This window comes from Esox lucius, chromosome 20, assembly GCF_011004845.1.
Source record: "Esox lucius isolate fEsoLuc1 chromosome 20, fEsoLuc1.pri, whole genome shotgun sequence".
NCBI lineage: Eukaryota > Metazoa > Chordata > Actinopteri > Esociformes > Esocidae > Esox > Esox lucius.
In genome coordinates, this window is record NC_047588.1 from 3,862,423 (window position 1) to 3,981,965 (window position 119,543).

Below are 119,543 nucleotides of genomic sequence, written 5' to 3' on the forward strand. Positions count from 1 at the left end.
TTTTACCAGACAGTTATTTGTGTAGCATACATTGTAAACTTTTGGATTCAAATCAGCAAACTTCCTGTTAACCAATGCTCTCTCTTAAATGCTATGCTGCCTGCCACCTGTATGCATGTATGTGGTAGAGAGATATTTATGGAGAACCAACCGAAGTCAGCTAGACCCTCTTGAAACCAGACAGTCTAAGCATAGGTTGTGTGCTGGAAGGGGTGCAACTGCACAAATAGTTGGTCGGTCAAGGTCCTTCACCTGACATTCACAGGAGATTATGGATGATAGGCCTGATGAGTGAATAAGCTCCCGTCTCGTCTTTGCAGAGTCTGTGGTCGAGTCGTAACACTCCCAGCTGTTGGCAAGTATATATATGACCACATCGTGGTTCAGCCCATGCACCCACCCTTTCCACTTTTCCCCCCACTTATCTATTTCCCCCTCTGAATTCCTGTCTAAATGAAGTGTCCAATTATGCAAAGTAGACTGGAATTCCATTCTCCTTTGTAAAAAAGCTTCTATCTCTCAAAGCAGTCTAACAGAATGTCATTAGGCAAGGGGAGGGTAGCAAATATCACCGATTTGCTAAAAGAAAAACCCTTTAATTTACATGGTTATGGATTTACATAAAGGACTGTTGATTGTATAATCTTTTTAAGAAATGTATATATTTTTGTGTGTCCATGTAAACCATGCGTGCCAAGTAGTTGCTCTGGTTAGACATTTTTGCTTGATTAAAATAACTCCAATGGAGATACATTTGTTTTTCTGAGCTGTTTGCAATTTATTTGGATATGGTCACTTAGTGTATCAATCAGTGGGATTTTCAACACTGACTCCCTATAACTGTCTTGAGGGCTCACTGGCGACTCTCATAATAACAATTGTCTTACAGATATCCTGTATTGGGGCTGTCAGTGTTTGGGCCATGGAAAATTAAAGTAAATTTCCATTGGTAAGACATAGAAAGGTGAAAATGACAGAATGGCACAATTGTAAACAGCACTGTCTACACTGTCCTATGCAATGCTATGCCAATTGGTGTCGCTATAACAAAAGAATATGCTGGGGCATTTTGAAAGCCCATGCCCCTCACCCCTGTGAAGAAAAGTTGTAACATTTGGTACATAGGTCCGCCTCCAGACATGCAATACATTTTCTTCTAGGACAGTAAAGTCTGCCACTGTCTTCTTAAAAAAAAACGAAATCCCCTGGGTCAGAATGACTATGACTATGGATGATATTCTAAAAATGCACATTTCCAGAATTTAAAATAAAAAATGTATACATTACTGATCAATGAATTTTGATGTGGGCAGGGTCTAACACAAAAAAGGCCACATGGTGATTTTTGTGTTATAGATTTATTTATTTTTACAACATTACATAATTCATTTTGCATCAATCTACACATAATACATTATTTTTAGAAATACATGCCAATTTATTGAAAACGTTTCGGGTGAGTTACTAGTAAGGATATGAAATCAGGAACAGAGATTCCAAATGGGTGCGGATCTTGCCTCTCCTAAGTGTTTGGTTGAAACCCTGCATGTCACATGACATAAAAGTAAGCTTGCCCTCCTCTTGTTGGTAGTTGTTAGGGAGTCTTAAATAACATATGTTTTAATACAATTGTGTGCATGTGCTTAGCAAAGTACAGAGCCCCATAAACAGTCCATTTGCCAGAGCAGATGCTCCTACCACTAAGCTATCTGCAATCTCTCTGAAGGGCGGGATAAGACACTGGTCTGTTCCCTGTACAGCAATGCAGAATGCGGCTGTCAGGTGAATAATTAATCCACTGTTCTCAATCAAACAAAGGAAAATATGCTGTGAATATAACTCAGTGGAGAGTGGGGTAAGTACATTTTTTTTACTTAAGTTGTCCAATAGGCAAGGCAATTTTTTTTACATCTACTATTATTTTAGGACGTCCTCAGTCGGGTAAAATTAAAAGAATGCACCTATGAAAAATGGCCTTGAAAATATGATTGGTAGGGTAAGTTGGTCCTAGTCAATGGGTAAGCCATCTGAGGTACTTTTTTTCTTTTATATAAAAATGTGAACAATTTCGAATAATTTGTTTATTTTTCAAATATAATTTAATAATGTATTCTCCCCTTCCAAACAGTCTTGCTAATTTTAAAGTTTATTTTCAGCAATACAAAACAACCAGATAATGTTTTTACTCAACGTTTGACAATCAAAAAACAGTTTTTTGGGTAAGAAATGTACCACTTTTCCCAAGAGACTTTCTTAATCACTGCCAGTTGGAAATTATGGGTTCTTCCTGTATATATGGTCACATAACAAAGACTGTGTACAGTCTAGATAGAGGGGGTGGGTCATCTTACCCCACTCTTCACTAGTGATATTACTCTTATTGAAAATTTAGCTTTTATTCAAGAAAATGCTCTAAATGAAAAAATGCTTTCACACTTCTGTTTTAACTTGTTGCATGTGCATGGTCTCTTAAAGGTTATTGTTGTGTACATTATAAATCTGAGAAAATATAGAAAAGCACACAGTTTAACAATTACCAATAGTGATATAAGCAAGAACACTGTGCTGTTTTTATCTTTTCTCCAGTTTAAGGCTGAAATCAAGACAAATCATCTCATGTTGTTACTTTTGTTTTTGCATCTCCATTACGCATTTGCTACCCTCACACCTCACACCTCAAATGAGCTGCAGGAATTTCTGGCAGGAAAATGGCACTCCCTGCATATTACAGCTACTGTGTGTCTGAGCTGGGGGATAAGATGGCTAGACGGAAGCCATTTCTCACAAAAAAGTAATTTCCTATCCGTATAAATTTTGTAAACAGACACATCCAATCTCCCAAAATGTGTTATGCTCTGTTGAAATCATAATATAAAATTTTGTTCTTAATTCTAAAGGATGTGTCAGCCGCAAAGTCAACATAACTCACAACCCAAAACACACAGTACCTACTGTCAAGTATGGTGGGAGCAGCAACATGCTATGGGGCTTTTTCTTTTCAGCAAAGACAGGGGTTCTGGTCAGGCCTTAGACTTCTGTGAACTGGCCTTGAGAGGGCTGTGCACATTTGATCCAATTGTAATTTGACTGAGCTTGAACTCTCCTTCAAAGAAGAGTGGGATGAAATTGTAAAATCCAGGTGTGCTAGGTTGACCTAACCAAACAAAAGATGTTTCCTCAGAATAGTTGTTTTGGGGTGTGCACCTTTATGCAACAAAGGCATAGAACATTTTGTTATTTTGACGTTATTTTTTTACGTAATTAGTGTCAAATACAAGATCTTAAGGAGGAAAATAAGGTCTGACATTACTTTTTTTTATTCTCGGGTGTTCATTAAAAAATAAAAGTGGCATTTCTAATAAATGTGTTTAGACTTTGGATATCAATTGTATTCCTCTGCCTTGTGGAGTAAAGAGAGCTGTTTCCACTAACGTGGGACATATGTGCAGCCTGAGAGGGAAGAGAAGAGTCCAAAGTTGTACTTTCTGTCCATAACCTGACAGAATCCTGCATGCTCTTTGGACACCTTAGAGATTCAAAAAAATGTATGTTATGTGTCTGTAACACTTCAAGAGATGTCTAGAAAGTAGATATATTAGACTGTTTTTGGTCTGTATTGCTGTAATTCTGTCTGTAATTCTGTAACCATTTAGACAAGCTGTTGCTGTCTTGAATTGCCTCCGAGTGCAGCATGCTGTTTGTTATGGGCAATGTGATAAATTATGCATTAGTTTCCTTCATTTAAATGTTTTAATCAATCACTCTTATCCAGAGCTAGAATTACAGGACCAATTATGGTTAACTGTCTTCCACCAGGACAGAATTTAATGTTTGCACCTTAAGGATTTGATCTAGCAATCATTTTGTTAATGGTCAAATACTCTAACTGCTAGTTTAACATGGGGGCATCCCATTTCAGGATGTCCCAAGGCTGAAAAGAAGACTTTTTGCTCCTAGTTAAAACATCTGCTAAACATCTGCAAATAAAGATATGTTATGAATTCAGAAACTATATTTTCTGCAACCATGAGAACAATAATTGTTTTTCACAAGGGAGTTGTGTTTTAGTGTGACCAATGTAGCACCCCATTTCATCAGAAGTCACACCAGGTCAAATATACATTTGAAAGGACATTGTATGAAAGATTTGAGTGCAGTAATCTGGTCCAAATAACTGTTTGGTGACAAATCTTTTTCAATACAACATACGACAGTGTTTGCATAAGGAGTGATGTTTATTTTTCAGGAATGGCAGACTTTATGATTGTGTTTGCTATGTGGAAACACGGAAAGTGTTTGTTATTTGTACAGTCCTTGTAGGTTTGATAGGGCTTCAGTCTGGAAGAGCCACACACAGTATTTGACTAAGCCTGATTGTGTGTGCATGCGCACATGCTTCATTGTGGCTTTCTATGGCAAGAGATAAGGTTTTGTATACATGCAAACATGCTGCCTTGGATCATCAGTTTGTGTTCCCTCTTGTTCAAGCTTGAACTTTTCAGTTGCACTGTGTACGTTGGCACTGTGACCAGAGATGATGATGGGGCAGGACTTCTTTGATGGCAAGAGCGATTTCTGTGCCTCGCTCAGAAGGACACAGCCAAAGTAAGTTCTGTAAGAGGCATAATGAGGCCTCTGTGTTGGAAATCATTAAAATAACAAAGTCAGGGCCCTTAAACGCCTCAGCTGCAGAGGGGACCAAAGGCATCCTATTTTTAGGCCCTGCATTTCTGTGGGCTGAACTCCTAGCTGCTTTTCCTGTAGACTTCAAAATGTGAGAAGTTATGATTACTGAAACCTAAACCCAAATTACGATCTCATCAATCATAGAGGCTTTTAGCTTTTAGATGTCCGTAAGAACAGTATGTTACTCATGAGCTCTCCTCCTCACTCTTCCAGTCAACAGGTTTTCTCCTTCTTCAATAGTGATATTCATTAGGATGACTATAGTTGTAGCTTAATGGAAGAGGTGGATGTAGATTGTAGTGCAGCATATGACAGACAGGGTTTTTAATATATATGTAAATGCAGGCACATGCTCACACTAATAACACTTATATAATAAACTTAATGTCTTGTTGCAATATCAAAGCTGGTCAATTCACCAGCTGTGTGTCCCATAGGACAGATAATGCCAATCTGCAGCACCAGTTGTAACAGTTCATCAAAAAGTCCATAATGTAAAGTGTAGTCAAACCAGATCTAGTTTCTATGGTTATTTCATCTGCAGTATATACAGTATCAGTGAAAAATGCTGACACACCTACTAATTCAAGTATATTTCTTTATTTTTATTATTTTCCTCACTGTAGAATAATAGTAAAGAAAACAAAACTATGGAGAAAATAAAAGTTATGTATGAACCAAAAATATAAATTTATATTTTAGATTCTTCAAAGTAGCCACCCTTTGCATTGATGACAGCTTTGCACACTTTTGGCATTCTCTCAACCAGGTTCATGAGGTAGTCACCTGGAATGCTTTTCCAATAGCTTTGAAGAGGTCACATATATGCTGAGCACTTGTAGACTGCTTTTCCTTCACTTTGCAGTCCAAACCATCTTAATTGGGTTGATTTTGGGTAATTGTGGAAGAGGCCGGGTCATCACTCTCCTTCTAGGTCAAATAACCCTTACACAGCCTGGGGGTGTGTTTTGGGTCATTGTCCTGTTGAAAACAAATGATAGTCCCACTAAGCGCAAACCAGATTGGATAACGTATCTCAATAGAATGCTATGGTAGCCATGCTGGTTGAGTGTGTCTTGAATTCTAAATAAATCATTGACAGCATCACCAGCAAAGCACCCCCTAACCATCACACCTCCTCCACTATGCTTCACGATGGGAACCACACATGCAGAAATAATTTGTTCATCCACTCTGCGGTGGTGGTTGGAACCAGAAATCTCAAATTTGGACTGATCAGACCAAAGGACTGATTTCCACCAGTTGAATGCCCATTTCTCATGTTTCTTGGCCCAAGCAATTCTCTTCTAATTATCAGTGTCCTTTAGCAGGGGTTTCTTTGAAGCAGTTCAACCATAAAGGCCTGATTCAGGCAGTCTCCTCTGAACAGTTGATGTTGAGACGTGTCATTTACTTGAACACTGTGAAGCATTTATTTGGGCTGCAAACTGAGGTGCAGTTAATTGCCAGTTTCTGAGGCTGGTAACTCTAATGAACTTGTCCTCTGCAGCAGAGGTAATTCTCTATCTTTTTTCTTTCTCTTGAGAGACAGTTTCATCATAGCGCTTGATGGTTTTTTGTGACTGCACTGAAAGAAATGTTAAAAGTTCTTGACATTTTTCAGATTGACTTACCTTCTTAAGTAATAACAGAGTATTGTTTCTCTCTTGCATATAATGGCAACCTATTCTTGCCATAATAGCGACTACAATGGTACCGGCATTATGATGTCTTCAGTGTTGCAACCGTACCTTGTCACAAAACATCTGATTGTCTCAAACGCAATAAGAAGAAAATACATTTACAAAACCAACTGTTAACACGGCACAACTGTTAATTGAAATTCATTCCAGCCGAATACGAATGCAAAGAGTGTGCAAAGCTGTCATTAAGGCAATGGTGGCCTCTTTGAAGAACATATAATATGACATTTATTTGGATTTGTTTAACACTTTTTTGGTTACTACATGATTCCATATGTGATATTTCATAATTGTAATTTCTTTACTATTATTCTACATAAAGATATTCAGTGGTGATTTTGGCCAAATTCAACATGTGACCACTGTTCACACTGCTTGCTTAATCAGGAAGCAATCACCGGTATATACAAGTTGAGAGGAGAGCATTATTTCCAAGAAATAACAATATAGCTTACACCCAACCTACCTCAATTAATTGCTAGAATGCAACGAGACAAGGCAGCCCTGTCCAGTATCCTAGACATTCACCCCAGACGGTGCTGAGCCAATTTTGCACCGCCTTCTGCAGGACCACTGTTGGTATGCAGCGACCAAGATTTGAACTCCTGGCGGTAATGATGCAGCTGTTCTCCAAAAGAGTGACTTAGACACAGCACTACTCAGGAGCCCTTGAAGAGGTAAAATTGAGTTCATTTGAGTTCAAAATCAGTCCTATACGATTAATGCGTGCGTAAGTACACAAGCACGTGTGAAAGTGTATTCTGTCAGTCTTTCGTCAATATGGCTTCAGTCTCTACTGGGAAACTTGGCACGCTAATCTTTTACCCAAATATTTATAATAATTTTTTTTTACTATGAGTGGATCTAAGTGGGACCTTTCACTGCTCCTCAATTACTTTTTACGGGTGTGCAAATGTTTTTGCGTGTGTTTGTGTGTGTACTTATTTTACTACACTGTCCTCATAAGTATGCTAAACCATGGACCTTTTGGCAAATGGAGGACATTTTGCTGACCCTTACAAATTAATTAAAATTATGTTAGGCTTAGAGATTACAGTTATGGTTAGAACTATGGTTAAGTTTAATGTTAGGGGTTAGGTTTAGATTCAGTGTTAACATTCGGGTTTTGATGATTAGGGTAAGGTTAGGATCAGGCTTAGTTTTTAAGTTAATCACTTGTTGGTCTCACAAGTATAACAATACCAATATTTACTCTATGAGTGTGTGTTTATGAATAAGCTTGCCTGGGTGTGTGCATATACACTCACCTAAAGGATTATTAGGAACACCTGTTCAATTTCTCATTAATGCAATTATCTAATCAACCAATCACATGGCAGTTGTTTCAATGCATTTAGGGGTGTGGTCCTGGTCAAGACAATCTCCTGAACTCCAAACTGAATGTCAGAATGGGAAAGAAAGGTGATTTAAGCAATTTTGAGCATGGCATGGTTGTTGTTGCCAGACGGGCCAGTCTGAGTATTTCACAATCTGCTCAGTTACTGGGATTTTCACGCACAACCATGTTTAGGGTTTACAAAGAATGGTGTGAAAAGGGAAAAACATCCAGTATGCGGCAGTCCTGTGGGCGAAAATGCCTTGTTGATGCTAGAGGTCAGAGGAGAATGGGCCGACTGATTCAAGCTGATAGAAGAGCAACTTTGACTGAAATAACCACTCGTTACAACCGAGGTATGCAGCAAAGCATTTGTGAAGCCACAACACACACAACCATGAGGCAGATGGGCTACAACAGCAGAAGACCCCACCGGGTACCACTCATCTCCACTACAAATAGGAAAAAGAGGCTACAATTTGCACGAGCTCACCAAAATTGGATGATGAGTCTCGATTTCTGTTGAGACATTCAGATGGTGGAGTCAGAATTTGGCGTAAACAGAATGAGAACATGGATCCATCATGTCTTGTTACCACTGTGCAGGCTGGTGGTGGTGGTGGTGTAATGGTGTGGGGGATGTTTTCTTGGCACACTTTAGGCCCCTTAGTGCCAATTGGGCATTGTTTAAATGCCACAGCCTACCTGGGCATTGTTTCTGACCATGTCCATCCCTTCATGACCACCATGTACCCATCCTCTGATGGCTACTTCCAGCAGGACAATGCACCATGTCACAAAGCTCGAATCATTTCAAATTGGTTTCTTGAACATGACAATGAGTTTACTGTACTGAAATGGCCCCCACAGTCACCAGATCTCAACCCAATAGAGCATCTTTGGGATGTGGTGGAACGGGAGCTTCGTGCCCTGGATGTGCATCCCACAAATCTCCATCAACTGCAAGATGCTATCCTATCAATATGGGCCAACATTTCTAAAGAATGCTTTCAGCACCTTGTTGAATCAATGCCACCTAGAATGAAGGCAGTTCTGAAGGCGAAAGGGGGTCAAAGACAGTATTAGTATGGTGTTCCTAATAATCCTTTAGGTGAGTGTATATCTGTGTGTGTGCATGAGAGAGAGAAACAGACAGGTTGACCAGGTAAAGATTTTAATAGAAAGTGAAACAGCAAGGGAGAAACACAGAAAGGTTGAGAGAGAGAGAAATATTGTGATAGGTAGAGAGACTTGAACTTTGGGAGGCCATGCTGATCAATGGCAGACTGTGAAGCATGGCTATATGGTCTAATAGTTGTCCAAATACAACGTGTAAGCAAAAGACTGGGTCAGTACTGCCAATTGGTACAGTTTACTCATGTGTTCTGCCCTGTGGATCAGGCAGTTCACTGCTCTGAACTGTACATGTGTATAGTGGTCCTATAAGGCTGACAGGTTAGTAAGAGATGAATCTTACGCATTATAATTATCTGTGGAAAGTAATGGACACAGGATGCATTAGTGCTCAATTTGGAGTGTTATGGCAAAGGCTCTGAGTACTTGTTTACGTTAGATATTTCAGTTCTTTATTTTTAAATAATTTGCTAAATGTTTTTCTCTTTGTCATTATGGGGAATTGCATGTACTGTATACTGATGCCATTTTATGAAAGCAATTATAAACTCAGTCAACACAACAAAAAGTGGAGACAGTGAAGGGGTTTGAATACTTTATAAAGGCACTGTATATCACTTTGTTCTCTAAAACATATAGTACTGTAGAACTAGGTTTTTATTGCAGGCTTCTTCCAACCAGTCCTGGAAGGCAGCACTTCTGGTTTTTATCCTCTTCTACTAATCAGGGATTGATATAGAATTAGGACTCCAGTTCGGTCCTCAAGAACTGGAGTTTAAGATCCTTGAAGATCCCTTATTTTTAGGTAATTTTTTGGATTGAATCTGTTAATAGGTTCAGTGTTCAAACTGATAACAATGGAATTTCCTCTGTATTCAATCTCTATGCCTTTTTACTGAAGTGAAAGTTTTGGTGTTCTTGGTTTAGATTAAGGAGAGCATTACTTCAAAGTGATTTATTGTTATGAAACTGGACACGGGTCCTTCTTCTAAAACATCCATTATCACACATCACCCAAACATTGAGCTGCCAAAACGCCATACTCCCTAGAACTCCCTGGAGCTGCAAAATGCAAGAGGACTTCCTGCAGGCCTAACCCCCCCTCACACAAAAGCCTCTCTATTCACCCCTGTAGACCCAAAACATAACCAGAAATATCACTCACTGCGTTTTCATTTGGGGCCAGGGAGCTGGGAACATAGGCTGCCCTCTCTCTTTCACTCTCATTTATGACCTTTGAACTTGTACTTAACTGAAAACAGAAACAGTGTGTTTGGTTCGCATTGATGCAGTTGCTGTTACAACATTCATAGGTTGTTAGGGTGGGGGAGTGCTTTGACTGCAGCTCCAATCAGCCCCCAAAGGAACACAGATGAGATGTGGCAAGCATAAATAACATATAAACTCATTTGGATAATGTGCATGTATAAAAAAATTAAATGCCATGACTGCAAGCAAACACGCATGCACAAACAAAAAATGACCTGGTGCTCTCACAATGCTTTCTACCAATGCTTTTCTTCAGAACAAGATGAGTGGCACTGTAACTACAATACAATTTGGATAAACTTCCAAACGACAACCTTTCAACCTGTCAAGTCTACCTAAACCAAATGTACTGTTTATTTTCTTTTTCTCTTGTTGAAAAGATATTTCAATCTATCTTTCATGACTCGTTAGGGCTTTTGCATGTCGCGGGTGCATTTCCGTCTCCCATCTGCTCCCATGCATCCTTACTTTTCCCGTCTAGCTCTGCCCTGACCGCACAGGTAGATATGCTGCTGAAATGCTAAGCTATTTCAACTTATTTTTGAACACGCACATTCTCAATCCAGAATCATCAATGTCCAAGTCCTGCTCACGGATTGTTTAGAGGCAAACATCAGATATGTACCTTCCATCTATATGCTACTGAACAATTTAACAGTTTAGGGAACAGTTCAGGGAATAATGTTTTAGTACTGTAGTGCAACCTACATGACGCCATGTGCTTCTTTTTTATTATATTTTCGCGAGCAGCACATGTGAAAACGTGACGCACGGGCAGTTCCCCCGAAAAAACGGAACATCAGCAACTATTCGTTTGATTGAATTGGACAGTGAACTATTCTGGGCATGTTTTCGTGAATAGTGCTCCCTCTACGTTTCACGGCATGGGCGCATACAGGGCTAAGACCCCCCGCCTGTGTTTCCCACTTCATCAAGCACATACAAGTGCAGCAGATGTGGAAGTTGAGACCCGTGATGAAAACAGACGGCGATCGACATTGTTCGCTCTCTGGAACTAATTCGATTCCGAGGTCCAATCACAGTGCTGTTGAAGAAAGAGCTCACAACACTGAAATCAAGTTGTATTTTTCAAGGGGGAATTAACGTCTCATGAGCGCACCACATTCCCAGTCCTATAGGAATATTTAGACTGCCTTTTTCAGCTAATTCAAGCAAGCCATTTAGCTAAACCGGCTAGTCCCTCCCATGTATGTGAACAGCTTTGTCGCAAGTGAAAAAACCTGTTTCAGACCTTTTCTATCCTCCTCCCTCTCTCAGCATCAAGTGCAGCCCGCACGGAGAGCTCTGGCTAGTGCGACTTTCTCTCAACTTCTTTGGTGAAAATGCAATGAAGAGAAGGGAACATTCATCCACTGATAAGAAGACGTTTGGAACGCATTGCAGTTTCTTTCTGGAAAAAGTGGGATCATATTTTAATAAAAAACAAACAATACATTGCGGATTATCTAACATATCTATCAATCGAATGCGAGCAGGTATGGAACTTTCTCATATGTATCCTACAACTTTATGTACAATTGATGGAGCCACTTGGACAATGGGGCACTCACTTCATTCACTTATAATACGGTTTCTAGTTCATTTCTAGTGGTCTCTCTTGCCACTGCCACATATATGAACATTTTAATTAATTATAGGCTATTATTATTTTTGATTCGCCTATACATTTATTTTTTTGGTTTTCCAGTAGTTCATTTCAAAGTTGACTTGAAGACTAATGGATTTGACGTTGTTAGCTATCGAGATGAATGTGGATGGTGGAGAAGCGAAATAACTAATTTGCTGTAATACATTTTTTGTGTTAATGCAGCTATCTTTTAATATCGTGCTTTTCCATTTCTTTTAAAGAAAACGAATTGCATTTAATACCATAAAAACTATATTCCTAACGCAAAGATTAATTTAACGTATTTTTAACTAGCTTTTAGATTAGACTACACACCATTTTTTATATTAGCCTACATACTTTATATTCATGGCATAACTGATGATAATGATCACTTCCAGGACAGAATGAGTGATAATTTAACGGCCCACTTTATGACACAGACACAGTCATACGTTTTTGTTGACTATCGAAAATGTTATACAAAGTTTAGATTTTTAACAAAATTATGAAATTGTAAGGAAAAAAACAAATGACCTATGTTTTTTTGGCCTTGGTCAAATAGACCTATGTAATAATGATGACACCTAAGGGCATACTTTTTGGCAAAATTGGTAAATCTTTGGATGAAATCATCTTTTAATAGTGCAGTTTGACAACAATCTAGTCTGAGATTTCTGTAACGATGGTTCGTAGTCTCCGATCCAAAAATATGAGTCAATGTCCAGGTAGATAACAGTCTAAAGACTGCTTTAGCACAAAGAAACGCATAACGCGTATTTTGGATCTGTTTAGTGAGAATTAGCCGTCTCACTTCGGACTTTCTTCTCAGTTGAGTGCTGAATGTCAGCCCATGGACTCAGGACGGCTAAATTGATGGCACGCTAGCTCCATCTTTTGGTGGTGGTGCGCGGGATTATTATTACTACGCGTTGGAGCCGAAGGACGAATTGAATGGCGATCCAGAGATTAATGCAATGGAAGCTGTAATGGAAACTCAGAAAATCAAAGCCTTTTTAACCCCAGCGAGAAAATATTTCCCATTACAGCCAATATACAGTAATTCTAATGTCATTTTTTTTATTTGACTTAAATGATAATTTAACAGTTTTCCACTTGATGTTAGATGGTTCCACAATCTAAAAGTAATCCATGGGACGAGAGAAAGAGTATAAAGGTTGAGTATGTGATGGAGTTACAGTCTTGTGCTAACTTTCACACTACTAGCTAGAATCAGTGAATGCAGTGGGGACGAGTGCATATGTTTATATTTTAACATTAAGACAAATATTGTAATTTATATAACATGCTCACAAACCAAAATTAGCCTACTTCTATAGATCTTTGGCTAGAGGTGCTTTAATTTAGCGATTGTATGTAATGTTGGCTAGCTGCGGTTGAACATTGTGTGATGATTGTTTAGGAAACATCAATTATGGTTCACAGATGGGCTTAGTCCATGAACTGTTTCGGAATATGATACAACAGATAATAAAACCAGGCATATTTTTTCATGTACATTTTAATGTTCAATACAAACATTTCTAAAATATGAAAAATGAAAATCTGCAGTAAATAGACTACAGACTAATCTAATCAAAAGCACTCTGACATACTTTCTTCACGTAATTTTATAAAGAGGAAATTCGTTTATTCTTAGTTGCTTTAACCAATCAAAGGGTTTCTAGATAAAAAAATACTTGTGAGCTGGCAAGTTGAAAAATCTGTTCTTACCGTTAATGAGGTGTTCTCAGTTGACTTAGGCTACCTGGTAAAATAAGAGTAACCATTATTTAAAAGTTTTCCCTTACAATACAAAATGTCACATTTAGGTTTAACTAATGCAGTAAAACATATTTAAAAAAAATATAGTATGCTGAAATTTGGTGTAGCAGTCTTAGCTCCCCACTCTGGACCCCTGCAGAGTTTAAACCCCAGCTTGGCCTTCCTATCCTCGCGCTCTCTCTGTTTACATACCTCCTTACTGTTATGTCATGATGTCAATAATAAAAGACAAGTTTCCATGCCAAACAGGTTTCCATTTTTCAACAGTCCCAGAGTCAGATGCTAAGGACCTACCATTGACAGAATTGATGATTAAAAAATCTGTTGATGGGATGGTTCCCTACCACCCATCTACTTCAGTTGTCCACTGTCTACATTCATGTTGCGCTAGCATCTTATGGGATGGGAATGTGAGAAAGACTCCTAGCCACTCAATGCTAGCCACTCTCTGTCAGGCTGGACGTGCCTCCATCTGGAAGGCCAGATGTTAGCTGACATTTTAAAATGTCTGGATTAAATAATGTAATCACATTTTAGTTTTCTTAATGGCTCCTGGATTTGCACTATATCCTAAGCCCGCTCAATGAATCAATTGAAATTATTAGCCTTTTTTCTGTTTAGAAATGCAGCATAACTACTAACAAGTGATTGTTTCGCTGCTCAGTGGTTAAGTGAAGGTCTACTAAATAAATAAAATGTCACAAATCAAGATTTCCTCTACAGCTATCTGCCTCATCAGCACCATCCTCACTTAACGGATTATTCCCACATTCAATAATTCTTCTATTGTATGATGTCATGTACGCCTAGGTCTTCAAAGTTTGGGCAGATGGAACCAGAGCACTCAGGCAGAAAAAACTGATAAAGCTATAGTTGGCAGCAATGTTAACCATGTGGCTAAGCTCCAAGTCACGGTTTCAGTACAGAACCCAAGGATGGTCCTATCATTAAATCTTTCTAGCCATAGCCTATAGCTAGCCTTAGGCTCCATCAATCACCCCTAAATCCATCCAGTTCAGAGAAACACCACCGTTGGCAGTTATTGATCAGTCCCACACTGAAAATGCTGCTATCCCTTATTTTTTTAACTTAACATTTGGAATGTAGTTGTGTGCATGGAAAACAGAAACCAAAACAGTTCAGATAGTGAGCAAAATTGACATTAGGATGCTAGTTTACCTCATATCTTAACTCATACCCCTGTTTTGATTGCTCTGTATCTTCTCGTATTCTGACTTGACAGGTTTCATATTTTGAATTGCATTGCCCTCCTGTGGAGTTTATCGGTACTGGATGCATTTTTCTATGTATATCATCATTGAGTGTTTTTGCCAGACCACGTAAGCAGAGCCGGCCTAGAAGAGCGAAAGTCTCTTACTGAGTGAGTGAGTCCGTCTGTCCCTGATTGAATGATAAATAGTGTAGTGGTTAGAGATGCAGCCTACGGAACAACAGGTCTCACATTCGACTCCCGTAACAGTCTAAGCACAGACAAAAACTTTGGTGGCTATAACTTTACGTAGCTTTGTAATAGGAAACCTAAAATAAAACAGTTCTGGTGGATATTAGGATTTGTTCAGGATAGACAAACACTTTGCTGCCTACACGATTCTCTCATCTTTTAGCATTATTTTAGCAGCAGGATATTATGCTGGCATGACTCAGATTTCCATTATCACAATACAAGCCATAATTGAAATGTATAAGGCCATATAGTTAACAATCTAGTATGTAAAAACAAGAAACCAGGTGAGCCAAGTTCAGCCTGCCCGCAATAGAAAGTGTTGATCATGGCTGACCTCTCAAGATTCTAACCTATGTAGCCCACCTGAAAGGCTGTGTCTTTAACCACTACACCACAAAACTGACCATTTGCCTGGTGTCAGTATAGCATCTTGACATTATATAATAAATAATGAATTAGAGACCATTAACCATCGTGTTAAACTGAGTAACGTTTTTTAAGAAGTTTTCCTCCACCACAAAAAGTATCTATGAACTGTATGACTTTTGCCACTGGCCGTTTTAAAAGCTTATTTGCCATTTGTGAATGATACTGATACAATAACCACTGTATCAATATAGGTGAAGATACCAGACTTTTTACATCAAGTGACGAGAGAATCATGTAGCCAGCGAAGTGTTTGACTATTCTGAGGAAATGCTAAGACATAATTTGAAAATCTACCAGAAATAGTCGCAATGTAACAGTAAACTAGTGATGTCCGTTCTTCTAGCAGCAGGATATTATGTTAGCAGCGCTAACTCACATTTTCTTTTTCAAAATAAAAGCCATCATTGGATTATATAAGGCGATACAGTTAACAATCTAGTCTGACAATCTAGTCTGTCATTTTATGTTTACTGCCCGTTCCAATGTTGGCATCCCGGAGGGGATATTTGACCAACTGGATGAATCAAACTAAATTTCTTCAACTATCTGACAATGCTTTTCAGATCATGTTAAAATAATTTTCACTAACCCATCTTGGTTGTGACTTGGTTGACTATAAACAGCTTAAAGGTTAAGCTTTCTTGAGTCTTAACAGGACACTTCAGCATCAGTTCATAGAGCACATAGGTGTCTGCTCAAGGTGTTTTATGTGTGTGTGTTTTATTAGCTGTATGCTTTTCTCCTATGTTTTAGTCTTTTCTATAAGTGATGGAGGAAGTTTTGCCCCCCGTGTCTGTTGACACAACAACATCTAACAACATCTCTCTCCCTCTCGTCCAGAGCCAGGAACATCTTTGCAATGGGCCCTGTACCCCTGTTTCCTTTTCTCTCAGTGACGTGGTTCACCCTGCTAGTGGCGGTCGTGGCAGCCGAGGATGTCACAGGTGATGGCTATACCTGGCCGCAGTGGAAGGTTCCACTGGTGAGAAACAGGAGGACGGTGACCCTGAGCAGCCCTGGCTTCACAGCCGAACCCCAGGGAGAGCTTAACGGGACCTGTGGGATTGAGTGCCAGAGTCACCTCCCTGATCCATCTATGCATGACCTGGAGGAGTTCTTGGCCTACGAGACGGTGTACGAAAATGGAACACGCACACAGACCTTTGTGTCTGTGCAGGGTGACAACGGGGTTGACGTCTGGTCTGCCGGGAAGGTGTCTTCTTCATCCAGGTCTCGGCGCAAACGGGAGGTCTACGGCACCGACACCCGCTTCACCATCGCTGACAAGCAGTTCTCTAGTAAGTACCCATTTTCCACCTCCGTCAAGATCTCAACGGGCTGCTCCGGCATCCTGGTGTCCCCTAAACACGTCCTGACTGCTGCCCACTGCATCCACGACGGACGGGACTACCTGAACGGAGCGCAGAAGCTACGCGTGGGTGTCCTCAAGGAGAAATCCAGGCGCGGGAAAGGAGGGAGGGGGAAAAGAGGAAGGGGCAAAGGAAAACGGAGGAAAGGAGGGGAGGAGGAAGAGGAGAAAGAGGAGAAAGACAGAGGTAAAGAGAGGAAAGGAGGGAAAAGGAAGAAGAGCCGCAGTCGGCGAAGTGTTGAGACAGAGAAGCTGTCTTTCCGGTGGACAAGAGTAAAGCTGACCCAAATCCCTAAAGGTTGGTTTAAAGGTGGGGCGTCGGACAGTGTGGCAGCAGATTACGATTATGCCGTGCTGGAGCTGAAAAAGCCACAGAAGGTCATGCACATGGACCTGGGAGTTGTCCCCTCGATCAAGAACCTGCCCGCTGGTAGAATCCATTTCTCGGGCTTCGACGACGATCGGTCTGGCAACCTGGTGTACCGTTTCTGCTCGGTGACGGAGGAGTCAAAAGACTTGCTGTACCAGCACTGCGATGCCAAGCATGGCTCCAGCGGTTCCGGGGTCTACATCCGTCTCAAAGAGCCTGGCAAGAAGAAGTGGAAGAGGAGAATCATCGGGGTGTTCTCAGGCCACCAGTGGGTGAATGTCAACGTCGACGGGGCGCAGCAGGATTACAACGTGGCAGTGAGGATAACGCCTCTCAAGTATGCACAGATCTGTTACTGGGTCCACGGGGACTCTGGGGAATGCCGGAAGGCCTGAGGGACATGCGACAAACCCCCACTCCACCCTTACCGCTCCATCACCAACAAACCAGGGGCTATTATTATGTGTTCTTCTTCATTACCTCCTGTGCTTTTCACTGGCAACTGGCGCAGATTGCCTCATCCCGGTGTCAATGGCGGCCCTACAGACTCGCCGTTGTCGATTACGGGAACTTGTCGAATAGATCCAAGAGATCTGTGGCTGTTCTGTCACGTCTAATTTATTTAATTATTAAAAAGCAAACATTCTTAGAATGAATATCACAGTTCGGAACATTTTGAAAAGCATTTTAGGTCTGACCGATTTTTATATAATTCTGTATATTCAGCTTCAGGGGAGTGATTCTTGTTATTTCCTATTTTGAACAATTTAATGAACACTTTCAAATATGTAAGTTTTTTTTGTTGTTGCAAAAGGAGCAACTAAATTTGCATTGGTTTTGGTGAAAAAAAATTTACATATTAACATCAGAGATACTAAGAGCATAACACAGTTTCTTATCAATATTCTTTTAAATCAACATGCTGGTTTTTGAAATCATGTATATCTAGCTCTTTGAGTGTGCAGTTTTGTCACTTTTCATAAAACTACCCTTTCTTAAGTTTATGTTTCCACATCTAAATAGCAAAAGGTTCCAGAGGGATCCTGGATAAACATTATTCTTCTCAGTCTCAGTGTTTATGTTATATTTACTAGCAGTGCATAGAAAGTTGGTTTTATTGTCATGCACTAACAGTAAATGTGATGGTGCTAATCCAGAGACTTGGTGCTAATTTAATTATGAAATTGTACACTTTGGGGAAATCTATCAGAATCTAATTTTGATAGCCTTGTACTGTAACTATGTATTTAATGTGAGGCTGAGTGAGTTTGATAAGATAGAGCTTCTAAACTAAAGTTTCATTCATATTCGGTTTTCGGTTAGTTTTGTATGTCCAAGGGTAGGTGTCATCTAATTCCATAATGTTACTTTAATAAGTTTTAATTCTTTAGTGTTTTATGCTGAATTATCTGGTCTATTATGTGCCACAAGTTCAAGTTTGCTATTGATGACCAAATACATTAATTTAATATTATTTCATAATGATTGAATTCTATTTCATGATTGAAAAAACTATATATGAATAAACTAAAATAACAACTTGTGTACTGTATATGTGTTTACACCAACTGGAAGAAAAATTTATGGAAAACCAACAATTTGGACTTGTCCAATGAGAAATTATATTTTACTGCGACAGCATGGGTCTGAATCTGACTCACAAAAAGTATACATTGTTTTCCACTGTCTTTAACTTTTACCCCAAAAAGCATAAATATGGCATTAAAAAAAAAAAGAAGCTTGTTTTCATTTGTGTGATCTGATAAACACAACCCAGGTTAACCTCCTGAGACCCTGTGTCCGCATATGAGAACACTATATTTTTGGCTTCCTGCACCATGTACATTCTGCTTAACTTAAACCTATTGTCCTTATTAGAGGACAGTTGTCTGCGCCATGCTTAGATATTATACTTATCAGGTCCTACTAATCCCAAATAGCTAAGAGAAATTAAAAATACATACATTATCAAAGCTCAGATCTTAGGAGGTTAAACCTACTGATGCCATCACCATGTCATGAAATGTAGTGTAAGTCCATGATGTGATCTGTTGATATAAGAAAAACAATAGAGCCTTTATGGGCGATTCCTTCTGTCAATGAGTTTATTGCATCTCAAAGGGCTTACATGCACTGGGGAGAGGAGCAGTAAATAAAAATAAAAATATATATATTAAAAAAACATGAAGGAACTCAATAACAAAAAAAATATTGTTTCCCATTTGTCTAACCTTTTTTTTACCTCACAACAATATTGTCGAAACAGTCACTTGCAATGACAAAAAACACATTATCCATTATTTCTTGGGTGTGTTCAGCAGAGGACTAGTTTTGATGGCTCTAAACAGCTGCCTAGATAGACATGTAAGCCACACTGTTTAACAGTGTCCTCCTCTGACTAGACACAGACTCTCTATGACCATATTACCACATACACTTTTACTGATTCACTCAGTAAAAGGAGATAGGGAGATAGGGCTGTTTCAGATTCTTCTCAGTTACAAAAATAACACCACATACTGTATACATTATCAACCTTTGCCAAGTCATAGTAACAATGTCAATAATAAAATCAAATGATTTACTATATCACTGATGCGGAGGAAAGCTAAAGATCCATAGGCGGAATCACGGTAATACCAGGAAGTAAACTGATAACTTGTTAAGTGGTTTGACAATTCTCTTCTGTACTGAGAGATATGACATACTGGCAAGATTTATTTGCTGACATGCACTGTTTGACCATTACATGGAATAGGAATAATGAAAATATAAAGACGTTTTCTTTGAAAATAAGCAAAGAATTATGATCTGTTGATAAAAATATCCTTCAGTGTTTTAAAGCAGGTTCACAAACAAATATCAACAAAGAGAGATATTACAAATAAGGCTAGATATGATAAACAATATAAAAAAATAAATAAAATAAAAATCATACAATAGTAATTCAGGAGAGCGTACATGTTGATTATTCTTGTTTATCATATATTTGTATATTTATTTCCAAATACGTTTAAAAGATGACAGGAGATAACATAATAGTCGCATGACCTCTTACATTTTGATATCAGATTCACATCAATATGCTCTTCCTCAGACAGAGAGTAGACATAATCTTTAGGGATTCCCTTGAATGGGTTTGTCCAATCTTTTGACAGGTACTGTATATACAGCAACAACGAAGACCTTCTGCTAACGACACATTGCACATTTTATCCAGAATTGACGGGGCTGCTTTGCATACCCTGTCTTATCCAACTAGGGGGAGGCGGGTTGGAAGCCCCTCCCTCTCTAGAGTTAGGCAGAAGGCCAGTGCAGATTCGATGGCTGAGGGCATGAAACAAACTTGCATCCGTCACTTGAGTCAACATACCAACACTACTGGAAAAGATTATAGAAAGACATACAGCACATACGCCTTCAGTTTCTGCTCCATTATCTGATTCGCTTTTACATACTTTATTTTGTGGGTTTTCTTTAGTTTTGTTTAGACAAAGGGTTACATCTAGTTTAAGCACACACTTGTTTTTTTTATTCCCCCGTTAAGATTTCACTTTCACAGTTTGTGCTACAACATTACACATGGGGGGTTTCCAGTTGAGTAGCTGAAAATGGTCCATGCTGTCCTGGAATGTACAGAACGCAGGACAGGGCCTCACAAGGCCCAGTTCCAGAAAAACAGAAGCTGAAAAAAATTATATTACATTCATAAGAGTTGTCAAAATGCAAAAATCAACTAACATCAATGCAGCAGCTGATAGTCCTGAACACAAACCTGGGCTGGGGGATTACATCAAGTCCTTGAGGTTGAGCTCTGCCAGTGGGTCCTTGGGCTTTTTGGCCTGTGCGGCGGCATGTCCTGGAGACAGCTGGGAAAACAGATAAACCACTTCAAAACAGTTGCCTTTAACTGTTATTTCATTTTAAAACGTGAAAACTGAAAACTTTAGGAATTTCTCCTTTAAAAGATGCATTCCAGGATATTAAGCACAACAAATCTGTATGATATGTTAAAAAAAAAGATTATATGATCAGAACCTATTCTATGGAATTGAGTATGCAGGACACCATTGGATGACTTACTACAAAAATATTCACTACCAGATTAGGTTAGGAGTGCACCTTAAGGTTTATTATTTCCAGTAGAATAGGTGAATGGTATGCTTATGCCCACTCCTGTGTATGATGATATGTTCATTTTCTATTCGTTTGTGTGTGTGTGTTTTACCGGTGCCCCTGGTGGTGCAGCTCCTGGCGGAGGTGGTCTCATGGGCTGACCCATAATTGGTTGGCCCATCATCATAGGAGGCATTAAGGGAGCACCTGATCCGGCTGATGGAGACTAGACAGAAATTAAAGGGTTAATAGAATTGACCATCAGCAGCGCGAATGAAGGGCACTGAGCTCAAATAAAGAGCAGCCATCCATGTTTGTCTCTGGATCTCCTGTCCAGTGTCTCACCATTCCAAAGCCAGGCTGTGCTGCCATGGGTCCTGAAGCACCGGGGGCGGGACCACCCTAAAAATAGGAAGTTGAGTCAAAAACAATTAATGGCTCCATGACATTAGACATAATTTGCGTTTTTAAACACCATTTTTGCCTATCCAAACCTAATATTATTTAAATTATTTTCAGCTATATATCCAGAGATGGTCCTTTGAAGTTAATGGATGGATCTCTTACCATCATAGATCCAGGGGCCCCCCAGCTGGGAGGGGCCACTTGGGGAGTCCAGTTGGATCCTCCAGTCAGCTTCTTTTCAGTCCACTGATGGTCCCTACAGGAGACACAGGCACCAATGTTGTTATTAGCTAGTTGGACGGTTTGGGTGGCCTGCTGCATTCATAACCTAGTGGGAAATTACCAGTTGGATGAACCATGTGCTTGGAACTCTTTGTTTGGTGGTCAACAATTTGCATGAAGAAAAAAGCTATATTATAAAAAATAAATAAACAAATTATAAAAAAAATAATTAGCATAGCCAGTTCAGACAGGAAACCTGAGTGGTCATTGGTCAGTTGAGGCCAAGGATCATTCAGTATCAGGTTTTATATTGACTATTTAATCGTCAAGTTACTCACCAAAACCACCTTTATTTCCTTTTGTGGAGAGGATTGATACTGCGTACCCTGCTCATTGCCTATGGAGATAGCTTCTAATTATCATGTGATGGCAGTGAGTTACCCCAGAGGAGCAGAACCTAATGCCAAGACAAGTAAAAGTACTGTTGTGCATGTTTCTAATAAATTATTTAAAAATAATTCTGGATTTTGTTTTCACTTGACAACAAATTTTATTTTGATACTGGACATACTTTAAATAAATAAGGAAAATAAGTTAAAAATGATTTGCATTGTTGTAGATTATTTGGGTAAATATGTTTTGCATTAATGTTTTTACATTGTTTTGTTCTAAGTTCTATGACAGTGTAAAAGAAGACTTAAACTACAGCTAAGCAGCACTTTTTCCATGTCAACCTATGGGCTGGGTAAATGTAAACACTCTCCAATATATGGACAGAACTATGGACACAATGATAGATCGTCATTACATCAAAATGATATCATGTTTGTACCAATGCCAAAGTGACCCATTATTCCCAGGGGGCAGGTTTTCAAAGCTATTGAAGTCATTAGGAAGATGTTCAAATGGTAAACACCCCAATGCTAATTACAGTAGGGAGAACAAGTATTTGATACACTGTCGATTTTGCCAGTTTTCCCACTTAAAGCATGTAGAAATCTGTAATTTTTTATCACTTCAACAGTGAGTGACAGAATCTATTGAAAAAATCCAGAAAATCACATTGTATGATTTTTAAGTAATTAATTTGCATTTTATTGCAATAAGTATTTGATACATCAGAAAAGCAGAACTTAATATTTGGTACAGAAACCTTTGTTTGCAATTACTGAGATCATACATTTCCTGTAGCTCTTGACCAGGTTTGCACACACTGCAGCAGGGATTTTGGCCCACTCCTCCATACAGATCCTTCAGGTTTCGGGGCTGTCGCTGGGCAATACGGACTTTCAGCTCCCTCCAATGATTTTCTATTGGGTTCAGGTCTGGAGACTCTCCAGGACACTCCAGGACCTTGAGATGCTTCTAACAGAGCCACTCCTTAGTTGCCCTGGCTGTGTTTCAGGTCGTTGTCATGCTGGAAGACCCATCTTCATTGCTCTTACTGAGGGAAGAAGGTTGTTGGCCAAGATCTTGCGATACATGGCCCCATCCATTCTCCCCTCCATACGGTGCAGTCGTCTTGTCCCCTTTGCAGAAAAGCATCCCCAAAGAATGATGTTTCCACCTCCATGCTTCACGGTTGGGATGGTGTTCTTGGAGTTGTACTCATCCTTCTTCTTCCTCCAAACACGGCGAGTGGAGTTTAGAACAAAAAGCTCTATTTTTGTCTCATCAGCCCACATGACCTTCAGCCCACATGAAGCTTGGTCATTGGCAAACTACAGACGGGCCTGGACATGCGCTGGCTTGAGCAGGGGGAACTTGCGTGCGCTGCAGGATATTAATCCATGACGGCGTAGTGTGTTACTAATGGTTTTCTTTGAGACTGTGGTCCCAGCTCTCTTCAGGTCATTGACCAGGTCCTGCCGTGTAGTTCTGGGCTGATCCCTCACCTTCCTCATGATCATTGAGGCCCCACGAGGTGAGATCTTGCACAGAACCCCAGACCGAGGGAGATTGGCCGTCATCTTGAACTTCTTCCATTTTCCATTTGCCTTCTCACCAAGCTGCTTGCCTATTGTCCTGTAGCCCATCCCAGCCTTGTGCAGGTCTACAGTTTTATCCCTGATGTCCTTACACAGCTCTCTGGTCTTGGCCATTGTGGAGAGGTTGGAGTCTGTTTGATTGAGTGTGTGGACAGGTGTCTTTTATACAGGTAACAAGTTCAATCAGGTGCAGTTAATCCAGGTAATGAGTGGAGAACAGGAGGGCTTCTTAAAGAAACACTAACAGGTCTGTGAGAGCCTGAATTCTTACTGGGTGGTGATCAAATACTTATGTCATGCAATAAAATGCAAATTAATTATAAAAAAATCATACAATGTGGTTTTCTAGATTCCGTCACTCACAGTTGAAGAGTACCTATGATAAAAATTACAGACCTCTACATGCTTTGTAAGTAGGAAAACCTGCAAAATCGGTAGTGTATCAAATACTTGTTCTCCCCACTGTATTTGTGTGGTATGGTATATGTTGTGCTACAAAGAAATAGGTTACAGAAAAGTTAGATGGGATATATCTTGTAAATCAGAAAAAAAAATATTGAGCTATACATTTAAATCCATCATCAAAAAGCATCTGGTGATACTAGATCTGCAAATAGAGGCTATTGCATGCATTTACATTGCCATGATAATAGTACCTTAAGGCTGGTAATTTTATTTTCAATAACCTCCATGTTGGAATGACTAGTACGCCCGTTTAAATGTATAATTTGTTTATAAAATGAATGATAAGGGAGGTTCCTAGTACAATTCCTGAGCCTGTTAGATACCAGTTGAAATCAAGCATATTTGAATCGTCATAAGGGCCATTTACCAAAAATGCATATTTTCCTCTTAGCAAATTTCAGCAAAACTATTATAGTTATAAAGGTGTGACCAACCTTGACAGGAATCTGTCAATCAAGGTAACTGACTGTCAGAGTCATTGATACTTTTGAGCGTACAGGGCATAAATGAAAAATCAGAGAACCAATTAATGTTTGGGGGATTACTTTTGTGGCATCTGGAAAATGCAGTCAACAAAAGACCTCTTGGCAAAGACTTGATGAAAACAAGCTTTTGGGCTACATTCTGAACATGCATGGCAGAGTTTTGAAAAGTTTTTGCTGCAGCATTGCTTGGTGAGTTAGATGCTTTTGTTACATGGCATTCATTATGCAAAAGCTAATCCTATGTTTCTTGTTTGACCCCCTGTCTTTTGCTACATTTCTCAACTCAGTGGTCAGTGAAAAATGTAGAAAGCCATGCCTTGAACGTTATGTCTTAAAACAAGTTTTTGTTTTCCAGCAGTGACACCGACATTGGGGGAAAACCATGTTGTCCCAGGCCCAGACCTGCAGGGGGACCATTTGGTTGGTTTACGTTTAATTATTAATTAGTCAGTCAATGTTACTTTTCAGTACAATCGAGATGGTTAACACTTATTAAAAAGAAGAATTGCATTGATGAAGGGATTCATGTTTTTTACTCTTTGCAGTTTTTTATACAGCATTATGATTAAACCTTTTTCTGTAAAAGTAGTTTGTTCTACCAACAGCCAATCAATTATACCTTAACACCTACAGCCAATCAGAGTGATACCCTAAACACCAGTGCCAACATAACGTTGTTAAAGCTGCACTAGATAGGATTTGCTCAGTAAAAAAAAAAAAGTGCCAGTAATTTTTGGAGCATGCCGCTACTTTCCAGCCAATCCTGTTCCAGCCAATCGCCCTTCTGGGATACAGGCTTTCCTCCTTGGCTTATTTTGTGAATGCGCATTTTACCTGGATGATATTATATTTAGCATAAGTATACCGTAAGCAGCGAAGTTAGCTAACTATAAGAAGTTATAATGGCAACTAGAGACCAGGACGACAAAAAATCAGTTCCTCCCTTGTCTACTACAGCATACTCTATGAAAGCTGCAAAGCGAAAGAAGACTTAACCCAACTCTCTGTAGCTAGCTACCAGGAACCCTAAACAAACATCAGCAAGGCTAAGAAGAACATTGTCGAACTCTGAGTTAGTGCTTTATTTGAAACAGATATTTCCATATTTCATATTTTTATTCGGAAAGTGATTCTCTATCAGGCATTGGTGCGTAACCACTTTCTGATAGGTGAGTAATTGCAAAATGCTGTAATTGTTTTTTTTACCAAAAAAATCATACATAGTGCAGCTTAATTTTTTTCAAATTATCCAATGAATGTGTCTAACTACAGTACTGTAGCTATCTGGCTTTGCCAACATGCAACCAAAAATAGGAGCACAGAAATGGAAGGACAAATCAAAAATAGAACGTCTAAATATGTGTAGCAATTAAATAATTGGGATTGGAACTGAGTAGGTTATGAATTGAAACAATGTGATATGATTAATTAACTGTGTTGAAAACAAAGGGTTTTGAATGTGACCAAGTTATGAATTAAAACATTAAACAATAAAACATTTATTACCTGTTTTTTACCAGTTATAATTACTACACATTTATTTTTTGGCCAATGGTTAGGGTGCTAAATGTTAAATTCTGTCCTGGGCCCTATCATTCCTGTAGGCATCCCTGTTTCCAATGTGGACCAATTGGCTTTGCAGTATTTATGTTAGCAAAAGCCAACCTATTTAGATGCTAGTAGAGTTTACTAAAGTTAGCCTGCAACCGTCATTGTAATTAATAAGCACTTTGCATAGGCTTACTGATCGGTTATTAGAAAAGGACTGAGATCACTCAAATCATGTAGCTAGCTAGCAAGGCCTCTGTAACAATGTTATTAGGACAAGGAAGTGTTAAGTCAGTCTTTTAATAACCTACATTAATGTCTGCGGCTATTGATGGTAAAAGATGGTTACTACTCATATTTTTTTGTTTGTTCTATCAGCAAACTGACAGAACAAAATCGATACCTTTGACGTCACAAACTACTTCTGAATTCAGACAGATAACACTATTCAGTGTCTTGGAACTGCAGCTTTTAATGGAATATAGGACGAAAATTAGAGTACACACTGAAGTTTCATACTTACTTTCTCTGAATCCCAAGATCTGCAAGAAGAAAAAGAAACAGCAAATAATTTCAGAAGACATTCTTGAACTGAAAAAAAAACAACAACAAAAAACAAGAGTCATCCCAGCCATTATGATTGCCCAGGTGGAATCACTACACACCTCCAATCAGATTTGCCAGAGAAGAGTCCAGGTCGCCCCCGATGGATGGTCGTTTTATGGCTGGGGCACCTGCCATGCCACCCCCTACTGCTGCCGTCACCTTGGAACTCCCACTACCAGTACTGCTTACACTTCCCCCAGTGGACTGGGGGGTTATTGCTGGCATTAGCAGGTCCCCTAATCCACCAAACACTTAGAGGGAGGGATTAGAAATAAGGGGCATAGGATGAAAGAGATGTACCACATAGATTAAAACCTTCATAATCTCCCTATAATCTACAAAGAGAGCAGGCATATATTCATTTCCACCCAGTTCTTTACCACAACAACAGCATTCAGTTCCTCACCCGTTTGCATGGCATGCATGGATTAGAACCGGATGTCAAGGCATCACCACTGCAGTTTCTGAATGTCCACTGATATGTTTAAATGGGAGTTACGACCACCAGTATAGCAGCATCAATATCAAAGTGCTATGTTGCATGTGTAACATTAAATTGAAGAGGAAACACAGTGTACAAGTGGATTAAGACATATTTTATCAACAAACATAGTTAAACATGCAAACAGGGTTTTTAGAAACAGGGAACGTTTCAAAACGGGTCAGGCTGCAAAGCACCGTGGGGAGAAAGACTTGTGAACTCACCAATTACACAGTAGCAGCAAGCAATGACCCAGCAAGGGTGGTGAGGGAGAGAGAGAAAGAGAGAGACAGAGAGAGGAATGACAGGAAATGCAGCAAGAGGTGAAGGAGAGAACGTAAAAAAAGAGAGAAATAAAGGAGAAACAGAGATGAAAGAGAGAGGGAGAATAACAGAGGGAGAGACAGAAAGAGAGTGAATAGAGAGGCATCACCGCCAGGAAAGGAGAGAAAGAGGCCAAGTGAGGAGTGGTGGGTGTAGGAGTGGCGGCGTGGTAGTAAGCATCAGCATGGGTGCACATGAGAAAAAAAGAGAGAGCAAGTGAAAGCGGTGTTGTGGAGTTAAGCCGCCAGCTTGGTGACCGTGGACCCTCACAGCATTATATAACAGGGACAACATAGGTGAAGCGTACCAGCAGTAATCATTCAGTACGCACACACATACGCACGCAGACTCCATCCACGAACAACGTGTCTAAACAACAGCAATCAGCGCTTCATGAAACACTATGAAATCACTGAAAGAAAGGCATTTTGCTATAGAAAGGACGAGTCAGTATACGTCTATGCCTTCTGCTGTTGCAAAAGCCAGTCTAAATGTGTTGTGAAATACTGTTTTCTGCTTTGAAACCATTGAAGTGATGACTCAGAGGACCTAGGCTATCTGTCGGGTTATACTGTATGTGTGGAGCAGATAGTGTCTTGTACCTGATGGGTCGAAGCCACCAGAGGGCGCTGTGGCGGCCTGTGCCTTATCTGTGGCTGTTGGGGTGGCGGGCGTTAGAGGGGCCAGGGGGCCGAGTACGTCGAAGCCACCCTCCAGCAGGTCGTTCTGGGCTGAGATGGGAGCCGGAGCTGGGGCCAGGACTGGTGCCAGAGCGGGGGTCAGGGGAGCAGGTGCCAGGACAGGGGTTGCAGAAGGAGCCAGGCTAGGTGACATAAGTCCTGGAAACGGGAAAGCAGCGGGAGTGTACAATGCTCATTTGCTATTTACAAAGATTATAATTTACATTGATTATTTTCCAACTTTCATGATGGTGTGATTAACATTAACATATGTCCGTAGTAGGAACACCATGCTTCTGAAATCTCCCTTGGGGGGCTTCTTGACATTTTTGTTGTATGCCTTAACTAGCTAACCAGAATCAAGCAGTAAAAGGCTAGATTGTTACTAGTTTTATTGACAGAGCTCTGGAATACATCTAATATGGAATGGCTGGGGGTTCCCAGGACATGTTTGTCAACCGCTGGTTGGAAGCAGCAACATCCGGATGAAGAACAACAATCACTGGGACTTATTCAGCATCTTAACAAGACCTTGACAAGTAACAAATGACAAGAGGTCTACATACCACCCAGCAGATCCTCTCCTGGTCCACCGGGGGCAGCCGGCGTACAATCCAACAGAGTGGGACTACCAAAGGTGTCTGTAGAGTCACAGCCATCCATCCAGAACGCAGCATGGGAGTAGAGAGGGGTTAGTCAGCCATGAGCCGCACACTGAGAGAAGGAAGGAGGGGGAAGTCAGATGGTTCTCCCATACCGCAGTAGTGTTCAACCCGCGGCCCGTGGACCCCTGGTGGTCCTGGCTAGGTGTGTTATAACAAGTGGTCAGCAATGGTTGTATGTCAATTTCCCAAGCAAATACACAGACAGTAATTTAAGAAACATGCAAAAGACTCACAAGGGAAGAGTTTAGGACATAACACTGACACAAATTCCCAACCCAAACAAACTCAACTCAAAAAGATATGTCAATGCGACTGACCCCAAAAAATTGGTCCACTTTGCTTCTATGGATCAGGGCGGGTGACATCACTCCATGATTGCTGCCACTAGCATACACAGCTAAATAAATAGCAACACTACATCTGCACAACACAATCTAAAACACTTCCAGAGTAAATAATATGAGAAACACTACTAGACAACACATTTAGCAAGTGCTCTTATGCAGAGTGACCAAGAATTTATTGTAAGATAGGCAAATGACACAACCACATATCAAGGTTTCTCAATAAACCAGTGTTCTTTTCCAATAGAATGTTCTCTCAGTGTCAGCGCTCTCTTTCATTGGTGTTCTATCTGGGTTCCAGTATCCTGCCTACCAAGATTGTTGCACAGGTTCTGCTTTACAAATCTCATCACATGCCTAATAGGTCAGTCTAACAAAGTAGAAACAGCAACCCAAAAAAATGTATAAACAAATGCAAGAAATAAACAGCTGTGTATGAAATGGAAGAACATTTTTAATTAGAAATGAAGGTGTAGAAGAATTTGCGGAGTTTGTGGTACTGTCATACACACCCAGAAGGTCAATGACAGGAGCCGGTGCAGGGGGCTCAGGTTTGGGAGGAGAGACCGCTGGGGCTGGTTCAGGTGCCTGGACAGGAGCAGGGGCAGGAGTCACTGCCGGTTCCTGAGTCATTGCACAGAATGCATCTACAGAGGCAGAAAGAGTGTTTGACAATGCCTACATTTTTATTTTATTAACACAGAAAACGATTTCATAGCCTATACTTCGCAAAGGAGAATGGGCTTCAAATTTATTTTTGCACTCTTTAGCCTTTAGATATGCTCAGGTAATAGCAATGAAAATTTAGCACCATCCATAGTTTTTTGGAATTGTTGACAATTGCTCACATCGAGGACACTGAGGATCAGTTTAACAAAATGTTTGTAAGTGAACAACAGCACGGTCAGAGAGACCAGTGATTGTCCCATTACTCTTAACTAGACATTCTAAAGATACGTTTTAATCAACCTTTAGTGACAGTATGCAGAAGAGACCACTCTAGCATGATCTGAAGTGTGATTGTATGTGTCAAAGGGTTAACAGATGGTTCGATGATTCAGACCAGATTGTACCATTTCAGAAGCCAGATCTGGCCCACGGGCCAGTTGTTTGGCAGCTCTGCTCTGTAGCGATGTCATGCAGCCAGGGTGGGTGATATAGGATGTACACCTTAAAGTGATGTGGCGTTAGCTAAGAGTGGCCGGATAGCGTAACTCACCATTCACACCAGACAAGAGGTGTTCATCAGCGTTTGCCTCGGGAGGCAGGGGGGAAGGCCCGCGGGAGACAGTAGGGAGATCTTCCAGAGAAATGCCAGTTAAAGGAAATAGAAAGAGTGAGACAGTTGGGCACAGTAGCATAACAAAGCATTAGCAAAAGCATTTGTTGTATAATTTGTTATTTCGGATCCAGGTTCTGGGTCAATTCAGATTCAGTCGATACTGAAAGTAAACAAAAATAAAAATGGACTAATTGAAATTAAATACATTTCTCAATTTTCTCAACATACTTAAGCTATTTGATATAAAAAAATATTATGTACAGGTTGTAACTTATTTAAATCACTTTCTGAATTGACTGACTACAACTGACCCCAACACTGGAGTGGGTTCATGCAAGTCCCATACCACTATGTGGACAAACCAAGACGTGGGTTAAACAGATGGTTGAGGACGACGGACAGAGGAGATGGAGAGGGTCCACAAAAAGAAAGCAATCAACATCTTGTACCTGCCCCAAATAGGTCTACGCTAGGAGTAACAGCATCATCAGCTTTTTCAGCGGTAGGGCTTTGCTCAGGCATAGAATCAAACATATCATCTATGAACAAGGACACAGTTACATTCAGTTTAAAATATATGCATTGAGCATGAGTTCAGAGGAAGAAAGCAGAAAAAGCATAAAAAAAGTAAAGAAAAAACACATTTTAAGATGTGCCAGCAACACTTAATAAAACATTTTCATGAATATGAATCTCTTGAGAATTTTGTGATTCTGCGATCACTGCACTGTCAATGCAAGCCAATCATCAAACATAATTGCAATTTTATCTACCCGCTTATAAAAATAACTTCTATTCACTAAAGCAGCCTCCACTGTAACAGATCCCAGTGATCAAAAAGGTAACAAGAATAACTGTTCCAGACAGTTCTGCCCACATTCACAGAAAATCGGGTTGAACATGTCCAACATTGTCCTTTTTCCCACAGCATACTGTGCTTATCCTTACCATTGTAGAGAAAAAACCAAAACCACCTCCTTGTTCTAGAAAATCTACTGAATATACAGCATATTTCTCATTATTTGTAGCTCCAACTGGGAACCAACTGATACAGATGATTTTCCACTGACTCCTTAGCTTAGCTTTTGGTTGATAGCATGGATTGTGGGAGTCTTACAGCAAAACTACACACTCCTGACTGGAATGGAGTTAATTAGGAGTTTGATGCTTCAACCATTTAGTCATGACATTTGTCTTTTGTGACAAGACAACCACTGCTGACGACTCCAGACGGATTCGGTTATATCTAAGGCTCTGTGTGTCTGTATGGAAAAGGACCAGCGCATTCCCCAGGCACTCCCCTTTTGAGTCACGCCCGCATTTTGACAGACTTGTGTGGATTAACTGATTATCACACTGAAATTCTTTTAAAGTCCATATTCATGAGCGTTTTTATGACGTGTTATTTATTATACAAATAAAATTTAAAATATGCACCAACTATTTATTCTAAAAATCAGGAGTTAGTTGTAGATATCTACAACTGTGGTCAATAGTTGGAGGTTATGTGTGCAATGATTGACAGGCAGATGCAACGCAGCCATTGGTTTAAAACGTTTTTCCCGGAAAACATAAATCTGTCTTATTGAACAAAATTCGGGAAAACATCTGCATTTTACTCCTTTATGTATACTATTTAAAAACAAGATCAACTCACTTCCTAACTTTGACTGACTTTGATGTCTTCTGAAGGCTCTGCTGAGATCACAACATGTTGAACCACCTCTGTACATGTAAATAATGGAAATGCCAATAACATACAACCTAATTAACACCACTGGAGGCCAACAGAACTGGTGGCCCCACATGATTTACTGATGAATGAAAAGGTTTTGGTAACACCGTACCTACAGCCTAAGGTGTAATGCTTTATAACCTGCTATGAACATCTGTGAGCTTTTATCATTTTTTAAAATACATTTAAAATGTCCTAGGGTATTCATGATTTGGAACTATCTTACTGGATTCTTATTTCCAATGAAAATCCTGTAAGGGAAGTCTAGTTGATATCATATAGGATTGGTTCCTTACCATTTTAAATAAAAAGAAATCCAATGTGAATCCTATTGGATGGTTCCAAATCATGATAGAAACTCCTGCAGGAAATAATGGCATTTAGTCCTACACAGTGGTTAATTCGAGCCGGATCCTGCCAGTACAAGATCCAACACCTCTCAGATTTTCCTCCGTTTGTTCTGGCACCTATATTTCACACATCTGGTCTGCTGCGCATGATTTGTCTTTTTCCATCTCTGTGTTCACTTTGCACTGTAAACATTCTACTGAAAGCATTCTGAGTTCATAAAGTAGTCATTTCCTGCAGCCTCTTGTAGCCTCAGCACCGCCTGACAAGATTGTGAAAGTTTTAGCTTTTTGTTTTCCACTGTTTGTGCTACCAATGAGCTATATCCTATTTGCGTTGATTTGCCAACCAGATCCATGTCTGTCGTGTGCCTAAACGTGTTCCGGGACCTCCTGATTTACAAATTAATCACTGGTCCTACATACATGTTCCGTGATTACATCTTACCTGCATTTATGATGAATGCATCGTACCTGCATCATAAAGTGATACGGCACAAGGGGGTGTGGTATTTTGCCAATGTACCATAACTAAGAGCTGCATGACACTTTGTAGATTGCTTGGAATTAGCAGTTAGCTTTGGTTTACTGGCAATATACCAAAAACCCTTGAGATGCCTCATTGCTCTATGAACCAGTTACCAATGCAGTTAGAGCAGTAAAAAGTAATGTAATGTCATCCCTGTGGTATATAGTCTCATAAACCATGGCTTTCTGCCAATCAGCATTCTGAATTAGAACCACCCAGTTTATAATGCATTACAGCCGTCTGCAAAGTTTTGATGTGTACGTCCATGCAGTAATACTACATATTTCATCTCCAATGAAGACATTCAGATAGAGTTGAGATTTCCTTCTTAGAACCGCTAAGCCTTTCAGACGAACATTAAAAGCCAAGAGCCGAATGCCGTTTGTCGTCATTAGCATATGAATTGGCCCTATTATCATACATATTCTCCTCCACAGCATCACCATCCAGCCAGAGCATCAGTTCATCTACTGGATCGTCATTAAACTATATTGAATAGTCTAAAAAATAATGAATTACAGAATCTGTTTGTTTTAAATGGTTAGTGAATTCTTATTATATGAAAACAGTTAATAAATAAGAATACATAGAATGATTATTTCTAAGAACACAGACTATTGTATTTTCCTTTGTTGATTAGGCCCTACAAAATGAAAATGACACAGCCAATCTACAGGTGACATCAATTGTCTGTAGGTGAAATGCATTCTGTGAGGGGTGATTAGTATCTGGGTACCATTTGGGTATCAACGCTAAATGGCGTGGGGTATTGGCGATTAAGTCGGAAAACATGGTAGAAAATCTGGTAAATAGTCTCTAAATAGTTTTCCATTTGTGAGTTTAGAATTCTGCAATATACGCCCATTTAGGAAGTCATGGAAGGAGGCGTGTGTAGCTTTCAAAATGGCTGTTTTATTTTAATTACAAACTCAAATGCCAATTTCCGTAGGCATTTGGCGGTCCTAGTGTTAACTGTTCAGGAAAGATGCAAAGCATTACCAAAAATTGATAGCTCCTTTACCCATTCCTATCCATTTCATTTTCATTAACAGGGGTGGTAAATGTGTGTGACTCATTCAATGCCTCTCAAATCAAAGCAGAAACTGGTATAGTAACGAAAGAAAACAAGTATAGGAAGGGAAGTTCCTGTCACAACCATTATCATCCTTTATCGTCATCATAATGCAGAGCAATGCTGCGTGCCAGGTAGAACGAGAGTGAGGACTTTACCACCAAAGAGGTCTAGAGTGGAGGCTGCAGGGGCGGCAGGGGCGGCAGGAGCGGCGGGGGCAGCAGGGGCGGCGGGGGCGGCCGGAGACTCAGTGATGGTGGTGGTGGTGGAGGGAGCGGGGGCGGCAGCAGAGGGGGCGACAATGGTCGGCACGGCGCCAGAGATGGGGCTGGCTGCTTCTGGGGCGGCCGGCGTGTTATCGAACTTCACAGCAAAGAAGTCCATCTCTGGAGCCAAGTTCACACTCCCCTCCGATGGAGCGAAGGGGTCTTCAGGAAGGGGAGGAGGTGTTAAAGGGATATGACCGGGGGGAGGGGGGATCGGGGTTGGGCGGAGGGAGTGTTAAAGATTGAACACTGTTAAAATAATATAATTGTGAGTCTACCAACTCAAGGAGGTTTTATAATGAGGATTAGGAAAGAGGAAAATTTATCAATTAAGCTTAAAATGTCACTTCACACCGGAGCCACAGGATGTACTAATGAATACTGCTCATTATAGAGAATCAATGTTTTTTTCTCACGGAATCAATAAAGATACCATCTAGATGTAAACATATACAGAAAACAGGCCACCCATGATTAACTCCTGGTGTTAGAGACTAATACTCACACATAAACTTACAAAAGCAAAATCACACAGAGACACGTGAAAATAGTACAATGCTGGTGTTAATACCAATTACCTGTCAATTACCTGACTCCACACCAATTACCTGTCTACATAGAAAACTAAAACGTCATTGGGCTCCGCACTTATAAACAGATTTAACATAGAAGCATAAGTTACATTGATCCAAAAAAAAAAATGTCCCACCAAGCCCGGAATGAAACTGACCGAATCTCCATAAACATAAACCAGCCATTAAATTCCCCAGGCTGAGCTTGTGGACTTCCACAATCAAAGCAGTTGATAAATACCTACATTCAGGCAAAAGAAAAAAAAGAAAATAGGGCAAACATTTTATTTAAATATGCAAGGGTTATCATTTATGTTAAATATAAACAGTTCTAGGATAAGTCTGCTTTTCACTCAAGTATTCGTCACTGGGTGAATATTATGAGGTGAAAAGTGGGGGAGTACTCTAAAGCGGGGCCATGTGGCGGAGAGGAGGGGCCCCATGGGGGGGGGGGGGGTGGCTGGGACAGTAGGCCGCAAGGCAAACAGGTGATCCGCCACTACTGTCCTAGCATGGTAGCAGAAGCAGCTTGAAACAACTCAAGCTTTGGGATCTCACACACAAGCTCTTGCTCAAACTCATATACACACACACACAAACACACACTCAAAGCAGTTTTATCACCCACCAGATCCAGCACATGCATCGGCAGCAGGTGCCCTGCTTGGTGGACCGTCGCCTGGGGACGGTGCAAATGCGTCTGTGGACCGGAGAGAGACACAGGAGCAGGCACAAACCGGCACACCACAATACAGGCGAACGGGCAGTGAGGGGGAGAGATGAAATGGGGAGGAGAGAGGAGAAAAAGAGCAGGGTGATTGAGAGGAAAACAAGAAAAATGGGAGATCAGCATTAGGAGAGAGCAGAGAACACAAAGGTATTGCTGAGACTGCTGATCTTACTAGGGTCACACCAATGGGGCCTATTATGCACTAGCTGTATGAAGAGGTGCACAACACAAGCGTTCAACAAGCGTTCATCTCAACGCTTGTACACGTTGGGAAAGTGAAATAATAACAACGCTGTCATTTGACTGCATCGTGTGACAAAGGAAAGGCCAAGCTCAACATGGGCAAAGCAACATCTCTGTTTGACGGACAGAAAACAACACAATTTCGATAGCAGACTTCAATCTACTATTAGAAATGTGAGCAAAAAAGGAGAGATGCCTACAGAACAGTTCTGAAACCGGAATTGATTGGGAGATGCAGTGCCCAAATAAAGAATAAATCAGTCAAATTAACCATTGTTTAGCGAAGTGGAAAATAAGTAAATGATTGGAACTACTAGATGAGAGTATTATATTGGAGAAACACATCATAACTAAAATAATTTTTGGTCAAGGAGTGTGCATAGGGAAACTGCTGTCAGACCCATTTGGTAAATGCCAGTGTAGGAGCTACAGTGGGGAGAAAAAGTATTTGATAACCTGCAAAATCGGCAGTGTTTCCCACTTACAAAGAATGTATAAGTCTGTAATTTTTATATCATAGGTACTCTGAGTGACGGAATCCAAAAAAAATATCCAGAAAATCTCATTGTATGATTTTTAAGTAATTCATTTGCATTGTTGTCATGCTGGAAGACCCAGCCACGACCCATCTTCAATACTCTTACTGAGGGAAGGAGGTTGTAGGCCAAGATATCGCGATAAATGGCCCCATCCATCCTCTCCTCAATACGGTGCAGTCATCCTGTCCCCTTTGCAGAAAAGCAAAGAATCCCCAAAGAATGTTTCCACCTCCATGCTTCACGGTTGGGATGGTGTTCTTGGGGTTGTACTCATCCTTCTTCTTCCTCCAAACACGGCGAGTGGAGTTTAGAACAAAAACTAATTTTTTGTCTGATCAGACCACATGACCTTCTCCCATTCCTCCTCTGGATCATCCAGATGGTCATTGGCAAACTTCAGACGGGCCTGGATATGCGCTGGCTTGAGCAGGGGACCTTGCGTGCGCTGCAGGATTTTAATCCATGACGGCGTAGTGTGTTACTAATGGTTTTCTTTGAGACTGTTGTCCCAGCTCTCTTCAGGTCATTGACCAGGTCCTGCCATGTAGTTCTGGGCTGATCCATCACCTTCCTCATGATCATTGATGCCCCACGAGGTGAGATCTTGCATGGAGCCCCAGACCGAGGGAGATTGACAATCATCTTGAACTTCTTCCATTTTCTAATAATTGCACCAACTGTTTTGGCCTTCTCACCCAAGCTACTTGCCTATTGTCCTGTAGCCCATCCCAGCCTTGTCCAGGTCTACAGTTTTATCCCTGATGTCCTTACACAGCTCTCTGGTCAGGGCCATTGTGGAGAGGTTGGAGTCTGTTTGATTGAGTGTGTGGACAGGTTTCTTTTATACAGGTAACAAGTTCAAACAGGTGCAGTTAATACAGGTAATGAGTGGAGAACAGGAGGGCTTCTTAAAGAAAAACTAACAGGTTTGTGAGAGCCGGAATTCTTACTGGTTGTTAGGTGATCAAATACTTATGTCATGCAATAAAATGCAAATGAATTATTTAAAAATCATACAATGTGATTTTCTGGATTTTTAAGTGTACCTATGATAAAAATTACAGATCTCTACATGCTTTGTAAGTAGGAAAACCTGCAAAATCGGCAGTGTATCAAATACTTGTTCTCCCCACTGTAGGTAGGCGACTTGGGTTGGCTTCCAAATAATCTGTTGGGTGGTCAAGCCTGCCAAGACGATGACCTGCCCGACTAACCTCCAAACAGATCAAAATCTGAGGTGGTGGGTGCGGGTGTAGGCAGCGCTGCAACAGGGGCCGTGACAGGGGGTGCAGTTGGGGCAGCCATTTTGACCGCTACAGGTGGAGCAGCCGGGGCGCTGGCATCAACGGCGTCGGGCTCGGAGGCGCTAGAGGCAGTAGCAGCGGGGGCATCTAAGCCTAAAACCAAATCCATCCACACCCCAAACCCATCCCCAATCACAGCAGGACAGAGGAAAGGGGAAATAGAATGAGAAAGATTGGGTCCAGAAAAATATATTTAAATGTTGAAGAGGAGAATGGTACAAGAGCAATAAAAAGGAGTCTGCCACCACACTCCAAAAATAAAAGGTTGTTGGAGGATCCTTTATGACTTCAACAATTGTAACGTTGGGGGAATCCTTATCTATCCTTCAGGGAAAACTGTATAAGGGCATTTCAAATAGATTTTTAAAACCTCCAAAAATGAAACCCTAAAAGGTTCTTTGAGGAACAATTTAAAAGGGGTTATCTGAAGAACCCTTTAAAGGGTTCTTCAAAGTGCGTTATTCAAAGTACTTATAGGCGTTCCCCACAGCATACATTTAACATATGCCTTAAGAAATCCTTGAGGAACCTTTTCTCTTTCGTGGGTATACATGCCAGGTTTATGAAATGAAAGCGAAGTTCCAGGACGACTACACTGCCGTCCATCACCGCATCCACCTAAATTTGCATGCCACATCATTGGTCGGGTGTCAGATTATTTTATTTTGTGAGGTGTAAATCCTTGTAGTGGTTGTGCTGTACCGTGGATGGGAGCTCCTGTAGGTGAAGAACGGAAGGAACAAAATGTTGCTTGGTACTCACCGCCACCAAGCAGATCTGAGTTGGATAATGAGAGAAAGAAAGATACAGACAGAGAGAAAAAGATACAAAAAAGGAGAGAGCGAAAGACAAAGAGAAATAGAAAAGGGGAGAGGGAAAGAGAATAGTTAGGAATAAAACAAACGCAGCCATCAGGGACAGTGACTCACTACCATGACATGTGACCGGGGTCCTTCTGATGTTCCAAGTGCCACCTTGAAAACAACTACACACTTCGTGGAACGATGATGACACGTGACCATACAGTTTAATATAAGAGGACCCTAAAGAGATTTCAATTCGCAGCGGGCCAGAGTTTTCTGTATAAGCCATCCCTGCAGTGGGGGGATTGAAAGATGACAGTGATAATACATGGGATTTAAAGAGCCTTTCAAGAAACCTCAAGGACACAGCACAGCAAGAAGTGAAGACAGAAAGCACACCAGAGAGCAGTGTGGTATATATTATTTCTGCAAAGTATTTCTTCTAAGATGAATGTGACCAGGGCCAGTCCTGTAGGGGAGAGGGGGCCCCAAATCATAATTTGCTCTGGCAAAATGCTAGAGCCGGCACTGAATGTGAACTATTGAAAACACCCACCTCCCCATGAAGAGGCAGAGGCAGTTGCTCCGCCTGCTGAAGAAGAGGAGGCTGACAAAGGATCCAAGTCCAGCAGAGCACTGCCGAGAGAGAGGGAGAGAGAGGGAGGGAAAGAGAGGGAGAAAGAGTTAGCAACGGACATACAGCCAGCACCAGAAAGAAAGAAAAAAAATGGAAAGAATAAGAAAACAAAGGAAATAGGAAGAGAAAGAAAAAAAAGAAAAAAGAAAGGAAAATGATGTAGTACAACTAATGCTTGTTACTGTATTGCCACACAAAGCCACGTCAAATTAGCACTTGAGAACTTAGGTAGCCCGTCTAAGGGGCCACACAGGATTGGGTCACCTACTTGTTAGAGCTCTTGAAGGTCGGCGCCACGGTGGGTCTGGCAGGTGGTCCAGGGCGCACTGGAGCAACCGGGGCAGCTGCAGGGGGTGTGGCAGCAGCGGCCGGGGAGCCATTGGCTTCGGGTTCCTGTCACATGGAGGGTTAACCTCGTTAGCCAGTTACCATGACGACCCACCACATTCATCCCAATCTGATGTGGCTGGGCTGCCTTTATACAACTGACTGAATCCACCTCATACACGTCAATTTATCGTCACTTAGTCAGAAAGATTGATTGACGGGCAGAGACAGAGTTGGATAGACTCACCTTTGTCGGCGACCTGCAAAATTAAACAATGACACACATGTTAAACCCGTTGCAACATCACCAGATGAACCATACATGAAGCAAAATGGCTCTTACTGAGCTGTGTCAGTGACAGCTAAAATGGCACTTTGTTGTTTTGGTTGCAGAGAGCAGGCATTTATAGGCAATTCCACAGTGAAAACAGACAGTTGGTGGCGCCTAAATCTCAACCCCAAACTGAAAATAATAGTATTGAACCACCTCCATGCACAAAGCCTTACATCCCTTTTTTTCCTGACATTACAGACCCAATTGTTGCAATTACATGCATCAAAAGCTTTGTTAAGGTGGTTTGAACACAACAGTAAAACAAGTTAATATGACCATTGAAAAGCTGAGACATCAGATTGCTGTAATAATAAACAATGTTAATGAACCTGGGTGAGTCTCAAACCAGCAGTCAAAGCTCATATTAATATTGAGTCAAGACACACATCCTTGTTAATCCCAAATATGCTAAGTTCACATCAATTCTATGGAATATAATTTGAACTTTGCAACAGCACTGCACAAAACTTTACTTTAAAACTGGAGGTTCAAATGTCAGTTCCATAGAATCCTCATGTTAATGTCACAAAACACTTTGGGATAGTTTCATTAATTTACAAGACAGCAACAATGACCCCTGCCCTCCTCCCTGTCCAATCATTCTCTAGTAGACCCAGCAGAATACTTACTCATCCTCTTTGTGAACATCCTCTCTGTAACACACATTGACAATCACTGGCATCTGCTAAGACTTAATTCGCTATACACCATTTACATGTATACTGGAAACATCGGTAACACTTTAGAATACTGTATCTTACTTAATGCATAGTTCATTAGGAATTATTGCAGAACTAATAAGTATTTATCTATGAACACTTCAGTAACTACTATTAACTACTAAGGAACATGTGTTAACTAATCAGTATGTAATATCGAGTTTTTTATTGTGTTAAGTAACAATTAACTAATCAATAACTACTGAATTTAGTCATGCCTCCCAAATAACTACTAATAAGTATTTACTAATTAAGGTTCAAGAAAAATAACTATGAAGTAACTACTACCCAGCATGCCCCCCCACACCCCGTATGGTCCACTGCTTCATGAGTGAGGTCTTTAAGAAGAAATAAACTTCAGAATGGAACCCCAAGTGCCTTGCCATTATTAACTAACTTACCTCAGGTAGGTTTACTATACAGTAGGCCTATGTGTGCCTGTATTAGTGTAAATTATATCAAAATAGGCAATGACTGAGGGGAAGTGAAAATACAGGGTACCCATGAATATTTAACAAAGAATTACTACATAGTTATGAAAAGAACTACTAAGAAATTACTGAGGGAAAGTGAAAATAAAGGGAACCTATTAGTAATTAATAAAGAATTACTGCATAACTCTGGGGGAATTACCTAGAACTTGGAACAGTATTCTAAAGTGAAAATATAGGGAACCCATTAGTAATTAATACAGAATTACTACATAACTCTGAGGGAATTACCTAGAACTTGGAACAGTATTCTAAAGTGAAAATATAGGGAACCCATTAGTAATTTATACAGAATTACTACATAACTCTGAGGGAATTACCTAGAACTTGGAACAGTATTCTAAAGTGAAAATATAGGGAACCCATTAGTAATTAATACAGAATTACTACATAACTCTGAGGGAATTACCTAGAACTTGGAATAGTATTCTAAAGTGAAAATATAGGGAACCCATTAGTAATTAATACAGAATTACTACATAACTCTGAGGGAATTACCTAGAACTTGGAACAGTATTCTAAAGTGAAAATATAGGGAACCCATTAATGAACAATATAACAATCATCTGATATCAACTTAAAATACACAATCCAAGATGACAATTTATTAGAACATTGAAATTTATTGCAAAAAGTGTACATGAAAACATGTTTTAAAAAAAGAAAAAAAAATTATAAAACAGGAGGTAAAAAAAAGAAAACATTGTTTTAAGTCCAAACCTGTTAGACCAAAAAAAAAAAAAAACTGACTATAAAAACTATAAATCGTCTCGATGCCTGAACTTCAACCTTGCCAACACACACATGTGAACAAAATTTATTTTTGTCTGTGACAGAGGTCAATTAGCTGGCCATTTTTCTTTTTATCTTCAATCAAAGTTTGAAGTGGCTCTTTTTGCAAATTTCCCTGCATTTCTCTGCAAATTGTGACAGTTTTTGCCCTCTATGAACATTTTCATGCAAGGTCTTGTAGGCTTCAGTGTCACACGCCTCCAGCTCCGCTATTGCTGCAGTGTCAACAATGGTTTTTCGGTCAATCCCACACTTGCGGTAAACCAGGGTTTTGGTGACTCCCTTATCGATGTACTGCAGGACCTTTTTATACCTCTGGATAACATGCTCTGGTAGAAACACTGGGAGAGAACAAAGGTGCATGATTGATAAGTGACTCAAATAAGACTCAAATAAAATATTTCTCACACACACACAGTATATATATATATATTTATTTATTTATTTATATAAACAGTGTCCCAAATAGTGTGCTTATACTTATTCACAAAATTGACATTAAAGGAATGTATTTTAAATATTAAATGACAGTTAAAAAAGTGATTTCTGATGCACGCAAATTAGTTAAAATCTCCCGGATTCTATAGCGAGCGCGCATGTGAGACAGAGACTGCGCTCCAAACCGCACAGAGCGGCACAAACCGGATAGTTTATTTATAGTTCGAGTACTGAAGCGTACGATCACACCGGTGTGATTAGAACGTATTGTTTAGAACGCATCATTAGAACGCCTAGGTACGAGTGACGTAACAATGGCTGGTCAGACCGCGCTGTTATTTACTCACATTTAGCTCAAACAGCGTTTATAACTTTATTTCCTGATTGTAATTGTTTCAAGACCAAACTATGATATTAACCAGGTAGCAACCATAAAAAAGTGTTACTTACGTACCAACAGGCAGCCAACACTAGCAGTTAGATTTTCTACAATAAACATAATACGCAAAAACGAATTATTTTTGCGACTACTATAGAGCATCTAACCATTTCCTGAAAGAACTGACAACCGGTCAAAAAGTATCAAGTTACGTTACCTGTTGAGGGTGCTGCTATGCTTTTTATCAACCAAAGATAAAGAAAGGTGAGTAACTCTAAGACCTGATGGTCATTTACATTTGCCAGTCTTTCGGACAGATTTGCCATCCTGGGAAAACTATGATCTTCATTTTAGCTGCACTGCATTACAGGTCACACGTTGTTAGCTAGCGGTTAGCTGACGTTTGCTAGCTAGCTACAGTTACACATAAACCAGCTTTTGCAGCTCTTTGAATTCGAGTCAAAAAGAGAAGCTTGCAATGCAATGTATTTGTGTTCCTTACCTGGCTGGCAAAGTGACTGTTCATGTCAACCGTCTGAACGCCACTCAATGCATGTAGCTAACGTGGGGTTAATCCAGTCAGTTTGTTTTGGTAGGGTTCATGCACAATAGGTCAATTGGCAGATCTAGCAGCGAACCGATGGCGCAAACTAAAACAGTATTCTGATAGTACTTCTGTACTTCTAACTTTGGCAATATGGTTGCGATAACCGTCATGCTAATAAAGTTGAATTTAATTGGTATGGACCTTATTCACCGCGCCTCCATCTTGAAATCCAAAACGAGGCTGGGGGTACACTCTAACCGGAAGTTCATTGACAGAGCGCAGCAGCGGGCGTCTATCATCATGGGGATACCTTTGTGGACATCAAATCTTTCATGTCTTCCCAACATAACAGTGGACTATGTCGAAAAATGGGCCAATAAGGACTGCATGATTCCCCGGGCTGTTTTGCTTAAAGGATACAGCAACTGGATCGAGGGATATGTGCACGATGGAGGCGCGGTGAATAAGGTCCATACCAATTCGATTCAACTTTATTAGCATGACGGTTATCACAACTATATTGCCAAAGTTAGAAGTACAGAAGTACTATCAGAATACTGTTTTAGTTTGCGCCATCGGTTCGCTGCTAGATCTGCCAATTGACCTATTGTGCATGAACCCTACCAAAACAAACTGACTGGATTAACCCCACGTTAGCTACATGCATTGAGTGGCGTTCAGACGGTTGACATGAACAGTCACTTTGCCAGCCAGGTAAGGAACACAAATACATTGCATTGCAAGCTTCTCTTTTTGACTCGAATTCAAAGAGCTGCAAAAGCTGGTTTATGTGTAACTGTAGCTAGCTAGCAAACGTCAGCTAACCGCTAGCTAACAACGTGTGACCTGTAATGCAGTGCAGCTAAAATGAAGATCATAGTTTTCCCAGGATGGCAAATCTGTCCGAAAGACTGGCAAATGTAAATGACCATCAGGTCTTAGAGTTACTCACCTTTCTTTATCTTTGGTTGATAAAAAGCATAGCAGCACCCTCAACAGGTAACGTAACTTGAAACTTTTTGACCGGTTGTCAGTTGTTTCAGGAAATGGTTAGATGCTCTATAGTAGTCGCAAAAATAATTCGTTTTTGCGTATTATGTTTATTGTAGAAAATCTAACTGCTAGTGTTGGCTGCCTGTTGGTACGTAAGTAACACTTTTTTATGGTTGCTACCTGGTTAATATCATAGTTTGGTCTTGAAACAATTGCAATCAGGAAATAAAGTTATAAACGCTGTTTGAGCTAAATGTGAGTAAATAACAGCGCGGTCTGACCAGCCATTGTTACGTCACTCGTACCTAGGCGTTCTAATGATGCGTTCTAAACAATACGTTCTAATCACACCGGTGTGATCGTACGCTTCAGTACTCGAACTATAAATAAACTATCCGGTTTGTGCCGCTCTGTGCGGTTTGGAGCGCAGTCTCTGTCTCACATGCGCGCTCGCTATAGAATCCGGGAGATTTTAACTAATTTGCGTGCATCAGAAATCACTTTTTTAACTGTCATTTAATATTTAAAATACATTCCTTTAATGTCAATTTTGTGAATAAGTATAAGCACACTATTTGGGACACTGTTTATATAAATAAATAAATAAATATATATATATATATATATATACTGTGTGTGTGTGAGAAATATTTTATTTGAGTCTTATTTGAGTCACTTATCAATCATGCACCTTTGTTCTCTCCCAGTGTTTCTACCAGAGCATGTTATCCAGAGGTATAAAAAGGTCCTGCAGTACATCGATAAGGGAGTCACCAAAACCCTGGTTTACCGCAAGTGTGGGATTGACCGAAAAACCATTGTTGACACTGCAGCAATAGCGGAGCTGGAGGCGTGTGACACTGAAGCCTACAAGACCTTGCGTGAAAATGTTCATAGAGGGCAAAAACTGTTACAATTTGCAGAGAAATGCAGGGAAATTTGCAAAAAGAGCCACTTCAAACTTTGATTGAAGATAAAAAGAAAAATGGCCAGCTAATTGACCTCTGTCACAGACAAAAATAACTTTTGTTCACATGTGTGTGTTGGCAAGGTTGAAGTTCAGGCATCGAGAGTTGACGATTTATAGTTTTTATAGTCAGTTTTTTTTTTTTTTTGGTCTAACAGGTTTGGACTTAAAACAATGTTTTCTTTTTTTTACTAAAACATGTTTTCATGTACACTTTTTGCAATAAATTTCAATGTTCTAATAAATTGTCATCTTGGATTGTGTATTTTAAGTTGATATCAGATGATTATTATATTGTTCATTAATGGGTTCCCTATATTTTCACTTTAGAATACTGTTCCAAGTTCTAGGTAATTCCCTCAGAGTTATGTAGTAATTCTGTATTAATTACTAATGGGTTCCCTATATTTTCACTTTAGAATACTGTTCCAAGTTCTAGGTAATTCCCTCAGAGTTATGTAGTAATTCTGTATAAATTACTAATGGGTTCCCTATATTTTCACTTTAGAATACTGTTCCAAGTTCTAGGTAATTCCCTCAGAGTTATGTAGTAATTCTGTATTAATTACTAATGGGTTCCCTATATTTTCACTTTAGAATACTGTTCCAAGTTCTAGGTAATTCCCTCAGAGTTATGCAGTAATTCTTTATTAATTACTAATAGGTTCCCTTTATTTTCACTTTCCCTCAGTAATTTCTTAGTAGTTCTTTTCATAACTATGTAGTAATTCTTTATTAAATATTCATGGGTACCCTGTATTTTCACTTCCCCTCAGTCATTGCCTATTTTGATATAATTTACACTAATACAGGCACACATAGGCCTACTGTATAGTAAACCTACCTGAGGTAAGTTAGTTAATAATGGCAAGGCACTTGGGGTTCCATTCTGAAGTTTATTTCTTCTTAAAGACCTCACTCATGAAGCAGTGGACCATACGGGGTGTGGGGGGGCATGCTGGGTAGTAGTTACTTCATAGTTATTTTTCTTGAACCTTAATTAGTAAATACTTATTAGTAGTTATTTGGGAGGCATGACTAAATTCAGTAGTTATTGATTAGTTAATTGTTACTTAACACAATAAAAAACTCGATATTACATACTGATTAGTTAACACATGTTCCTTAGTAGTTAATAGTAGTTACTGAAGTGTTCATAGATAAATACTTATTAGTTCTGCAATAATTCCTAATGAACTATGCATTAAGTAAGATACAGTATTCTAAAGTGTTACCAAAACATCTAGTACTGACTGCTTGAGAAGATTTGTTGTTTTGGCATCTTTCTGATTAATATACTGTATTTAATGGGGAGAAAGTGTTGCTGAAGTGGTAGTGATCCAGACGGTGCCAAATCGCTGGAACACCATAATGCTTTGTATTAAATAGTCATAGCTATTGGTACCACAGTATATACAAGATGCTAACAAACATTTCAAATGTTTGCTAAACAAAACAAAGCCTGATAAATCTTCTAACAAGTATTGTCCTGAGAAGATGGTAAAGGGCCAGAATGTGCTAAAATAATAATCATAATTAAATAAAACTGAAGCTATCAATTCTTTTTTATAGTGGTTGAAAAAATCCACCCAAATTATTTACATTTCAACTTTAGGGTGTGTTCTTAAGGAATTAACTTCACAGATATTATTGACTGCAACTCTAAAAAGAGATGGCTGAATTCTCCTCAAATGTGAAGAAAACTCAACTTCAAAAGGGTGGCGTGTTTACAAAGATCCCTATCGGTCAAGGACAGGGTGACTGGCTGAGAATGTTTAGTACTTACGGCTTCTTCCCATCCAGGGTGTTCAGGTGTGTCTCTAGGGACTGCAGGAGACTCTCTGGGGCCTGGAAACAGTGGGAGAAGGATGTCAATATATCACACCAGCAGCCAAAGGCACACAGTTCATGGACAGGAGTATATCATTTTGGCATCTGGCCATGCAGGCTTTCACAACAGCCCAGCAGTAACATCTAAGCACGGCCCATACATTCATTGAAATTCTGAAACTTTTGCACTGCGCTGGAACAAAAGCCTTCCCACCCAGGAACTCTTGGGGACATCGGAGAACACTTGGTTGGGGAAATGTTTAACGTTGAAAGATGATGGCACAAGTTAACATGTACGTTTGGGTACAGTAACAAGCAAATTCATTTACATGTGAGGACACTAGACTTGGAATGGTCTAGAAAAACAGTACGAACAACCAGAGTCAGTCTGACGCCATGAAATCACTTTTGGACTAACAGGGGGACAGAGAATGATCACAATGGCTATGGGCTGGGGGGGCACCAGAAAAACAATGCTAACTCAGAGAAACTTCAGTCCATTAATAACATTCATGCTGATATTCAAAAGCAATGCATCGGACAATGCACAGCCAGTTGATAGTATACGCGATCAGCTCAGCAGTTAGCAGCTAGTATTAAGCAGCTACCAGGCCATATGAGCTCTGTCTGACACTTCCCTCCTAAACACTAATTTTCCTGCTCCATTTATCTTGTTCTACTTAATCTGATAGCCCAATAAATGTATTTTCTGTGTAGTTAATTACGCCTGAAATGTAAGCAACAAAAGCAGACAAGGCACTGATAAATCTTTTCATTAAGATGCTGGCCCATTTGAGAATGTAGCTAGGACTAGTAAGGTATCTTTATTCCACTGCCAGGTTATGTTCATTGGGAAATACAGGAGCAATACATTTGGCAACAAGAAACATTTATTAATGGACACTTTTACCTCCCTATTTCACCCAGTTTCCAGCGGTTTTCCTCCCATTCATGTCGACTGAACCCAAAACTGATGTTTGACTGATCATTGCTAAGCTGCCAGAAATACTGTAGAGGCCAGAACTTTTAAGATAATGAGTAGTCATGTACTTTGATTATCTTCATCATTATCTGTGTATGAATTGCATCACGAACACCAGAAAACGTTATTTAAGAACTATATTCTGTTTATTGATTAGGAACCTGCTACTCTATCGGTACAACTACAGATATCTCCAAGGTAAAACTGCTTATGTCCCCACTGTATATGTTTCTCTAGAGTAAAAGAGAAACATATACAGTGGGGCAAAAAAGTATTTAGTCAGCCACCAATTGTGCAAGTTCTCCCACTTAAAAAGATGAGAGGCCTGTAATTTTAATCATATGTACATTTGAACAATAAGAGACAAAATGAGAAAAAAAATCCAGAAAATCTCATTGTAGGATATTTAAAGAATTCATTGGTAAATTCCTCTGTAAATTAAGTATTTGGTCACCTACAAACAAGCAAGATTTCTGCCTCTCACAGACCTGTATCTTTTTCTTTAAGAGTCTCCTCTGTCCTCCACTCGTTACCTGTATCAATGGCACCTGTTTGAACTTGTTATCAGTATAAAAGACACCTGTCCACAACCTCAAACAGTCACACTCCAAACTTCACTATGGCCAAGACCAAATAGCTGTCAGGGACACCAGAAACAAAATTGTAGACCTGCACCAGGCTGGGAAGACTGAATCTGCAATAGGTAAGCAGCTTGGTGTGAAGAAATCAACTGTGGGACCAATTAAAAGAAAATGGAAGACATACAAGACCACTAATAATCTTCCTCGATCCGGGGCTCCACGGAAGATCTCACCTCGTAGGGTCAAAATGATCACAAGAACGGTGAGCAAAAATCCCAGAACCACATGGGGGCACCTAGTGACAGAACTGCAGAGAGCTGGGACCAAAGTAACAAAGGCTACCATCAGTAACACACTACGCCGCCAGGGACTCAAATCCTGCAGTGCCAGACGTGTCCCCCTGCTTAAGCCAGTACATGTCCAGGCCCGTCTGAGGTTTGCTAGAGAGCATTTGGATGGTCCAGAAGAGGATTGGGAGAATGTCATATGGTCAGATGAAACCAAAATAGAAGTCCATCCATCCATCATCTTCCACTTATCCGGGGCCGGGTCGCGGGGGCAGCAGTCTAAGCAGGGATGCCCAGACTTCCCTCTCCCCAGACACTTCCTCTAGTTCTTCCTGGGGGACACTGAGGCGTTCCCAGGCCAGCCGGGAGACCTAGTCCCTCCAGCGTGTACTAGGTCTTCCCCGGGGTCTCCTCCCGGTGGGACGGGACCGGAACACCTTCCCAGGAAGGCGTTCCGGAGGCATCCGAAACAGATGCCCAAGCCACCTCAGCTGACCCCTCTCGATGTGGAGGAGCAGCGGCTCTACTCTGAGCTCCTCCCGGGTGACAGAGGTTCTCTAAGGGATCGCCCGGCCACCCTGCGGAGAAAGCTCATTTCGGCCGCCTGTATCCGGGATCTTGTCCTTTCGGTCATGACCCAAAGCTCATGACCATAGGTGAGAGTAGGAACGTAGATTGACTGGTAAATCGAGAGCTTCGCCTTGCGGCTCAGCTCTTTCTTCACCACAACAGACCGATACATCGACTGCATTACTGCAGAAGCTGCACCGATCCGTCTGTCAATCTCCCGTTCCATCCTTCCCTCACTCGTGAACAAGACCCCTAGATACTTAAACTCCTCCACTTGAGGCAGGCACTCTCCACCAACCTGAAGTGGGCAAGCCACCCTTTTCCGACTGAGGACCATGGCCTCGGATTTGGAGGTACTGATTTTCATCCCCACCGCTTCACACTCGGCTGCAAACCATCCCAGTGCATGCTGAAGGTCCTGGTTAGAAGGGGCCAACACGACAACATCATCTGCAAAGAGCAGAGACGAAATTGTGTGGTCCCCAAACCTGACACCCTCCGGCCCCTGGCTGCGCCTATAATTCTGTCCATAAAAATTACGAACAGAACCGGTGACAAAGGGCAGCCCTGCCGGAGTCCAACATGCACTGGGAACAAGTCTGACTTACTGCCGGCAATGCGGACCAAGCTCCTGATTCGGTCGTACAGGGACCTGACAGCCCTTAGCAAAGGACCCAGGACCCCATATTCCCCAAGCACCCTCCACAAGATGCCGCGAGGGACACAGTCGAATGCCTTCTCCAAATCCACAAAAAAAATGTGGATTGGTTGGGCAAACTCCCATGGACCCTCCAACACCCCGTAGAAGGTATAGAGCTGGTCCAATGTTCCACGGCCCGGACGAAAACCACACTGTTCCTCCTGAATCCGAGGTTCTACTATCGGCCATATTCTCCTCTCCAGAACCCTGGCATAGACTTTCCCGGGGAGGCTGAGAAGTGTGATCCCCCTATAGTTGGAACACACCCTCCGGTCCCCCTTCTTAAAAAGAGGGACCACCACCCCGGTCTGCCATCCCAGAGGCACTGTCCCTGACCGCCACACGATGTTGCACAGGCGTGTCAACCAAGACAGCCCCACAACATCCAGAGACTTGAGGTACTCAGGGCGGATATCATCCACCCCCGGTGCCTTGCCACCGAGGAGTTTCTTGACCACCTCTGAGCCCTCATCCTCTGCTTCCTCAATGGAAGACGTGACAGCGGGATTGAGGAGATCCTCGAAGTACTCCTTCCACCGCCCGACGACATCCTCAGTTGAGGTCAACAGCTGCCCACCTCTACTGTAAACAGCGTGGGTAGGGCACTGTTTCCCTCTCCTGAGGCGCCGGATGGTTTGCCAGAATCTCTTCGAGGCCAGCCGATAGTCCTTCTCCATGGCCTCACCGAACTCCTCCCAGGCCCGAGTTTTTGCCTCCACAACCACCCGGGCTGCAGCCCGCTTGGCCTGTCGGTACCCGTCAGCCGCCTCAGGAGTCCCACAAGCCAACCAAGCCTGATAGGACTCCTTCAGCTTGTCGGCATCCCTTACTTCCGGTGTCCACCACCGGGTTCGGGGATTGCCGCCTCGACAGGCACCGGAGACCTTACGGCCACAGCTCCGAGCGGCCGCTTCGACAATGGCGGTGGAGAACATGGTCCACTCGGACTCAATATCTCCAGCCTCCCTCGGGATCCAGTCAAAGCTCTGCCGGAGGTGGGAGTTAAAGATCTCTCTGACAGGAGACTCGGCCAGACGTTCCCAGCAGACCCTTACAGTACGCTTGGGTCTGCCGAGTCTGTCCAGCTTCCTCCCCCGCCATCGGATCCAACTCACCACCAGGTGGTGATCAGTTGACAGCTCCGCCCCTCTCTTCACACGAGTGTCCAAGACATACGGCCGCAGGTCAGATGAGACGACAACAAAGTCGATCATCGACCTGCGGCCTAGGGTGTCCTGGTGCCACGTGCACTGATGGACACCCTTATGCTTGAACATGGTGTTCGTTATGGACAAACTGTGACTAGCACAGAAGTCCAATGACTGAACACTGCTCGGGTTCAGATCAGGGGGGCCGTTCCTCCCAATCACGCCCCTCCAGGTGTCACTGTCGTTGCCCACGTGGGCGTTGAAGTCCCCCAGTAGAACAATAGAGTCCCCAGTCAGAGCACTTTCCAGCACCCCTCCCAGAGACTCCAAGAAGGTCGGGTACTCTGCACTGCCGTTCGGTCCGTAGGCATAAACAACAGTGAGAGACCTATGCCCGACCCGTAGGCGCAGGGAAACGACCCTCTCGTTCACCGGGGTAAACTCCAACACATGGCGGCAGAGCTGGGGAGCTATAAGCAAACCCACACCAGCCCGCCGCCTCTCACCATGGGCAACTCCAGAGTGGTGAAGAGTCCATCCTCTCTCAAGGAGTGTGGTTCTAGTCGGGATCACCTCTACGCACGGCTTGGGCTCTGGAACCACACTCCAAAATAGAAGTTTTTGGTAAAAACTCAACTCGTCGTGTTTGGAGGAGAAAGAATGCTGAGTTGCATCCAAAGAACACCATACCTACCGTGAAGCATGGGGGTGGAAACATCATGCTTGGGGCTGTTTTTCTGCAAAGGGACCAGGACGACTGATCCGTGTAAAGGAAAGAATGAATGGGGCCATGTATCGTGAGATTTTGAGTGAAAACATCCTTCCATCAGCAAGGGCATTGAAGATTAAACGTGGCTGGGTCTTTCAGCATGACAATGATCCCAAACACACCGCCCGGGCAATGAAGGAGTGGCTTCGTAAGAAGCATTTCAAGGTCCTGGAGTGGCCTAGCCACTCACCAGATCTCAACCCCATAGAAAATCTTTGGAGGGAGTTGAAAGTCTGTGTTGCCCAGCGACAGCCCCAAAACATCACTGCTCTAGAGGAGATCTACATGGAGGAATGGGCCAAAATACCAGCAACAGTGTGTGAAAACCTTGTGAAGACTTACAGAAAACTTTGACCTATGTCATTGCCAACAAAGGGTATATAACAAAGTATTGAGATTAACTTTTGTTATTGACCAAATACTTATTTTCCACCATAATTTACCAATAAATTCATTAAAAATCATACAATGTGATTTTCTGGATTTTGTTTTATTATTTTGTCTCTCATAGTTGAAGTGTACCTATGATGAAAATTACAGGCCTCTCTCATCTTTTTCAGTGGGAGAACTTGCACAATTGGTGGCTGACTAAATACTTTTTTGCCCCACTGTATAGTAGCGCAGTGAGGAGGTCTGTTAACTCTAACCTAGAACTATGGTTGCCTTGACAACATACCATTCTATTCATCTTACCATATATTAAGCAAAATATATCATATTTTGGGAAATGACAAGGGAGGTAAATAAGATGAAATGGGAACATTGTGAATTCAGAACAACAAATAGCACTTTGCTTCTGACTTGTTGAATACACTGAATTAATCAACTGCTATCAGTGTTTGAGAGTTTCTTGAGAGCATATTTTTCCTAGTCGTCTTCCTTTAAAGGTTTGGACATTTTACAAGAGGAATGATAGATCCATGTCTTCATGGGGACATTAGGCCATGCCCGGATACACAGAGGCCATTGTATTTAACAGTTCTTATATAAACAGGTACCAAAATCCATTTTATTCAACAGTAGCTGACTTTTGGACAGCATGATTGTGTCCAAGTATTTAGGTACATTTAAAGGCTGCTCAACACCGTTGGCAGTGATATTCCAAGAATTACTTTTTAAGCATCCTCACTAAAGTTAATGTAGTTCTACCAAAAATAATGACTAAATAAATTGTCTGTTTTTCCTGGAATGTTCTCGAATCTGTGCAGCATACAAAATAATATTTGCCTCGGCCAAATCATTTTATTCATTAAGAACATAACAGACCACAAGTACAACCTTCAGAAAGAGTGGTTTTACGGAGATGCCGTACAGTTGTTGTAACAAAAAATAAATTGTTCAATGCACAGCCACAAACAAGTAGGGGGGTTTAAATATATTTTTTCCTTGATTAGCGCTGTTCCACTGCTTTTGAAATCCTCTGCAGCTTAATGGGACCATAAATATCCACTACAAGTTGACATAGTGTTTCATCTGTTACAGATAACAGGCTGCTTTTTCCACAAAGAAATGAATACAGGCCAACTGCTTATGTTTTAGGTGAAATACAGGGAAATCTGGTGAACTGACAGGATTGGATGTGCTGCCCTTTAAAAGCCTCATCTGAATTCAAATAGGTATCGCGTATCGAGTAACCAAGTCATTCAACTGCCCAATAAATGACTACTGGGGAAGGACATTTAGTGTCACTTGATTCAGTGCCTAAGGAACCAAAAAAGAAACTTTCAAATTATCCTTCCTAACAAAATGCCTAAAAGTAATAATAGTGCAAGGATACTGCATGAGAAAGAGCCTAACAGAAACCACCTAAGAAACTTAAAAGGATACAGCCTAAATAGCTTGAAATAAGCCTATTATGAAGTGTAAAAGCATGCTTCATAAGAAAATGCCTGAGAGAATTATGCTTAAAGAGCCAGGTCTGGACATACGGAGTACCAATGATGCCTTTGAGTCTCTCCACAACATACATACACATACAGTATCTCACAAAAAAGTGAGTACACCCCTCACATTTTTGCAAATATTTGATTATAGCTTTTCATGTGACAACACTAAAGGAATTACACTTTGCTACAATGTGAAGTAGTGAGTGTACATCTTGTATAACAGTGTACATTTGCTGTCCCCTCAAAATAACACAACACACAGCCATTAATGTCTAAACTGCTGGCAACAAAAGTGAGTACACCCCTAACTGAAAATGTCCAAATTGGGGCCGAAGTGTCAATATTTTGTGTGGCCTCCATTATTTTCCAGCACTGCCTTAAGCCTTTTGGGCATGAAGTTCACCAGAGCTTCACAGGTTGCCACTGGAGTCCTCTTCCACTCCTCCATGACGACATCACAGACCTTGCACTCCTCCACCTTCCATTTGAAGATGCCCCACAGATGCTCAATAGGGTTTAGGTCTGGAGACATGCTTGGCTAGTCTATCACCTTTACCCTCAGCTTCTTTAGCAAGGCAGTGGTTGTCTTGGAGGTGTGTTTGGGGTCGTTATCATGTTGGAATACTGCCCTGAGGCCCATTCTCAGAAGGGATCATGCTTTGCGTCAGTATGTCACAGTACATGTTGGCATTCATGGTTCCCTCAATGAAATGTAGCTCCCAACTGCCGGCAGCACTCTTTGTACTCCTCACCTGGTTGAAGCCACACATACTTAACACCATCTGGTTCCAGTAATCCATGTCCTTAGTCTGCTTGTCTGCAGCAAACTGTTTGTGGGCCTACTTGTGTATCATCTTTAGAAGAGGCTTCCTTCTGGGACGACAGCCATGCAGACCAATTTGATGCAGTGTCCGACGTATGGTCTGGGCACTGACAGGCTGACCCCCCACCCCTTCAACCTCTGCAGCAATGCTGGCAGCACTCATACGTCAATTTCCCAAGGACAACCTCTGGATATGACGCTGAGCACCTGCACTCAACTTCTTTGGTCGACCATGGTGAGGCCTGTTCTGAGTGGAACCTGTCCTGTTAAACCGTTGTATGGGCTTGGCCACCGTGCTGCAGCTATGTTTCAGGGTCTTGGCAATCTATTTACGTAGAGCAACAATTCTTTTTTTCAGATCCTCAGAGAGTTATATGCCATGTGGTGCCATGTTGAACTTCCCAGTGACCAGTATGTGGGAGTGTGAGAGCGATAACACCAAATTTAACACACCTGCTCCCTTTCACACCTGAGACCTTGTAACACTAATGAGTCAAATGACACAGAGGAAAGGAAAATGGCTAATTGGGCCCAATTTAGACATTTTCACTTAGGGGTGTACTCTTTTGTTGCCAGCGGTTTAGACATTAATGCTTGTGTGTTGTGTTATTTTGAGGGGACAGCAAATGTACACTGTTATATAAGCTGTACACTCACTACTTTACATTGTAGCCAAGTGTCATTTCTTCAGTGTTGCCACATGAAAATATATATTCAAATATTTGCAAAAATGTGTGGGGTGTATTCACTTTTGTGAAATACTGTACATATACATGAACACATAGAAACTATGCTGCAGCAGTACATGTGCACCGGAGTCAGCAGCTTTGATGACTATATCAACCGAGCCCACAAGTATTTCTCTATATATTTTAGCTAATCAAAATATTGCAAGGCATGTTACCAAATGGAGAGGGATTTTTAATAAACTAAATGAACACTTTACATGAATTACATCCTCTTCAGCCTCTCTCTCACTCAACAACACAGTACACTGTCAGCGGTGTGTCATGCTTTCTGTGTAAGTCATCCACAGTCCCCGGATCAGCCAGGAATGCACCCCCGCCTTGACTAAAGAGCCTCCATAGCATTGATGGGAATCCTTTCTTTTCGGCCACAGTAAACCCTTGGATGACCAGATATGAAGGGTCTAGTTCTGTAGAAGCAGAGGAGCGTTTGACTCCACAACATCGCTTCCACCCACTAGATTGGTAAACATAAGGGTTACTGAATGGGGTGGAGAGTCAGTGGGACTACATATGGGATTACACATAACCTCTTAGTCATGGAAACTCCATAGTAACACTCGTGTCCTAAGATGAAATCAGTTCAAATAAATGAACTACAGGTCCTTTCTCAGGCACCGAACAGCACTGCAAGCTTTGTTCAATCTGTTCCTTCAGTCTCATCCAACTTCCTCCAATAATATATGTTGTAGGCTCAGTTCAATACACTCAAAAGGCACTCATTAATTTTTCTATAGTCTGCTTTGCTCCCAAAAAGCTAGCTTTATGCACTACATACTACTCACACTCTCAGCCTGTAAGATCAATCTGCACCTCTGGAAGAAGAGAGGGGGGACAGTGGCTGTCAATCACAAGAGAAGTCAAGCTCATTGGTTGCAGGGAGCACATAATAGATTCCAAGGGATACCCACCCCCCTTCACTGGGAAGAGTTTACCATTTCAGCAAAAAATACATACATATATATTTATACATATACACCTGTCCCATCTACGGAATTTTGGCTCAGAGAAGAATGAGATGGAGTCTTGTATTTCCTCAATAGGCGGGCAATAGGGCTATTTTCTGCTGGTTTGTTTTTCTTTGTTCATATTTTGTTTCTCTCAGTCCTGTTTTTTAATTTTGCTCATGTACAATAACAAATATATTTTCAGAAAGAATCTGTGCTTTCCATCTGTATGTTTTCAATAAAACTAAAAACGAATAACTTGATAGTCAAAGGCCAGGGACACTTTTACCAAAAAAGGACCAAATGTATAATTGGTGGATGCCACTAAAAAATTGTGTCCTGAAAGTGCATGCTCCACCAAAATGCATGCTCCACCAACACAAAGAACACAACAATACTGACATGCAATGCTGATAGAATTAAAGTACAACACAAATACTATGTTAGTCCAATGTTAGTATATTAGCAGACAGATTTACATCCCACTGAAAGGTTTAGAAAATAGGCTTAAAAGAAATATGGATTTACCTGAGTGAGTTCGGGGATATCATTTTTGTCAATTCCTATGGTCTGTAAAAGAAGACATGGACATTTATGTATTAACATAAATACATAATGAATATGGCTGAAGAATGAACTTGTTAAGTGTTCGGTGCCATGTTTTCTCTTTTACCTCAGCCATTTTGAACACCTCAGAGACCCTGGTCATTCGTGTCAAAAATCTCTTATAGATCTCCAGCCCATCTTTGCACTGTCCTCTTTTCATCTGGAAAAATTTCTCTGGAAGGAAAATGGAAATGAAATATTTGACAGTTAAGTGCTTACATAAAACAGTATTTACATATTTTGTCAATTCAAGTCCGGGTACATAGAGGGAGACAGAGAGGAATGGGCCCAGACAGTCGGCCGAGCTGGAGCTTGAAACCCCCAAGTCACTATGGGGCATGTGTGGTCTACGAATGACTCCAGCGCACACTTTAAGATTACCACAGGAAAAATATTGATGTTACATGTTATGTAACAAAAGTTACATAAGAATTTACCATATCAAATCTATTTACATGTATTAATTAACACTGAAATCTGTAATGTTTATGAAATAATAAACAGACATGATTATTGTTCTAGGAAGGAGAAAGTTAAGACTTGCCTAATAGGTTGATGATCCCATCGTTGTAGCAAGCATATAATTTGATCAGGTCTTTGAACATCAACAGGAAACATGCGTTGATAACTCCATTGGTCAGCTCATTGGGATGGACCTTGGTTAAGAAGTTAGGGTTAGATCATGTAAAGAATGTGACAAAGAAGGTGTAAAACTGATTGGTTGGTGTGTAACAGCTTGGGTTGAGTTGTCAAGGTATTTTAATACATTGTTGAGACACAGGGAACTAAAATAATAGATAAAGCAAGATGAGTAAATGTCATCTTGCCAAGAATGGACTTCATGTTACAGGCATTAAATACAAAATGGGCATGTATTTTTCCAATTTCTCAGTTTCAACATTTGATATGCTGTATTTGTACTATTTTCAACTAAATATAGGGATAAATGATTTGCACGTCATTGCATTCTGTTTATATATGCATTTTACAAAACGTCCCAAGCAGAGCCCTTACTGAGTGACTGAGCTCCCCTTGTTAAATAGCATAGTGGTTAAAAAGCAGACCTACAATCTACAGGTCCCGTGTTCGTATCTCCTCACAGTAAAAACAAAGAATGCGTTAACAATTATTCCGTATAGACTTCGCTGGCTATAACCTTCAGTATCTATGTTATAGTAAGCCTGAAATAAAACAGTTTATGGTTATATTGGGACTGTTTCTGGCATGGAAGTCTAGCTAGCATTTGCTCAATTCTCATGACTATTCCAGTAAGTTAGTAGATACTGGTAAACGCCTATTACTGGCTAATACGCTGTTAAAACGGCCATTCGCAAACACCATACAGTTCATAGACGCTTGTGGTGAAGGTAAAATTAGTAAGAAACGTTAGTCAGTTTAACACAATGCTTAATGGTGTCTAGCCAGTGATTCAGTGTGTCGTGCTGTGGTTTAGTGGATAAAGACAGTGCCTCACATGTGGGAGATCCAGGTTCGAACCTGGTGAAGGCAAAAGTATTCATACATTTTAATTGCAGGCCGGTTGAACTAGGCTTGCCTGGTTCCTTTTCTGCTTTGGTAACAGGGCTGTACATTTAGTAAATATTTTAGTGGCTTTAACAGGCCTACATTTTGTTTTGTAAAGATGGTTGATGTTGGTTTTCATTTAAGTAGATTTTGCAACAAATGCTTTAAAAGGAATGTCATTAACATCCACATTCAACAGCCACATTTAACAGAGTTGCATTTTTTAACCCTACACTTTGAGATGACAGTGTCTTAGACAATTCACCAAGCCTCCTAACAACAGAGGAAAGCCTTGATATAATCCTCTTCAGTAAATGGTTTTCCATGTTTAGCAATGCACTGCACAACTTTGTAGGTCCCAGCTATAGCTAGAATAATTTTCTGCATGTAGATCATACTCTTCTTTTCTATTCATACCTGGACCTGGTCTTGCCTATCACATCCATTAAGTATTTCTCAAGCATTGTTTCAAAATTATGCTGTACAGTCTGAGACTGACATGAGTACACTTTGGCAAAACTAATATATATTCTTCTGTTCAGGTATCAATAAATTGAAAAGAAGGTTTGCCAGCTGCCGGCAATGGCATAGGTTATCAGCACAGTATTTTTTATTTAGCTGGGAAGGAAGATGCAGATTGAGTGGAACCAGTTACATCATAGATCATTTGCTAATCAAAGTCAATCAAAGTTGTGAGAACTATAATCTTGAAAATATAATCTTGCAGTGAAAACAAAAACAATTTCAACCATGATTCAATTCAAACCAACACATATGAAATATGCTGTGAAATAACAATGACATTATTATTTTTATTGACCAGTGTATTGTATATACTGCGTGTTGTGTTACTCTACAATTGTCTACATTAAAAGGATCTATCTAGAAACACATGAGGTTCTTCTCACCATCATCCTCATTAAACATTAGATTGATACTAATCAACATCAATTTCCTCATTATCCTCCTCATTATCATTAACATCAGTATCATCATCTTTTTATCGTCCTCATTATTAACATCAGTATCATCCTCAACTGCATTATCCTCCTCCTCAGTGTCATTCTTCTCATTATCATAAGCATCATATTCAACCTTATTATCCACATTACAGTCTTCCTCATCACCATCATCATACTTACATCAAACTCCAACAAGGCATCTATCTGGCTCTGCAGAGTGGGCATTCCTTTCAACAGCTTCTCTACGGGCATCATCCTCATCACCCCCTCCGCTCTGAGACAGATCAGACAAACTGTTGCTTAGACAGACAGATGGACACACAGGAGCATAGAGATGGCACAAAATGATGGGGAGAAACGTCTTAAAAAAGAAATATACGATGACTTCTATCTTAGGAAGTTGTGCGTTTTTTTGATTGACATTTTGTATTTCACTTTTCTTACGAGAGGACATTAGTAAGGCTATTGGGAGCCAGATCATTTACGTAGAGAGAAACAAAGACAAAGGGCACAGTCAACAGAGCACACAAGATTTATGTTTTGTTTTTGTATCTGTTGTTGCGCCCTTGATCCAGACAGATAACCCTAATTGATTTGGATGTGGCAGCCCCCAGCACCTCTCAGGTTGCATGAAGAGCAGATGTTATATTTTGATTGGATATTGGGTGACTAAAATACACAGTCCTTTAAGTGTTTTAAATCTGCTAAGTGGTACTAACAATTTCATAATTACTAGAAGCGCAACGGCAAGTCTTCTTAACATACATTTTGAATGCTACAGATTAGACACCTGACATGAGAAATGTTGTCAAACCAAACGCTATTAGTCCTCGTGGCTGTTTGGGTTGCATTCAGATCGGCTGGCACAGACTGACCTTGTGGTGTCTGACAGCAAAACCCATCAATCTGGTCAGGAGGCGGAGTAACAGTTTACATGCTTTGTATTCATCAGACTGTTTCTGTACAGGCACGACAATGGACAGCCCACTCGTTGCTGCCCTCAACCACAGTCTAGCCCTGGCCACTTACCCATGCCGAGAATCTCAACGCAGCTCATAACTCCTACCAACTTGCTCAAAGTGCCCTCCGTGGTCATGTTTTGCTGACGAAACTCAGCAAATGAGTTGCAGAGTGGCGAAGAGATTAATAAACTCATCAACTAATGGGACACACTCAAGATTTCAGAGACAACTAATTTTCCATTTTTGAATAGAACGTGTACAAATTCTGAATCAGACAAAAGCAAATGCACATGTCATACAATTAGAAACACCCATCCATAATGTTCTGTGTCACTTTTGGATTCCACTTCGCATATGGAGGCTGCATTGTTGCACACTTCCTGGAAGCGTATGGAGGCTGCATTGTTGCACACTTCCTGGAAGCATATGGAGGCTGCATTGTTGCACACTTCCTGGAAGCGTATGGAGGCTGCATTGTTGCACACTTCCTGGAAGCGTATGGAGGCTGCATTGTTGCACACTTCCTGGAAGCGTATGGAGGCTGCATTGTTGCACACTTCCTGGAAGGATTAATTTGCCCCTACACCCTCAGCCCTTCTGGCTCCCTCAATTGGTTGGCACACATGAATGTTGGGATTTGGGAATTAGCAAGGCAGGTCAGGTAAATGTAATTCTGCCTATTGCCATTTTCTCTCTTTCTGCGCTTTCCTATGTAATGGGGGTGTTATTTGCATGCAGCACTTAACACTAATACTATCAAAACAATAACATTAAATAGAACTCAATTGAAATGCAAATGTAGAAATAAAATCATTAGATGATGATAACAAGTTACGGAGAGAAAACATACCCCTTCTTCACCCTGCAAAAGTCGAAAGACATCTGTCGGTAGGCAAATGCTTTCTCGTTGAGGTACCGGCTGTAGCGTCTGATAAAAGTGGACATGTCGTAGCCTGGAGACAAAACAACAGGTCAATGTCTCCTCCATATCTCAGTACGAACAACACCCTACCAGGGTCTGTTTCCATCACCTAAGAAACCAGTTTCAATCGCCATGGGAACCCGTGTTGATCAGCATAGAGTTTTTTTTCTTATTTGGCTGATAAATGCAGCAGATGAATATGGGGTCAAATCTAATTTTATTCAGTATGTAAAAAAATACTCTGATTTAGAATTTAATTTCCGATAGTAACAAATTGATAGCAAACTCACCGTGGGAACCTGTTTTGTCCAGAAAGTTACTGAGGTTGAATAGAGTGTTCCTGGTGGCGAGGAACTGGAGGAACCTCTGAGGTCAGAGAAAGAGACAAGATACAGTATATTATCATCACAGGAGTGAGGAGACATAATCCATATTTCAAAGTAACAAGCATTAAGACTTATGTAAAACAACCAGTCATTTTAACAAGTACTAATGAAAACATTTGTTTAGTTTTATTCCATGATAAAATATTACTACTCATTTTTAATTATTAATCATTATTTTGGTATTTAGCAGGTTTGGCAAGTGTGACAGAATGAAAAAAGGAAGGCTAAAACAGCTGGTGAATTTGGTCAGTAACTTACTTACAGAAAGAACCATTATGGGTTCCATATACAAAGAATGATATGATATGATTCTGTGAGCAGTCCCTCCTATCACTTAACGAGGATTTTACCTTTTTACTCAAAATAGTTTTACCAAACAGAAGCTGTCTTTTTTAGTCAGAGGCTGTTGAAAGTACAAAAAAAGTACTTGTCCCTACCAGGCTTGTGAATCTACGCATACACACCACAGCTATCATAGCTCTAACAATGTGGTTGTGTGAGTCTCTAACAGGGAGAAAGGCACATCATTAACACATACAGTGCTGTTTGAAAGTATGTGAGCCTCAAGAGCAATAATACAGCTGTGGAAAAAATTAAGAGACCGCTCTTTAGCATGTATGGCAGCCATTCCATTCCAGTGTCTGTTAAATTCCAACACAAGCACACCTCATTTTATTTAATGAGGTACTCTATTGCAATAGGACCAGCTAGATGGCAAAAACATTAGTACCTCAAAATGGTAATTTGAATAACATTTTTACTATTCAGCATGACAAAAGAGTTGATAAGAAAAGCTTTGAGTGAGGAAAAGAAGGGTTAAATTCTGTCTTTACTGGCAGAGGGATACAGTGAGCGTCAGGTTGCTTCAATCATGAAGATTTCAAAGATGGCAGTTCATAAGAACAAGGTCAAGCAACAGATATTGGGAACAATAAAGCTACAGACTGGCAGAGGGGGAAAAAAACTCCACTGACCAAGATAAACATCAACTCATTCGAATGTCACTCAACAAACACAGGATGACATCAAGTGGCCTACAAAAAGAATGGCAAACCGCAGCGGGGTGAAATGAATGGCGAGTACGGTTCAAAACAGCCTCTTAGTGGCAGGGCTGAAGTCGTGCAAAGCTAGAAAAAAGCCCTTCATCAATGAAAAGCAAAAAAGAGCCAGGCTGAAGTTTGCAAAAGACCAAAAGGATTGGGGGTGTAGTAGCAAAATTGAATTAAAAAGAAATGAGTGCAGGTGAAAAATAAGTGAACCCCAAGTAGCACTGGTTAAATCAAGTATGTATGTAGAATCAGGTGTGTAAATAATTGGGCACCAAATGAATCAAAGGAGGGATCTTTAGGAAAGTGTAATATAATCATACTGTAGATTAAGGATGCATTATGCAATGTTTGGCCACTGATAAAAGTGCCGCTGTCAAGCCCAAAATGGTCCTTGTAATTTGTGTACCAAAAAGATGCACATGCCAGTTTGTGCCCAATGTCATCAAGACCACCTGCTTTCACGTTTGGAATTTTATGGCTGATGTATGATGTTAATTCTACTTAATGATTATGCACATATAAACCAAATATTTATCTTCCAGCCTAAAATGGACAAATAATATTTCCTTGATTGCAAAAGTCCCGAACTGCATCTTTAAGTGGTTACAAGGAGTCAACAAAGAATATCACAATGATTGGAGTGGGTGGATGAGAAGAAAATGATGCTGCTCAATCACCTACTTCATGACAAATAGTCTCTTATGGAGACATTGTGAAGTACTACAAGAATAACACACATAATACATGCACACAAACACACGTGTCAATGGAAGCACACGTGCACACACGACTGGGTTTTTATTAACACAACATTAAATATCCAGGAACTCTTTAAACATTATGACAAAATGTGCTCTCAAGTTAAGGGGGCTATACTTGTTCTGCTCCTCCCCTTCCTCATTTAGACAGTTACTAACCCTAACCTTAAGTTGTTGTAGTGACATTTCAGTGACAAAGGTAGATCGGTTGAATCCAGATTCATTAACATTCCCTTGTTTTTGTCTATTTTAAATAGTTGGTGAGGCAGACTAGGAGGACACAGAAAGTTGATAGGATTAAGAATGGGATTGAATCCCGGCCTCCAGGGTTGTGCTTGTACCATAAACCCATGGGGCCTGCACCACACCTAAAGACAAGGCAATTTCTGAATTGTAAAAATGATTTAAGGGCAGTGAACTACTGAGTAAGGTATTAGTTAGCTTTGGTATTTGGTAAAGCGGTTACCTTGGCAGCTTTCTCCCATGAATTTTATAACGTTGCTTAGCAACAAAAACCCTTCCTCCTAAAAGACAAACTGAAGATATCTGTCATTAATATGTAAGTATTGCAGAGGAGGTCTTCTTAGTTGTGAAATACAGGGCCGTCCACTCATATTGGCACACTTAGTAAATATGAGCAAAACGGGCTGTGAAAAAGATATTGATTTTCCTCTTGATCTTTAATTTGAAATATTAACTAAAATCTAACCTTTAATTACAGTGAAATAATGGGGATTTTCTTTTTATTTGTATCATAAAAAAATGAATCTCTCCAGATCCTTCAGATTCTGAGGTCCACGTTTGTAGACTTTCCTCTTCAGCTCATCCAGCAGATAGTCTATGGGCTTTAAGTCAGGGGATCGTTAGGGCAATCGCTAAATCTTGATTGTGTGGTCAGTGAACCATTTTTGTGTTGATTTTGAGATCGCAGACCTGCTGGAAACTGTATCTTAACAAGTTGTCCAGGGCTTTTGGAAGGAAAATCACCCCTCAACATCAAACATCCACCACCATACGTCACAGATACTGCATGGATATCTTTCAGTCTATGCCTAACACACCAGTGGTGTTTTCTTCTAAAAGGCTGTTTTGGTCTCATCTGACATACCTCACTTCAATTAAACAGGCCCCTAAACAGCAAAATAACTGAGCATCCCTGAGTCAGTGTAATACTGAGTCAGCAAAGCTGCCCCAGAATATTACAACATAGCAAATGATGCTTGCCAGCAAAAGGCACATGATAGTTTGAGGAAACACAGTTGGTAGATTTAGCAGATTAAGCCTATGCCGATTATGGCTGTAGATCCTCACATCTTCCTTATTAGCTAACAATGGAGAGTCTGGAAATTATATTACAGTTAAGGTAAGGGTACGGGTTAGTGTTAGAGTAGGGGTTAAGATTTATGGTAAGAACAATCACTAAAAAACACTAAAGATACACTTGAAGCATGTTACCTTATGAAATGCAATCTCTAAATCTTAACCATTAAGGCAACCATTAAACATCCCTCTCCTGTCATTTTGCCAACAGACCTAGTATCATTTTGCTATAATAAAAAAAAAATGAACTGTCTTCCAATTTTCTCCCCCCACAGCGTGGGACATTAGAAGAACATAACCTGTTGCATATCCTGTCACACTGCTCGCTCAACCAGTATGTTTTCACTGCAAGAAAGCTTGCAGTTGCCCAAACTAACACAAGGAGTTGCTAGAGCACAAAGTGACAAAGACAACCCAGTCTAACCCAGTTCAGGCCCAGTTCAGGCCCAGTTCATCGTATGTCTTCAAAAAACATGGTAACTCTGTTGTGTTACAAATGACAACCTTAATGCGTGTCTTACACCCCACTGATTTGTAGTTCACAGATGTTAAGACTAGATTTCATTATCACAGCGTGTCCACTTGACATGACAATGCGCTCTGTGAACATTTCCTGTATCTGCCTCAGAATGGGTAATGGTCCTAAATGTAAATGGACTACAAATTTTGCTCTGTCTCTCTCTATCTGTCTCTATCTCGGTCTGTCTGTCTCTGTCCCTCTTAATGTCTGTCTGTCTATGTCTGACTCTCTGTCTATCAGTATCCATCTATCTCTCTCTGTGTGCCTCTGTCCGTCTTTCTTTCACTCTCGCTCTCTCAACTTGATCTCTCTTAATTCAATTCAAACAACTTTACTGGCATGACATAACAATGTATTGTACATTGCCAAAGCACACTCAGGATTATCAATAGGACAATAATTTGAACGAACTCTCCCTCTCTTTACCTCTCTCCCATCTGTTTAGCCATATGAAGGCTGTACAGGCAGTAAACAGAAGATATATTTACCACAAAATATCTGCTTATCTTATTGTCTTGGCTTTGGTTACAGTGAAGGAAAGAACCATTTACAAAACTAGTGAATGAGGAACCGGCTGATTGAATGAATGTAGTGGCCAACCGCCTCCACCGGTCGTCCCAGTTCTAAATCAATCCCTAATTAGACAGGCAAAATTAAAACCAGCACAATTCTGGGTCTTGAGGACTGGAGTTGAGAACTACCGTTATAAACTGAAAATCCACCCAGCACGTGCTCTACAACCAAAGCATGCCAATGGGAAACAACGACATCCCAACCCATGTGACTGAAAGCCGAACGGTAGGAAAAGCAGTGGTGGCGATCTGTCACTCACCTCGTTGCCGGCGACCATCATGTGGTGCGTGGTGATCAGGGCTTTGAAGACCACCACCCAGCTGGCATTGGTGGCCCTCTCAAACAACGTGTCTGCCATCTGGGGGATGTTTACATTGGACTCCTTAGTAGCCTCAATCAGATCTGGCGGTAAAGAACAGACAGTAGTGTTTAATGCAGAATTCCAACATTAACATCTAAAATTAATCTCTAAAACCCATATACAGAACTCAGCATAAATGAGTACACCCCAACAGGTGTCTCAGAAAACCTCTCTCTCTTTAGAACGAATACTTTATATGGGATCCCATACAATAAAATATTCCAGCAACTCTGGTTCAGTGGTTGCAAAAGAGATTTGTCAGTAGAAAAAAACTAAACAAAAAAGTTTTTGAACAACATGATTTCAGATCATGGTGCAAAAATGTGTACACCCCAATGAAGCTTTCAAGAAATAAACTTGGTAAAATGCTAATTACAGTTTCTCTCAATTGCTAAAACACCAAACCCTATTGTCTGAACCAAATGCTCAGTTGCCTGAACCCACTGATTGAATCAATCATTCTTTTGGCAAAACCACAAGCACTTTTCACCTGTTCAGACACACTTTCATTGTGATGCACCCGTGCTGCATAATGGTGAGCACAGGTGAAAAAAGTCAAACACAATTAAAGCACAGGTGTCACCACTTGAACACAACAACTCAAAATGTATCACACTTGTGGCTAATGATGTGAGGGAACATATAGAGTAAGCCAGTTCAGAGAGCACTGGTTTGTGAGGCCCTACAATGGATAGAAATCAGAGAGGAAGAGTTCATGTGAGAGGAAGTTGAGGTGGTCAGCGAAGAAAAAGAACAGTAATATCTGATGAAATCAGAGCTACTGTGATTGACCATGTTCTTGTCCATGATATGAGCATGAGAGAGGCTGGACAAAGGGTACAACCAAACATCAGTAGATTCACTATGTCCACCATAATCCGAAGATTTAGAGAAGAGAACAGATAATTACCTTTTTTTGACATTATAGTCCAGTATGTAAATGTTGACAGCAATTACTGTATGACATACTATATACTGTACCACAGTATACTGTAAGTAAATATATGTTTCAGTACATCACTGTACCAATGTACTGTAGTAATGTAATGGAGGGTTGGTCTAACTGTTCATAGGCCTAGTATTCCATGTATATTTTTTGTAACTCCATGCTCTCTTTTTGTAGAATTGAAAGACTGCCACATGGGGGTGGGAGGACAGGCATGTTCTCCCCACACCAAGAGACCCTAATTGTTGATATGGTCCATGAGAACAATGCCATTAAACTGAGTGACATTCAGCAGAAGATCATTGAGGACCATGTACATTTTGAGGGTATCAACAGTGTCAGCCTCTCCTCAAGCGCAACAGACTGCTCATGAAACAGCTATACAGAGTGCCGTTTGATCGCAACTCAGACAGTCAAAGAGCAAAGATTCCAATATGTACAGGTTGGCATATATCCAGACACATTCAATGTTGATTACTCCAAGTAGTGATTTACTGTAGTGGCCTAAATCACTTTTTCTGTATCACTTGCAAAACAATATCTATTTCTACAGAAGGTTTTTCAACTGGATGCAATGGAAAGAACCCATAAATACATCTACATGGATGAAGCTGGGTTTAATCTCACCAAAAGGAGAAGGAGAGGCCGTAATGTGATTGGCCATCGGACCATTGTTGGTGTTCCTGGGCAGCATGGTGGCAATGTTACATTATGTGTTGCCATCAGCAATCATGGGGTTGTCCACCATCATGCCAACCTGGGGCCCTACAACACTCACCAGCTCCTCATTTTCCTCAATCACATGCGAGATGCTCTGTTAGGGCAGCAGGATGAGCATCCCATCTATGTTGTTGTTTGGGACAATGTGAGTTTTCACAGAGCCCTCCAGGTTAAAGAGTGGTTCAATATGAACCAAGGTTTCATCAATCTTTGCCTTCCACCGTACTGCCCTTTCCTAAACCCCATTGAGGAATTCTTCTCCTCATGGCGGTGGAAGGTATATGAACGCCAAACTTACACCAGGGTAAATCTCCTGCACGCCATGGGACTTGCCTGTGGTGACATAGGTGTGGAGGCATGCCAAGCCTGGATACGGCATGCCAGGGTTTTTTTCCCCCATTGCCTGGCCAGACAAAATGTGGCCTGTGATGTGGATGAAGTCCTGGGGCCTGACCCAGTATGGAGACATGATGCTGTGGCTGAGTAATGCACTTATTTGTATATTTTTGTACTTTATTTTTACATGGGCTTACTGTACACAAGTGGCAAACGCATAAGATTTCTATTTGTTTTTACAAGTGCTACGTGTAAATGCACAAGATTTCTGTTTTGTCTTTTTGTACAAGTGTTAAATGCACAGGTTTTTTTTTGTTTTGCAACATGCATTTAGCCAACAGTGAACAAACATGTATTTCTCCAGCTTCATGTCCTGAGCATTGTGTTTTCTATTTTTCTACGTAGTGTTTAGTGACTGTTCACTAGTGTTTAGTGACTGTTCACTAGTGTTTTTTGACTCGGGGCACGATTTGACAACATAGTTCAGTTTTGAGCACAGATTGGACAGATTGGACACAGATTGGTTTTGAGGTGAAAGTTTGGTTTTGCAAGAAGAGTCTGAGGTTTTGTGAATGTAGCTTGAAAATTGGGTTTTGTGTTCACAGTTTAGAGAAAAGGAGAGCAGCTTTCAAGAAATGTCTTAGCAATCGAGAAACTGTAACTAGAATTCAACAACAGACGAGTCTAACCAATCATCACACAGGTTGCTGCAAGATAATTGACAATTAAGGGTGGTATTTAACCTATTAAAATCTCCCAGTCAATGGTGACATTTTTGGCATCACATGGGAGAGAAATGTCACAAGTCTTGAGAAAGAAAGTGATTTCTTTACACAAAAAAGGTCAGGGCTACAAGACAATTAGTAAAGCATTGCTAATCAATTGGAATACAGTAGCAAAAGTTAATAAAAATTTCTAAAAGGATGGACTTGTAGCAAGCATTCTGAGATGTCCAGGCTGTCCACGGAAACAAACACCTCGAGGAAAATCGCCATGCAATTTCATCACAGTTAGCTAAAGCTTTAGAAAGCCAAACTGGGGTGACTGTTTCACATGACGCAATATGACGTTCAGGAGTGGCATACAAGGGTGTCATCCACAAAGGAAGCCACTAATAAAGCCCATGCACAAAAAACCCTGTTTAGCATTTGCCAGGGCCCATGTTGACAAATTTGGGACTCCATACTTTGGTCAGATAAGACAAAGGTCAATCTTTTTTAAACTGATGCCATCCAAACTGTATGGTGTTTCAAGTGGGAAGAGTACAATGATAACTGCATGGTACCCACAGTAAAGTATAGCGGTGGCATTGTTCTTTTGTGGGGTTGTATGAGTGCTGCAGGTGTTGGGGAATTGCACTTCATTGAGGGCATTATGAATTCACAGATGTACCGCAAAATACTGAAAGAGAAGATGCTACCATCTCTCCACACCCTGGGTCGCTGTACACTCAACATGATAAGGACCCAAAACATACATCCAAGGCCACTGCTGCATTTCTGAGGAAGAAGAGGGTGAAAGTGATTCAGTGGCCAAGTAGGTCACCTGACCTCAACCCAACAGAACACCTACTGTATGGGGAGTTCCGAAAAGACAGGTCGAGCATCATTCTCCGTCCAGCATCCAGGCTCTGAAAAAGCTCATTCACCAAGAATGTAGAAAGATAGACGTGGCAGCATGTCACCAATTTGTTCACTCCATGTCCAGAAGAGTTGGTGCTGTCCTTAATGATCATGGAAGCCATACAACATTTTAGATTTAGTAGGATTTGTTGTAGTGTGTACTCATTTTTGTAGGGTGTATCTCATTTGAATAAATTTTATTTTCTTATCCTAATTATGTAAAATGTCAGCTAATTGTTCTGGTGCTCACTGAGAAATGGATATAAATCTTCATTTTCAAAGGGGGTGTACTCATTTATGTTGATAACTGTGTCATCATGTATCCCATCAGGTCTATGGTAACAGTGACAATGATTTCCACAGACAAAGAGGTTGTCAACTCTCCTTGTGCTTTACAGTGAGTGAAATTGATGTAAATGTCACTGTATTTTCAGCCCTTTAACACACTTAATTAAAAGGTGCAAGCCTAAGTTTCTACTTTCTGGAACAAGTTAGTTACGTTGGATGGCCCTGAACTGTCAGACACTTCGGTTTTGTACATGGTGTCCTTTCATCAGCCAGTCATTCTGACATTAGCGTGGTACAGAGGTAGGGTTCCTTCGAGTGAGAGCGAAATTAGGCGTCAGTCAGGCCAGCAAGAGAGAGAACAAAAAAGAGAGAAAAAGGAGAAACAGTGTAGAGAGAAAGACAAAGTGAGAGAGGGAGAATACAGCCAAAGCCAGAGAGAATATTGCTGTCTGAACAGACAGAGTGGGAGATCTCAAGATGTTCTGCCTCCCCCTCACACAAATCAGCCGACATGAGCTTGGCGAAAATCGATTCTCTGCAGTGGAATAACACATTTCCTCAGTCCCGCTGTAACAGTTGTCATTCAAGTTTCAAATACACATTTCTGATAGCCAAGATAATGTAAATCAGTTTGGAAGAGAGTTGTTCCCCATGTATGAATCGCTTCAGTCCGAGGCAAAAGCCCCTATTCAGCAAAGAGGCTATTAGGAAAAACTAAGTTCATGCAAGGTAAAATTGTGAGTCACCCACAGTACAATTTATCTCTGTCACTCTGCCAAGAGTCAGAACCAACTAAGAGACAGGTATTGGATTTTTCAACTTCAGATTTATATCCATTTCTATTTACCAATGTGTCAAAAAACATTTTGTCAATTTTGATTTGTTGTAATGAGATCTTCCTAGTGAAGATTTAGAAAGTCTAATTGAGATGGACAGCACAGGGGGACATGTTAATGTGGCAGACAAAGTGGCACTACTTTGTCTACTAAGATTGATGGAGGAATGCAAGGAGTTGAAGAAGGATGGAGGGAGAGGAATAAAGCAGAGAGGGATGCTCTGAAGGCCTACCATGCAACCATTTTTTAGTATGTATTGTCTCACAATACCATAATCCTAGCATGCAAAAACTGCATCAAAATACGGAATATTTGAATGACTTTGGGGTTTCGTTCGTGTTTTCTTTTTCAATTATTTTGTTAACAAATGGTAAATAATGTCTGAGTGTAAAATGATATAACATGTTTCCGAAGGTGTACATAATCAAAGAGGGACACCTGTAAATAAGCACCACCGGAAATGCATGAATAATTGAGATCAGGTGATTGACTTGGCCATTGCAGAATATTCCACTTCTTTGCTTTAAAGCAGTGGCTCCCAACCTTTTTCAGTTACTGTACCCCCAAAAATAATTTGCACTGCTTGGAGTACCCCTGAAGTACCCCCTCATGTTCATGTGTTTTCAAGTACCCCCTTTGGAAAGGCCAAGTACCCCCAGGGGTCCTAGTACCCCTGGTTGGGAACCACTGCTTTAACGAACTCCTGGGTTGCTTTTGCAGTATGTTTTGGGTTACTGTCCATCTGTAAAGTGAATATTTTGTTAAACAGACAAAATTACGACACTTGTGTCAGTGTCCAATTATTTCTGGACCTAACTATATATGCATATGGTCAATACCATCCTGCGTCTGTTTGCTCTGATGCAGGTCAGATGACAAAACGCTCACAATGAATTGATCCTGACTGTGTGGATCCTTCTATCATTTCCAGGTAACTCAGCTAAAGTCAGGTTTGTGACAGATTTTCTCAAGATGAATATCATACCCCAATGCCAACCTTCCCTGTAATTGTTAATGGTGAGAGGTTAGCATACTTTTGGGTTATGATGAGTTCACTAGAACCACAGGGCAGTTCACCTAATATGGATTTAAATACCCTCAAAATCAAAGCTGTTGGTTTGCACTTTGACCTCCTAGTAGTGGTTTCATTTACAATACAGTTTGCCTGAGTGCAGAGGCAAATTAACAAATGTGTCAATAAATTGTTCAAAGATGTTCGCAAGACACAGTATATTACACCCACCTGGTAATTCTGTGGGCTAAGTAACAGCATCTTCACTTTGACTACTTGACTGCAGAGTCTCTAAACCGAGCAAGAGCCAAAACATAGAAACCGACAAATACACAGTTGGACAAGGGTGTTGTTGCATAGGTAATAAAACTGACTTGTTTCCTATTCACTCAAGTTAATTCTGGGGCCTTGTTAGACCAATCCTGCTGCTTCCTCGCTGATGCTTCCAGAGGGCTTATCCAGGCAAAGGAAGTAACAAGTGTTACTCCCTGGAGCAACACACCAAAGAGCAGCAAATTGAGACAAGGAATCCACTATGGTCAGTAGATCGCTCTTAAATCCAAGATCCTTCATGATTACAATTCTCCCTTCACAATTTGGTGCTTCGCAATTATAGCATAGCCTCATTGCAGTCGAAGTTCGATACAATCTTTTTAGCTTTTTTGATGCACTTTATTCACTCAACAAGGTTAAATTCTGGGTACTAATCAGGTACTAAAGTTGTAATAAGCTTATGAAGTTCACTTAACAAATCTTCCACATTTAATAGGTATACATACTGTATACTGTAAATAATGAATTTGTAAGTCCAAAAGCTGATCTAAGCATCTCAGCTTTAATGAGCAGAGTGGTCAATAAAATACACTATAGATGAATAGATGCGTGAGACAAAAGGCATAGGGCTTCAATTTGATTACAAGAGACATGGAGAGAGAGAAAAAAGGGCAGAGATTGAAAATAAAGAGAGATGGAGAGAGAGAACGGATACAGTGAGCAGATGGAGAGAGAGAAGCGTGACTCAGGGCTGAAGTTATTCTGATTGAGATGCTAAGCAGCAGGAACTCCAGCACAGCACTCTTTCTGACTCACTGTCCCAGCACAGCAGCCCTCCCTCCCCCTCCCCATTATTCATACTGAGAGAGATGAGAGGCACAGAGTGATACAGAGATGTGTGTGTGTGTTAATGAGTGTATGGGCTTCTGACCGTGTGTGTTTTTTAAGCATTGTAAATGTATGCATGTGTGTGTGTGTGTGTGCGCACACTGGGGTGGGGTGGGGGGTTAATTCAATAACTAATTGATCAATGAATGTTCCTTTTAAGTTAGGAAATATCCACACATGCTTCCCTAGGTCAAATGAACTGGAAAATACTAAATCCAGCCAACACTTATTTGTGTAGTTTGCACAACAGCGGCATGATCACCCAATCACCCATCTAAACCAGTCACTGACTTGCAAAGTGGGACTTTTCAGCCAGTCTTGCGTGTTTTCTTCTAATCATCGTACTCAGGTTTTCAGAGGATAATGTCAAACAACAGAACTTTGCATTAACTAACATACAAAACATCTACTATACATCAAGTGTGCATTTCTGATACCACTGCAAATATTAGCCTTGAAAATAGCGAACCATAGAGGGCGTGTTATGACACAACAGAGACATTACCAAGAACTGCACGTCCCTCCAAATTTCATGAAAAGATTCAAAGAAAACTGGTCAGGGAGGCTTCCAAGAGGCCTACAGCAACACTAAAGGAACTGAAGGAATTTCTGGCAAGTACTGGCTGTGTGCTACATGTGACAACAATCTCCCGTATTCTATATATGAATGGGCTATGGGGTAGGGTGGCAAGACGGAAGCTTTTTCTTGCAAAGAAAAACATCCAAGCCCGCCTGAAGTTTGCAACAACAAAAGAAAGTCCCCCAAATTAAACCAAGGTTGAACTTTCCAAAAGGTATGTTTGGCGCAAAAACAACACTGCACATCACCCAAAGAACACCATACCCACAGCGAAGCATGATGGTGGCAGCAGCATCAAGCTTTGGGGCTGTTTTTCTTCAGCTGGAACTAGAGCCTTAGTCAGGGCGGAGGGAATTATGAACAGTTCCAAACAGTACCAGACAATTTCGGCACAAACCTTCAGCTGAAGATGACCTTAACCTGAAGATGAAGAGGAAGTTCACCTTTCAGAATGACAACGACACAAAGCACACATCCAAATCCACAAAAGCATGATTTCACCACAAGAAGATTAACGTTTTGGAATGGCCCAGCCAGAGCCCAGACCTGAATCCATTTGAACATCTGTGGGGTGATCTGAAAAGGGATGTGCACAGGAGATGTCCTCGCAATCTGATAGATTTGGAGCGCTTTTGCAAAGAAGAGTGGGCAGATATTGCCACGTCAATATGTGCCATGCTAATAGATTCCTACCCAAAAAGAATGAGCGCTGTAATAAAATCAAAAGGGGCTTCAACAAAGTATTAGTTTAAGGGTGTGCACACTTATGCAACCAGGTTGTTGTGAGTTTTATTTTCTTTCTTTTTTTTCTCAAAGATTTCAGTTTGTTTTTCAATTGAATATTTCACTTTATAGGTGGAAAAAGTGGAAAAAGTTCTGGTATGATTTATCTTTGTCTCATTCTTTTACATCACAAGAACCTTGCATTTTAACAGTGCTGTGTAGAATTTTTATATCCACTGTATCTCCTCACACACAGAACTATAAACACAGTCCATACTGGCTCCCTATTCTATTTTTACAGCACTACCACCTGAGGCGTCATCATGCAACGGAGCAAGCAGGAGAGGAGCATCATAGGTCTGACATCATCTACATGCTCATGTTGCATATGAACATGAACGGGGGAGGGGCGGACGGAGAAAACCTGTCAGCTTTAAAAGATGCCGATGCCTGACCTGGAAGGCATCCAAAGTCCATCAAGTAAATTGAATCTCGAACGGAGCGTGCCAGCCAAATACTTCCAATGTCGACCGGAATCAGTTACAATCACCCACGCTCTGCCGCCACACATGACAAGACAGAACCCAGAACTCACTAATAATATCCTTATATTAAAAGAGAGAAATAAATGAGAAAAACCTGTGTTGCTTACTCTAAGTAGGGTTTTAGGCTTACTGGTAGTAGCCTACAGTTTTGGCTTAACAGACATATTTCCTGCTACTGAAATATATGAATGCTCATTGACATTTACTATAGATGTGTGTGTGTGTGTGTGTGTGTGTGTGTGTGTGTGTGTGTGTGTGTGTGTGTGTGTGTGTGTTTGTGTATGAGCTATTAAAAGATATTGAGTCAGGTCACTACCTGTGAAAGAATAATGCAGACTAACGTTAGCAGTGCGGTTCTCCCAGTTACGCAAGTTGACAGTTGACTGTAGGCAGAACACCCGCTCCCTCCGCATGCGCAATCTTTGTGTGTATGTGTTAAAGATAGTTTACCAATATCCCACTTGGTGGAAAGTAAAGTCACTTATTTCTATAGCACATTTAAAAACAACAGGAGTTAACCCAAAGTGCTTTACAGTCGAGGCAGATGGATTAACATCTGCCTCAAAACAGGATAACGTGCAGGCGCTAGAACAAACGTGTTGGATGGGGTTTTGATTTCTATGGGCGGGCGCATTTATTCTACTTATCAACATAGAATATTAACTGAAGCACGACGGATGGAACATGCATGGCTTGCTGAGACTATATACAAGAAAAATACTTAGCTGTCAATCAAATTCGAAGGCTTTAGTAACTACAGTAGTTACACGGTCTTTGTAGCTTAGTGATCACATCACTTAAACCATATCTTCGATCACATTTACAAATGATGTCAAGAGAGCTAGCCTACATTTCCAACAGTATTTAGTGAAGTAGGCCTACAGTATTGGGAAGCATCTTTATTAAACTATTTCTGGTAGGCAAAGCATTCTCGCTGAGGGGCAGTACCAACGGGTCTGTAGACATGATTAAAGGAATAATACATAAAAGGCAACAATACATAATATAATATAATAGTACATATAATACACAGAGGGCAAGATTAAAATGGAAAACACTTAAGACAACTAAAATGATAAAATACAGATCAAAGAAATACAATAAGAAGTAAAGAGAAATTGAAAAAAAACAACAACAGATTAAAACACAGTAAGAGGATGTTCAAATAAGTAAAGAGTGGACTTGACAAAAACCAAGGGACAACCTCAGACTGAACTAAAAGCCAGAGAAAAAGGTGGGTCTTTAAATTTGATTTAAAATGTTCAGTGGTGGAATGGAACTTAATGTGGGATGGGAGACTATTCCAGAGCATGGGAGCAGCAACAGACAAAGCTAGACTACCCCATCCTTCCTGGAGGGTGGTTTATTGCTTCTTCTAAATATACCAAATAGTTTATTTTGAAGAACCAAACATATTGCCCATGTCTAGATCTGATACTTAATAAAATTTATGTAACTGTTCTTTACTCTTATTGACTCTATTTCTATTACATTCATGCAAAGGCATTTGAAAATAAGGCATAAAAAGCACATATTGGTTCATAGAAATTCACCAGAATGCAGGAAATGAAGCATCTGACACTCAATATCTCATGGGGGAGGACCCCTAGACTCCCCAATTAATTTGTGTCCCCTGGGCATGGGGCCACTGGCAAGGTGTCTCTTATTGTTCCACATTGAAGGTGGCAACCCTAAATGTAGCTACCTATACAATTACACACTACATTGGCTGGATCACTAGTACAGCTCTCATACAGGGAAAATGCTATTTGGTGTCATACTTTGCACTGCAAATCACTGCTGTTTGTGATGTCTGTGGTGACATGTTTGTTATCGGTTGCCACGTGTGATCGTTTATCTCAGATCAAAGTGTTATGCATATTAACGAGGCCAAAGTACATAGCCTTGACATTAGCTGAATTTTCTGAAGAAACCTGCATTTTTCTATAGTTATTCAGGTTCATATCTTGGTGGGTGATGAATATAATATGTAAAAAAACAATATCATGTGAACATTACTAAGATTTGATGTTGAGTTTACATGCAATTTAATACATCATGTCCCAAATTACCTCAACTCACATGTAGTGCATAACATACTGTATCCCTAATCAAATGGGCAAAAATTACAATGTATTTACTTAAAAGAATAATGTACCCCTAACACAGCACCCTTATACTGACTGGTGTCAAGCATCAACCTAACCACGGAAAAGGTTGTTTCCTACATTACTTTGTGTCAGTTGGAGGCGTGCTTCATATGACCATATTTCACTGCACATAAATGTACCATGAAAGGCCCATGTTATTTATAGACCTCTCCCCCGAGCTGAATGCAGGGAAAATTACCCAGAAACCTCTGCAGGCCAACCAAATGCCAGCGTATCGGCCGATAGAGAATGAGAAAAAATCCAGTGCCGACCTCCACAGCAGAGCAACATTGTGGAAGGAGGGAGGAAGAGAACTTTGTAGAGAGAACTCCAATTTGAATCCCTTCAGTGTAAGCCTACTGTACTCAATTCATCACATGCTTCCTTTTATTCTTAATATTTATTTCATTCCCTACAGTGAACTTTCCCTATTAAGCACCAAAACACTCAGCTTACCCTCACTTAAAGCACACTATATTCTGCCTAACTGCACTCTATTAAGCACTGAACATTAATATTCCCTTTTCCTAAAGCATCCTATCACACTTAGCCTACCCTCACCCCCGTTAAGCACCCAACACTTAGCGTACCCTATCTTAAAAAAAAAAAGATCTGCCTAATTGCCAAGCACCCAAGATTCAGCCTGCCCTCTCATAAGGCACCCTACACTCGGCCTGACTTCCTACTATTATCGGCTGTATCTCTTCCTGCCTCCCCCTCCTCTGTCCCCACGAGGCTGGTATTCCCCCTGGGTGTCAGTAGCAGTGTCCCTGGGAGTTAAAGCGCTGAGGCCGCAGTGAAGAAAAATGACAGAATCACAGGCGCTGCCTAACTGTGACAAGAGACAGTGAGACACAGGCCACTCAACATTGTTATGGCAGCCAGCAGACCGACAACCACCTGGGCACTGGCTGGGAGCTGTTCCCTCATACAGGGAGGAGAAGTGTAACAAAGGGTCCTCAGCTCAACAGGCTCTGTCTAATACCATGTAGACAAGCTGAGTTTGAGGTTTGAGCTATGGATAAGCAACCAGGCAAAACAAAAAAAAAATGTCTAGGGTTGCTGGTCCATAATTTTTCTGTGCTAAAATTGTCATGAACAATGTTGCTATGGGATACAAGGCAGACACAATGGGACTTCCTATCTGTACAATCTGGTCGGTTGAGCTACCAGTTGGCGGTGTTAAAGTGATTTATAAATCAGAATTAAAATAATAGTCTATATAGGGGGAGTGTGCTTTTTTATTACAGTGCTAAAGTAGATTCAAGCATCAGAGAACACTCAAGGGCACTGTGACCTCCACATTGTGAGAGCGAGTATGGGGAGGAGCTAGATAGAAAGGCGCATATTCAGAGTATTGTGGGGCACACCTGGTCAGAAAGTGCAAGGAGGATTCTGGGCCCTTTCCCAAAGTCAGACCAGACTGCCCAGCAAACTCCTCACTTAGACATTTTGTTAACAGAGACTCCCCAGTCCATCATCATGTGATCCAAGGGGCAGTCAGGGTAGCCCATTGAAAATGTGGCACTGCAGGATATTAAGCTCTCTTTCTTCACTGCAGAACACGCCACATCATTTTACTCTTCTCTACTGGGAGAAATCCAATAGGTATCGGGTGGAGGTAAGGATGGATGAAGGGAGGGAGGAAAAGCCTAACAGGGTAGCAAGATAAAAATGAAAACAGCCCAAAAGAATTTGAGGGGGCGGAGCTGCACCAATTTGCCCTACCTCTACACTGACACCCTCACAGGCCTTGTTTCATTTCCATTCTCCTCCCCTCCTCTCTCATTTTGTCATTCTCAAAAGCCATTTGACGAGAAAGTCAGAGGTCCCTCCCCCCCGTCCCAATCCTTGTTTTCCATATGGAGCTAAGGTTAATGAAAATGAGAAAAGGCCTCAGTCCCTCATTGCTCCCCCATGCTTGTTTTCTCTCATTCTTCTCAGGAGCTCTTCACTTTCCATTAATGAGTAAATAGGGAGTGATATGACGGTAGCGGCAGCCCAAATCCCCTCTATAATCTCAGGTGGTGTTAAACTGCATTTGGCACAAGGGCAAAGAATTCAGCTCTTATTGCAGTGTAGTTCTTTAAAAGCCCATGTACACATCCAAATAAAATAAAAATAAATTTCTCCTGTGCTTCATTAAAAAGTGTTGACTAATTGTAATGTTACTGATGGGCCCTTCCCAACAAATATTAGTTAAATGAATAGAAAATAAAAGATAGAAGGTATTAACACGTAATAAAGACACATTGCCTTTCTCAAAAAACAATAACATGGAATAAATAAAGAAATGGTGTGAAAAACAGTCCTTTAGATGCAAAAACAACCAGCTCGGGGCAGGTGTTTGTTGGTACAAACATTTTTGGTTTACATAGTAATAGTAAGAGAAAAAAAGTAACAATAGCGACATATGTGATGAGTGTGAGAGAGTGTATGTGTGTGTGTGTGTGTGTTTGTGTGTAATGTCAGTCTACATGTGTTCATGTTATGTGTGGATGAACATGACTGTTTGGACTACGTGTATGTGTGAGAAGAATCTAGTCTGTGCATATCTTAAATATTAAACGGATAGTGCCAAAAAAGAGACATTTAATAATGATTTACATTTATTTATCATTAGTGTAGCAGCCTTGTCTGGTACCGCACAACATACAGAGAGGGAAAAAAGTATTTGATCCCCTGCTGATTTTGTACGTTTGCCCACTGACAAAGAAATGATCAGTCTATAATTTTAATGGTAGGTTTATTTGAACAGTGAGAGACAGAATAGACCTACACAAGGCTGGAATGGGCTACAAGACCATCGCCAAGCAGCTTGGTGAGAAGGTGACAACAGTTGGTGCGATTATTCGCAAATGGAAAAAACACAAAAGAAATGTCAATCTCCCTCGGTCTGGGGCTCCATGCAAGATCTCACCTTGTGGAGTTGCAGTGATCATGAGAACGGTGAGGAATCAGCCCAGAACTACACGGGAGGATCTTGTCAATGATCTCAAGGCAGCTGGGACCATGATCATCAAGAAAACAATTGGTAACACTACGCCGTGAAGGACTGAAATCCTGCAGCGCCCGCAAGGTCCCCCGGCTCAAAAAAGTACAGGCCCGTCTGAAGTTTGCCATTGAACTTCTGAATGATTCAGAGGAGAACTGGGTGAAAGAGTTGTGGTCAGATGAAACCAAAATCGAGCTCTTTGGCATCAACTCAAATTCGCTGTGTTTGGACGAGGAGGAATGCTGCCTATGACCCCAAGAACACCATCCCCACCCCCACAAACATGGAGGTGGAAACATTATGCTTTGGGGGTGTTTTTCTGCTAAGGGGACATGACAACTTCACCGCATCAAAGGGACAATGGACGGGGCCATGTACTGTCAAATCTTGGGTGAGAAAATGGGTCGTGGATCGGTACTCCAGCATGACAATGACCCAAAACACACAGCCAAGGAAACCAAGGAGTGGCTCAAGAAGAAGCTCATGAAGGTCCTGGAGTGGCCTAGCCAGTCTCCAGACCTTAATTCCATAGAAAATCTGTGGAGGAAGCTGAAAGTTCAAGTTGCCAAACGTCAGCCTCAAAACCTTAATGACTTGGAGAAGATCTGCAAAGAGGAGTGGGACAAAATCCCTCCTGAGATGTGAGCAAACCTGGTGGCCAACTACAAGAAACGTCTGACCTCTGTGATTGCCAACATGGGTTTTGCCACAAAGTACTAAGTCATGTTTTGCAGAGGGGTCGAATAATTATTTAACTCATTAAAATGCAAATCAATTTATATATTTTTTTTGTTATTCTGGCTCTCACAGTTCAAATAAACCTACAATGAAAATTATAGACTTATAATTTATTTGTCAGTGGGAAAATGTACAAAATAAGCAGGGGATCAAATACTTTTTCCCCTCAATACCTGGTGTGCGTAATGTTAGAAAATATAGATGAGGGTGGCTTGGGTAATTTACTATTTGTAGTTCCTGCACCACGAGACAACTGCATTAGTGCAACAGGTATGTGGTCAGTGGGTGGCCTTGTGGTTACAGAGTCTGACCAGTAACCGAACAGTTGCTAGAACAACATCTTGAGCAAGGAAGTTAATCGTAACTGCTCCCTGGGTGCTCATCTTGGCAGCCCTCCGCACCGCACAAATTCCAATTAGTTAAAACGCTAAATCATGGACCCTTTTGTCCCCTCCCAATTACATAAATACACATCTTTCGTTTGTGAATATAATAACAGGAGTTATTTATTGTTCGATAGAAAGGTCAAGAATATTTGAATTGGTACTTAGTCATGTTTTATGTTTTGGGTGGACCTCCTCAGGAACAATAAACGCTCCTTCAGGAAGAGCTAATGGGGATTCCATTAAAACACTACGGACAAGGAAATCCAAACCTCAGAACAGCTTCCCTACACAGAGAGTCACAAGCAGTGTGCATGCGGATACACGCCAGCCCAGCGCTAAGACGCGAGCACATGCCTGGTGACTACGTGTGTTTTGAGCATCCAATGATTGCCTGAACATACTGTTGATACACGCCAACCTCTCACCTCCTCCTCTGTGCCTTCCAACCTCACAAACCTGTCCGTTGAGCTATTAACATGAAATCTGGTCATTAAAATGGCTGTTGATTCAGATTAAGGCTGTGCAGGTGATAACTAAAACCAGACAGGCATACATAGATATGTTGCTACAACTGCCTGTTGGATGTCAAGATATAATCATTAATATTTATAGTGTGTCCACAGTTCATGACTCATGCACACTGCTCAGAGACAGATGTTGTAGCAGAAGAAGAGGATGGAAGCCATATGTTTTAAACTGCCCTGGATGAAGATGGTGGCTCATCTGAACACCAGCTTGACAGATCTGTTTCTCTGAACACCAGCATGACAGATCTCTTTCTCTGAACACCAGCTTGACAGATCTCTTTCTCTGAACACCAGCATGACAGATCTCTTTCTCTGAACACCAGCATGACAGATCTCTTTCTCTGAACACCAGCATGACAGATCTCTTTCTCTGAACACCAGCTTGACAGATCTCTTTCTCTGAACACCAGCTTGACAGATCTCTTTCTCTGAACACCAGCTTGACAGATCTCTTTCTCTGAACACCAGCTTGACAGATCTCTTTCTGGAATGGTCTAATTTGAATGTAATCTAGAGCTTGCCGGTGCACTGACTCTCTCAGGGGCCAGCCTCTGTGTATCCATTCTCACTTGACACATAACCTTTAAAGTCCTTATGAAAACCATTTCAATGAAGGTAAGGAATGAAAGTGACAGGAGTCTGGACTCAAGTATGGCTTAATGGTTACTCTTTCCGCAGGGAAAACTATCAGGATTGGGCTGGCTGTGAAAGTGGGGTTGCACTGACACATATAGAGGAGCGTCTTAAATCCAGAGTGTCCCCATGCAGCCGTGTTCTCATCCCCCGTCTACAAAATGAGATTAGATGAGATCTTGGTACCTGCACAAATGAAAAACACCTCAAAGACTGCATTAAACCAAACCGAAACAGGCATTTTTGGAACACCAGCAAGAGTATTTCAGAACAAAGCACCTCCTTGCTGCTTAGATGTAATGATTATAGTACTAAAATATGTGACACACAAGTTAACACCCTTGTGAACACACTCCGAGTAACCTAATTCAGCTACTACGCTCACAGACACACACAGAGACTTTACTCTTATAACTAGTGTCCAATTACACAACACTCTTATAATGTGAAAGCCCTTGAGGGTTGGCCACCAGAGAGCCCTCTTTCTATATAATGCTCTACTGTATCTCGAAGATTCCACTCTCCATTGCGTCGTCTTTTTCTCCAGATCTTAAGGGTCACAGCATGGAAGGCTCACAAGCCTAGGGCTTGATGGTACAATAATAAACCCAGCAAATCACCATGGAAACTAACCAGGCCTGAGAGTCGTCAAAGGAAAAAGACCTTGGAGACCATTAAGCTTTTTAGATAGCAAGGGTCAGTCTTTGCCAGCCAGGGCAACATCTGGGTGTAGTGACACCACTCTTCACCCAGACAAGCTTGTGTTCACACAGTACAAAGGATTGGGAAAGACCTAGATATTGAGTATGTGTGAGATGCCCGTGCTTCAGTGAGGAAAGATCATGTCACGTCCTGGCTGTGCCCCTAGCCATCTCTGCGCTGGGCTCGGGGCATAGCCAGGACAGGACAGGAGGTGGCCTTTAGCCACCTCTACTCCTTTTTTTGGTTTCCCCAATTGGAGGCAGGTGTTAGTCATTGCCTCCAATTGGGGACCCTATTTAAGTTTAGTTTGTAGGCCCCAAGGCGTGGTTCATTTTGGTTTTGTTTATCCTGTGTAAGGAATACCCACGTCACTGGTTGCTGCTTTTTGTTTTGTTGGAGTCCTGCATTCTTTATTTTGTATTAAATGGATTACCTTACCTACCTCTACTCTGCGCCTGTGTCCTCTTCATCCCACGACCGTGACAGAATGAACCACCACAAAGGGACACGGCAGAAATGGACTGTAGGGGAACTCCTCGGTTGGCCTGACAGCGACACTGAGGAGAAGGAGGAGAACCCCTACCGTCCCCTGCGGCACACCGGGCCAACACAGCGTCCACCCACAAGGAGACGTCGAAAGAGGCGACGGAAGCAAACCTCCGTGTGTCCGCCCCAAGAATTTCTTGGGGGGGTGCCGTGGAGGCAAGCGGAGTGGCAGGACGCGGCCGTGCCACCCGTGCTCACGTGTGGGGTAGTCCAGGTGCCCCAGCCCTGCCCGGTGCCAGCTCCTAGGCGTCGGGCAACAACGCCGGTGGGGCCTATGAGGGCTTTCCCTGATGTAGGGAGGTGCGAGGACTGGTGGGGCTATTGGGACCCGCCGTACCGGTTCTCGCAGCCAGCGCCCCCTGCTGCCCGGGAGCCGCAGCCAGCGCCGCCAGCGCCCCACACTGCCCGGGAGCCGCAGCCAGCGCCCCCCGCTGCCCGGGAGCCGCAGCCTGCGCCCCCCGCTGCCCGGAAGCCGCAGCCTGCGCCCCCCGCTGCCCGGAAGCCGCAGCCTGCGCCCCCCGCTGCCCGGGAGCCGCAGCCAGCGCCCCCCGCTGCCTGGGAGCCGCAGCCAGCGCCGCCAGCGCCCCCTGCTGCCCGGGAGCCGCAGCCAGCGTCCCCCGCTGCTTGGGAGCCGCAGCCAGCGCCCCCCGCTGCTTGGGAGCCGCAGCCAGCGTTCCCCGCTGCCTGGGAGCCGCAGTCAGCGCCGCCAGCGCCCCCCGCTGCCCAATGGCCGCAGCCGCCAGCTCCTCCCGCTGCCCAGTGGCCGCAGCCGCCAGCTCCTCCCGCTGCCCAGTGGCCTCAGCCGCCAGCTCCTCCCGCTGCCCAGTGGCCGCAGCCGCCAGCTCCTCCCGCTGCCCAGTGGCCTCCGCCGCCAGCTCCTCCCGCTGCCCAGTGGCCTCCGCCGCCAGCTCCTCCCGCTGCCCAGTGGCCTCCGCCGCCAGCTCCTCCCGCTGCCCAGTGGCCTCCGCCGCCAGCTCCACCCGCTGCCCAGTGGCCTCAGCCGCCAGCTCCACCCGCTGCCCAGTGGCCTCAGCCGCCAGCTCCACCCGCTGCCCAGTGGCCTCAGCCGCCAGCTCCTCCCGCTGCCCAGTGGCCTCAGCCGCCAGCTCCACCCGCTGCCCAGTGGCCTCAGCCGCCAGCTCCACCCGCTGCCCAGTGGCCTCAGCCGCCAGCTCCTCCCGCTGCCCTGTTTTCGCCGCCGCCAGGACCCGCCGTGGACTGGCCGCCGCCCGGTTCCGCGGATGACTGGCCGCCGCCGCCCGGGCCCGCGGATGACTGGCCGCCGCCGCCCGGGCCCGCGGATGACTGGCCGCCGCCGCCCGGGCCCGCGGATGACTGGCCGCCGCCGCCCGGGCCCGCGGATGACTGGCCGCCGCCGCCCGGGCCCGCGGATGACTGGCCGCCGCCGCCCGAGCCAGCGGATGACTGGTCGCCGCCGCCCGGGGCCGTGGATGACTGGCCGCCCGAGCCAGCGGTTGACTGGCCGCCCGAGCCAGCGGTTGACTGGCCGCCCGAGGCCGCGGATGACTGGCCGCCGCCGCCCGAGGCCACGGATGACTGGCCGCCGCCCGAGCCCGCGGTGGACTGGCCGCCTTGTCCCGCAGCGCCTTCACCTGCCCAGGAGCCCCCGCATCGTCCTACGGCGCCCTCGCCTGTCCCGGCCTCAGCGGCGCCCTCGCCTGTCCCGGCTCTCCCTGACCCTCCGCCGGCTTCCCCGTCTCCTGCTCCTTCGCCGGCTCTCCCACAGGGTTCTGACCCTCCGCCGGCTCCCCCGGCTCCTGCTCCTCCACCGGCTCCTATTCCCCCGCCGGCTCCCCCGTCTCCTGCTCCTCCGCCGGCTCCTGCTCCCCCGCCGGCCGTCAACCCTCCGCCGGCTCCCCCGGCTCCTGCTCCTCCGCCGGCTGCCGACCTGCTGCCGGCTCCTATTCCTCCGCCGGCTCCCCTGTCTCCTATTCCTCCGCCGGCTCCCCGCCGGCTCCCCTGTCTCCTATTCCTCCGCCGGCTCCCCCGGCTCCTACTCCTTCGCCGGCTCCGGACCCTCCGCCGGCTCCCCCGGCTCCTGCTCCTCCGCCGGCTGCCGACCTGCCGCCGGCTCCTATTCCTCCGCCGGCTCCCCCGGCTCCTATTCCTCTGCCGGCTCCTATTCCTCCGCCGGCTCCCCCGGCTCCTACTCCTCCGCCGGCTCTCCCGCCGGCTCCGGACCCTCCGCCGGCTCCCCCGGCTCCTGCTCCTCCACCGGCTCCTATTCCCCCGCCGGCTCCCCCGTCTCCTATTCCTCTGCCTGCTCCTATTCCTCCGCCAGCTCCCCCGGCTCCTACTCCTCCGCCGGCTCTTCCGCCGGCTCCGGACCCTCCGCCGGCTCTTCCGCCGGCTCTTCCGCCGGCTCCGGACCCACCGCCGGCCCTTCCGCCGGCTCCGGACCCTCCGCCGGCTCCCCCGGCTCCTGCTCCTCCACCGGCTCCTGCTCCTCCGCCGGCTCCTACTCCTCCGCCGGCTCTTCCGCCGGCTCCTGACCCTCCACCGGTTTCCCCGTCTCCTACTCCTCCGCCGGCTCTTCCGCAGGCTCCTGACCCTCCGCCGGCTCCCCCGTCTCCTATTCCTCCGCCGGCTCCCCCGGCTCCTACTCCTCCGCCGGCTCTTCCGCCGGCTCCGGACCCTCCGCCGGCTCCTGCTCCTCCACCGGCTCCTATTCCCCCGCCGGCTCCCCCGTCTCCTGCTCCTCCGCCGGCTCCTACTCCTCCGCCGGCTCTTCCGCCGGCTCCTGACCCTCCGCCGGTTTCCCCATCTCCTGCTCCTCCGCAGGCTCTTCCGCCGGCTCCGGACCCTCCGCCGCCTCCCCCGGCTCCTGCTCCTCCGCCGGCTCCTATTCCCCCGCCGGCTCCCCCGTCTCCTACTCCTCCGCCGGCTCTCCCGCCGGCTCCGGACCCTCCGCCGCCTCCCCCGGCTCCTGCTCCTCCGCCGGCTCCTATTCCCCCGCCGGCTCCCCCGTCTCCTGCTCCTCTGCCGGCTCTTCCGCCGGCTCCTGACCCTCCGCCGGTTTCCCCGTCTCCTATTCCTCCACCGGCTCCCCCGGCTCCTGCTCCTCCGCCGGCTGTCGACCCTCCGCCGGTTCCCCCGGCTCCTGCTCCTCCGCCGGCTGTCGACCCGCCGCCGGCTCTCCTGCCGGTTCCTGTCCCTCCGCCGGCTCTCCCGTCTCCTGACCCTCTGCCTCCCTGGCCTGTCCCTGCGGCTCCGCCTCCCCGGCCTGTGCCGGCGGCTCCGGGCGCTGAGCCTCCGCCGGTCCGGGTGTGGTCGTCCCGGTCTTGCGGTCGGGAGTCCGCGCCTTTGGGGGGGGGTACTGTCACGTCCTGGCTGTGCCCCTAGCCATCTCTGCGCTGGGCTCGGGGCATAGCCAGGACAGGACAGGAGGTGGCCTTTAGCCACCTCTACTCCTTTTTTTGGTTTCCCCAATTGGAGGCAGGTGTTAGTCATTGCCTCCAATTGGGGACCCTATTTAAGTTTAGTTTGTAGGCCCCAAGGCGTGGTTCATTTTGGTTTTGTTTATCCTGTGTAAGGAATACCCACGTCACTGGTTGCTGCTTTTTGTTTTGTTGGAGTCCTGCATTCTTTATTTTGTATTAAATGGATTACCTTACCTACCTCTACTCTGCGCCTGTGTCCTCTTCATCCCACGACCGTGACAGATCATTAATTATTCCCAATGAATTTCCTATTCTATTCCTACAGTGACTGGAGAAGCCTTGATAAAACCAGACTTGGAACAATGGCCCCACAACGATTTATGAATAAACTAAAAATGGGTTAGATTACCTCTTTGCCCATGCATTTAATTAAGATATATGAAAGAATATGCCAGTTATTTAAAAGGAATAAAACCGTATTCAAGCTAGCGTTCTTCCATTAAAACTAACATTTCTTGTCTTCTTTCGTTGTTTTCCTCTTAGAGTTATTGAAGACTAAGAGGAAACTACTGGATGGGAAAATTATTGTAATAACAAATTTGTTAAATCTGATTATGAGACTATACACTATGTACTACCTTGCATGTTTGTGGGTGTGTTGATCCTGTTGTGCATTTAGAGACATATAGCGTTACCCCTTAAGAGCTTGTCAGCGGGCGACGTCACATATAATCAGGCCACTAAGAACAAGCGGCTTGGAGCAACAGAGAATGTTGCGTGTGCACATTCATAGATGTCAAAAGGATTGCTGACACATCCATGGCTGCGGGTAGGCTTTTCATTCTGCCAAAACCATGATTAATAGGAAAACATCAAGTAAATATAATTTACTAATTAATTCCAGACTCAAGGAAGGATATCGGCCTGATTTATTATTTCCTGTGGAGTTTGAAGCTCTGTTTAGCCAAAGTCTATCTTTATAATTTAACTATTGTTCATTTGAAGTAGGAGAGACTCTAGCAGACTTTCTAGTCAAGCTACCAAGCCTAATTTCCACAGACTGATAACCAAATAACCATGAGAAGAAGTGAACCAAACATGCTACCAAACCGGTGACAATGAATTAGAGGCCTTTGGATTCAAATGTTTTGGTGCCTGGTACCCTGTTAGCAGAGATGCTAAATGAAAGTGAATACATTCAGATACAGTATTTAGCGAACCCAGACAGACTTCAACCCTACAACCCTGGCTTGGGCTGAGTCAAATTGCGCCACCTGATTCTGGAACCAACTAGCCGCTATGACTACGCTGTACTACGAGGCACTGACTTCAGACCGCTGTTACAACCGTCGACCCATGAATTTCTGAGTAAAATAGTACCCGTTGTTGAAACAGCATCCCTTATTCTCTTTTTGAGACAAAACCTTTATCTACAGACGGCAAAACCATCTTATTCTGTCCCTGAGCATGGCTGTTAAACCTAATTGCACTGAGGTTGTTAGAGGGAGAAGGTGTTCTCAATCGTACCTGGTGAAATAAGGGTAAAACCTGAAAGTGGGAGTTTTAATTCACAGCCAGGATTATGGGCTGACAGACAAATGCGCCCTGTGCCTCAATCCCAAGCACGCGTTACTACAGACTACAGCACCTTTGACCATTTCTATTACGCAATATGCATTCAACAGCAAAAAGGGATCCAGGGATCCATTATTAATTGTGCCTGAACCTGAGAGGCCATGTTCCATTTAAAAACACAGACTTCATTCCTTGAGGTAATCATAGAGTTAAAAGAAGAATGGGTTGGTGGCTCTGCTCTGTTACCAATACTCCTGGCTCTGAGCTTCACTATTCTGCCTACTGTTCTTTTCTTGAGGACAGCTGGCATTAATATTGATCTGGCAAGGGGCTTGGGTATTCTGGCTAAATTAAAACTTTATTTGATTTATGTCTGAATAATAAACACAACGAAATGAAGATGGAGAACGACACATTGATTTAATCCTATTAACATTATATTAATAATGTTTATCTGGCAGGGCCAATGCACAATAAAAAAATAGGCCTCGTTTCAGAAATCTGGGGAATATGCGGAATTACAATTTGCATAACAGGGTATTTCAATGGGAATTATCACAGGAATACAGACACAAGGGAGGTAGGGGTGGGACCATGGCATAAGGTGCTATCATAGTGTTGAGATGGTCTGCAGGTACCTGAGCTGCAGTGGGTTAAGAGTTAAAATGTGTGATCAACTGAATCGTATAATTTAATGGTAAAAGAATATGTGGGGATGTCATCATACTTACATTCAAGGTGTTTTTTCTTAGGTGCTGTCTGCTCATGAGTGGTGGCTTTGCAGACAGCTCGAGAAACCTCGGATCCTGTCAAGCTGTACTGCGCCGCGGCAATGCGGTCGGTCAGTGTCTGCCCCGACATCTTCTCTCCGTGGCGTCAGACCTCACGAATTAAACGTCAAAAATGTCCCCCCCCCCAAAGCACAGCCAGTCGCGGTATTCCAAACTGCCCTTAAAAACCCACTGGGGAGATGAATCAGGATATAGTAAAAATAGTCAGCCTAGATATCAGATATAAGGTTGAGCCTTGCGTTCCTTTTTCTCGAGTAAATTTTATTGATAAACTAAGCCTACTTCAGGCCTGGCCTAGGCGAAATCCGAAATGTCAATTAAGACTGCCTTATATCAGATGTGTGATGTATCCTTCATATGCAATAAAATTGGTTGATGCGCTGGGCAAAATTCTTGGACGAAAATCTCCAATAAACGTGTATTTGTTTTATGTGGCGTTTTAAAAAAAAAAAGATTTCGGCATTTAATACTAGCCTACATTTCAAATGAAATTGCCTACCCCTTTCAATGGCCTTAAGTCTACATAAATTCCTTACGGTAACGGGTTGTACGTAGCCTCCTTATAAAATGACGGTTCGTCGTGGATGATGCTCGACCGACCAGTTTTTCTTCTCTCCTCCAGCTAAGGATTATTATCCTCGCCACAGCCTTCCGTTTTTCAGCCTCCTATTTCGCCTCTCACTATGGGTCGAGCGCTCCTTCTCATTCCCCTTAACAGTGGCGCTCTTAAACCTCACTGATGCCACCGTTCACCACCTGCGATCTTCGAAACAGAGAAGCTAGATAGGTGGCGTTTAGGTGGATTTGCATTCACTTGTTTGTTTATTTCTTTATTATCTCACTCCTCCCCCTAGACAAGTGACACGTCATTATAGAACCCAGTAGGCTTGCAGCAGCGGACAGCAGCATCCCTCTACTACACCAATGGCGAGTCGAGCTCTTAAAGGGGACTGTAGCGAACGAGGCAACGAGTATGCGATTAAACAGACAGCTGCAGGATCTGGATAGTTCCCTGGCTCAACTATATTGAGTTATGCTGTAGCCTAATTACGGTTTGATATGTAATACTGCTAGACATCTCTTTTTGTCTCCGGACTGCCGGGCAACAAAGTTTTCAGAATCAGAATCGTACTTTTAAACACTAACAGAATATTTCGTGGTTAAAGGTTTGGTCATCATGACATGTTTGCTTTACGACTTTTGGTGATAGAGAAACTTCTACTCAAGAAAGTGTAGAAACATCGGCCACGCTGTATTAAAATTTCCCAGCAGAACTGAAAAACGTTTTTCCATCCAATGTCAGCATGATGTTCCTGTCCACAATATGTATGCTTCTCTTTAGGCTTGAGCGATTTCAGCACAATGTGGCGCTGTTCTCAAGTGCTTCATAAAGTCGGCGTTTGGTGAAAGAAAACCAATGCATATCACCATCCATGTTTAAGGCAATGAACAGCATTGAAATGCAATTGGGTCCAGGTCCACTATGAAAAAAAGTAACTATAGTTAGCACACGGTTGAGGCCAAAAGTAGGCCTATTCCAAACCATGCTATATCATTTCAATAATTCCACATTGAATTAAGAATACGTAAAAAGTCAAGAAAAAAGTTCAGAGGTGCTTTGATTTGTGTCACAACTACACAGGACAACTAAAAAATTAAAAAGCAGACATTGTGTTTATATGATGAGGAGAGACAAAGAGAATTGATACAGACAATGTATTTGAAACACTGGAATACATTTTATTAACAAACCAGAAGTCTTAGGGAAGTAGGTGAGGGAGTAATTGAACTGAACAAACACTGTGACGTCGAGGCAGCATCGTCTCCAGGGTAGCCTCCTGGGGGCGGTATTGGATGGATGGGCTCCGGCAGTCAAAGTCTGTGTCTTTGGCCTCTCCATCTGCTTCTCCGACCTGATGTCATCCTCCTGGGCTCACGTTTCGCTGGGGCGCCACAATGTTGAGGGCAGCATAACTGGTTGTTTCTTTAAGATAAAACATTAGTGCTAGGCTACAAGCGATGCGTGTCTCTGCAACAGTTACAAGGATTTTTTAGGGGTTCAAGCACGAAGTGCTGAAACCCTATTGTTATTGTACAGATTTTTAGGGGTTCAAGCACGAAGTGCTGAAACCCTATTGTTATTGTACAGATTTTTATTATTATTCTTCTGCCGTAAAACGCATCGTGCAGCCCAAACCGTAAGAGCTGGAGCTTTGAAACTTTGGCATATGGTAGTACAAAAATCGAGGAGAGGTTATCAAAATATGAGCCCGATTGGCCCATAGGTGGCGCTATAGCGACCTAAAGCGCGAAAGTGGTCATAACTCCTAGACCGTATGTCGTAGACTCAAGTGTCTTATATCCCTGTAATCCTTGGCTCAAGACGAACAAAACGTATATCTCCGATTTTATTTCCGCCATGATAGATTTTCCGCCATTTTGAATTTTGTCAAAAACCTACTTTTGCGAACTAGTCCCTGGATTTTCGCCCGATCGGAACCAAACCAGTGTAGAAATGTTCTATGGAGTCTGAAAATCAATAATTATCAAAAAAAAGTTTAAATTTCGATTCATGGTCGCTAGGGGGCGCAAAATTAAAGTTGTGGGAGGAGCCTATTTTACTAAAAAGGGTAGTAGTTAAGTAAACTTCACCAACCTTGGTATACATGTGTTAGAAGTCAGTCTGAGGTCACAGTAAAAAAACTGCGTCGATTGGCCACATGGTGGCGCTATAATACGAAAAATAATACGAAAAACGTATAGACACCTGACCGTTTGTCCAAATTACTTGAAATTTGGTATGCAGTGTCTTTGCCCAAGGGGCCATGTATGCCTAAGAGGATATTGGCGTATCTCAAAAAACATGGCCGCCATTGGCCAATGAGATTTGAGCACCTATTAAACCAGGTTGACATACTCTGATCAGAACGAAACTTGGTGGGCATGTTTGGCACAAGGTCCTAGAGGTCTGTAAGAATTTTGAAAGAAATCGGCCACTAGTTGGCGCTAACGAGTTTTAAGGCTCTCTAATCACGTGTTGTTACAAATTTCGTCAAAAAATGCATATCACTTGATAGATCTCCTCATGCTGAAAAACTTTGCCTCAAGAACCACTACTGTCAATCAAACTGTTCATTTTATATTCGCGAATATGTTAAAAACCTACTTTCGCGAACTAGTACCTGGACTTTCGGCCTTTCGGAACCAATTCGGTCTACGATGATTCTCTGGACTCTCTAGATCAATAATTATCAAAAAAATAATTATCGATTTTTTCCATTTGCCTGGCTGTAACAGGATAATTTATTCAAGTGGCAGGACAAAATACACTCAAAAGCCAATAAATCCCATAGAAAAACCCCAAACTTCACAAAAATAGATGAGCATATGTGTCATAACATAGTGAAGAAGCATGCAGAGTTTTGTGGAGATCAGACAATAGGTGCAACTATAACTGTCAAAAAGCTTTGAAAAACGTACATTTCCAATGCTACAATGCCTGTATTGGCTGTGAATGGACTTTTCCATTCATTATTTCAGTGGTTAAATGCTTGCTAAATAAAACGTAATGTCTTTTGATGTTTGGGTGCTTAAAGGCCTTAACGGCTTGAACCCCGATAAATGCTGCTTGCAGCTTTAATTATTTTTGTATTTTTATAACAATTATTTTTATTTAAACATACCAATTTCACCTTAAAATAATTTATTTAAAGTGTTTTTAAAAAATCTGCATAACTAAATCTCAATGTGCCATTTGTAATTCAGTAAAATAACAGAATTGGTGAGATGTCAATATATTAAAAAAACAATCACACCAACTAAAACAGTTGCAGTTAAATTTTTTATGGTAGTTCTCTTTCAGGCAAAAACAACAGACAGCACCTCACGGCAGCTAACAATAGAAAAATAGTCTGTGAGGTGGCAAACAAACCCATATATACACAACTGATGAGTGAGCGGGAACAGGTGCGTCCTCGGGGTGTGCTGCTGCCATCACATTGCAGCCGGTGGTTAGAACACCGGTGAGGTGGAGCGGCGGAGAGGAAGGGGAGCTGCTGTGCCATGCGGAGCAAACGTTACAACTACTAGTGCTCAAGGAGAGCAATAATATTATTGATGCATTAGAACTGACAAATATTTGGAGACTGAAAAACCAGTGCTTGTAAGATAACCTAGAAGAGCCTTAATCAAGCAAGAAGGGCGGACTACTGTTTTGATATCATTCTCTATGGTGCCAAACATTTCTATTATATGCTATGGAATTTATGGCAGATCCTTTCTTAACTTTCAAAGTAGGAATGCAATTTTTTTCAAAAGATGTAGACTACAACGCAAATTGCAGAAGAGAGGGCCTCACATGTGATACAGCTAGAGAAATTACAGTAGGCCCTTCCTCACAGGCGGCTCCTGATGTCACCTGGCACCGGTGTGTGGGTCAACCCTGAGATTGCGGAGCTGGCCAATCAGGGTCCAGAATTCTGGCCACCCAGACCCAGCTGTGGTCCTCAGGGCCATACCCCTCCCTGTCCACCAGATACTGAAGCAGGTCCCTCCAGATTCAGAGTCCAGTACCACTTGGGAACCATCTGTCGTCACCAGGGGTTGGAGGCGTCACAAAGGGACCAGGCTAAGCCAGGGGACCAGGGACCACTGGCTTGAGGAGACATGGAAAAAAGGTGAGATTCTGTATTGACATAAGACAGCCCCCACTCACCCACCTCTGAGACATCTACCTCCAAGATGAAGGGCTTCAGGAACTGGGACTGGCCAGAAATGTACTGCCTCCACTTTTAGCTTAACTTTTTGCTGTCCCCTCAAAATAACACAACACACAGCCATTAATGTCTAAACTGCTGGCAACAAAAGTGAGTTCACCCCTAAGTGAAAATGTCCAAATTGGGCCCAAAGTGTCAACATTTTGTGTGGCCACCATTATTTTCCAGCACTGCCTTATTCCTCTTGGGCATGGAGTTCACCAGAGCTTCACAGGTTGCCACTGGAGTCCTCTTCCACATGTTAGAGACCTTGACCCGCTTCCGCGCTCCACCACTCCAGAACGCACCCCTTGCTCCACGGCTCATGAACGCATCAGATCCCAATCACTCTCATTCTGAGCTCCTGTGTCCCCACCTGTGTCTGGTTTATGCCCCTATTTAGTTCTGTTTAGTCCTCCCTAACATTTGTGAGGTATTGTTTGTCACTCCGTCTCTAGCCTTGTGATTCTGCAATGTTCGTATCTCGTGATTCTGACCCTTGCCTTTACGACGGCCCTTCGCCTTGCCCTACTGGGAATTCGTCTCCCTTTTAAACCGCCTGCTCCGCGATTGGAACCAGCCTCTCTCCCTCTCCCTATACCCTTTCATTACAGCGCTCCTCCACCTTCCATTTGAGGATGCCCCACAGAGACTCAGTAGGGTTTAGGTCTGGAGACATGCTTGGCCAGTCCATCACCTTTACCCTCAGCTTCTTTAGCAAGGCAGTGGTCGTTTTGGAGGTTTGTTTGGGGTCGTTATCATGCCCTGCGGCCCAGACTCCGAAGGCAGAGGATCATACTCTGCTTCAGTATGTCACAACACATGTTGGCATTCATGGTTCCCTCAATGAAATGTAGCCCCCTAGTGCCAGCAGCACTCATCCAGCCCCAAACCATGACACTCCCATCAGCATGCTTGAGTGTTGGCAAGACACACTTGTCTTTGTACTCCTCACCTGGTTGCCGCCACACACGCTTGACACTATCTGAACCAAATATGTTTATCTTGGTCTCATCAGACCACAGGACAGGGTTCCAGTAATCCATGTCCTTAGTCTGCTTGTCTTCAGCAAACTGTTTGCGTTCTTTCTTGTGCATCATCTTTAGAAGAGGCTTGCAGACCAATTTTATACAGTGTGCAGCGTATGGTCTGAGCACTGACAGGCTGCAGCTAAATTTCAGGATCTTGGCAATCTTCTTATAGCCTTGGCCATTTGAAGGGACAGCAAATGTACACTGTTATACAAGCTGTATACTCACTACTTTACATTGTAGCAAAGTTTTATTTCTTCAGTGTTGTCACATGAAAAGATATAATCAAATATTTACAAAAATGTGAGGGGTGTACTCACTTTTGTGAGATACTGTATATTATAATAATAATAATAATAAATAGAATTTATATAGAGCTTTTCTTAGACTCAAAGTCGCTTTACAGGGGAAGTAGATTATAAAAACAGAACAAAACAAAACAAACAAAACGAAACAAGATTCAGGCACAGATGAGAAGGGAGGGGGGCTACAGATAAGCAGAGGTGAAGAGATGGGTCTTGAGGTGGGACTGGAAGATGGTGAGGGACTCAGAGGTGCGGATCTCTTGGGGAGGGAGTTCCAGAGCCAGGATTTGGAGCGGGTGATGAGTCAGGCGGCTGCGTTTTGGACCAGTTGGAGTCGGTTGATTTTGGTAGAGCTGATGCAGAGGAGAAGTGAGTTGCAGTAGTCCAGTCGGGAGGAGATGAAGGCGTGAATGAGTTTTTCAGCAGCGGGGGGTGTGTGAGAGGGTCTGATTTTGGCGATGTTGCGGAGGTGAAAGAAGGAGGTTTTAATGACTTGACGGATGTGAGGGTAGAATCAAAGATAACGCCAAGGTTGCGGGCCTGGGGAGATGGGGAGACAATGGTGCCGTCGATGGTGAGAGTGGGGTTATTGGTTTTGCTGAGTGTGGATTTGGAGCCTATGAGGAGGAATTCTGCTTTGTCGCTGTTGAGTTTGAGGAAGTTGTGTTGCATCCAGGTTTTAATAGCTGACAGACAGGTGTTGATGTGGGAGAGGGGAGGATTGTGGGGGGATTTGGTGCTGAGGTAGATTTGGGTGTCATCGGCATAGCAGTGGAAGTCCAGGTTAAAGTGGCGGAGTATCTGACCAAGAGGTCTTTGAGTCTGGTGAGCAGGATGTTATGGCTCACGGTATCGAAGGCTGCACTCAGGTCGAGGAGGATGAGGATGTTGAGGGAACCGGTGTCAGCAGAGATGAGGAGGTCGTTGAGGACTTTGAGGAGAGCGGTTTCAGTGCTGTGGAGGGGGCAAAAACCAGATTAGAGGGGTTCGAATTGGTTATTAGCATGAAGATGGGTTTGTAGTTGTGTGGCAACTATGCATTCCAGGGTTTTAGACAGAAATGGGAGGTTGGATATTGGGCGGTAGTCGTTGAGGGAGGAGGGATCCAGACCAGGTTTTTTAAGGATTGGGGTGACAGCGGCAGTTTTGAAGGCAGAGAGGACAGTTCCAAGGGATAGTGAGGAGTTGAAGAGGTTAGTGAGGTAGGGGCATAGGACGGGGAGGCAGGACTTCAGGAGTGGAGTAGGGAGGGGGTCAAGGGAGCAGGTAGTGGGTTTGGAAGAGCTGATGAGTTTGGAGATTTCAGGAGGAGTGACCGGGTCAAACTGGGAGAGGAGGCAGTGAGGATGAGGGGTCGAGAAGTCAGGAGAGATGGCAGTGGAGGGTCCGTGGTGGGTGCTGGAGTAGATACTGAGAGGTGAGATACAGGGGATACAGATTGGTAGATGATGTTGATTTTGTCAGCAAAGAAGTGGAGAAATGAGTTGCAGAGGTCCGGAGTAGAGGTCGGTAGGGTGTTGATCCGAGGCTTGATGAGGTTGTTCATTGTGGAGAAGAGGGTTCTGGGGTTTTGGCAGGGGTCGGTGAGGATGCTGGAAAGGCAGATTTGGCAGCAATGAGGGTGTCTTTGTAGGCAGTGAGATGGAGTATATAGGCTTCATGATGGACTGTGAGGGATGATTTCTTTGTCAGACGTTCAAGTTGGCGGCCAGTTTCATTTTCCGGAGTGCAGGTGTGTACCAGGGTGAAGAGGTGTTAAAAGTGACAGTTTTTGTTTTGAGGGGGGCCAGAGTGTTGAGGGAGGTAGACAAGGTGGAGTTGAGGTGGTTTGTGAGATCATCAGGTGAGGTGAGGGTTGAGTCCAGGTGGAGAGCAGGTCAGAGAGATGGTGGGGATCGATTGATTTAAGGTTGCGGAAGGTGATTTCTCTGAGGAGGTGGGGGCGTGGGGTTGGAGAAGGGATGGTGAAACGTATCAGTTTGTGATCAGAGAGGGGAAAGAGGCATGGATGGAGGTTGAGCACCGGTTGGTTACTGGAGCAGACCAGGTGGAGGATGTGTCCTTTTTCATGGGTGGGGAATGTGACATGTTGGGTGAGAGAGAAGTTATCCAGTAAAATGGTGAATTCTGATGAGAGCTTGCAGGTGGGGGAGTCCATGTGGATGTTTAAGTCACAGAGTAGCAGCAGACGTGGAGAGAGAGATGAGGCTAGTGTGAGGAGTTCAGTAAAATCAGAGAGAAAGGAGGGATTTGGTTTAGGTGGCCGGTAAATGAGGATGACTGTCATGGAGGAAAGAGCTTTGAAGGCTAGATATTCAAACGATGATACTGAGGGGAGGGTGAGTTCTGTGATCCGAAAGTTTTGATTGATGATAACAGCGAGGCCACCTCCACGGTGGGAGGGGCAGGGTTTGCAGATGTAGTTGTAGCCAGGGGGGGATGCTTGGTTGAGGGAGTAGAAGTCATTGGGTTGTTGCCAGGTTTCAGTGAGCAGAAGGAAGTCCAGAGTGTTGTCTAGGATTAGTTCATGGAGGGTAGGGGCTTTATTGTTGAGCGATCGGGTGTTGAGGAGGGCAAAGTTGGCATGGTGTGAGGGTTGTGGGATGGGGGCAGGCTGGAGAGATCTGAGGTTGTCCCGGTTGGCAGTGCATGTGGTCGGTGGGGTGTGGGGGTATTGCATTTGAGGGGGGAAAGTGAGCGGATTTGCAAATGATTGGAGAGTATGATTAAGTGTATAGGAAGTGCGGAAGGCACTGTAGTCCAGTCTGGGTTTTCTGTGCAGCCAGATGGTGCGTTCAGCCCTATGTGATCCAGTGGGTGCAGTTTTCTGATGACGTGAGACAGGTGCGACAGAGCGTGCAGGTGACCAGATGGATGGAATGGATTATCCATGGTGGAAGAAAACAAACTTGCGGCGAGAACTTCTGTGGATGTAACAGGGTCGACGTAGAAGTCCGAGCTGTTTGATGACTGGGATGCAGGATGGAATGGAGTAGTTGACGAGTTCGACCAGTTGCAGAGTTTAATATTTGAACATGATGCCGGGCGGAGGGACTGAGAGCTCTGTGGTAGCGGTTAGCCGTGGGCTAGGGGCACAGAGGTGGATTAATAATGTGAGTGCCAGAATGATCCACGGCATGACAGGAGGAGATGAAAGTCTAGTCTCGGTCACGGCTCACATCTGGTGGAGGTTGCCTATGAAAAGGAATTCAGCAATCGGGTAGCCGCTGTAGCAGCTAGGATTAGCCGCCACACGTCTAGGATTAGCCAGCTAGCGGCTAACCGACGAGGCGACAGTCCGGTCAAGGAGCCCATGTGGCTTCGGGAACCAGCTGAGAGGCTGTCCAGAGGTACAGAGGCTGTCCAGAGGTAGGGGTAAAGCGAACACAAACAAACAGGAACACAAGAGAGTAGCAGACAGAGAAGCGGCGAATAAGCAGCGCCAGCGTCCTCTCAAAGTGCGACAGAGCGTGCAGATGATATAGATGATCACTTGTCATATCTCGAAAATAACACATCAAGGAAAGACAGGAACACAGACAGAGTGCCAGTCCATATGGCATAACGAGGTATTCGTAATGTCCAGATGAATTGGTGAACTCCGTCCTCTTCTTGTCTCCTTCCCAGATGCGTATCACATTGTACATGCTCTGGAGGTCGAGGTTTGTGAAGAACCTAGCCCCCCCTAGTTGCTCTATGGCCAGGGTCACTAGCAGCATGGAGTAACAATATGTCATTGTCTCTACATTCAGCCCTCTGTAGTCAATGCAGTGACATATTCCTCCATCCTTCTTTGCCTCAGCGAAGAACCCCAGCAACTTTGTTGAAGTAGACATCCTGACAAACATCTGCCGCAGTGCGTCCGTGATGTATCTCTCCATACGTCGGATTCGGCCATAGAGAGGGCGAGGCTCCGGGCAATAAGTCCATGGCACAGTCCCATGTAGGGGGAAACACTCGGCATGTTTCTTCGAGAACACCTCCTCCAGATCTATATACACGCACGGGATGTTGGGCTGGAGGGCACTTCACAGTCATGGTCCCACAGGTGAAAGCAGGCAGGTCTATTGGCACCTCGGGGAGCAGGACTCCTTCTTGCTCTAGGATATGACAGGCTCATGCAGCTGGACACAGGGAAGACCCAGAATGACAGAATTTACAAGTATTAAGTATAGTGTATGTTACAAGTGGGATAATAGTTGTGTGGGTACAAAAGGCAATTCTAAATGGCATTCTAGATGTGCAATCAAGGCATATTGAAGGAGGAAGGTAGCATGTGCCACCAGGATGCAGAGATAGTAGCAATGAAGTCCCCAGGGTAGGCATGCGTATGTAACAACCGTAAAAATGCAAGCATGATGGCAGTTATAAATGTGCAAAGAGGCAAACTGAATGTGCATCTGAAATGCAGGGATAGCAGCAGTGAGGTTCCTGAGGTAGACACATACATGGAACAACTGAAAATGTCCATTATCAGACTTTGCAAGACTCCATCAGAGTAGTACCACAAGGTCCCTGAGGGGTTTGTTTAGTGATGGTTCAATGAGTTCTCTGGGTCACAGAGTTAAGCAGGGTTACAGTAAATGGAAAGAAACTGTTCCTGAGCCTGCTGGTACGTAGACTGGTTCGTTGCAGACCAGTGGTTGGCACACTGGCGCATACTCCGAAGTCCTGTCTCATATGCAACAATTGCTCATCACCCTCTCCCCATCACCTGGATGATCGAAAACTGCTTGACAAACTGCCATGGACTGATTAAAAGAACATAGCTCCTTTGTGCTAACTAGAGCTCATCTGGTGTGTTGTGACCCCCTCCTCTTGGATATGCAACCACGCCTATTGTTTGTCTTCTGCCATTCATACTGAGCCTTTGGTTTTGACACTTGCGACTGTACCTTTGCCTTGTCCCCGTCTGTGTTCATTTCTCCTAATAAACCACTTATGCTCCGCATCTGTAAACCAGCCCATCCCCGCCATGACCCATTCATTACGTGTCTGATTGCGACAGAGCTCTGTCACCTATCCCTCCATGACCCGGAACCAGCCCTCTAGCTCAAACATTTTCCCATTCTGCAGCTTATCCAAACTGGCTTGTCTGCTGGGTTCATGATGAGGATGACTCTGAAATATTAAGTTGAAGCAGAACCAAGTGCAGACGAAACACAAAGACAATGGACAAGAAAACATGTAAAGATTTTTTTGAGAATACAGTATATTACAGCCACAAAACATACAAAGACAATAATCCACAAAGAAGACAAACATGGTGAAGACAAACACATATATTTATAGTGGCCGGGTAATGAGAGACAGGTGTGGCGTTGATTAGTGGAGTCCAATGTGAACAGAAGAGGTGCATTTGCACCGGTGACTTAGACAGCAGAAGAGAGGGCCTGATGGATAGTACAGCTGGAGACGTTACAAAACAATCCTTAAAACTACAATTTAACACCACAGTCATTGTATAATATAAAATCCAAAATGCTGGAATCTAAAACCAAAAAACAGATGTGTCAGTGTACAAGTATTTTTTAAGATCACTATAGATTATACATGGCGTTTTAAAACTATTCAAACCACTACACTATTCAGACCACTACTAATTGATTAAAATGTGAGTAAGTGAACAAAATATGAAGTCAAGGTGTCTAAACTCTTCCTGAATGCACTATATACTTACAGTAGTCAATTGTTTTGGGATGTGTATACCACATGAGAGGTTTAATTGTTGAAAGTTCCTCAAATGGAACTAGGCTATTCTTGATACTTAGACATAAAAAATGATGCCCATTTGGCCTGTGTCAGCTGTGACTATGTAGGCATGCAGTAAAGCAAATATTGTCACTAACAGAACGTTACCAAGCATACACTGTTAATACAGGAAGGATATTGAGCAACATTTTCAAAAGAAAATGGTGGTTTCTAGTGTCCATGGTTTGTCTCGTGTCTGACACAATTCTTTTTGTGAACACACGCAAGAAGCGTGTTTTGAAATAAATGTGTGTCTTGGTTAATACGGCTCTTGACTGTTCAAGCTCGCATTACTTGCCCAGCCACATTCAATAGGCGTATAGATTTTCTGTGGTGCTTGAAGTCCAACATGAGCTCCTCTGCTGAGCTTAGGTGTTGGTTCTGTCCCCTGTAGTCTTAAGAAGAGGAAAGGCATTTCTTGAATGGAATACCCTTTGTTTTTCAGACAAATCAGCCGTTCCTAACTACAATAGTAATTTACAACATTAACAATGTCTACACTGTATTTCAGATCAATTTGATGCTATTTTAACAGACACAAAATAGGCTTTTCTTTCAAGAATGAGGACATTTCTAAGTGACCCCAAACTTTTGAACAGTAGGTCTATCAGATGATGATGCTCTGGTGCAGTCTGATGGTCTTACAGTCAATTTCCTCATCCATCTAAAACCTGGAATTGCAATTGTATGAAAAGAGCCAATAAGTAAAAACCTGGATTTCATGAATTTACTGTATATGTGAGCTTATTTATATGTTAATAATAATAATAATAAGACATGACACTGGACGAAGGGAAGGGGCAGGGGCTAGGGGTGGGCTTGTTTGCAAGTAACTATCCATCATATACAAATTCATGACTAGTAGCTTTGAAATACAAGGGCTTGTGCATTTCATAAACAAAAACACATCGACCCACATTCGATAACCTTAGTTGCAGTGGTTATAAAAAGTCTACACACCCCTGTTAAAATGCCAGGTTTTTGTGATGTAAAAGAATGAGACAAAGATAAATCATGTCAGAACTTTTCCCACTTTTAATGTGACCTATAATGTGAACAATTCAATTGAAAAACAAACTGAAATCTTCGAGGGGGAAAAATGAAAAATAAAAACCTAACAATAACCTGGATGCATAAGTTTGCACACCCTCTTATAACTGGCTGTGTTCGGAAATAACCAATCACATTCAAACTCATGTTGAATAGAAGCCATTACACACCTGCCATCATTTCAAGTGACTCTGATTAATCACAAATAAAGTTCAGCTGTTCTAGTTTTTTCTTAGTTGCATCTCCGAGCAAAAGCCATGGTCCGCAGAGAGCTTCCAAAGCATCAGAGGAATCTCATTGTTGAAAGATATCCGTCAGGAGAAGGGTAAAAAATAATTTCTAAAGCATTAGATATACCATGGAACACAGCGAAGACAGTCATCATCAAGTGGAGAAAATATGGCACAACAGAGACATTACCAAGAACTGGACGTCCCTACAAAAATGATGAAAAGACGAGAAGAAAAATTATCAGGGAGGCTTCCAAGAGGCCTACAGCAACATTAAAGGAACTGCAGGAATTTCTGACAAGTACTGGCTGTGTGCCAACATGTGACAACAATCTCCCGTATTCTTCATATAAATGGGCTACATGTGCACATCACCTAAAGAACACCATACCCACAGTGAAGCATGGTGGTGGCAGCATCATGCTTTGGGCTGTTTTCCTTCAGCTGGAACCGGGGCCTTTGCCACAGCTCCCTCTCCTGAGGCTCCCCTGGTGCGCCTGGGCTCCTGCGGTTGGCGTCACCGGCTTTCTAAAGTGTAGGTGTATATATGTCTGTCAGTTAGGTTGGGGTTTTGTGGGTTATGTTTTTTTTGTCTACGTTCCATGTGCTTGTAGGACTACTTTGTGCCAGTCCGTTTTCCGTGCTGTTTAGTCCTACCTGTAGAGCACGTTTTGATTATAACTAGGATATCTGTTTGGTCCGGCGTTTTTGTGTTTTGCCTGCTTTGCCCTACTGAGCTTGCCTAAGCCTATAAAATAAATGAAAGCAAGCCACTCTCTTGCGTCTGACTCCTGTCTTTTGCATAGGAGCGTGACAGAATAACCCACCCACTGATGGAGTCAGCAGGTGTGCCCGATCTCACAGGTGTTGTATTTGAGGTAAAGAAACACAGGGACACGCTAGTGAGCTTAGGAACAGCAATGGACCAGGTACTCCAAGTGGTCAGCTGCCTCAATCGGGCCCAGCACAGCGAGGAGTCCGCCCTGAGTACCACCACCCTGCCCTCGCCTCCTGCTCCACCCCTGGATGGACCTGGGGCTGTTCGGCTCGCTCTCCCGCAAGTGTACGACGGGGCCGCGTCCCATTGCCAGGGGCTTTTTCTGAAACTAAACCTGAACTTCACCACCACCGCTCCCACTGCAACAGGGCGCAAGAGAGTTTCAGCTCTCATTTCCTGCCTCTCCGGCCGGGCCCTGCAATGGGCGAATTCTGTTTGGTGAGGCAACCACTCCCTCATCAAGGATTATGAGGCTTTCACCTGCCTTTTCTCGTCGGTATTCGACCATCCACCGGAGGGCAGGGATGCTGGCGAACGCCTGTTCCACCTCCGGCAGGGCACCTGGACGGCGAGGGAATTCGCCCTGCAGTTCCGCACCCTGGCTGCGGGGTTGGGATGGAACGAGCATGCGCTCATAGACCACTTCCGGTACAGTCTGCGGGAGGATGTCCGGCGGGAGCTGGCATGCCATGACACCACGCTTGGTTTTGACCAACTGGTGGACATGGCCATCCGGCTGACCGTTAGGGGACCCGGGAGGCGTCTGGAGCAATGCACCTTCTGTGGCTGAGGGGGCATTATGCAGCCTATTGCCACCTGTGCCTCTCAGATCCAGGCAGCGGCAGTACAGGCACTCACGCACCATCCCAGGTACAGCCCTCTGTCTACCTCACAATTTTATGTCACCATAGTCTTCCCTGGGTATCCCAGCTCTACTCCGCTTAAGGCCCTCATAGATTTGGTGGTAGCAGGGAATTTCATAGACAAGACCCTGGCACATGCATTACACATACCCCTCACCACACTGAAGCAACCTCTGCCCGTCTGCTCTTTGGACAGTAGGTCCCTGGGATCCTGGTTAGTGCAGCAGGCCACCGTCCTGGTTGCCATGACCCCACAACACACACATAGAGAGCAGAACTCCGTTTATGTCATGTCCATTCCCTCTAGCCACGTAGTGTTAGGGCTTCCCTGGTTGTCCCTGTATATCCCTTCTGTGTCTTGGTCCCGCAGGTCCATAGAGGGGTGGTAGCATGGGTGTCTGGGAAGGTGGGTTCTTGGTTCCTGCGCCTGCGCAGTGCCCTGCTGGTCGCCAGTACGTGCATGTCTCCATGCGGGACAGGCTGCTGTGCTGGGCTCACTCCTCTCCCTCCTCTGCTCATCCCGGTGTCAGCCACACGATCCACTATCTGGAGGGCAGGTATTGATGGCCGTCCTTGGCCAAGGACGTGAGGGTTTACGTCTCCTCTTGCTCGGTGTGCGCCCAGTGTAAAGCAACAAGTCACCTTCCTGCAGGGAACTTAATGCCTCTCCCGGTTCCACAATGGCCTTGGTCACATCTGTCCATCGATTTCGTTACAAATCCCCCCCCCCCTCCAAGGGGAATACTGCAATCTTGGTCGTTGTGGACCGGTTCTCGAAGGCTTGCCGCTTCCTACCTACAGACCGCGGAGGCCCTGTTAACCATGTCTTCCGGCACTACAGTGTCCCAGAGGACATTGTTTCTGACAGAGGCCCCCAGTTTACCTCCCGCATATGAAAGGCCTTTATGGAGAGGCTGGGGGTCACGGTGAGTCTCACTTCCGGGTTCCACCCTGAAGCCAACAGCCGGCGGAACGCATCAATTAGGAGGTGGGCAGGTTCTTGCGGTCCAGGGCCGGCCAGGGGAGTGGTTGACGTTCCTGCCCTGGGCAGACTACGCCCAGAACTCACTGTGCCACTCCTCCACTAACCTCTCCCACTTTCAGTGTGTGCTAGGGTACCAGCCGGCCCTAGTACCGTGGCATCTGAGCCAGAAGATTTCAGTTAGTTTTTCAATTGAATTGTTCACGTTATATGTCACATTAAAGGTGGAAAAAGTTCAGACAAGATTTATCTTTGTCTCATTCTTTTATATCACAAGAACCTGGCATTTTAACAGGGGTGTGTAGACTTTTTATATCCCCTGTAGATGACCAGATAACTATACTGGTAACACTTCCAATGTAACCTACAGAACTGAGTTGTACACAATGTCCAGGAAAAATTATCTGAATGACAGCGTTAACTACACTATGTAGACTTCAATTAAATACACAATGTATATTAAGCAGCTAGCTACCCAGCCTCTTACACCTGGGTCTAGTGCACGCCATGCTCTAGGGGGCATTACGAGTCTCATGGGAATAGTAGATAAAACATTACCATGTTTGATGTAAATAAATGAATGCACTCAGTTCGACAGCCCCTCCCCTTTCCCCACCTACATTTACTATGATTATTTCCCAATTTCCCAGTAGAGAACCAGAAACAACATGTGGAAATCTGTCAATGTCTCCCTAACCGAAAACGGATAATGAGCAGGTTAAGTCAAAAAATTATGATTTGTTTACCTGTTTAGTGTAGAATAACGATTGGCCACTCCATACATGGACCCAGGACCTACACTACCCCCTTGTTCCAAGCTTCTTACGGAAGTACAGGTTACTGCTGACATAATTCTTAGTCTTCTTCTAGGGTGCTGTCGGAAAAGCATGGCTTCAGTGGTAATTAAGCAGTGTAGTTTTTTGGTTGCCTCTGGTTGTTTCTCATTGAGCCTGACAGACAGTCTTTGTTGGATTCACCACTGTTCTCTTCCTAGTGTGCCAAGACACGCACCCTCACCTGCATCAGCATCACACCAAGGCCAAAACATTTTGGAGGCAGCGAGCAGGGCAATTCCTCGCCTGCACAGCTGCCTTCCATCAGGACCTCATCAGGGCGGGTATATAAAGGCCCCAGAGGAGCATCTCTGGGCCGAGGCAGAAGATGCAAGAAACAGTAAGTGTCCGCCATCTACAAACCTAAAGCAATACAACCCTAATCCTAACTCTAACACTATCTCATAAAGGTGAACCAGAACAGTCATGCTACATGTGTGAACGTTGCAGAATACATTTTAACATACACTCTCTCCCCACCTCTTCCCATTAGTAAACACAATCATTATAACCTACGTTGGTCATTGAAAGATGAATAATGTGGTATTATTCAAACACATTTACTAAAAACAATGTTGGTCCCCCCCCCTTTAATCTGTGGATTCTGACTCTGACATTCTGTAATCAGTCTGTAATAAAGGACTATATTTCTTTCAAGTAATAAAAACAACGGCGTATACAGTGGGGAGAACAAGTATTTGATACACTGCCAATTTTGCAGGATTTCCTACTTACAAAGCATGTAGAAGTCTGTAATTATTATCAACTGTGAGTGATGGAATCTAAAACACAAATCCAGAAAAACACATTATATGATTTTTAAGTAATTAATTAGCATTTTATTGCATGACATAAGTATTTGATACATCAGAAAAACTGAACTTAATATTGGCTACGGAAATATTGGGTACATATTACAGAGATCATATGTTTCCTGTAATTCTTGACCAGGTTTGCACACACTGCAGCACGGATTTTGGCCCACTCCTCCATAAAGATCCTTAAGGTTTTGGGGCTGTCGCTGGGCAATACAGACTTTCAGCTCCCTCCAAAGATTTTCTATTGGGTTCAGGTCTGGAGACAGGCTAGGCCACTCCAGGACCTTGAGATGCTTCTTAGTTGACCTGGCTGTGTTTCGGGTCTTTGTCATGCTGGAAGACCCAGACATGACCCATCTGCAATGCTCTTACTGAGGGAAGGAGGTTGTTGGCCAAGATCTTGCGATACATGTCCCCATCCATCCTCCCTTTAATACAGTGCAGTCATCCTGTCCCCTTTGCAGACAAGCATCCATAAAGAATGATGTTTCCACCTCCATGCTTCACGGTTGGGATGTTTTTATTGGGGTTGTACTCATCCTTCTTCTTCCTCCAAACACGGCGAGTGGAGTTTAGACCAAAAAGCTCTATTTCTGTCTCATGACACCACATGACCTTCTCCCATTCCTCCTTTGGATCATTCAGATGGTCACTGGCAAACTTCAGATGGGCCTGGACATGCGCTGGCTTGAGCAGGGGGACCTTGCGTGCGCTGCAGGATTTTAATCCATGACGGTGTAGTGTGTTACTAATGGTTTTCTTTGAGACTGTGGTCCCAGCTCTCTTCGGGTCATTGACCAGGTCCTGCCATGTAGTTCTGGGCTGATCCCTCACCTTCCTCATGATCATTGATGCCCCACGAGGTGAGATCTTGCATGGAGCCCCAGACCGAGGGAGAATGACATCATCATGAACTTCTTCCATTTTCTAATAATTGTGCCAACAGTTGTTGCCTTCTCACCAAGCTGCTTGCCTATTGTCCTGTAGCCCATCCCAGCCTTGTGCAGGTCTACAATTGTATCTCTGATGTCCTTACACAGTTCTCTGGTCTTGGCCATTGTGGAGAGGTTGGAGTCTGTTTGATTGAGTATGTGGACAGGTGGCTTTTATACAGGTAACAAGTTCAAACAGGTGCAGTTAATACGGGTAATGAGGGGAGAACAGGAGAGCCAGAAATCTTACTGGTTGGTAGGTGATCAAATACTTATGTCATGCAATAAAATGCTAATTATTTAGAAATCATACAACGTGGTTTTCTGGATTTTTGTTTTAAAAATTACAGACCTCTACATGCTTTGTAAGTAGGAAAACCTGCAAAATCGGCAGTGTATCAAATACTTGTTCTCCACACTGTATGTATCTTCATTTGAGATTTGCTTGCAACATCAACCTATTTCAGCGCCTGTGAATGTTTCTTTTTTGTTTCAACATGTTCCTTAAGTTATATACTATAGTTGGTTCACTTGACAGTATTTAGATATTTGAAGTGTGTGTGATGTTCCCTTTTGCTATGAATACACAAATACAAACCTACATGCAGCCACTGTAACCTGGGTAAGATGCTGCACATCAACACAGCTGCATCTGAATACAGTGGGACTAGATAAAAATTGGCATGAGTTTGCATATCTAGCACCAAAAAAGGGAACATGTGTATCTTCTTTTCCTGTGTGGTATCAGCATCAGCACACCTTCAAGTACATTCAATCGAGACACCATTAACAGAAGCCAGGATTTCTCACCATTTGACCAGGAGTGTGTGGATAGATATAAAAGGTACGTACAGTACAGCTCTTTAATCTCATCCTTCTTCAGGAATTTCATATAAATGTTTGAAAAGTAGAAATTATCATTTTTATATTTTTAAAAGAAGACATACTAAACTTTGTCTTTTTAAATCTGTTTAGTGGTCAGCAACCTTGTTTCTTTAGGGTCAAATTGTATGATTTTTAAAATGTATTTAACCAATACGGAAAGGTCAGCTGTGTATAATTAAGTCAATTAATTAATCAGCCGAGTAATGATGGAGGTTTGCCTAGTTTTACTGATTCAAAACTTTACATCTCATTCAATGAAAAGGACAAATCTTTACATTACAAGTTGGTTCCAAAATCCCTGAGCTTTCAGGATCCACTACTGCAACTGAGGAACTAAAAACTCAAAATAATCATGACTACACACCTTTCATTCACCACACCAAGCTTATTGGTGATGTCATTTTATGAGATCTTGCTCATTTACTTCTAAAATTGGCATTCTTGATAAAGTTAAGCAAAAAGGCTAAATGAAATAACCCAGGTAATGAGCTAAATACAAAATGTAACCAACTTCTGAATGTGTCAAAATTCATGGCACTGCTGATTTCAGTACTTGCAAAGATAACAGCATTGATGCTTTTCCTAAATTTTGTAATGTGACTGGAGAACACACTCCAAGGTATTTCTCCTTACAGAATCATTTCTTTTCCTTGAGTTCCTGAGACTAAGTTGGCCTCCTGTAGCAAATGCACTCAAGGTGAGGGAGATGGTTCAATTGCGGATCGCAGCGGGTTTACTGAATGACTGAAACAGTTCCAAGAACCAGGAGAACAGGAGTGTAGAATCAAAAACAGGCAGAGGTACAATAGTAATCGAATATCCAAAGACGAGCAGAAAGTACAATTAATACAAAAACCCAGGGAGAAAGGCAAAAGTACAAAAGGAGTAGGCAAGAATCTAGGTCAAAAGAGCAGAATCCAAAACCACAATAAGTAGCGCTATCAATCACAGAGGAAATCCGGCTAAGTAATGCATGCGAAACAAGCAATACCACACAAAGTCAAACACAAACTGAACATAACTAAATAGAGATTGCCAAAGGGCTGTCAGGTGAAACCAATAAAGACCAGGCACGGCGCCACAGGGGGGCAAAAGGGGGCATTGAACCCTCAAGATAGAATCTGTGCCCCCCAGTTTTGTTTCCCCATGAACACAGCTAATGGTATATGAATAAGAAATGCCCCCTCAGTCATTTCATCTAGTGAAATGAGGCCAAACGAGGCTTCATTAGCATTATTTTAGCAGCAGGATATTATGCTGGCAGCACTCTTTATCAAAATAAAAGCCATCATTGAAATTTATAAGGTAATACAGTTAACAATCCAGTCTCTAAACAAGAACAGACAAGAACAATATTGGAACAGACATTAAACATAAAATGTACAGAGTAGATTGTTAACTATAATGCCTTATACGTTTCAATGATTGCTTTTATTTTTAAAAAGAAAATCTGAGTTAGCACTCCTAACATAATATCCTGCTGCTAGAAGAATGGTAATGAAGCCTCATTTGGCCATCACTAATTTTATCCTGCAGCCAGGCCTGATCAAGATTAATGCAAATTAAACCAAGGAAAAAAAACAAGATATGGAATATAACAATTCAACCACCCTGAGACCTTACACCTCCAAGCAGAAATAAATGGTTAATTGACCACAAAATCGAAATGTTGCAGTCTTCGAACAAGAATCCCTTTGAAAATTTGAAGTGGGCGGTCCAAAGGATTCCAAGGATCTGGAAAGTATCATATATTTCACTTGCAGGACATTACATTACATTGTTTCAGCTTGACTGAAAAGGACAAATGTAATGTAATTTTACGTAGTTAGGAAGTCAGGAATCCAATGTAAAATAAACTCATTAAGAATCTGTGGCACTATTTGAAATGTGTGGTATATAAGCATTGTCCAACCAACGTAAACAATTTGGAATAAATCAGCCAAAAAAATTGTTGGATAAAAAGCGAGTGCTCAGATTAAGTAAAAGGTACATAGACACGGTCACAGAAATCCTGGCTGGTAGAAATGCGTGTTTCTTTCAAACCTTGAAGCATTATTGAAATGTGAAATGTATCATATGTAATCTCACAACATCAGAAAATTGGTCAGGAATCAGAATATTTATGCAAGGCACTGTATCTGCAGTAACAGTGGAAAAATTGTGTTTCATAGTATAATTAATTTGCCCCAGAGTTTTATGATTGGCTGTGTTATTTGCATATTAATTTCTCCCATTTGTTATACAAATAGGAATGCTTTTTCATGGTGGCAAAAAATCTACCCAGTTTTCTCAATGTATTTTGTGAGAAACCATGGATTAAACAGTGTAGAGAATAGTTTTGCCAAAATAAATCACTGTGCATGTGAGTCAAGCTCTTGCAAGTTTGGAATGGGGGCAGGGTTTACTCACAAGACCCTGTTAGTGGACCATAACGACAATGATGTCTGCTTTTGTCAGCCACCAGTGAATTTTTTTTGTAATAGATCCATAACAATCTATGCATGTACTGAATTAATCCCAGACTGAGTTCCTACAATATCTTGCATTAGCCGAAGCTTGCATTACATTTTCTGTATGATTTTGCAGAATGGCTGAGAAGGATAACTTCAAGAGCTATGGCCACAGCACCCTGTGGATGTCTATCTACATCATCACCTTTGTAACTGGCTTTCCTGCCAATGCTGTGGCTTTATACACCTTTGTTAAGAAGGTGAGGCAGAAAGCCATTCCCATTGACATCCTGCTCCTCAATTTGAGCATCTCAGACCTCATCTTCCTGCTGTTCCTTCCTGTTAAGATCAAAGAGGTGATGGACAACATGATATGGCAAATGCCTGAATTCCTTTGTTTTTTGACCAGCTTCGTCTTCTACACCACCATCTATAATAGCATCTTACTACTCACTGCCATCAGCGTTGAACGTTATCTGGGAGTGGCCTTCCCCATCAAGTATAAACTCAAAAGTCGGCCTCTGCACGCTGTCATTGCATCTTTCTTCTTCTGGGTGATCTCCATAGGACACATTAGTGTTGTCTACATCATGGAATCCTCTCACCCCTTCAACACCACCAACACAGAATACATGTGCTACAGTGATTTCACAGAAGATCAGTTGAACATCCTGATACTCTTTCGTCTGGAGCTCTTTCTGGTCCTATTCTGTGTACCTTTCTTCATCTGCAGCTTCTGCTATATCAAGTTTGTATGTATCCTCTCCCAGCTGCCAAACATCTCCAAGAGGAAGCGCCTGCGAGCCATTGGCCTGTCTCTGGCGACACTGCTGGTGTTCATCGTCTGCTTCACGCCCTACAACCTGTCACACATAGTAGGCTTTGTCAACTGGAATAATACCCCCTGGAGGGTGGATGCACTCATATCCAGTGTCCTCAATGCTAGCCTGGACCCCATCATCTTCTACTTCTCCTCTTTGGCCCTCAGAAGCACTTACCACCACTTCCTTAAGACCCTGCTGGAGAGGGTTCAAGGTTTGTGGTGCAGATGTAAGACTCTCTCTTGGCCCATGTTAGTCTGCCCCAGAAATCAGAACAAGATTACACCGAGCTCCAATGACAACTCATTATAGTACAGCCATGGACGTTTGACATTAAGATTAACAGTTCACTCTGGTCAAACAGCCTGATACAAGTTTCATATGCTAGCAGATTACTAGCATTATATATATTTTTTAATCTAGTAACATGTAATTTTGTATGCCTTATGACTATGCTATCTGTCTTTATATGTAGTATATATATATGAATTTATGTGCAATTTGCAATATTTCAATGTTTAGTCAGTTTTTTCTTAGCATCATGCATCTGGGAATATCTCAAGTCATACACATCCAAAACATTTCACGAAAATAGGATTCACTAATTTGCATAACACACACAACTTTTAGTTAACACATGATTCATTAGTAGATTAAAGTTAAGGGTTCTTTCATCCAGTCTGCAAAATATACAGAAAATTGATTATCATCTTATCATGCAGTATTGTGCAAAAGTCCTAGTCACCTGAAATTTGAATTTGAATTTCTATTTGGGTAGAAACTGTTTATTTGTTACAATCTATCTATCTATAAATACATATATATATATATATATATATATATATATATAAAAAACACTGACTACCCCAAAAATGTGCATTAGTTTGAATGTCAGTTGCCTAAGACTGTTTCACTGTACTGTACTTTTATATCCAAATGACAGTATGTATTTTTTAGCCATTTGCTTTGATGCCTATAATTCAAATCAACTCTGTGAAGAAAGATAGCTAACGTGTAAGTGATGACTGTATAAAGTTAGCATTTATCTTCTGGAATGTTCTGGTCTATCAATGTATCAGTGTTCTGTTATTTGATATTTTTTTGTAATCTGTGGACCCCGGGAAGAGTAGCTGCTGCTTCGAAAAATTCAGAAGCAGCAGTTCAAAAAGTAAAATCTACAATTGACACACAAAACATTAAGCCCCATATACTTTTCTTAAGTAATCAGCTATAAATAAAAAGTAATAAAAAGTATTTCATATTTTACTTAAAGGGGCTAATGTACAACATGTTTCTAACTGATTGCTTTTTACTTCAATACAGATTATTTTATGATAGGCTAAATATCTTTGTTAATAACTAAAGTCTGTTTGATTTGCAACTCATTAAATACCCTTTAATATTCTCTTTGCTCTTAAAGTGGTAAGCACAGTATTTACAGATGTATCATTTGTATTATTTGATGTATTATTTCGCATTGCAATAGATTCTGAACATTAACCAGTAGTAAAAAGTCTGATAGCAGCAGTTTTTAAACATGTGTGAAGCAAGAATGTGTTTTTATATAGGTGAATTGTTGTAGCCTACTTTTGTGGGTAAAGGAATTTATTATTATTGTTATTATTCATTCTTTATAGATAATGTGGAAAACACAGTAAAATCCATTCATTTCAGAGGATAATGCAATCCCACTGAACTGGGAAAAATGTTCCTGTACCAACTCAAGTTCCCCCTTCATCTCTACCTTTCTGGTATCCAGTAAAGACTCATTCCAAAATGTTCTTCAACTCTCTCCAAAATACAGAGGGGAGAACAAGTATTTGATACACTGCCGGTCTTGCAGGTTTTCCTACTTATAAAGCATGTAGAGGTCTGTGAGAGACGGAATCTAAAACAAAAATCCAGATAATCACATTATATGATTTTTAAATAATTTATTTGCATTTTATTGCATGACGTAAGTATTTGATCACCTACCAACCAGCAAGAATTCCGGCTCTCACAGACCTGTTAAGAACCTGTTAAGAAGCCCTCCTGTTCTTCACTCATTACCTGTATTAACTGCACCTGTTTGAACTTGTTACCTGTATAAAAGACACCTGTCCACACACTCAATCAAACAGACTCCAACCTCTCCACAATGGCCAAGACCAGAGAGTTGTGTAAGGACATCAGGGATAAAATTGTAGACCTGCACAAGGCTGGGATTGGCTACAGGACAATAGGCAAGCAGCTTGGTGAGAAGGCAACAACTGTTGGCGCAATTATTAGAAAATGGAAGAAGTTCAAGATGACGGTCAATCTCCCTCGGTCTGGGGCTCCATGCAAGATCTCACCTCGTGGGGCATCAATGATCATGAGGAAGGTGAGGGATCAGCCCAGAACTACACAGCAGGACCTGGTCAATGACCAGGAGAGAGCTGGGACCACAGTCTCAAAGAAAACCATTAGTATCACACTACGCCGTCATGGATTAAAATCCTGCAGCGCACGCAAGGTCCCCCTGCTCAAGCCAGTGCATGTCCAGGCCTGTCTGAAGTTTGCCAATGACCATCTGGATGATCAAGAGGAGGAATGGGAGAAGGTCATGTGGTCTGATAAGACAAAAATAGAGCTTTTTGGTCTAAACTCCACTCGCCGTGTTTGGAAGAAGAAGGATGAGTACAACCCCAAGAACACCATCCCAACCATGAAGCATGGAGGTGGAAACATCATTCTTTGGGGATGCTTGTCTGCAAAGGGGACAGGACAACTGCACCGTATTGGATGGGGCCATGTAACACGAGATCTTGGCCAACAACCTCCTTCCCTCAGTAAGAGCATTGAAGATGGGTCGTAGCTGGGTCTTCCAGCATGACAACGACCCGAAACACACAGCCAGGGCAACTAAGGAGTGGCTCCGTAAGAAGCATCTCAAGGTCGTGGAGTGGCCTAGCCAGTCTCCAGACCTGAACCCAATAGAAAATCTTTGGAGGGAGCAGAAAGTCTGTATTGCCCAGCGACAGTCCCGAAACCTGAAGGATCTGGAGAAGGTCTGTATGGAGAAGTGGGCCAAAATCCCTGCTGCAGTGTGTGCAAACCTGGTCAAGAACTACAGGAAACGTATGATCTCTGTAATTGCAAACAAAGGTTCTGTACCAAATATTAAGTTCTGCTTTTCTTATGTATCAAATACTTATGTCATGCAATAAAATGGAAATTAATTACTTAAAAATCATACAATGTGATTTTCTGGATTTTTGTTTTAGATTCAATCACTCACAATTGAAGAGTACCTATGGTGCAAATTACAGACTTCTACATGCTTTGTAAGTGGGAAAACCTGCAAAATCGGCAGTGTATCAAATTCTTGTTCTCCCCACTGTAACTACAACTCAAGGGGATTTCCAGCGAAGACATCAAGTCTCAAACCACGGAGGTTGTGAATGAAGTAGTTCTTACATTAGTTAGCATGTTAACCACATCAGTATCCACTGCTGGGAAGAGGATATCTGAGGACTTGCTAGAACCAACTGAATTGGTTGATAATATCATGGCTTGCCTAATATATGGCTTGCCTAATATATATCTGCTTCTAGGTCCTCATCTTTGCAGAGTTTGTATGTATCCTCAAAGAGGTATTGGTGAGATTTCAAATGAGGACTTTTAGAGGTAGAACACTGAATGAATAAAAGTCAATGAAAATATTTTCTGCCAGTTATTGCAACACCAACTAAGTCACAAGTGAGGTCTGTAACAACCATTTTTTTAAAGAGAACCATGACCACTTCCTCTAGAAGAACAGACACAACATACTTAAAAAAATTTGTTACCAAAGTGCAATGTCCCTGTAGACAATAAGTACAAAATTTAAGAATTAATAAAAATAGGATGGTGTGAAAAACATTCTCCAGACCCATTTGATCTATAATAATCTAAGAACCATAGACTCTGCTTCTGCAGGGTTCAAACAATTCTCAGACGTCATGAACAGACATCCATGCAAATGTTGTTGTGTCTGAGGTCAATATTTCACACTATTTTCAAGAGTTTACAAAGAATGTGGGCAGGGTTTATTGTCAAAAGTAGTGCTAATGTGGTGCCAAACATTTTTATCAGGCCCAAGACATGAAGACTTCCTAGCTCCATAACATTTTGGGTACTATGGTGAAAATGGGAAACTGTGAAAGTAATGAAGAATTGGAGTTCAAGTCAACTAGATGAACAATTATTGACATGACTATTGTCATGATGCTACAGTCCCAGACACTGGAACCGTCTCTGACGTTATATGTACCATCCTGGACACTGTAAATTCAGCTGGACCACAGCAAGTTCCTAATGATACTGCTTTCATGCGACTGGAGCCTTTAATTGCACAGTGGAAGATTACAAGTGGTTGATGAACTTAAGAATATAATTATGAACCACAAAGGACTACACTGACTTAAACATTAAGGGAACACGTAATCAACATAGTATAACAACAAGTAAATTAAACTTCAGGGATATCAATCTGTCCCACAGTTAGGAAGCTTTGTGAATCAATGTCACCTGTTTTGGTGCCAATGAAAGTGACAACAGGTGCACTGGAGAGGCAACAGCAAGACAACCCCAAAAAGGGAATGGTTTTACAGGTGGTGGCCACAGAATTGCTCTCTCCTTATCCTTCCTGACTGATTCTTCTCTAGTTTTGCATTTTGCTAGTATCCTTGTCTCCACTGGTCACATGAAGTTGTACCTGCAGCCCATTCAGGTTACAAAGGCAGTCCAGCCCCTCCAGGATGGCACATCCATACATGATGTTGCAAGAAGGTTTGCTGTGTCACCCAGTACAGTCTCAAGATCATGGAGGCGATTCCAGGAGATGGGCCGTTACACATGGAGAGCTGGACAGGGCAGTAGAAGGGCATCAACCCAGCAGCAGGACCGTCTCATCAAGAGCAAGCCCAGACGTTGTCAGGAATGCATACAGGCATGTGGGGGCCATACACACCACTGAGTCACAATTTCACGTGATGAAATTCAGTTGGAACAGCTGTGTGGTTTCAATTGTTTTCTTTGATTTTCAATGTGAGTTTGAATCCAGCCCTCAATCTGTTGGTGATTTTGGTTTCCAATGACCGTTATGTCAATTTGTTCTCAACAAATTACACAGTGTAAAGATTTTGATATTTAATACATGTCCTTCATCAAGACCTGATGTGTGATTTAAGTGTTCCTATAATTTTTTTGAGCAGTGTATTTTTGATACAATTGGTGACAGATAAGGAGGGTATCAGTCACTGTTTTATATTATATTTTAATATATTCAATGAGGCAATAGCAATCAAGGAAGCTCTTTTCCATGGAATCTGTGCTTTTACTGTGGAAGGAGTGAAGAAAACAGTGAACACATTTTAATTACTGACATACTGGGGATCATATCAGAAAACACTGCAGGCTCCAACCAGTCTTGACATGCAAGCATCAGCAGCACAATTTGTGAAGGTTCTTCAGTTTGTAACAGTACCTCACAGACCACACTGTAAAGCTGTTCACAAAGGTTTTGGACTATAAACTGATAGGAAAGCAAGGAACATTTGAAGATGGAGGCAACATCCATGTCAAGAGAGGAGACGTGTTGTCTGCTCAGAGCCTGAGGAACAAAGCGAGACCAGTCTTCCTCTGACTAAAGCGGTCTAGAAAGGACAAGAGAGGTTTAGCTTCCTGTCAAAGATGTTCAGGATCAATTCTAAGGTAGAAAAGACATACAAAAGTCCTGACTAAACTAACCTTAACAATTATTTAAAGTTGCATTCCAAGATCTTAAAGGACACCCCATCTGTATTTGTAACTAATTGAATTACTACAAAAAAAAATGTGGCCAGGTCATAACATACTAAATTAGTGTAGTAGTTTCAAGTTGGATGATGCATTAAACATGAATAGCGGAACAGTTTTGGGAGACATACAAAAACGGGCTGAAATGATACCAAATCTCTTGAGGGCATCTTTAACTGTATCAATAACACTATTCTAAATCAGATTTAATTGAGCATTATGCAAGGTTGAGAAGTAATTAAATGAATTAACTAATGACTATATTAACCGACATTGTCTTTCATGGGTGTCACCAATTAGTAATGGTACAAGAAGGGCAAGACCACCAGCCAAGACTCAAAGGACAAAACAAAGTCAGCTTACAAGAATGACTATTGCACTGTGAATGTCTAGAATAGGTCCCCCAAAACTGAGTATACAGGAAATATGGGCACTTGTTGGGATAGCCAGTTGCTTCATGAGAGAGGAGCAAAACCCATATCAAATCATGGCTAGAAATAGCCAGAAGGCATGTGGGAGACTCAGACAAAGTGGAATATAGCTAAACAACGGGAGAATAGATAAAGATTCCTGAAGTCAATGATGTCATTTAATTTAGAAAATAGAACAATATTGCACTCCATCCATCCATCATCTTCCGCTTATCCGGGGCCGCGGGGGCAGCAGTCTAAGCAGGGATGCCCAGACGTCCCTCTCCCCAGACACTTCCTCCAGCTCTTCCGGGGGGACACAGAGGCGTTCCCAGGCCAGCCGGGAGACATAGTCCCTCCAGCATGTCCTAGGTCTTCCCCGGGGTCTCCTCCCGGTGGGACGGGACCGAAACACCTTCCCAGGAAGGCGTTCCGGAGGCATCCGAAACAGATGCCCAAGCCACCTCAGCTGACTCCTCTCGATGTGGAGGAGCAGCAGCTCTACTCTGAGCTCCTCCTGGGTGACCGAGCTTCTCACCCTATCACTAAGGGATCGCCCAGCCACCCTGTGGAGAAAGCTCATTTCGGCCGTTGTATCCGGGATCTTGTCCTTTCAGTCATGACCCAAAGCTCATGACCATAGGTGAGAGTAGGAACGTAGATTGACCGGTAAATCGGTCAATCTTTCTTCACCACGACAGACCGATACATCGACTGCATTACTGCAGAAGCTGCACCGATCTGTCTGTCAATCTCCCGCTCCATCCTTCCCTCACTCGTGAACAAGATACTTAAACTCCTCCACTGGAGTCAGGCACTCTCCACCAACCTGAAGTGGACAAGCCACCCTTTTCCGACTGAGGACCATGGCTTCA

The 119,543-nt window shown here is 42.6% G+C and overlaps 3 protein-coding genes across 11 annotated transcripts; 2 read left to right on the forward strand and 1 right to left on the reverse strand.

The window, feature by feature from the left end:
* Nucleotides 1-11,043: 11,043 nt before the first annotated feature.
* Nucleotides 11,044-19,063, forward strand: prss35 (serine protease 35). The gene is made up of 2 exons (XM_010867753.3): nt 11,044-11,624; nt 16,275-19,063. Exon 2 carries the CDS (start codon nt 16,294-16,296, stop codon nt 17,566-17,568), a length of 1,275 nt encoding a protein of 424 aa, XP_010866055.2. The 5' UTR covers nt 11,044-11,624; nt 16,275-16,293; the 3' UTR covers nt 17,569-19,063.
* Nucleotides 19,064-19,231: 168 nt separating this feature from the next.
* On the reverse strand, nt 19,232-90,877 carry snap91a (synaptosome associated protein 91a). 9 transcript variants are annotated; one of them, XM_020041389.3, is made up of 30 exons: nt 90,510-90,867; nt 89,914-90,144; nt 66,659-66,801; nt 62,084-62,159; nt 61,722-61,824; nt 60,090-60,183; nt 57,968-58,079; nt 57,491-57,597; nt 57,346-57,387; nt 47,335-47,396; nt 40,852-40,875; nt 40,136-40,148; nt 39,830-39,954; nt 39,481-39,560; nt 38,824-38,898; nt 38,032-38,214; nt 35,934-36,005; nt 34,626-34,895; nt 31,234-31,323; nt 30,722-30,802; nt 30,015-30,149; nt 29,060-29,134; nt 28,416-28,652; nt 27,068-27,259; nt 26,926-26,944; nt 21,857-21,950; nt 21,635-21,691; nt 21,402-21,515; nt 20,949-21,042; nt 19,232-20,858 (listed from the first exon to the last, which is right to left on the reverse strand). In XM_020041389.3, the coding sequence occupies exons 2-29, from the start codon at nt 90,041-90,043 to the stop codon at nt 20,962-20,964; spliced, it is 2,886 nt and encodes a 961-aa protein (XP_019896948.1). In that variant the 5' UTR covers nt 90,044-90,144; nt 90,510-90,867; the 3' UTR covers nt 19,232-20,858; nt 20,949-20,961. The 9 variants fall into 9 exon arrangements, 8 of the variants coding, with proteins under 8 accessions (XP_019896948.1, XP_012987533.1, XP_012987535.1 ...); XM_013132079.4 differs by having other exon boundaries at nt 27,068-27,244; nt 89,914-90,868; XM_013132081.4 differs by having other exon boundaries at nt 38,884-38,898; nt 89,914-90,867.
* Nucleotides 90,878-109,087: 18,210 nt separating this feature from the next.
* LOC105030559 (free fatty acid receptor 2-like) lies at nt 109,088-112,822 on the forward strand. The gene is made up of 2 exons (XM_010904479.3): nt 109,088-109,144; nt 111,772-112,822. The coding sequence occupies exon 2, from the start codon at nt 111,773-111,775 to the stop codon at nt 112,766-112,768; it is 996 nt and encodes a 331-aa protein (XP_010902781.1). The 5' UTR covers nt 109,088-109,144; nt 111,772; the 3' UTR covers nt 112,769-112,822.
* The last annotated feature ends 6,721 nt before the right edge of the window (nt 112,823-119,543 follow it).

Excerpts from the sequence above, each read along its gene's own strand:
- prss35 (XM_010867753.3), top strand. The coding sequence starts at position 16,294 with ATGGGCCCTGTACCCCTGTTTCCTTTTCTCTCAGTGACGTGGTTCACC.
- snap91a (XM_020041389.3), bottom strand. The coding sequence starts at position 90,043 with ATGTCGGGGCAGACACTGACCGACCGCATTGCCGCGGCGCAGTACAGC. Across the intron at positions 40,876-47,334 it reads ACCCTGGATGGGAAGAAGCC|AGAGGATGTTCACAAAGAGG; the intron begins GTAAGTACTAAA and ends TGTGTGTTACAG. Across the intron at positions 31,324-34,625 it reads CACTCTAGACCTCTTTGGTG|ATGATATGTTTGATTCTATG; the intron begins GTAAAGTCCTCA and ends CCTTGTTCATAG.
- LOC105030559 (XM_010904479.3), top strand. The coding sequence starts at position 111,773 with ATGGCTGAGAAGGATAACTTCAAGAGCTATGGCCACAGCACCCTGTGG.